The following is a 121,896-nucleotide window of genomic DNA, read 5'->3' as shown; positions in this document are numbered from 1 at the left end:
GCATTTGGAGCCTGGACACTTGAAAAACAAAGCTTGTACTTTAAAGTAGTTAGATGTCTTTCTGAGGGGCAGCAGTCATTAGCCATTTAAACTGAGCTGCGTCTTTAAAAATGAGAAAATATAAAAACTGCCCTCCTAAAACGCTTGCACACTTATTTAGCATGCAAAAGGGTAGCTTGGTCAAAGGACGCCACAGCTGCGACGTGAAGTTACCTTTCACTTCAGATGCAAATAAAGAAACGTAACACTGACCACTTTAAAGAGTGGGAGAACTCAAGACAGTTTCTCTGTGATTGTTTAAGGGCACATTATAAATATGACCGTTAACACTTTCCAATCATGCATCATTTTAACTAAACCCAAGCTGAGAAACCACAGACCGGAAGTCATGCAATGCTGAAGTATTCTCATACAAGAATAAAATTGCTTTCTCTCACCTGCGTGGCCTTTGCTTCAACTAGAGACCACTTCCGACCACCTAATGTCTGAAATGTTTTCAGAGGTATAGTTTAGAGCTTAAAATACAAACAAGGTCTTCTCATAAGTACAAAACCGATAATCATCGATTCAAGTCAGAAGCTGTGTGAACTAGATGTAGAGCAGTTCTTCTCAACACGCTAGCTGACAGAGTAACAAGGCCACAGACATTGATTCAACATTAGAAGACCTGAATATCTTAAAAGACAGATCTAACTACAAGCAGAAAGCATTCACAAGACAACTTTACCACTTTGCATTAAGTGCGGAGAGGCATAAGACTATGAAAAAACTATGAGGGGGGCATCTTTTACTCTCACTCTTAAAAATGAAAGGTTCACTGGTTGAAAACGGTGTTGTAATGGAGGCCTGCTCCATTACATTTCAAGTAGGGTAAGTTGCAGTTTCAACTAAAGACCTACAACACATAAAACCTCTTTCTTCTCAAAAACTGTTTTTGCTGATTATGGGTTGTTGAGATATGGACATTTCAGGAATTTAAAGTTATTTTTCTGACATTACTGTTACATTTGAGTTAACTGAAGAACTCACTGGTTCTTTGAAGCACCAGCAAGGTCTAAAATCTGAGGCCACTTTTTTACATTTATACTTGGAAATGTAGTTTTAAAGTATGGAAAAAAACCCCACATACAATGTCACTATTGCCTTATCATTGATAATGACTCTTTGTATAGACAATCCCCAGACAGCACCCTTACGTCTGCAAGATGTCTGCAAAAGATCTCTTGATCTGGAAAGCATCTGCTGTTTACAAACATCTAACAGGTGTCTTTCAGACGTCAGTTTTACGTTCATTCTAAATCATAAACATCTTAAAGACATCTAACAGACGTCTATTTGACATCTTTAAGGAAACATCTTGTAGACACATTGCAGATGAGAAAACAAAAAAATAAGTCTTTGCATAGCCGTCTCCGAGATGTATGTGTGCTAATAGGGTCAGTTCTTGCTTCCATTGAAGCACAAGATGCTCCTTGGATCATTTTAAATAATGGAGAACGTTATCATCTGGTTTTACACAAACTTGTGAAGCTAATGCATCTCGAGTGTTGCTGTCCTTGGGCCACAAAAAAAAAAAAAAAAAAAAAAGAAAGAAAGAGACAAACCAAATGCATTTGTACGTTTATTCAACGTAATTCAACAATGCAAATTTTGTTAAAATGCAAAAGCAACTTCCACTAGCAGTCTCAGATTCTGAATCCAATTGTAGATGGTTTTCTAAAGACCCATATAACTTATATGGCAGCAAGCTGAAAACCCCTTTATGGAACATTTATTTCTACAACTGAAGTGGTTGGGACCCGACTGCTTAATGTGCATGGAAATGTGACCCCACAACCTTCCAAGAAAGCCCCCTCTATCAAACACGGCACATGTATTGGTAAATACTTGCATGACAATGGGTTCTCCACTCGGGGTCTGACGACATTCTATATTAATAGAAGCGCTGTGTATTATTCATAGGCAGAATTACTTTGGTGGCACGGTCCCAGGCCAAAGGGAGCTCCATGCACTCCTGCTCTCAGCCCTGACATGAAGAATACTAACAATACCGGACATGTGCAGGGCTGCCCGAGTTTACCACTGCCCACACCATCGCCCATTATAATAATCTATTCAAGGATTAAAGGGGTTTTATCTTGAAGCCCATGAATAATGAATGTGGAATTTCAAAATTTAATTGCCCCGAATTAAATGATTCAAGATAATGTTTCTTTTATAAATTTGTAATGGGGCTTGGGGGGCAAAGAATGAAAAAATACATTAAATAAAACCTTTTTCCCCCCCTGCAAATGAAAGGAAGAATGAAAGGACAATGGACGAGTGCCCTTACGTCTCCTAATGGGACTTTTTTTTTTTTTTATAAGGTCCTCTTAAAAGACAGATAGACAGGTCAAAAGATTTGAAGAAAAGCACTCCACCTTATTTGATTCAGGTGAAAAATGCACAGAACTTTAATCTTGGACTTGTCATTGTAGACAGACTCTAATGGCTCTTACCTATACAGTTGTACTGACTAACTGGGAGCCAGCGCAATCCACTGTGTATTTTCTTTATGGCTAGATCACATTAAAGATTTGAGAATAAGTGTATTAAAGCTGTTAGCTTTCCAAAGCTATAAATCTATATACAGAAGCAGCAAGAACAAGTGACAGGCTTCCATACACTCACCATCTTTCAACATAAACCATTCTGAACAATATATTGAACAGTGCTGTTTAGTTGTGCTGAATACTTGAACTGAAATGTCATTTCCATTTCTGTACATGTAGACAATCTCAAAAGGATAACAAAACATTGGGCATACGTTTTGATAAATTTCTCATCACTACTGATGGATCATGTGACTACAGAGGAACATGGTTTTAGGATTTAATAATTATTTCACCCCAAAATTGTCAACATTTACCCTCATATTATACCCTATATATTGTTATTTAATTTTTTTTTACTATATAATACTCACTATGCATCTCTTTGACGGATCGTATCAAACAAAAGCGGTGCCAAAAAGCTTAAAATAAATCTATACACAAAGACTTCCAAAGCCATATGATAGGAAGAGATGCAAGATTATCAGTTAATAATTGCATGGCTTTGCATACATAACTGACCAAAATGAATCATACCGCTTTTAAAAGACTTGTAATTCAGGGCTCAGTAAATAAACTACAATACGCAGATCTGAAACAACATTAGGGAGAGAGAATAATAGTTCATTTCAATTTTTTGGGTGAAATATTTCTTTAATTAATAGCCCCCAATGTTTTGTTATTGAAAAGCTGACGGGAACAGAGTTTTGTCTTGTGGGTGATGCCCATCTTCATCCTGCATCAACGATTCTGTATCTGGAATCCAACTAAATGATGTTCGTTAAGGCTTAAAGATAACCACAACAGTTGCATGACAAATGCAAGAGATCATTTTGGTGTTGCAGTGAATACTTACGTAAAAATAAGAAAAACAAAAATAGATTTCCCAAAGATCACATACTGTATGAGAGACGTTAGTCTTTCGAGATCATAGACTCGATGTCCGTTAACTGCAAAGGGTTTCATAAGCACAGAAGGATTAAAACAATATATATATATAAAACATAATGAAGAGTGAATGGCTTTAACACACAAACCTTGAACTACATTCACAGCAAAGAGTAACCACATGGTCACCAACATCCTCTTATTCTCTTTGTCAAATCCAAAACTAATGCTCACTTTGAGAACGCGCTGACTTTACTCTGAAGTGCATGAAAATATATCCTTTTTTTTGGGACTGACGTCTTTCAGTAAACATACTTTTTATGCGAGTAAAGTAACTAGCGTGCAGCGAGGCAGTGATGTTCTCTTTACAGATCGATGTCAGAACATAAGAGTAATGATTGTCAAGCAGCACTAAACGTCAAGCACAATTCTGGCATGATCTACAGCAACGACTGGTAAAAGTAGTAAAATTTCCAGTCAGCATTTTAGAGGACTTAACAGAAACATCCTTGGCAACGTTACCATGTTAAAGTCTGATATATATATTTTTTTTTCTTTCATTTCGTGAAGTCCAAGAAAGCCTTCATCAAGATGGGAGTCCATGATTGGTTATTTCCTCACCTTGTGACCACCTTTTACTGGCAGGACAAGCGAAGCTACTACAAAAGAAACCAAATGTGGCACTGATAAAAACTCCAACAAAACTAAATAAAAACAAACAACGGGCTTCTTATAGCTTGAGCTAGCTTAAGCTGCATTTAATAAAAAAAAAAAAAAAAAAAAAAAAAAAAAAAAAGTTTAAACTGAAATCCACTGCTTTAGTTTAGAAAGCTTTTGCTCCTATTTGTGAGTCTCTTAAAGGAAAATAAATAAATAGCAGGAACTAAGATTGCCACCGTGCGCTGGTTATGACTATTTGCCACCATCTTTTGGTTCACCTTCAGTTCGTTTGGTACTCGGGTCGTGCTTCTCAACCTCACACTCTTTCACCACCGCATCACTTCCTGGAGGATCCTCTTGAGAACCATTGAGATCTTTACACTGGCCGTTAAGAACGGGCGTCTTGGAGGAGTCCAGGCAGGCAGCGTCTGGCTTGATTTGAGCCAGGTTCATCTCCTCCTGAACACGCTCGTCTTCTTCTTCCAGTTTGCGCAGGATTATGGGGAGTTTAGCATCTGCGTTCTCCAGAAGGGCGATGTCGCTTTCTTCGTACAGTGGCAGCGGGGCCCCTTCGTCCAGCTGCTTCTGGAAGTGCAGGCGCTTGGCCCGACCGCAGGACACGGCACGCTCCAGAATCTCTTTCTCTGCCAGCCGTAGCTTTATAGCGATGCGTGAGTGCAGTGACAGATCGGGCTTCTCCAACATGGAGCGGTCCTCCTGAACAAGACAACAACAGATATCTTAAACTAATGATGACTGGTTGACATGATCATTATTGCTAAAAAATCTGAAACAAAATGACTTAGAAAATCAGTTATGACACACATTCTGCGGTCAGTGTTTTAAGTTTCATTCCAAATTGAAAGAAAAGACACTACACATTTTGGCTCAGCGTTTTCATTTAAAACAGCACTTGTTTTATTCATACCCGTATTGTGTGTATGTAAAATCAAGAAACCTTTCACATTTCTCACATTATCATAGTTTATTCGCTGTAGTGTCCAAATAATTTTAATAAATCTTACTGGTAGTCCAATGTAAAAAATTGGGGGTATGTCAGTTTCCCTCAATTACATAATATAACTATAGTGTCCTGCACTCACTAGTTAAAAAAAAAAAAAAAAAAAGTTTATATAGTTTGACTGTATGTACAGAACTATATAGCATATTTAGTACTCACCTAAAAAAAAGCAGGACTCTTTTGTTAGGGTTTGCTGTTGTTTATGGTAAATATATAAAATGTTTAACAATCTAAAAACTAGGAATACAATTTTTAGATAGCCAAGGAAATCTGTATATATTTTGCATTTGTATATATGTATAAGATAAATCATTTATTAGATATGTTAATCAGTAAGGACTCATGAAATTGATCAAAAGTAAATTTTAAAATTTAATTTGATAAGTAAATAAATATCTTTTTTTTTATCTATTTTTTTAACTAATCTTAAATTTAAATATATTAAGCAGCACAGCCATTTTTAAAATGTAAAAATAAATGTTTCTTTGCTACCTATGCAATTAAACCTTTTAAGAGGGTTAGCATACAAAATAAACATGTATATTTACTGATTAAAATATTTATAAATATTAATAAAATAATTATAAAATACAAAATATTTTCCTTTATGTTAATATTTAATATTATTCTAAAATTATATTAAAATGTATATTTTTAAAATATATAAAAAATATATATATATATATATATATATATATATATATATATATATATATATATATATATATATATATATATATATATATATATATATATAAATGTATTTATTTTAATTGAATTTTTTTAATACAGCATAGCATACATTTATTGTGTAAACAAAAACTTTTATTTTGGATCCAATTAATCATTTGACAACACTACTTTTTAAACAATTTAAAGAAGTTTTATAATCTCTGTGTAATTGTTTGCCATTCTTCCAGCACCTCTGAGGTCGTCTTGTAGGTTTTTAAAAGCAGCGCAGCCCGTGTTTCCAGGAACGTCCACAGCTTGATTTCGTTCTCCCAGCTGACAGGGAATTCAGTGTTGCCCAGGGTGAAGATCTTGTTGATGGCGTGATCGCCCACCAGGTAGTCCCTGAGTTCCTCTGCAATCAGAAACGCACACCTCTCTGGTTAAGGGAGTAATCTGCCGTGCTAGTGAGCCGGCAGGTCTGATCTGTAGCGATTATGTAAGGTATGATTACACGGCTGCTAACGAGATGAAAGGGCTCGCCGAACGAGTGCTTTGCTCGTGCACACCGCTGAATCCTGTCACACTAGTAAAATAGAAGCCCCCAGCACAGGGGCTTCGCTTCGTTTAAAAATTAACATAAAAATTCTGAATAATGTATCAGCTCAGACTTAAGAGGTCTTGCCAGAGGACATGGCCTTGCTTTATGGGATTTATGACAAAAACTTCTCCTACATAGATGCTTATAAATATTTCACTGACTCTGGATCAGTCCTTCCACACATCTGCCACACTGTCCTGATCAATTAAACACCTGAGGGACGCTTGTTTAGGCTTTGTTGTCCTGACTGGTTTAATGTAAGAATGTGATATGAAATACGGCATCTCATTTCCTGTTTTATGGCCCACAGGTGTACCTTAGTGCCAGGCGTGATGGCATTGGGACAAACAAAGAGTCTTACCTTCAGTCATGCAGAAGACACGCAGGAAGGCCAGGAGCTGAGCCGATATGGGCGGCTCGCTGCAGTGCAGGGCAAAGATACTGGACCTGACGAGCAGAAGAGGGTTCAAAGCAGGGTGTTACTTCAACCGACTTCCCCCCCCCACCTCTCTCAAATTAAACCCCAATTAACTCCAGTGGAACGGGCAGGTGCTAATGGAAGCCTCCTGCCTGCACGAGACCACAGCGCTGCTCCCCGTCGCATGACAACTGATTGATCTGAAGCGATGAGAGGCCACTGAACTTGATGCATTTTTAAAAACATGCTCAATCATTTATAATTTACCGTTTAATTACTGGAGCATATCTATGGCCCCTTCCTGTCTGACTTACAGTGGGATGAAAAGGAGCATCTCGACACTGACCTGAATCAAAAGGTAATTTCATATTGGCCTGTGTGGATTTTGTTTTAGAGACTTAAAGGATATTGATCTGCGTGACAGAAAATGCACTGATAGTATTATGCCACAATAGAAGAGGTTTTACAGCACTGTAATGCTGTTACACCTGGATGAGGATCCCTGCAGAAAACACACTTCTACCATACCTACAAAATTGCTGCCATCTTCTGGAAAAATAGGCCAAATTAAAAAAAAAAAAAAAATTACATATTTTAATGAGAATATATATATATATATAACATTAGTGAGTAATGAGTAATGATGACAATAATAGTAATAATAAATAATTTCCTTTTTTAAAATTATATAGCAGTTCTCAAATAAAATTATTAGCCAATTTTTTTAAGTGTAAACTTACTGTTCACTTGGTTATAATCATCTAAAGCACAGACTTCTTGAGGGCATTGTAAAAAAATAAAAAACATTATAAAAAAAATTATAAAAAGCGCATAAGATGAGGTCTAATGATATGGAAGTAAAACTAAAAATACAACACTACAGAAATAATAAAAAAAAAAAAAAAAAAAAAAAATGTGTATCATGTAGTTTGTCATTCCCGTGGAGAATACTCACGCAGGAATCCCAGCACGAGCCAGAACCTCAGCCTTCATGGCATACAAACGTTCACTCTTGCTCACACCCAGCTTAATCTTCACGCGGTCGTGTGCGTTGTCCTCAAAGAAGAAACCATTGTGGATCACAAACTCTGCATTGGATCTTGTACCATAGAATATGTAGATCTGAGGAGGAGAAACGGGAAAACCTTTGGCATATCTACGACAAATTACGACACATTACTAGCCCTGCCTTTCATTTCATGGCCCCATAGATGCACAGGTCTATTGGAACGGATGTGAGTGGCAATTTAGCCGTGAAAACTTCCTTCCCATACTACTGTCCTTTCAAACACCGCTCACGTCTTCCGCTCAACAGTACATCCGCAACATTTACAGATAGCGCTGCGAGAGAGAGTGTGAAAGAGAGAGATAAAACACAGTGCTGGAGAGAAAGAGAGGAGGCGAGAAAAGCACAGTTCAATTCAGCCTCTCCACATTGAGTTCCGTCCCAGTGCGAAATCAGCAGCAGGAATCAGGGATCAAACGGGGCGACACTCCCGAAAAGGCCCCTCCTACTCCCCCCAACGCTTGTCCGAGTCCCACACACTGGCCCCCGTACTCGCTTTCTTCTTCCACTGGCTGTCTCTGCGAATCTTATCAAATAATTCACATTCTGGAAGGGGGTTGGGGGTATATACCTGGCCTGTCACTGTGTGCCCCGCGTATCCGCTCTCCCCATGGCTGGATCTGAATGCCTCTGCTCTGATATTACCCCCGGGCCTCCATAATGGCCGCTGGCTGATAAATGAATCACGGAAGCACGAGCACACAGCAATAGCACTGAGGTGAAAGTGCACGGATAGAAATTGAAAATGTGCAAGTGCGTTGGACAGAGAGCACCGCGCAAAATATTGTCGGAGATAACGGAGACTAACGCTCACCCTAATTGTGATCTTAAGATGGTTGAGCTGCTGTGATAGTGTTGTATGGCTCACCTGTTCACCCTCTTTGTAGTCTTTGAGAGCCACACATTCACATCGGTCATCCTCTAGATTGTAGCCAGTGGTAATCTAGAACAGAACGGGTCTTGTTAATATTGGATTAGTTTAATATGCATTTTGGACACCTTAGCACTGTCCGTATTTTATTAGATCTCATGCAAACATCTATCATAACTGGCCAGCTGTATATAACACATAAGATCTTATTTATTTAGGAACCACAACTGCAAAGCTATTTTCTGAAATATTTCTGTGGGTGAAAAAAACAGATCAATTAAAACAAAACAACAGGGCAAATCTAACATAAATGCCACTTATTAAAAGTTATACAGGCAACCTATTAAAATAACACACCCTAACAAATACAATCCTTCACTATTAAACCTCTTAAAATCTTCAGAAATCAAGTAAATCAAATAAACTTTGAGTAAATTGTCCGAAAAACACCGCTGCAACACATACAATGTGTTTTTATTAAACCTTAACCAGGGGATTACCGGAAAACCATTTCATTACACATTTTAATGACCGTGATTTTCAATGCACATGATAATTTGAAACAAAACTTCATTTTAGGATATAAGTGCATTACAGAATCATATGAACAGAAGCGATATATTGCTCTGTGGCAAGAGCTACAAAGAGCAATCAAAGACAAATTATCTAAATAAATATAAAAGATCCCTTGGGATGAGGGCATAATCTACAGAAAAATCACATTAGATGCTCTTGCATTCCTTAAAAGTAAATGTTTTTTTCCTGTACTTTAAGACTGCAATACAAGTGAAAGCACTGTACACATCCTTGCAGGAATTTATAGAAAAATGGTTAAACTGAATTGGTTGCAAAAGCTTTCTGCTACTCATGGGAGCTGTGTTTATTTGAAGCACTGCTGCTAGCTCACCAGGCCATTGGTGTGGTTGCACATGTCCCAGAGAGGGATGAGGGCCAGTGTGACCCGACTTCCATCTGCTGTAGGAATCTGGTTCTGACGGGTCATCACAGAGGAGACTGCCCACCTGATATACAAAATGCATTGCATCAGTACAGATTCAAATCTGGTTCAATATTTTAATGGATACAAAATTGTTTTAAGTAATCGATCATTTCTGGACCATTTTAAAGCGTTGTCTCTCCATGTGATCTAGTAAAATTGCTAAACGTGTTTAAGGGAAATATAAATGGAAAGAATTATTTCTCTTGCTATTTTGAAATCTTTTTGAGTTGAATGTATACCCAAAATAAAATTCCAACGCAAAATAAGTACAGAGTTTAGCTCCTTTAATAGTCTGTATATTTATTAATAAAATAACCTTATCTGAATTTGTGCTAAGGTAAAAAAAACGGCCTTATCATCTAGTCTAAATAATCTGGACATAATTTATTAAAAGAAACTTCATGAAGTCCACCGAAGACAACATTAGCTGTGACAAGACGCTATTCCATTCTCTTCACACATTACCCAACGGGAGCACAGACTTGCATCATATTCAACAATCTGAAGATGAAAGGGGACCAATGATAAATTATTCCTTCACAGATAATTTGGTGCTAATGAAAGAACAATGAGAACAAACGCCTCATTTTTAAAGGCCATCGCGTAGCCCTACAACCAACCTACGGCTCGTCTTCCTGCTCTTTTCTTTTTTTGAACCTCAGCAGGGAAGAGAAGTTCCACTTTTTTTTTTTAAACATGGTAGGACATTTCAACCAACCTGTAGTCGTCAAAGGTAAAAGCATCCTTCAAGGGCAGTTTGCTGGCGTTCGGATGAGTCTGGGAATTGAAGATGAAGAACACAGAAAGTGGAGGGAAGGAAAAAGGAGAAAAGACAGCGTAAAGGACAAGAGAGAAGGAGATATGGAAGTAGAGGGGGAAAGGAGAAAAGAAAGAGAGCAAGAGGGAAAAAAAAAAAGAAAAAACACAAATCAGTCAGTGGAATTTCATTATGTGGCTGCCTAACAGATCCTAACAAGAGTGTAGCCAGGCAGAGAGCGTCCAGTGGTGCTATGCAAGGATCATGGTGGCATTAGCCCCCCATACATCACTGTCAACTTAATTTGTTGTGCCCAGCAGCCGTCATAAATCTGCTTCATCAATTTGTGTGACAGAGAGCCACTGGTGCCACAGAAATCTACATTTAAAGCCACAGACTCGCTCCCTCCAAGGGCTCATTTGCAGCGGGTGTCATGGAGAGGAAAAAAAAGCTACAATCCCGTAGAAAGGAAAAAAAAAAAAAGCAGGGAGCAAAAGAATGCCAGGGTCTAATTCAGCCGGCCCATAGCACCCTCCTGAACATGCAAAATGAGCCATAAAAATAGACGTAGGTACGAAGCTGAGAGTGAAGGATATTCTTCTTTTCCCCCACAGGTGCTCTCACGGCTGTGTGTGTGGCGCTTGTCCTGTGAAATGAAGCACTGTACTCCACAATGAGGTACTGCGCAAACCGTAATGGCGCTGATATGTATATAACACAATACATCAAAAAGCTTGTGCTCGAATATCATAATCACGACTCAGGTGATCAGTCCATCACACAGAACGAGTGATAAAATTGCCCAACAGACATTGGAACCAAAACAACAAGAAAAAAGTGAACTTGGCAGACTTCAATGACAAATCACTTACAGATCGGAATACAAAATAACCTCCTTAATAAAAACATCTCTTCGATACGAGGAAGCAGGATGTTGTTTTTAAAGGTTCTGTGCAACGTTGCTAAACTGAAACGCTGAAGGTTAATTCGACATCCAGCAAACGTTTGAAAATATAATTCTCAAATGACAAACAAATGAACTTGGCTTAAAGAAAAGCTGATAATTAAATGAATGATAAATTTATGATTTAAATATGATTTCATAATTTAACAAAATCATGTTCACGGTTCTCTGTTAACCACATGACATGAAGGTAAACTAATAAAATATTTATATTGAAAAAAACTTCGGGATTACTTTGAGTTAATATTTTAGGTCAAAGAGGTCCTGTTGACAAAAAAATAAAATTGAATTCCTGGTAACAGGTAAATACAATTATTATTATTTTTTTTTTTTTTTCTTTTTTGAAAGATCCTTTTAAACCCAATGCAAAGGTTTCACAGATGGCGTATGTGTGCTCACTGGAAAAAGGGTGCAAACTCCTTCTGTCAACCAAGTTGCACCATTAAGCTCGCAAACTGAGGAATAGAAGCATGAAATGCAAGTGCTCAGAAGTAGTGGCTAACTTTTACCTTTCACGTCTCTCCCCATTAATCAACTTCCCTGACACTAATTGAGCCCTGTATTCCCTCTCTCTGCTATGGAACCCACACACGCTTAGCTAATATGGTGACACCATGTGGCCACATCAAATCTTTGCCTGCGACTCAGTGTGTCGGAAGACTACAGTCCAGTTTTGACAATGTTGTAGCCCTACAGCAGAGCGCAAGAACTTGTTCTTCAGCTGCAGCCGCTCTGAGCGACCAGGCAAAGGTCTAGCACGCTTAGGTGGATGAAGGTCTACAGGTCAGCTGTGAATTCATAAAGCGCCATATAATAACAGAGCAAAGCCTGTCCACTTTCTTTCATTTTAACCCCAATTCTGGCAACAGGCTGACTTGGTAGCAGCGCTCACGTAGGGTGATGGACAACCATTAAAAGATAAGCACTGGGTAAAGCCATCGAGTAAGAATTCAGTGACTTGGGTTTGAGCCTCACACTGCAGATGAAGGGAAGTGGTTCATGTAGGGATGGGAGAAAAGGAAAAAAAAAAAAAAAAAAAAAAAAGAGCATATTACAGGTTTTGACGGAAGTAATAGGGCAAATCTCCAGAGAGTCTCAAGCGGTTCTCCAGACTTCCTATAGGAAGATGTGCTGAGGCCAGCTACACAAAGACGGGGAAAAAAAAACATCTTTGAGCATTGGTAACAATTATAGGCCACCTGAAAAGGGTTAAAGTGCCGTTAATGATATTTTCAGCCCTCCGAGAGTTGAATACTCGAGTGCCCGAGTACCTTAATAGATTCAATTAAGGCAATAATTAGTTGAACAGAGTGATAAACCTCAGGGGGAAGGGCAAACCTGGCTGCAGAAAGGCCATGAAGAGGTCTGCCCGGATCCCTCAGAGCACTGCGGGTCAGGATAGGGCCTGTAGGCTGGAAAAATGTAGGATGCGCGCTCGTACAGAGGTAGTTTGAGACGAAACAGAGGTAGTTTTAGACGGCACGTTTGATGAGGTGTAGTTTTTGGAGATAAAGGGCAGCTGCACCGCTGCAGGTTCAGCTTGTGATGCATTAGCATCACCAGAGAGAGGTAATTCATCATGTGCCACAATGGCACCGCGGCTCCGAGAGAGACGAGGGGGGAACGGCCCTGTAAATCAATTAGAAAACAAAAGCTCCCACCACGAGCGCCTGCTCTCCTTAACGAGGACGGCGGGAAACGCGGCTAATTGGCCGGTGGCCTCCAGGAGGTCTTTCTGGAGCCGAGATCCCCGAGCACCCCATCCGCCGCACTGGCCAGCATTAGAGAGCTCGTCATCCGTTCGCATGCTGAGGTTCAAACGGGATTTGATTTTACTCCTTACTTCCGTTACAGCATTCGACTTTGCGCATGAAAATGATGAAACAAACGTCGTCGTTCAACGTCGCAAACTCTCCCTCATTTTCTGAGCTGCATCAGGAAGGTCAGACAGATATCTTCCCAGGTGCAGAGAGAGGGGGTGGGATGAGAGCATACCACTGGGACCCTGTTCATTTCTCATCAACAGCGGCAGATGCAGCACACCAAGGTTACTTTGCATTCGCTGCATACCGGGGTCACCTTATGAGGTTCACCTCCCCCACACACACGCACGCATCCAGCCCCAGTGAGGAACGTGCGGCTATCATTGGTCCCCCGCGGACACGGGAGGCGCTCGGATACTCCTCGGAGGGCACACGGCGTTGACAACAGCCTATCCCTCTTCACGCAGGCAAATATATATAAAAAGCTCCTCAATTCCAGCAGGTGAAGGGCCTTGCTTTCTCAGTTCTTCCTGAGGAGAAGCCGGGAGGAGGGAGGTGGGCGGGGGGAGGCAGGGACCAGATAAAGCAGGCGGTGGGAGGAAGTAGAAGAAGGGGGGAGGCTGGGGTTGTCAGTCATGTGTGGAAGGTACAATCAGGTCAATTCAATTCAAAGCCAATGCGACAAGCTAATTTTCCAGCCCGGTCATCTGCGGCCGCCTCAGAAGAGAGGCTGACATTGACAGTAGTCATTACAGTGACACTGGCTCCCAACCTGAAGAGCCGAGAGGAGAGGAGCGGACAGGACACTCACCAAAGGGCCAGCAAGACAACCCTCCCCCCTACTGAACATCACTAGCGAAAAAAAAATAATATATATATATATATAAAAAAAAAATACAGAGCTGTAAAAAGTTACACTCCGAACTCCAACTCAAATGCACGTAGAATGAATCTGTTCATTAAAAAGTGCGATTGGTGTGTAATTCATTACACCAATAGGTCATGAGGTCCTCCAGCTTTATTCTAGCAATGCAAACTTTAACCGAGTTCGTTTCAGAGGAAGTAACGTTTCATTTAGACCAGGGAAGCTTAACTCACTTCTGCCACCTAATGGACAATGAAATGTTCACTGCATATGCAAATTGATTAACGTTTTGAAGACTGATGCCTACGGCTTAAAGTAGCAGATGCATATATTCCAGTTTATTGTGTTTCCTGTTATTCGTCTCAGTCGCTGTATAGAAAACGGTATAAATACACTTGATTAAAGTTATTAACAGAGTACGAGAAACAATAATACTGCTCCTAATTACACTCCAACCCCCTTTTATAAACTAGAAAACATTTAATAAAGAAAACGTCAGCATATTTGCAGACAAAATGACAAATACATTAACTATTTGCATGAATATTTGATGCCTTATCTTGACAGTAATGTGAAATATTAGTTTCTTTTCCCTAATTGACAGTCGTCTAATGAAAGAAACAAAATGTACCGGCGAGAGATTTTGAATGAAAACTGAGGAGAACTGGAAGAGCATATTATTACTTCCTTAATAGCCAAGAGGAGGTCCAAGAGACGGGATCAAATTTATTGGACAGATTACGGTCCCACTGAAATTAACTGTCTAAATGTGTCATTTAATAATCATAAATCTATTATTCGAGATTTATCAAAACACTGAAATGACATTTTAATGTTAATACAATGCACTTTTTGCAACCAGCGTGAAAATAACATTAAGAGGTTAGGCTACCACTGACTACTAAGCACAGATAATTCACTGGATTTATTTAAAGAACATTTTTGATAGCCGTTTAGTTTGAATTGTGGAAACAAGCAGCTGTATTCTCTTTTGAAGTGACAAAAAGATATTCTGATATAGAAGTAAATTTCTAGACTAGAAATTTCCTTATTAAAATAAAGCAGAAAACACCAAACCATTTGGCATATTATAGTTTTTTCGAACACCAAAATATAAAACTTTTGGACATGCATGTCGTTATATAAATTTGCTAATTCGCGTTCATTTTATTTTTTGTTCTGAACACTACATTAAGAGATAAACATCTCCCCCTGCTGGCCAAAGATTGCCAGTGCAGCACCGTCTCTGAGCCATGTCAATGGCAGCTTATCAGGGGCCCTGAAATTGGGTGCAAGAGGGCATTATAAAGCTCCTTTTACCCATCTCCAATGTGCCTTCAACGGCAGGGATCCTTTTAAAACTGGATTTCCTCACCTCAGCAGACAGCAGTGTAAAGGACAGCTATTCATGTGGCTAGAGAGTCTGAATAACTTGTGGCGCTGATTGCTTAAAGAGCCCTGCACTCAAACGGCTGGCAGTCCATGTATGAGACACAGATAGGGCTATCAGTCACCGCACTCATCAAAACTGCCATACATACGAGTCAACTGAAGAAAGTTTTGTGCACTTTTTTGTGGTGTATTTAGAGATATCTATAGTTGAAAAGTGAGACTAGATGCTTACGTTGGGCCTTTATTAACATCCGAGGTTATTCAGGCAAAGGTAAATGTGTGTAAAATAGTATGCAGAAGGCCTACAGTAACTGATTATAGCTATGAAAGATACATAGCATTTTCCATGAACAAAAAATAAATAAATAAAATGTCACGTTTTTAGAAATGCATTTATACATGTAACAACGCTTTTGGCAGTAAAATTAATTCAGTTAATATTCTGTCATGTTTTCATTTGCCACCATCTAAATTAAAATCCTAGCTGAATGTATCAGTTGGAGGCAAAATATCAGTTAATATATATACACAGACAATTAAGACAGAATCTTTGACTTACATGGATGACTTTGTAGAAGTAGGCATACTGCCTTGCTGTGTTTTTGTATTGACTGAGTACGTCCTGTATGGCTTGTGTGGCCAGCAGGTGGCGCACTTCCTCCTCTTCAAAGTACAGGGGTGTGTCATAATCGGCAGGCAGTGTTTTGATGTAGGGCAGCCAAGGTGAGCTGGGATTGGCCCGTTCACACAGCAAGTGTAGAGCCAGAGTCACATTGCCCATGGCCTGAAGGATCCGGTCCTGACCGTACAGCGGCCCTGTGAGTAAAACATCAATTTAGGATGCTGTCTGCAAATGTTTTCTATACACAAGTGTGGTTCTTATTACTTATGCTGTCATGCTAGGTTTTAATTTGGCTTGTGTGACTGAGCTGAAAGCTTGGAATGTTTGAAAGCGCCAAAGTTCATATCAGGTCATGTAAACCGCAGCACGGTTGGTACCATTTTCAAAATGTACCATTGTTCAGACAGTTAAGAAAACCATATCTCTGTTCTAGCCAGTGTTGTTAATGTTAACTAAAATCATTTTCAGTAATTGAAATGAAGCACAAAAGAAAACATTTAAAGTCTAATACATTTTTGTGGTAAATCAACAGCATGTAACATATACTGTGAACAGAGCTAAAAGTTGTATTTAAAGTTCCTGGAACAATAAATTAACATTTATATAAATGTGATCTCCATTTTCTCTGTGGGGAGAAATCTGCCATTCTCCCTGCCATTGTCAGCGTTTGAGGTCAAAGATTGACATTGCTACAACTATGCAAACTCACCAAGGGCAGAGTTCTTGGCAGATTCTACAGTCATCAGCATCTTTCTTGGGATCCACAGGAACAGCTCCTCTGCCTGAAATGGACAGAAAGCCCACAGAACTATTTAAATTGTCATTGTCAAAAACACACATGCAAAAGCACCAGTTGTTCTCCTAATGTAATGCATCATTACAGTATTAGTCCTTAAATGATGTTCAAATTCTATTTTTTTTACTTATTTTTTTTGTCACTTAAAAATGCATTTTATAATTAGCAATTATCACAGTAACTGAAATCGTCAATAAGGCTAGTTGTAGCAGCCATTCAAAAGCATCTGAACATGTACTCACTCTAGTCTAGAGTAAAAGTATGATGTGTAGTGATAAATAATCTAAAAAGTCTAATCCATCCACTTATCCATTATACATAAAATAGTCCCTAGGCTAGCTGAGGGAGAAACCAACCTTGATATCTCTGGCGGCCTTCAGACCATATCCTTCATCTGCAAAGTTGGAAATCTCAAAACCGTCACAAGAAGCTCCGCATTCTGCAGCCCAGGCCATCAGCTCGGAGAAAAAGTCCTCCCTGGTTCCCTCGAATGATACTGACATCCCTGAGGAAATAATACAATCCCAACATAAGCCGATTTAAATATTGTATGTATATTGAACATCAGCATGAGAAGTTTCTCTGTAATGATTTCCATTGTTCTACGGCATTCTACTGTATTATGTTACTGTAAAACCACACAAGTGGACCTAAACAGTGCTGCCTATTACTCTTGTGTATCCTGCCGCATAATGTGCCGTCTAACATTTATTCTAATGGATATTTGTGTATTCTAATGCACATCTCTGAGACTCCCACTGAGTATTTTATTAAGTAATGTGATAGGATCTTGCTCAAGTCATCACAGCGCTGTAACCGAAGATTTTTCTGAGTATGCTCATATGCTTTACTGTGGCAGAGACAGTTATAGAAGTCATTCTATCAGTGGGTGGAAAAAGATCTTTAGAGATTCTGTAAAATTTCTCATTCTCCCAAAAAAAAAAAAAAAAGTTAAATAAATAAGTGCAAGTAAATGACAGAATTAATTTCACATGTGGATAAACTATTCCTTTAAGTTCCACACCAACAGTTTACTCCTTAAAAATGTCCAATGGCTAATAAAAAGGCAAATCATGCATTGGGAAAGCGTAACTGCTAAACCATATTAATATGAAGCAACTGTGTACCTTTCTGTTTCTTACGGATCTTCTCCACCAGAGCTCGAATCTGAACATATTCTTCCCACTCTTTCCCAGGAGACGGAGCAGCGCTGCTACACTCTGAATGAGGGAATGAAAAGAAAAACATTCCCATAAGTTTATATTTAAGCATAGTGACAGTAAGGGAAACAGATTAGTGCTCCATATTAAAGAAATAGTTCAGTAAAAATAAACTAAAAATTACTCAAACTGGTGAAGATGAGTTTATTGTTCCCATGACAATGATGCAGCACGTTGTGCGTCAGCAGATTGGTTACAGGACGGATGGATTGCATAAAATTACATGTAAATTAGTTTTTACATACTAGCATATTTTAAAACATAAAATGTATTTGTTATACTAACAACAATAAAAAGAGATTGATGACATTAAAACAGCGGCATCTGCTGATGCACATCGTTCGTGGTCACAGAAACACCCCGGCTGAAGATACAGAGGAAACAAGTGCATTTCACACGACTAAATGACACGCACATGCTGTGCTCACTCAGGTGTCCACTCACAAGGGGATAGGGACGATCACTACGATTTGGAAAATTACCATGAATCGTACGATGCGCAGTAAGCAAGTTGTTACAACCCTAGAGCTTATTTCTACATCGGATTCAGAACAGACTCGGAGAAATGTAGCATTACGTCACCTGCTCGCCAACAAATCCTGTGTAGTAAATGGGTGCCGTCAGAATAACTATAAATCAACAACAATCAAGTAATCCGCATAACTGAAATGCATCAATTAACATCCTGTGAAATAAAAAGCTATAGATTTCACTTGAGAAAGCAAATGTTATGCGCTGAAAACGTCTTTATGGATTTATGATTTATCTTACAAACAAATAGCTTTCAGCTTTGACGTTAATTAATGAACCCGGAGTGGAGCGGTTTTGCAATGTTATTGCAATGTTTTTAATCAGCTCTTTGGATTGTTACGGCACCCATTCACCCTTTGGTGAGAAAGTGATGTAATGCTAGCTTCTCCAAATCTACTCCTAGATGGAAGAAAAATCCAAATCTTTAACGGCCTGTGGCGTTTCAGCAATTTCGTTTTTGTGTGAACCTTTCCTGGGGTAACCAAATCCTACCAGATTTATGTCTTCTAATAGCGTCTTTGTAAAAATCATGGCATTCACGGACTTGGTAAATTGCCTTTATTATATCATCCCCAAAATGAGCCGTTCGACACAGCGGTTACAAATTTGGACTGATAACCAAATGATGGTTTGCCATAAATATAACAGCAAATATAACAACAATGATATAATGCGGTTGTGGCATGTACCGGTGATGCGCAGTGTTGCACCTCCTGAGAATAATTCATTGCAACAGTATATCAGAACAAGAATGCAGCCATAAAGAATGCTTTATACTCACTCTGCAGCAATTCAGAGATTAAATTCATCATCTCTTTCGGAGAAACCGCAGCTGTGGCCCCGGTCCCTGATTTCTGGGTCTTCACTCTGCTCTTTTTACCCATCTTGCTGGTCTGGGAGAGAGGACGGCTGTAATAATTGACAAGGTGAAAGCAACTAATTTAATGCGCTTATTTTAAATTTAAGTAAAAATCAAGCTAAATTATGACCAGGCTTCATATCTCCTTCATGCAGCCTAGAAGACCGTACAATAAATGAGACAGCAGTCTGAGAGGTACTGACTCTACGCTTCTTATAAATATTTAGGTCCAATACATTCAAAACTAAATGGTACAGACATGTAAACGTTTAATATCCAAATAATCTCTGAACTTAGAATTAATGCCAAGAAAGGTTAATAGTCTCCTTGACGGAATTTATGGACGGCTACAGCGAGCCAGAGGGCACTAAATCAGGTACTTAATTGTAAACACTGAACATGCGGCTTACATGAAACTCATCAGATACAACAAAATTGTGTAATTAACATAAAACTTTCATGCAGTTAAATTCGATAAATGACTCCTATGTCAGCTGTCCCTATATTTCAATAAAAGTCTGGCTGCTCTACCTGCACAAATTTGGGCAACACACAAAAAGACCACTAAAAGAACATTTCTATAGTAAAACATAACCTTGTTTTGTTGTTGTTATGATAGGAATCGCTCATGAATAATATACAGAGAGAAAATAACATGATTTGGACCATTTTATTCGATTTAAAATGCTGTTTCTCAGAGACAAAAACACAAGCTGCCAATGTTTTAGCCACGTCTATGTCCACCAAATACCCCAAGCCAACTGTTTACTAAACAATGACAGGCCCAATTGTATTACTGAACTGCAAATTGGATTGAAACACTTAAAAGTAAGCTACTTAAGATTGAAACTACGAAAGGACCAGCAGCAGCACTGCAACTACACTGGCAGAGAGTAAATGACATGCAACAAACAACATAAACTGTCCATATCAAAATTCAAAATACAAGATCAGTATATTAGATAATGATCTAAGCAGACTGACGCCTTAAAATAACTCAGCTTGGCCCAATGCATTCATTCAAATCCACCAGTAGATGATCACCTAATTTTAAACACTGAGTGGTCCGGTAATCATGTATTATCCAATTGCGTGAATTAATACCTCTAGAAACATACAATCCATACATACATTCATTCATTCATCGTTACATCCATTCATTCATTTATCTGTCTGTCTGTCTATGGCCCAAGTGTGTCAAAACCTGTTTAGCTGTCTACATTAACATCATTTTGGGGCATCATAGACACATTTGAAACGTTCATACAATATTTTAAGCGTTCTACAACATTTTGGGGAGCGTATTAAACGCTTTAAGCACGCCTACGACGCCCATAGATGCTGCCTAGGTAGACTGCTCACAAGATTTTGAGACACATTCAGTGTGTTACTAACCAGCATGCTTGTATTTCGCAATTTGCTGAATTACACACCCTTTACAGCGTACATTTGCAGGCATGTGGCTTATTATGTGTCGTTCAACTATCATAAATATCTCGTGCACGTTCGCAAACATTATTTTATCAGACTGAACAGCAAAACTACCTTCCAATTGACTGCAGGGATCCTCCTGTCAACCTGGAATTCAATCCTCTTCTGCTCGCTCTGCTGGTAAAACCTAACTTTACTTCAGAGGCAAAGCCACGCCCTAATACAATTTTTAAAAAGCAGATTGGCCCATCGGGGCGTTTGTCCCGCCCTAAATTTGGGCAGAAGCGTATTGTAATTGAGTAATGTTCCACAAGCAGCCGCATACATGTGAGGCAATTGGATAAAGCGTACATTTATTTAACGTCGCTAAACTGTACTCTTCCATTGGTTCGTGTTAAGGCGGTAGCCGTTTGCAGCGACTTTACTGGCCGTGCGAGGAGTCGATCCGTACGGTCAGATTTACAAGGTTGGTTTGACTGCACAAACAAAAAAGGCTTGTGTGTCTTGTGATTGGAAGTTTACTTTGGGTTCACAAAGTGACCATAAAAGGATAAAGTCTGCGCAACGTGATTCGCAGAGGAAACCGTCAATCAAAGCCACAACATATAAAATGTAACGCATAGTTATAACAGACTGTTGTAAATAATTTATATGTATATTTTGATGCGATTTATAATGTGTTTAATAATAGCTCATACTTTAATAAATTAATAATTCAATATTTAATAAAATTAATATTTTTTACTTCATACAATTATATATATATATATATATATATATATATATATATATATATATATATATATATATATATATATATATATATATATATATATATATAAACTGTGAGCACGTAGGTCTCAAAAATAACATTTTAATGTAAATTTAATACAGATTTGGGAAATGGGTAACCTAATATAGAATGAATTTAGAATAAAATATTTAGTTTGGCCTTCTAAGGTTGGGTAATAACATATTCTGAAGGTTAAAACCTTTCTGATCATTTGCTGGAAAAGACAAAAACTCAAGTCACTCATTGAGTTAACATTACTGCAACTCCATAAAACCTCCAGTAGATGGCAGACTCTGCCTTCTTTCTGCTGTACATTTCATACCATTCAAAAAGGAGATGAGACTTTATACAAAGAGGATTCAGGTTTATTTCAAATCTACAAGAGGGTTATTTGCAATTTATTTAGAATTTTTTATTAGCTAAAATACAGGTCCATTCTCAGCTACATACAGCTTATTAAAAATATATAAACGCATGCTAGTTACAGGTATTCTACAGTAATAGTAGTTATTTACATTGAGCTGAATCGTATGTCCTAGAATACAACTTCATGTGTTTTCACGTACAGATGAGCTACACAGAACATTGAATTTCATGAAAGATTCAAACATCAAATCCTCATTCACAAAAGAAGCAGTGCATTTGAAAAGAAAACAGGAAAATATCAGCATTTGAGATTTTTTTTTTTTTGTGCTTTAAACTGAACAAATACAAAAAGAATAAAATCAGTAGTTGTGTATTGTAGACCTGTTTATAAAGGACACTTTTAACTGGTTTTCAAAAATAGTTTTAACGTATGCGTGTAGACCAACACCAATGATTTAGGTATCGTGTTCGCATGAAACACTTCACAGCATAGCAAAGACAATATTTACTGCGTTGTTAACAGCACACGCGGTTTTACTGACCCAAATTCATAACGTATCCTTTTTCATAAAAATATGCAACTATTTTCTTTACTTGTTCAAATGTTTGCTGCTCATTTTGTTTGATTAAACGTCACACAAAAAAAAAAAAAAAAAAAAACATACCGCCAAAAGCCACCTGCTGCATCCAGTGTGAAAAAAAAACATCCAATACGAAAGTGATTTCGGTCTAGAACTGTTCTCTGCTCTCATAAATACGCGATTTCAATGAAATATCCACACAACTTTAATACAAAAATAACTAGATCGGCAGAGGGATTTCGGCAATGCTCAAAATAGCTTAGATTTAAACAAACAATACAAAATTATGGCTTATCGGGTCACTGTTTTTTTAAAAAAGAGCTTTTGTGTGAATGCAGCAAGCATCTTTTGAGACAGTTCTTGTTTACACAGACAGTGAATCTGAATTATAATACATAAAAGTCAAAATACATCTCATTTACTGCTTTCTCGTTCACTTTCATTCATAAGACTTCGCTATATGTCACGTACAGTAAGCACATAAAAGGTGTTGCCTGACGGTCTCATGAACTAGGCCTATAAAGCAGAATTAGACGCTTTACACAAAATTCAGCAAAAGAAGCTTATTATTAATAATGCAAACATTACAACCGATCCAGTTTTCATCAGCACGTACTTGTATGGTCTGATCTCATTCAGTTTAAGCAGAAATGTTAAGCTTGGTAAAAGAGTGACTGGCTGAGGTACTTTACAAGCTCCGGTTACGACATTAAAATGCTTTTTTTGAAATAGCGCACTGATTAAACCTCAGGCTAAACAGAAAACACGCATCGCTTCCATACTCGCATTCATCCAGCGCAGAGTTTCTCTATTGCACCTATTCAGTATCTAGGACCTGAAATACTGCTCCAGTTCTTTTCACACAGAACTCAATTTGTAGACCTAAAACTGATTTAAAGGAAATGAAAAATTGCTGAAAATGAACCCACACTCAGGCCATGCTATGTGTTTGGAACAGATTTTAAAACATTTCGCATCACATGTTCACTAGTGTACACTTTGCAGTGAATGGGTGCCGTCAGAATGAGAGTCAAAATGTGAAGCAAAACATTGATTGTTTATGAGAAACAAATCCATTACTAAGGCATTTTGACTTTCAAACATTGCAGTGGCTTTCATTCTGATGGCACCCATTCACTACAAAGGATCATTTTGTGAGGGAGTGATGTAATGCTACATTTATTAATATCTGAAAACTCATCTACATCTTGGACGGCCTGAGTGCCAGAAACTCTTCATTTATCGATACTAAGGTCTCGTATACGATCAAAAGCACTGCATCGGGACACGTTCCAAGATATTTTGACTCCATCTACTTTCATTTGTTTAATTACAAGGTGAAGTCACGGAAAGCAGCTTCATTATTAACGATTGTCAATTTGGAAAGTAATATGCTTTGAGTTGAGCTGGCATTTATAAGAAACGTCTGGGGAAAAAAAACTGTAATTAAATGCTTAAACTCATGGGCTGGCCTGCATATATCCTTTGAACATTTCCAGGTTTCAGGATGTATTCACACAAAGTATACAGTATTGTTATAGAATATGTATTTCTGGGAACCTGAGAAAATATGTTATTCATAAACCACCTGATATAAAGACTTTTTTTTTTTTTTTTTTTTTATTAAAAAGGCTTACCTTCATGTTTTGTTTTTCAGCTATGTTAACGGTCCGTAATTAACACTAATGAATAAATAGAACTTATTAATAATCAATGTCTGGTAAATGTATAGGTAACACGATTCTTGTTTAGGTTTAATTGCAATGATAAGAGCATGCCATATTCTAATGTGATGGGAGTGGCTCAAGTCAAAAAATATATATAAAACAACTGTTTGAAAGTTTGGGGTCCAGAATATTTTATCCGGCAAGGATGCATTAAATGTAGCAGAGAATGAAAAGCTTCAATTGTAAATGATTATACAATGATAATTGTAAGAAATGTATTACTGATAATTATGAGAAATGTTTCCTGAACATCAAAGCAACACATTAAAATGATTTCTGGAGGATCATGTGACACTAAAGACTGGAGTAATAACTGCTGAAATATTCCAGCTCCGGAAAAAGAGAACAGCTATTTTAAAATGTAATAATATTTTACAATATTAATGTATTATCACAAAATATCACTGTATGTTATAGCAAATAAATGCAGCCTGCCTGTTTATAATTTCAACGTCATCCATAAAAAAAAAATAAATCGTACAACCCAAACTTTTTAAAGGTAGTGCAAAATGTAAAAAAAAAAAGGCTTTGAATAATTGAATAATATGGAGTGGTCTTATGCCAAAATCAAAAAGCTTTTAAGAGTGGAAAGGATCTATCTTGTAGGAGTATCTCTGTGGAGTATTTATCTGCGTAAGAGCTGTGTGCTTTCATTCCTTATCTGGAACGGGAAAAGAATCCATTAAGCTGCCTTGTGTGAATACTTGGATGGTGCGCACATAAATAGAGCTATGATTTAGCTTGTGCTAATTGTGAGACCATTATATATTTAATTACCACCTGGCATCATAAGTAATAGGTTTGAAATGTCTCAACTGAATGCCACGGGCTGAACGAAGCTGGCAGTAGAAGCAAAGTTCTTTGTGTCGTTTCCCGAAGTTGCCAGTTCTGAGTCTGTTGCTCCTGTCATATTCACAGATTTGTTTGTTTGTTCGAGGCCCTGCTGGTCATTGACATGGAAGCTACAAAGGGCCTTTGAACTGGTTCCCAGAGAGATGTTGGCGGATGGAGGGTTTGGATCCCGCTGCATCGCCGAGCTTACGCCACACCACCTGAACGCACAAAGCAAACACACAGTCGGGTGAATTTTTTGACTGTATGAAGTCTTGTAAGATGAAAAAATCATAGAACGTGCTATGGATTTGTGATATTGTGAGTAACGATAATGATGATCGGAATGTTTGGGTTCTGGAGACAAGATTCGTAACAGAACATAATATAAATAATGTTTGTATGTTTTTTAGGGTTTTCTCATTCTACATTTTTGTAAATGTTTAGTAATAATACACATAAACATAACAATATAACAATATAAACATAAATATATGAAAAGAAATATGTACAAATTAAAATGTTTTTAAAAATTACTTAAAACTTACAGATAATTTGTATTAAATAAATTACAATCTGAATACATAAAAACATAATAATTTAGATGAAAAAAATATTTTTGAAGATAATTCTCTATTTATTAGAGGTGAACTAAAGTAAAAAAAAAAAATAAAAACAATATGCAATATATAATAATTCTAAATAAAAAAAAAAATATATATATATATATATATATATATATATATATATATATATATATATATATATATATATATATACATATACATACACATACACACACACACACATATATTTATATATATAAATCTATTTGTATATAATAAGGTGAATAAGATTAAAGTTAATCAATGGCTCATCATACAGAACGAGTTTCTAAAAAGGGGGTCGGTAGGTTGGGACTAGAGACTAATTATGATTAGAAAAGAAAGAAGCCCTTGTGCTATCTGAGGTTTTGCTTTTGACAGGCTGAGGTTCTCCGGGCAGGAACAGAGCACAGGTCCCAGATTCCAGAGGCCCTTCAGGGAGCTGATAAACCTGCATTGTTTCAGCGATCAAGTTATTTTAATTGCACAGACAACTGTGTGGTAAACACTCCAAGGACTTTTGCCAAGGCCTCTCATTAAAGTGGTCTGAAAGTGGGTCTCTGTTGTGCAACATTGAAACAGTGTCCTCAATCAAAGCCGATGTAATTATACAAAGCGACAGGACAACAAACACATGGGAAAGGGAGCACAAACTTACAGCCCCTTTATGTTAAAAGGGTTTTATTAATGGACAAGAGGCAAGTAAGCTGGGGTTCAGGGTAGGGGGAGGCAGATGGGAGATGTTTCTAAGTACTCACGTTACACATCTCTCTGACAATGGCTTTCTCTTTCTCACTGAGATCCTCCTCGTAGTCCTCCGGGATCTTCCTGTCTAGGTTCTCATGGACTTCTAATACCTACAAAGCAAATAAACAGAGGTGCTCGATAAATCAAGCAGCACTATTAGCACGGCTTATACTTAACTGACTCGAACAAACCACCGATCCTATTAATTATTTACATGTAAGTGTAATTCCTAATGCACTGTTTGTGCAACAAAATGAATAACTAGTTATATTTCATTAATATTAATAGTAGTTCTGTCAAATGATTAATCACATATATTTTGTTTTGCTATTATTATACATTTAATAATATAACTATTAATTAGTGCTGTCAAAAAATTAATCATAATTAATCACGTCCAAAATAAAAGTTTTTGTTTGCATAATATGTGTGTATACTGTGTATATGTATTATGTATATATAAATACACACAGTACACCCATATATTATGCAGTTTTTATGTACATTAATAGTAAAACAAAAATATATAAATACAATTTACATCCAAAGTAAGAGTTTTTTTACATAATGTATGCATGTCTACTGTGCATATTTATTATGTATGTATAAATACACATACATGCAATATATATATTCAGAAAATATTGTGTTTACATGGATATATTTATATTCATATAATTTATGTTACATATAAACATATTTAACATATGAACATAACATATTTTTTTCTTAAATGTATGCATGCGCGTATTTATATATACATAAACATACACAACACATACACACATAAATATTATGCAAACAAAAACTTTTATTTTGGATGCCATTAATTGCAGTTAATAGTTTGATAGCATTATATATATATATATATATATATATATATATATATATATATATATATATATATATATATAAAAAGTTGATGTCTTTCAAACATCGGAGATCAACAAATCACTGAAAATCCTCTAGGTGGCAATATTACTATAACAAGTAACAGGAACACTCCCATTAAAAACAGTGATGTTTTAAATTCTAAATCCTATGCTGAGAATTGCGAAATCATAGGGCGTTTTACCATAAAACTGTTATATTAGGCTTGACTTTTGAATTTTTAATGCTTTCAGTTTTTACACCCCTCCCCCCACACTTTTTACTGATAGACCTTGAGGAATAACAAAAAGAAAACAAGAAAAGTATGTAAGCGCAATTAAGTATGGCTTGATTATGCAACACAATCTTACTTTCATGGCATGAACAACAGCCTCTGGTTTCTGCGCAGCCGGCAGGTATCCTGTGACGGCGGGTGGCAGATCACCTCCTGGCATCCGCACAGACCCCTGCAGACAGATGGACACACATTCATCACGATCAAACTTTTACTGCTCTCTCAGATTACCAGAAGTGATTCGAGCGCGGCAAAAGCCCATGGCTGTTTCTCTGAGTCAACTCAGGCTCCAAATGGGTTAAAGCATCTCATTATAACTCATCTCTGCTTGGACCCCCTTCACGGGTACACATCAACAAAGAGCTCTTTCAGTGCACGGGGTCTGGTGAGCCCCTGTTTAGACACAGCCCTTTGAGTCCTATTCTAGCGTTAAATCCACAACAATTGAGCTGGCATTTCAGCACCGGGGTCGGGAGAGGACCCCTGGATGGAAACTGCGGCTCGCTTTTGGCCTGGGAGAACAGGACTGTGATGTTCACTTGCAGTTGCCAGCAGGTTTATTAAGGGCTAGAGCCGTGGGGACTTTACCCTGGACTGACCCGAGTACATCCCGAACCAATGGTCGCTGTCATGCGTCGGCCTGCAGCCTGATTAGAAAAGCCCAGGAGTCCCACCATTCATTCCGCATGGATTCGTTTGCCAGTAAAAACCAAGCAGTGCTCGAATATGGATTTTTCTGAAAGGAAATGGCAATATCTCCATATATTCAAGGCCTTACAATTCTGTCTCATATGGTGAAGTATAAAATATATTGCAGTTGAATTGCTTGAGATTAAATTAAATTTTAACTATTAAATTTAACACAGAATGCTGATTAAAAACATTAAATTGTAAGAAGAAAAAAATATGTATAAATACTTTGTACCACTAAAATTTGATTATATTATAAATATGTAGTCAAACCAAATATTATTCAGACACCTTCAAAATTTCTCATATTATCAGTTTATTTGTGATAATAAAATGGTTTAGAAAATGGTAATAAAATATGACAGGAAGAGTTAAACTGCGTCAGAATAAATTTATCTTGTCAAATGTCAAATGTCAAAAGTTCTGTAATGAATTAGGTTGAATAGCTGTCAGCTGTTAAATTTATATAAAACCATTGCTTCATTTTGGTTCCAAATCTTTAGCTTTTTAGCATTTTTGGGTACAATATATTCATTTTATTTTACTATCCTCACTTACATAAATGAGCTATAGTGAATATATAGAAATAATAATTATTTAAAGTTTTTTTGATAAATAAAAATATTGCAATATATGCAATTACACAATGACATGCTGAAATGTTACAGTTATATATTTCAATATGATGTTAATATACATATTAAATATTATTTATTACATATGAAATTAAGTCTCAATTATTCACAGCTAGTTTGCTTGTGTAGATTGCAAATTGATGCAAATAGAAACGATTTAAAAGTGTTAAGCATAAGAATAAGGTTCTAACATAACAACTGTGAAAAAGAATTAAGGGTCTGAATATTTTTTCTTATTAAAAATATTCTATGCAACTCTCACAACACTTAGGTATGGTTACATTCTATTTACATTCCAATATGCTGAAATGGGCTCAGAAAGGTACAGAATAGCCTTTCGTGCGTTTATTCCATTGACCTGAAAACACTATTTCATCAGATTATCGATTGCTCAAAATAATCCATTAAGAAGCAAGTAGCATCTCCAGGCATTAACATCAAATAAGTGATCATCGCATTTGTTTGGAGCCCAGTTTTGAAGCCTTGCCACGAGGAACATCTGTGTGATTGGCTAGCGTGCCTAGTGCTGTTAGAAACTGAGCAGAGGGCTATAGATGCAGCCAAATTTAATCATTAAGATATTTCTATCAAATCCAAGACCAATAATATCAGATATTCTGAAGAGCCTTACTAATGCCTCTATAAACTCCCAGTGCTTATCTATTATCCGTTTAATCTGCAAAATGCATTGATCATAAACACCAAATCACAGATTATATCCTGGATTAAACAAATCCAACCACTAAACCACACAAAAAAATGGCCGTAAAGCACATATGGGGAACAAATAGATGTATTTGCAAAATTTGTATCATTAAAACTTTGAAGTATATTTAAAAGTGCAAAAAGCTGGGGTCGGTAAGAATTTCTTTCCCCATTTTTTTCTGTGAAAACAAAAGATTGCTACATCAAATAAAGGCTTTTCTTTGAAACTTTCCCGTGTCCTTGCCAGCAAGTATCATGGTTTCCACAAAAACATAAAGCAGCACATTGATAATAAGAAGAAATGTTTCTTAAGTACCGAATCAATAACGTGATTTCTAAAGGACCACTTGACGCTGAAAAATGACGGCAAAAATCGAAAAATCGCAATGAAAGAAATGTAATACTGACTCAAATACTGACCCTAAACGGTATTGTGTATATACATAAATATCAAAAGCCGTAGTATTTCCACATTACATTTTAATAGTGTTAAGCAACTCTAAAACAGCACCAATCCGCCTCTCCTCAGGTAACTGCTAACAACAGCAACCGATCTGCTTGCTTCTACGAACCTGATTATTGTTTCAGCAGCTCGCCGCTGCATTATTTAGTGCCATCTCCCCCCCGTGATTAAAGCGAAAGTTCAAAGCCATGCTAATGAAGCCGTGAGCTCGCAGACAGGGCTGAGACGAGCAGGGATAAAATAAGCCCAGCAGCCTCCGAGGACGAGACCCACGCCACTCTCTAATTGATTTCTCCTTCCTGTGGAAGCTGTCCCTCATATTAAAGTGGAGCAGCTGTGCTGTTTTGGCCCGTCAGAGCTGATGAGCGCACTGATTAGCTAAAGCACCAGGTTCACAGATGACCTTTTTTGAGGATACGAGTGGAGGGGAATGATGATGGTGGTGATGATGATGATAATAATGATAGAGGAGTAATAAAAGAACTTTTAAAGACGTAACAAATACAGCAGCGATCAGTTACATCCCTTGGAGCTTTGTGAGCTTTGTCATTGGAAATATTAAACTAGGGTTGATTATATTGCTCCTATGAGGTCATTTTTAGGTTAGAAAGGATATCTAAAACAAAGAACGGATCAGCACTGAGACAGTCTCCAGCAGAGATCAGAGGACAACAAACTTCCTGAAATCCACAGGAAATTACCTGGAAGGTACAGCATATTTCATTTGTCTTCTGTGCTGCATTATGCATATTAAAATAATAAAACAGTTCTCATACACTATCATTGAAAAGTTTGGGGTCAGTAAGGTATTGTTTAATGAAATCACTACTTTATTTCAGCAAGGACGCATTAAACTGGTCAAAAAACGACAATGAGGAATAGATTGGTACAAAAGATTTCTGTTTCAAATAGTTACTTTTTATATGCTTCAGAGCTTTCTATTCATCAAAGGATAGTGAAAAAATGCATCGCTTAACACAAAAATATTAAGCAGCACAATAAAAAAAAGCTGCTAAAATGTAGCTTTGCCGTCAGAGTGAACAGTAGTGTATGTTCTTGTAATTTCACATATAAAAAAAACATAAACATAAAACAGACGAAAGCAACTTCTATAATGAGTTATTTGAATTTAACAAATAAACTCATAATAAACCACTGATTCTGATAACATGCGTTTTTGATTTCAATATAATGCAACCGACTGCTTGCAAACTGCTTGTTTTATTTAGTTCATTAGCAAACAGTGTGGTTTATTTCGAGGAGATATGAGCAAAACATCCTGGCAAAATTTATTTCAGGATAGACTATCATACTAAACTGTATTGCACGAACAGTGTACACAACAAACCATTAAATACTTGTTGTAGGTAGGTGGTCCACATTCTTAAAAAAAAAAAATAAATAAATAAATAATTAATTAAAATATAAAACAGTTGAGGAACTGTCCTCAGCAGCTCTGTCATTCAGGCTGATGTTTTAAGCTCCTTGGCTTGGGTCAATTCTCATCTGCTTCAACAAAGAGCAATGCAGAATCCTTAAACCAGCTGGAATTGCAACAGCTAATTGTTGTCAAATCTCCAAATCGGCTCAACATGACAAATCTTTTTAAGCTCAACTGTGATTTAGGTTTTGGCTCCGATGCAAAATAATGAGGTCATGTCAGATTTAATCAGCGGGATACGTACATTCTGTAAAGTGTCCTGAAACTGGGATAGCGAGGAGAGCTGGGACTCTGAGTGATACAGGGACAGCCCTTTCCGAAGTGTCTTCAGATCTCCCATGTTCCCCTGCTGTGGAGAGAAGCAGATATGTGTCAAACACAGATTATTTGAGATAATTAGTAGGATTAACAGACAAATCAGACCCAAAAATGTTCCAGTTCCCTAGATGAATCAATTTAAAACCAAAAGGTATTTTTACTTTCATTTTTTCTTATACTTTCATACCAATATATATATATATATATATATATATATATATATATATATATATATATATATATATATATATATATATGTGTGTGTGTGTGTATTACAAAAAATTATATATATATTATATATATTTTAAATAAATAGATTTTTTTACTTACTTACGATATTCATTAATTTTCCACATTGATAATAATAAATGATGCTGAAAATACAGCTTTGCCATTACAGGAATAAATGACATTTTATCATTTATTCAAATGGAAAAGTTAAATTAAAATAATATTAAATCATTTTAAATTGAAATAATATTAGCCTACTGTTTTTACTGTATTTTTGATCAAGGAGCTTCTATCAAAAACAGAGAAAAATGATACAAATCCATCAATGTCTAGTCATAAAGTCTACATCAGTATAGGAGGATTATTTAATTTCATTTATTTATTAATTTATTATTTAATTGATTTAATTTAACAGTCAGTTAACAGATGTCAACGATTGTTTAAGAGGAATAAAAGCAGAAGAAAGTATTAATAAAAATTCCTCCATGAACCAGAGCTCTTTGAATTAGTGCTCTTTTTAACCACAAAATTGGTGATTTTTTAGAGAAAATGTATTTTCACAGAGCATGAACGTGGACTATTGCCACAGACAATCTCATTAAATACCAGATTTTGTGTTTTTCTAAAATGTCATAAACCTATTAGAATTTGTGCATAGCAAATCATGAATAATACCCACGAAAATATGAACTCCATAAATAAGTTTATTGAAGACATCAATTTACTTATCGTCTCTAAATGTGGAAAAAGTGTGGAAATCCATCCGTGACACTAGAAAGATCCAAGACCGGGTGCGTGATTACAAGATAGTAAAGCATCAAAACCATTAACCCTCTAGTAGTCTCTCTGAACACTGGTTGGTTGAGGATTAATACCCGGTGGTTAACCAGTATGGGCCAGTATACCATACATAAACTCTAAGGAGAGATTGAGGAGAGTGATGCTGATAACTTCATCAAACATCAGCTAATCATTATAAGCCTCTGAGCTGTTAATATGACTTAATTTGTAATAATGAGTGGTCATGCACTGCCAACACAGAATATGTCTGGACAGATTTACTTCCACTTGCTTTACTCCAGATTTTTGGCATGAGCCGGACGGTCGCTGTGGGACCCAGAGAGCACTAACACAGCCACGGTGTTTATAAATACAGCTGCTGCCTGTCCTCATCTTACCATCTCCTCTGGTCTTCAGCGTTGATCAAGAAAACATTTAAACACTTAAAAGCGACAGCATACTATCTATCGGAAGAACATAAACGAGCTCAACTATAGGCTTGCGCTTTTGCGAAATGCACTCAATGTGGCTTAGAAATAAAGACCTAGCCACTCAAGGGCAAAGAAACCTCAAGAACACCTTCCCGTCTTCTATCATTATGGGCATAAACCTGAAAAAACGACATTCGTAATAGAGCAGAATGTGCTGTCTTCAACATATCTGACTTCAGGATGATAGCAAAACCCCTGCAAAAATGTTTGCGAATGAAAAATAGATAGCGGATGGCATGTGATACTATTTTCTGAGTGGCGATATGAGAAGAGGGTAAAAGGTAAAAGAAAGCAAAAGCTGAGATGTAATGTCAGTCACGCTTCATAAATAATGACCTAAGAAATTTAACCGAAAGGCACCTGTCTAAAAACTCTTACCGCCGCATATTTGAGTGTCACCGCCAAGAAATACCTTCTAAACAAGAGAAAACCTGTAAAAGGTCGTGGCCATTGTAAAACAGACGAAAAATTGAAGAAGAATGAATTTCCTTCATAGTAAAAGCATCTGTGTGTGATTATCCCCATTTTGGCTTTCTTGTCCCGTAAGTTGATGGCTGTTGTGTGCAAACGGCGCACAAAGGGATTAATGGAGCTTAATCGAGGTTATGAACTTTTTCAGGGAACAAGGGTTGTTACAAAAGTTTTCTGCTGCGTCTATGTGTATAAGTTGCGCAATTGTCCACGTGTGTTAATAAAAACTCTGCCAAGAAAACAGTGCCATGCATTACATGATTGTACTGAAGGGTCTCAAATGAAAAAATAGCAAAAAAAAGTATGTGTGTCTTTGTTTGTGTGTGTTGCATCTTTGTTGGACAAACACACAAACACACACACATACACATTATATATATGTGTGTGTGTGTGTGTGTGAGTGTGTGTGTGTGTGTGTTTATTATGCACACATACAGATAAGTTTATACATACATATTCATAATCATATATTTTATATTATTATTTAAATAAATCATATATATTTAAATGTATACAATCACGAATAATCGTTTCATATATATATATATATATATATATATATATATATATATATATATCAACAAGGCTGCATTTAATCGACATTAAACTATTTAAAAGTGACAGCAAAGACATTTCTAATATTATAGATTATATAGATTTTTATTTTAAACAACCGCTCTTCTTTTAAACTTTCAAAAACATAAGACACCTTAAAATCATAGTTTCTTCCGTTGACACATGATTCAATAAAAAACCTATTATTATTTAATTGGTGAATATTATTATAATGGCCCCTTTAAAAATAAAAGGTATCCTCTCAAACTTTTGGAATCAAACGACTCCTAAAAGACAAAAAAGTCCGGAGTGAAATGAATTCCCTTCTGCTCGCAGTGTTGGAGCATGCATAATTGAACACAGGTTTGACCCCATGAATGAGATCTTTGGCATGGACTGATGACCCTGCAGGTAACAACATTCTTCTCCTCTTAAGCCCTGCATTACACAGCTAAACGCAGCTTGCTATGTGGTTTACTACCTGCTTGAGGAATACAGTGATAAAGTTACATCAGCTAAAAGCCATGTACATAAAACAATACATATTTCCTGAAGTAGCAGAAAAAATGCCTTTGATCAGTCAATCTTAAACAACAACAGTACCCAGAACAAAGTACAAAATACATATTCTAAGATATCTTTCCTCAAAGAACCGAGTTATCGATGGAAGCAATAACAGGAAAACGAGGCTTCATCCATCATCAGAGAATGAAAAATACGAAGACGTAGCATTAGAATATCAGAGATGAGGGTATGCAATTAAACTGACAGCAACTAGCCGCCTGCGCCGTCTAAATATATTGAGATGGATATGCTATCTTTGACTATGAATCTGGGATCGGAAAATGTGAGATAAAGACCATCTAAAAGAGAAAATTGTTAGTGACAGATCTGTATCTTTGTCTCGTATAACCGTCAGAGCTCCGGGGCCTTTTGCTCAAAGCTTTGACACTGTCATAATAAGAAATCAGAGTCCCGTTTCAGCATCAAAGCTTTGAGATTCAGCCCGAGTTATACGTGTAAGTCTTAGAGCAATGACATGCGTTTAAGGAACAGATCACCCACAAATGAAAATGCATTCAGGCTGTCCAAGATGCAAATAAGTTTGTTTCTGCATCAGAACAGATTTGGAGAAATCTGTCATTAAATCACCGGGTGCCAGAATGAGAGTTCAAACGTCACAGTAATCCACGCGACTCCAGTTTATCAATCAATGTTGTAGAAAGTGACAAACTACATAAATGTAAAAAAAATAAAATAAAATCCATCATTAAAGTGTTCAAACTTGAAATACCAGTTCATAATACATACCTTAGAATCAAAACATCAAAAATCACCAACATATTTTGGCTTGTAAATGCTCCTTGCTCTGTGCATTTCTCGTCTGATTCAAATGAGTCAGCTTTGTCACATTTCAACAGTTAAATTTAGATTTACATGACCACTTTTTACTTTCTTTGACATTAGAATTCTACTGGCTTGATATTAAAATTTAGAGTCTTACCTGAGATAACAATTGCTTGTTGTCATCCTCTAAAATCCGGACTTTAGTCTCAAGTTGGCGGATGTAGCTTGAAGATGAATCTGCACAAAGAATAGAGGGGAAAAAGAGTTCAATTAATTAGAAAATTTAAAAACTGGCATTTTGTAGAATATGCACCACATGAGCTATAATTTAGAAATTTGTACCAGTGAATTTTTGTATTTTTATTTTTTTTTATGTATTGCTGTATTTAAGCAAAAATACAGTAAAACATTAATTTTGTGAAATTCAGAATAAGAATAATGTTGATTTGGTGCGTAAGAAATGGTAATTATTATTATCACTACTGTATATATATATATATGTATATATGTATGTGTATATATATATGTATGTGTATATATGTATATGCATATATGCAATGCTTTGAGATTTTTGAGGACAGGTAATAGTCAAGATGATCAGCAGTTCTGTGTGGCCCCTAATTTTTCAGCCTGTGTGATTTTTTTGGCCCTACTCAAGTTTCTCCAAACATAATTTCTTATGTTATGAAAACCATTTTACTGTGAAAACTCCTTAAAAGTGATTTAGTAATCCCGGAATCTGAGTCATTTTGAAATAGTGCTGCTTTCTATTAGGCGCTGACATATAATACCATATCCCAGAATGCACCGCGGCTACATGAGTTAAATAGAAGACATCTGTCAAAGCAAAAGAAAGATGCTGAAAGTTGAACGTTCACATACTACATGATCGCATAAAGCCTTACGCTTTAAAGAGCTCATTTAGACAACAAAGAAATCTCAAATCAGGAAATATACACAGCCTTTGACACACACAAGCTGCTTTCATTTAAGTCATCTGACATTTGTCTACAACAGAATCAGATGTCAAAGAAAATAGAAGCAAGGGTAAACAAACTGATTTCATGTCTGTGAAGAAAACCCAATGAATCAGTATTAAAAAAAGGAACAGTTTTGAAGTAGTGGTAGAGGAGGATCCTGAAGTGTTTAGTCTTGTAAGTATGCTGCATTCCCAGCATGCCTTTCATGACCTTTTGGTGATGGAGGGCCTGCCGGCCTGTGCAAATGCAAAAAGGAGCATGTCTTTCTCGTAACTTTATGTTGAAAATCCTGAAATATCCCTTGAGTGCTCAAAACCTTCCTGAAAGAGACCAAGAGGTTCTTAGTTCATGTAAACATACTCCAAGGATGTATACAGTCATCTGGCCAATATCGCAAAATAAACTCAAACAGCGTGACCAGGACCCAAAAACAAAAGATTTTGTATCATAAAAAAAGGTAAAATTAATTTAAATTAAATTAATTATTTTCATATGTGAAAAACAAGATAATGCAGTCTTGAAATAAAAAAAAATATATATATATATAAAACAATAATACAATTTAGTTGTAATGTGGTGCGTGGCAAGTATTGACACTATTAAGGAGCGATGAATACACAGTGTGTGCAACACAGGAACTGTTGGAATGATGACAGAACTCAAGATGAATGTGAAAATAGAATTGTGAAATATAATATATATATATATATATATATATATATAACATCAAATAACAGAAGGAATGTTTGACTTTACTGCGATACTTTTCAATGCATTTCAATGCAAATGCACTACTACGTGAGTCTTTGAATGTTACGGACTTGTCCCAGGACTTTATAAGCAGTTTCTCACGTATACTACATCATTCTCGCGCAGTGGTGTCTGCAGGTGTACGGCCGTACCGTAAAAGTACCTGGAATGCAATATGAAAGTCATTTTTAAAGCATCTGCTGCATGGGTTAAAAAAAATATGCCAATAAATATTCCACATATCAGACAAAATTGCGTTGCAGCAAATACTTTAAATTAAAAAAAATCTTATTTTAAAATTTTAATTGTATATTTACAATTTACTTACTATTATAAAATAAGCCACAACATATAATACAATAATTTTATCTTTACATTAGTTTTATATTTTCGACGATTTTTATATTTAAATGACTGACCATCTGTACATTAGACGTACTGTGCCTTTAGAGTGAAATGCATCTATATGGATAGCCTAGTATGGAATTATTTCATTTTAAAATAGTAATTTAAAGCTTGCTATAGATATATTTATCATATCCGTGAGTCAGTTCACAGAGTTTCGTTTCATTGTGAAGCGCTCCTAAAGACCGAGCTGGCAGAAACACTCTATTTTCTTTTTGTTGATATTGTCAATGCACACAAAAAAGGTAGATCCTTTACAGTTCCGAATGATCTACTTTTGCCTTTATGAGCAAAAACGATGACGTATTACAGTAGTTGTCTACTGAAAAAAATAATATGCAAGTGTTCACACTGGCGCCTCCGTGTCCCGCAGAGCTTCTGTTGATATGTGTCTAACAGCGCATGCTGGTTAAACATTTAAACTAACATTGTGATATGCTTGAAATGTTTGATATCTATAGATTTTATCTAGTCGTGATGATTTGAGAAGGCTGAATTAATCAAACATTGGCTATGGTTAACTCCTGGCGGCAAAAAAAAGTTTTTCTAAATTTTCTTTTCCATTTTCTTGCTTTTAGTCTCTCTAAAAGACCAAGGGGTCCAGTTTAAAGCAATACGTTTTTATTTAAAATTAAATACACAAAAAGATTTTTAATTCTTTAAGATTTGAACGCTTTTAACGAAATCAACATGGATGCACTGAACTGATAAAAATGATTAATATTATTATTAAATAAGAGCTATTTATAATATTACAGATATGTTTTATACCAAATCAAATTTCAGTTAATCAAAGAATATGAAAACTCCATTGTTTCCGCCAACAAAAATATTACGCTTTTTTTGATCACTGAGTTTCTTGATCACTAAATCAGTTTTAAAACTAAAATCAGTTTGAGATTTCTTGCACGCGTTTCTGTTCAAACTCACAAAGATGTTAACAACATCAGTCAAGGATGGGCCGCCAAACGAGATTCAAAGGTTCGTCTCCTGTGCCCTTTTAACCCAGAACTAATAAACCATGGACAATCCTCATTTTCCCATCAATCATCTTATGCTTTTTCCCGGCCATTTTGTGTTTCATCACGGGCGAAATCAATGATCGAGACCGTCATCGCCACCAGGTGTCACTGCAGCCTCTTACTTGCTTCCAGTATCTGATGATCCCTTAATTAAGATCATCAAACCAATTTGCTTTTTATGCACCTCTGATAATAATACATGCTTGAAGATGGCGTTTTGAAAGCTAACTCATTTTAAATAACTCTGGGACAGACGCACGTTTACGGGTCCACTAGAACCGCGCCGGTAGGTAGAGGTCCCTGCTTCGTTAATCCTCTTTGCCAATCCTTGTGACCCTATAATCTAACTACAGTACATCTGATCACCTGACACACGGCCAAGCTGATTAGCGAGGCTGTCCACAAAGCCTGACCGGTTCAGCCGCGTACATAACCCCGCCTCAACCCACCTCCGGCGTTCCCCATCGCTGACCGGAGAAAGACGGAGCGGAACGCTGCACTCCCTCCCGCTCCATTCACAGCCGGAGAGTCTTTCATCTCCGCGGGGCTGCAATGCAGCAGGAACTCTTTGAACGTGCGAGAAAAATAGTTTTCTACACCCCTCCGTAACGTTTTGTCGGGTAACCCACAGAAATGAGGTATACGCCCAGATCTGAATGCAGCCATTATCGGCACAGACAATTAACAGAGAGTTGTACAAGCTTTCGATTGTTGACTGAACGGAGGGGATTACGAAAGGAACACGTACGCAGCCGCGTTCAAAAAAGGACAAAAACTAACGCCCCTGGGTTATCGGACGAGCGACACGAAGTTAAGGACAGACCACTCTGCTCAATTAGACATTCTCCGCCGCTCTATGCGCACAAGCGCTGCAGGCTTTCCAGCAGAGCACGCAACTGAACATTCAAACTCTAACAAGCTGTCCTACTGCGTCTTTACAGAAACCAAGAGAAACACGTGTTCACGGTAATGCCAGATCTATCTGCTATCGTGCTGGCAACATCTCAGGGTGCGCTTGACTTAATTGGAGAGACACCGTGATGTGGAATAGCCTCAGAGAAAGTCTCCCTCTGTCTTATCTGATCCCCGTCATAGTAGTGACCCACTTGTAGTGCCATGTTTTTAGTATTTCTGTCCGGCTCAAGATGCGGTCAGTGTTAATGTGAACATTTTCTTGTTAACCGAAAACCAAAATAAAACCTAGCGTAACGGGGGAAAACGCAACTATATATTTTATTCAGAAATAATGGCTTTAAGTTTTTAACACTTGGTAAAATAAAAAATTCAATAAAACATGGTGTTAAAATAAAATAAAGCCCGCCTTAAAATTGGGCGGCCTTCAGTCGTTTTGCTTGTTGATTTGTGAGAACTGTACAAAACTTGGTGAAGGTTTTGCTACTTACAATGTAAACCCACACACACAAAAAAAGATTAAATGGTCCTGAAATATAGTGGACACTTTGTAGTCAAAATCAAATCAGAACATTTTATCTAGTGGAACCGTTTGGTACTGCGGCTAAACTAAACTGATCTGGAGCACAAGCTTTCTAAGTTTTAGTCTAAAATGTGTTTTGGATTACCCATAAAAATTGCATTTTTCATAACTTCTTAATAATCTGCCAAGGGTCTTCTTTAAGTCCATGCTAGACCCATATAATAAAAAAATCATCACCACACTAAAATATAGTACATTCATTAAGCCTAAATGAAATATATTGAATATAAATAAATCATTTGGTCATTCGGAAGAGCACTAAAAGAGTTAAAGCTGTTAAAATAATTAAAGTTATGCTTTAGCACATTCACTTGAGCAGCCCTAAAAAAACTAAAATTAAAAAAACTAGAAACTGGAAAACAAACCTAAAACTAACAATGAAAAAATGAAAACGAATAAAACTGAGCTTAATTTAAAAAATGGCCACTTAAAACAACTAAATAAGTACATTTAAATTGGGAATTAAAATGTCAAAATGAAATATTTTTTAAAAAGGGGAACACAGCTAGAGTCACAAAAAGTTCAAGGTATAGGGGTTAGCAGTTAGGATGCTCAAATGGCAAATTTGAGTTTGAATTTGGCTTGACATATCAGTATCCTTAACTTTCATCCGCAATTTCCTGTTCTCTCTCAAAAATCAATAAAAGTGACAGCTATGGCTCAGGACAAGTCAAACCTGGGTCACACACCTGGACTACTTGCTATCCAAATAAGTCCAAAAAATAAATCTAGATTACTGTCCAAAAACAGGTAGTAACCTCTGTAGGTTAAAACTTCTTATCCTATCCATTTAGTAGAAGCCAATACATTCTCAAAAGAGCTTCCACAGAAAGAATGTTACCATTTAGCCATTACTGCTAAGAAATAGAAAAAAAACCAAAGCATATGTTCTTTATAGGTTGGACAAACATTAGCGAGCAATGACCGAATGGACCTCAGAGGCGATTAACTCGGAGGACTTTGATCTCCGGCACACACTGGTTGCATAACTTACGTAATATTAGTCTTGTGATGTCTGGAAACACTAAAGATATTACAGTATGGGTGTGGACGAGACATGTTCAGTGCCAACTTTTGCAGTTCTTGATTTGCGCACAGCCACCCAGGCAGGTTGACTGCTGGAATCAATAAAAAGCTCATTAGCTTTTCCAGTTGACCCCACATTCGACTCATACATAAAGTAACACTCTACAAAAACAACTGTACGCCCCTCCCACCATCCATGGGTGTACAGGTCCCAGAGCAGTGCGGGGAAATAAGCTTTGGTAGGACGGAGGCCCAGGAATGATTTCAATTACTGCAAGATGTGGAAATGGGGCTAGCCAAACAGTGAGGCATTGTTCCACACCGCTGTGGTCCGGCTCGCTGGTGTTAAGCATTTCCCCATGAAACCTGAAGCGGGTTGATATTCAAAGGGGCCTGGATATAGTTCACCCTGCAACCAGAACATCGATCCCCTCTAGCAAGAGTTAAAGGAACTAAATACATTTAGTAGCTACAATTGCTACAGAGTTTCTCATAATAATGTTAAGCATGAAAAATGTGAAAAAAAATAAGTATGAGAGGTGATTTGCCAGAATTATGAAAATCATCAAATTTTCTTTCATCGAAATGTGTTTGCAGCACAAAAGCCTCTAACAAAAAAACATTAAAATAAAATAAAGTTATACTGAACATATAATATAATTAAATATGAAGACAAAAATATATTGACACTTTTCTAAACAGCATTTTAAACATAATTTATAACTACAGTATAAATCTTAAAAAGATATTATAAACTAAACATTTTAATATAATAATTTAAAAATAAAATTATATATTTTTAAATACATTTTTATAACTCAAAAATGAACAAATTGAAACAGGCAAAAAAATTCTATCTAAAAAAACATCAAACAAAATTATAAACTGTACAATCTGACTGTTTTACACGTGAAAATGACTTTAAATAGCAATAAAAGAAGACAGTGCTGTGATTTTAAATAATTTATATAAATCTAATATATATCTATATATAAAAATATATTTAATAACATAAAATATCATATATAGAATAAATATATTTTTATATATTTCATGTGAAGAGTTAATTTGCAAAAGTTTTGAAAAAGTTTTTTTCATTGTGCATGTAATCAAATTGCATTTGGGTTATTTTGATGAAGTAAAAACATAACTAAACATTTTATTATAGCACAATAAAAAATTATATCAACAAAAAAAATGTTTTTTTGAAATTTTTACAAATGCATTGTGCAAATAAGCTCACATGAAATATCATTATATACTATAGAAAAAGTTCAAAATATGGCATGCAGTTGCTTCAAACAATGGTGTAAACATCACTCAGTGTAATTGTGAAAATCTTTCAAGACAGTAATCAACAATTATGATTTTTTGTCATAATCGTGCAGCCCTAATTTGCAGGTAACTGTACACACACGTTTAGCATCTGAGTGCGTGTTCCCTAAAATGACAATCTGACAGTTTGCAGACATCTTGGAATCAGTTACATAAAATAATCTTACTATCTCGCATTCCCTACAGTGACTAGATAAGAGTTATTCACAGATACAGTGTCCCTGCAGCTCCTGCGACTTACTGACGACTCATGTCCACTCCATCAGAAATGATCCAACCATAAATGACACAAGGCTCTGCAAAGCCGCTATTCAAAGACCTCGTAATAGAGAATATAACCTTTCTCTCGTCAATGAGCCCGACCAAATTACTGCAAAGTCAAGACCGTCTCACTCTTCGAAGCAATGGCCAACGACAAGTATAGAATTAAACAGTCTGCTTCCTGTAAAACAACCTTGGCACCAATAGTCCGGAAGCTCTGGCGCAGGTATCCAGTTCAGATTGCGCGAGCTCAGCAGGGAGTGCAGCTCACACATTAACAATCATGAGATGTGCTGATTTCACTCATTAACTGTGTTATGAAACAGGCTCCTGTCCTGGCCCTGTGGGCACATCTGCAGCACTGCTGTCAGAGCAGATTCAGAGACTCTTCTGACGTGAGCTGCAGCGACAGCGATGAAACTACGGGGCATTAAATGCACAGTGGAGGCTTGTCTAGACTAATACCAATGTCAAAGCACATTGTATCACTCGCACACCGACAAATATTATGTAAGTTTTCATGCAAACTGTCATCTTCCCGGTTGCTAAAATAATAAGCACTGTGTTCCAAAGATGCCTACAGAGGTATTGCAGGTGTGATACTTATTTGGCGAAATTCTAAAGCAGCACTGCATAAATATGTATCTGCAGAGAATCCTAGAATGCAAGTTAAGCGAAAAAACAAAACAAAAGAACAACAATCTTCCAAGATGGCATACGAACTAGAAAAAGTTAATAATTAGGGCTATTTTAAAAACGATTTAATCGTGATTAATCGCATGACAGTCATGCATTAACTCGCGATTAATCACAATTTAATTGAAATAATCTGTTCTAAAATGTACCTTAAATTACTTTTTCACGTTTTTTTAATACTCTAATTGACATGGGTGTGAATAGATATGGATGCTATATATGTTTATAGTTTTTGGAACACTGCCGAAGTGTTCTTCCTTGTACAACTCCCAAAGAGTAAATTAAATATCCGAGCCACGAAAGATTTTAGGTAGCATCTCACTATCAAGACAATTCCAGGAAGAAGGAAATAACAGATGGGAAAGGTAAACAACAAAACGTCTTATTCATCTAAAACCATTGTGATTCATTCACGCTGTCTTCATTCACATAAACCCTCTTCAAAACAATAGCTCTGTGTCGAGCCGCAGACGTAAAAATACCATTTTGACAATGACATGTCATGCTGAAGGAAACACCAGAAGGCTTCATGTGCTGCAGAGCGCAGCATGTGTCAGTGACGGAGCGTGTGCTTACATGACGCACCCCACGGGCATTTCTGAATGTCAACAAATGCTTTTCCTGTATCCTCAACGGGGTCCGCAGCCTAAACCGCTAGAGGCGGAGGGAAAGAAAGGAGAGAAGGAGACAGACTGAGGAAGAACGGGGAGGGAAAGAGGAAGAGCGTGCATGTGTCCTTGCGCATGCAGCCTCGTGCAGAAACACCACTGTCACTATCAATCTCTGTCTGCGGCGCTAAAGCAGGGGTGTAATAAGGCGGCAAGGACGGGAGTCAGTCGTGCCCCCCTGCCACTTACACAAACATAATGTAAGCTGCCTTGGCAACCACAACATGACCCTCATGAGCAAGACACATCCCACGATGCTCAGTGGAGACCCAGAATGCAGCAGTGCCACACAACGGCCCACGCATTCTTAATGAACGAGTATAAGTAGCCTACATTCGCTCAAAAAAAAAAAAACTGTCACTGGGAGAGCAGCCTGTCAAACAGTAAAGTGCATTTTAGTACCCTGAAGGTATATATTGGTACAGAAAGTACACATTTTAGTACCTAAAAGAATACTGTATTTAAGACATGCTGCTGCTGCATGAATAACATATATAACTCCCAGCAGGTCAATACAGGTCGAGCTGGGGAAGGTGAAGGGTTTCAGAGGAACAGTGTAAGTGCAGTACGAACTGCCCTAGTAAATACTAACCAGTGTAAATGTAAAAGCAATACGCTCGTTGGCTTAATTAAAAGCAGCAAGCTCATTGGCTGCGTATACAGCATGAATCAAACTCATTATGCCGAATAGCTGTAAAAATCAACAATTTGTGTTAACAACTCCTACTAGAGTTTTGTAGATTAGCCTAGGAAACAACTGGAACACCAGAGCGACCACTCAGCTAAAGCACCCTAGCAACCGCGCAGCAACAACTTAGCAGTGTGGTAGGCAATGTTTTAATTGGTTGGTACTGCTCTAGTGTATTGACTCTAGTCATAACTAGTCATTTTTATTTGGAAATAAAGTTAAATGTAAATATTGTTTAGGTATTTAAGACAAGTAATTGCCAAAGTATAAAAGATACAAAATGGTAAAAAATAACATATTGGAAAGTTAGCACAGAAAAGTTGTAATTAGTGTTATTGAACATTTTTTCTATAAGCCCATAGTTTCATAGAGTTGATGAAAAAACACATGGCAGACACTGTAGATCCAGCCTCGGTATTGACAGTATATTTGTTTAAATTATTATTTTTCATATACAATAAAAATAGCTAGATTGTGTGTACAAAGTATGTACAATTACATGATCTGTATGAATTTAATAAAAATATGCTTCTGGTACTTCTGTTAAACACAAAAAGAGAAATTCAAATCAACCTTGTGTAGCTATTTTCCAGTTCTAAAGCGATTTCAGCTTTTTAAAGCATAAAGGTCTATAGCCATATGATAGTTTGTTTGAAACAGACAACACATTTAGGTCACTATTCACACCAAATGCCTTTAAGGTGCACTTTTTTGTCATTGTTGTTGGAAAAAAAAAAAATTCCTTTTGCATTCTACATACTGTTATATTGTTTTATACATGATCCCACTGATGGCAAATGCAAATCATTCTCCGCAGCCCATTAAGAAAGCAGCTGAATAACAGCCAGCCACAATTAAGGGATGAAGCAATAATAAAAACAGCTTTTTAAAGATTCCTTTGCTGTTTGGCCCTGTACTGCGGAACAACCCACTGCTGAGTGTCTAATTAATGAGTTTTACTCTGTCGGGGTGCAGAATTCGTTTTAAATGCAGTTACTAAGTCATTTTGGATGGACTATAGCCATTTTGCCGACTGTGTTTTTTCAAGCAGGCTCTGAAAGCCGTAATCATCTTAGAGCAGAAATCTGTAGATTAGCAGAGGGGGCATATGCTCGCTCTCCCACTACATTTCCCCCCCGTCTGCTCTATTGCCCTCTATCCATTTTGAACTCAGTGTTTGTCTTTTTAAAGAGGTGTAAATTGCCCAGGGGTCATCCGTTTGGTTTACTGAACTCATAAGAGTGAATCACGCTGTGTGTGTGTTCTCCCGGTAAAGAATGATTGCTAAGTGTGTGTTTACTGCCAGGTAATTGTCACCACGAGTTTCGCCAGTGACGTTGGAAAACACACAGCAATAAACGTGCCCATGGCAATGTCACATTATGGGCTTATCTGGTCATATGGTTATTTTATCGCTTATCTACAGGCTTTAAAACGACACCGGGGAGTAAAGCACTTAATGGCGGTGAAGGAAAAGCAGAGCACGTCTCCAGACAGCACTCTGGGGAGGAGCCATCATAGGATCTGCTGACACCTCACTTGCCATGACTGTGAATGGAGAAGATCACAACTGCCATGCACAGAATGCAATCTTTATGCACTGCTTACTAGCGGTTTTAAAAATAGAATGTGAAACGGTCGTTTCGCAGGAGACAGATTTGATCATTGGTTTAGCGGAGGTCATTTCTTAACAGTTTTTAAAAATAGAAAAACAATAAAGAGTACACTAACAAACAAATAAATAATTAAGTAAACAAAACAGCGGTCTAAATAAAAAACATTTTTAAATATAAAAAATTCTAAAAATAAAAATAATAAAAAAGCAAAACACATTAAACAAAGATAGCCATTACGTGTGTTTATTATTATTATTATTATTATTATTATTATTACCTTTTTGCGTAAAATAAGCAAATTTAGTCTCATAACACTTCTGCTTCATTCGTCTGCTTCACTGAAAACTGAAGGTCAAATGTAATACAGTGCATTGTGGGATTGCACTTTATGCGATGCACATTTTGCCATGTGCAGTTTGTCATGCAGGTTTTCTATGCATACACAATCTGCACACTCTGCACATACAGTACTGCAATCCTTAAGGAGTTTGTTAGGTAGTACATCATCAACTTTCGGCTTACAGTAACCAATGAATAGTTCTCATTTGTCATGACCATCACACAAAGGAAATGGTTTACAAAGGCAATCATAAAGGAACCATTTGTTTCGCATATATAGCTGTAATATGGAAGCTGTGCAACTATGCAACCATTTTGTTTGCTTGCCTTCAAATCAATGACTTAATGACAAATAACACTCTATTATCTACCACATCTGTCTGGACGTATTACACGGGACAAAAGAGCCCTCTTAATACAGACTAAAATGACTGAACACACACCCTTTGAAAATATGCAGACACGAGCAAAGTTCAGCCCGACTAACAGTGATTTGATGAATCTCTGTTTTGTTTTATGCTCTGCAGTGCGGAGAAAAAAAGAAATGAAAAAAAAACACTTCAAAAAATCGAATTGAAAATGATCGTCAACATTAAAAGTCAACACGGGGGTTTGGGGTCTCCCAGCTTGCTGCAGACTTGGCTTGATTCAAAAATATAGCAGTGAATAAGCGGGTGGCGGAGCGCAGCTTCGAGAAACGTGTGGGGAAGATAGACGGCATACCAAGGTATTGATAAGAATGTATCCTAGCAACAAGCCCCAGTGTTTGACTAAAGGGCCTGCCAGTGCTTTAGTATTACACCTCCAGCCTCTGCCAAATTAGCTTTCTCTTTCCTTCTTTCACTCTCTCTCTCTGCTTTTCAGCATGCACGGACCTCAGTGCAACTCCAGTACCAGAAGAGGAAGCAGCATTATTCCAGTATTTTCTTATTCAAATATTTTTTTACCCAGAAATTTCGTTTTGTGCATGATCTGTATGCTGTGTGCATGACTCGCTGTTTGATTGCACATCTTATCCTGAGTAAGCACATGATTATTGGGCAAACAGATCCTCCCATGATGAAGGAAGAATCTCAAAACACCCTTACAGATCACATGATAGGGATTTCGTTCCTATACTTGTATGCCTTAAGCATTTCAGGTATTGTAAGTAGGGTGTGTGTTTTAAAACTCAATAAATAGGGGATTAGGGAATAATTTGAGAGAAGATGTTTAAAGGAATAGTTCCCAAAAAAGTTGCATTAGCTGTAAACCAATTCACTCTAAGGCCATCCAAATATACACAAGTTTGTTTCTTCAACAGAACTGATTTTCGCATTACATAACTTGCTCATCAATGGATCCTCTGCATTAAACGGGTGCCGTCAAAATAAGAGTTCAAAAAAGGTGATAAAAACACCACAATTATTCATAAGTAATCCACATGACTGCAATCAAACAGTTAACATCTCGTGTTGGAAAAAAATAGTAACAATAGTGCTTTCTTCAGTAAAAAGTTGTATCATCTGAATCAAGAGAAAAATATGCAAAGATAAAAAAAGTCCAAAACAATTGTATATAAATATGTTAGGAAGGATGAATGTTTTCATTTGAGCAGGCATTATTATGCATCATGGAATGTAGGGCCATAGGCTAGTGTGAAGTTTAATCACATTATAGATTGAAGAGTGACCTGTTTATGTATACACCTTCCATTACAACAAAAACTGGCATAACAAAGACAAGTACATTATAGAGGCAATGTATGTGCTATTTCATCTCCCATGAAGTCTGAAGTTTCCCCCTCAAGGTGATGATCTGCAATTCAATCTGGCATGTGAGAAATTACGGTTTCTTAACCAACAAAGGTAATAAAAAAAACAATGTTTTAACTTTGCTGTACCCTGTTCAGTCATGGATATCAAGGTTTGTTAAAGCCTCCTCAAGGACAGGTGTGCTGAAGACAGTGATTTCCAAATACACTTCACCTGGCAAACTACAAAGACATCTCACAAGACACATCTGACAGTTTGAGGGCACCGAAAAAACCCATTCTTTCAAAAAGCACGTTTAGTGGGTTTTTCAAGCTACACTTCATATTTAACAGTACTTTCTAACCCCCAACCCTAGCAATTAAACATCAGCGTGCAACTCCTTCAATCAAAGAAACCTCATATAGTGTGACTATTTCTAAATGGCAAATTGTGCAGAGTCTAGCAGCACTCACACTTTCTTCAAAAAAGGTTAAAATGTAGTTTCGGGAACAATGTTTACGCTATGAAACGCAAGTGGTACCACATATGCAATGATAAGGACAAACTGACAAATGAGTCATGACTAATGACTCACAAAATCCAGGAAATCAAGTATTGAGTACTGTTTCGCTTCACTTGTTGTACAACAATGGCACATTAAACCCATCTGACAACTGATGAACTTCCATTGAAATATCTTCTAGAGCAAATACTCTGATAACACAGATGTCGCCTGACTTCATGTTCTCACAAGTTTGTGTTTACAAAAGGAAAGAAAAGTGTTCCCTCAGAGAGGGTTATGAATCAGTTTAGGTTAGCTGACCGCAAGCATGTCAATGGAGTAAAAAATAAAGTAGAAAAGGGGCAGGAAGTAAAGAACAGGAAACAGAGATGCTCCAGAACTAGAAGACGCTCTCATGCCTGAGCAGAATGACGTTATGGCTCTATTCACTTGTGGTCTTTGAAGGACTCTTTCCCCTTTGTATGCTGAACAATACTGTCGGACAGATGGCTCAAGCGAAATGAGGGAGCACAACCTCGCACCCCCTCTAGACAGAGGCAGGGGTCCACGAGCCCCATTCCCCCTGTGTCTAGTGTGGAGGGCCAGCATAGACTGACAATAGTGAGAAAGATCCATCCAAACACCTCCAGAGTGGTTCGAAACTGGTGATGTGATCTGCAAAATTGTCTGGATATCAGCTGTGATTAACAAAGATAAGGCAACAGATTTTGATATTAAAACAAGCAAAGAAACTATAAAATTAAACATCTGCTTTTCTGCACAAACAGAATTGTTACTGAATGTCAAAAACGAGCGAAGCAGAACTAATAAAACTGAAACCCTATATTATACAGTGAGACACAACATAGGTGTGTGCTGGAAAAAAACTCCACATAAGTCACTGAAATATAAAATTATTTGGAAAGCCATCATCCAAAGAAAAATAATTCAGCAATAAAAGGCTCATCCGACCGGAATCATTCACGCTTGGCTGGTTTCCTCCAGAGGTAGCATGCCAAGACAAGGAACCTGAGTCAACAAGATCTGTGCAATGAAGCTGAAATCTGACCTTCCCTTTGACATCAACGAGTACTTTAGGACCCGGGCTGCACTCTGGAAAACACTGACCCATTTCAGAGATGGCATGGAAAAGTGGTCCCATTAAATGAACATCAATTCACGTATGCATTCTAAGCTATTGCAAAGAAAGTCAAGCTCTACAAATAGTACTTATAGCTTATTTTTCGTTTGAAATTAGGCTGCCACTGTGAGTTCCCAAAAGCAAAATCGCAAACGGTAAATGTCTGTAATATCCTTTCATAAAGTCAGTGATAATAAATAAATTGCTAAAACTATTGTGTAGTTAAAATAAGGCATTATTTCCATCTTCTGAAAATTAAATGCTGTCTAAAGTCTAGTAGGAAATTCTGAATTAAAACAATATTAATATATTCTATAGACAGGCATAGTTTTTTATCATCTAAAAGTAAGCCTAATGGTGGGTTAAGATAATAATTAATGTAAACTATTATTTCATGTAATAATTTACATTGAATTATCATTTTTTAAAAGGTTAGTGTCCCGAAATTCAGAGTCTGAAATTTTAAATACGACCTGTCTCTGAAACATTTGTCTATCATAAAACATTTGGATCAGGTTCGATGTTCTGGAAAGGATGACAAATATAACCAGACAAACATACGCAAAAATTTCAGACATATTTTGTGGGTCAAGTGCATCAAAAAAAAAAAAAAAAAAAAAAAAACCTTTCTTTAAATTGACAGTAAAGCCAAAAAAGTTCAGTCATCAACTATTCAAACGTGAACAAAGTTTCTGGAGCTTAACAGCCAACTGTCCAAATTCCAATTTTGCTATATGGTAAAGTGCTCCCTGGATATCATCAACTATCCCTCTAAATCCAATAAAAACAGCCCCCAAAATCCTCCACAAACATCACATGCTGATTTCATTCCGTTCATGTGGTCCAGAAACCCAAACATACTTCCTCTCAGTCATCTCACCCCAGGTGCCCTCCAGTCTCCTGACCCACTATATCTTTGAACACAAACACTGCCGCCCTCATCCAGCTCCACAGGATCAATCAACCAGCTGATAATTACTGTTGCTATGGAACTCACCACCTACCTAGTGCTGCCACCAGCCCCGTGACCCCTTTTCCATCTACTGCCTTCATATTTTCCACAGGGTAGAAGGGAGGAGGGGTCAGACAAGTGTGGGAGAGTAAAAAAGAAAGAAGTGAGGTAGAATGTTCTACAAAATAAAACCAGGTTTTTTTCGTATGGCTAGTTAATTAATTCAATCTGGACGTTCTTCGGCTTCAGTGGGCAGAAATTTCAGCTCGTGTAGGCATGTGTAAATGTATTTATTCAGTGGTGACTTCATTACCTTACATCTGTTCAGCTCTCTGACAGGGTTAACCAGTTCACCGACCACAGCTGACAGCATTTTTTTCTTTCTGAGCATCCAGAGTACAAGAGAATTTTAACAGTTAAACGCTGATCCCCCGCCCCTTCAGCAGTATTCACTCAGTAACAATGTGAAACTTCCACTATTGTTGTCATGGAATGTAGAAACTCCGGACGGCCAACTTTTTAAATACACACAACTGGCAATATCTCAAAAAAGAAAATTCATTTGGGATGCTTCAATTTTGTTCTACATCTACGGGATGGGAAAAACAGCTTAACATTCAAAAGCATTATGGGAACACCACGTCTAAAATCATCTTTTAAGATGTATTTCTCTTAGATTTTTGTCAAATGTGTGTATTTTAAATTCTTACAATGCCATATGTTATTCAGTGCAGTATTATATAAACATAATTACATTGTTTTGTGATTGTCAATTATATTTGTTATTTATATTTGTTTTATTTTATTTATTTTCATCTTATCATGTGCTTTTGTCATTTTTAGTTTGTATATATATATATATATATATATATTAGTTATTTAGACTAATTTCATTTAATCCATTTAATTTTTATACTAGTAAATTTATTAAGTACCTCTATTTCACCAAAGCTACATTTCTGGTGGTTTCTGGAGTTTATGCTATGTTTATGCTATTTCGGCTTTACTTTATTTAACAATTTACATTTTTTCTCAACGTTTTCCATTAACAACTACATCCCTGATTCAGTGAAGATACATTCAATCGTAACTTTAAATATGTTCAATCGTGCAGTTAATATGCTTCACATGAAATTTATGTCAATGGCACTGAATAATATTCTGTATACATCAGAGACTTTACATTTTTCAATTGAAATCCTCTAAAATATTATGCCAAAACCACTCCCCAGTTATCTGTAACACTTTCGTTTTCATTCTGAACAGACGGCCCTTTCCGACAACAAACTAGTCAGCTTTGTTGCGCTCAAGACTGGAGTGTCACAGGAAGCTAGGTGTGATTACGTTCATTAACTTTTGAATCTGATTAACAAGTTTATTGAGAGGATCCTCTACACGTAAAGATTGTCAATGAGATTCTGTAAAAGAAAACATTTCCACTTAGGGACGCTCAAGGCTTTTTAATTATAACATCAGCCAGAGCTATAAAACCTATTAAGACAATGAACACAAATCACACCAGTGACCACAACAGGGACTGACTTATTAAAAAATGTTCTTTACTAGTGCCCTAGTGTATAAATCACAATATTTCTTTAAAACACAGCACTAAACACCATCTTCCCCTCAGCTATAATCATTGCTAGCACTTCAGAGTTGCTGGTCCCAGGAGACCATTTTGTAAATGTCAGCGGACTAAAGTGGGACAGCCCAATTACAAGCCCATTTAAAGCTTGCTTTGGCAAAACCGCCTCACAGGGACTCGCATGCTTCATAAGATTATTATTTTCTTTATGAGGCAAAGACAAGCGGCAGGGAGCAAGCAATAACGCGGTAAACTTTAGATTCAGCGGAACCAAAGACCCCCTCCGACAAGTCTGAGCAGTTGGGGAGGTGCTTTCCGTCACTGTTTGTTTTTAAAAGAACAATGCCTTGCAACAGCTCAAGACATCTTCAAGGATGCACATTTGTAGAGTTACTCGACTTGCTGCTGGGTCTGATGCAAAAAATACCTTTTAACTGGTATTGCTTTGATCTTTACTGTTTGGTTACCACCTGAAAGCATGACTAAACAAGAACCGACATGGGGAATTAAATGGAGCAGCCGTGTAATCCAGTATTTGGCATTCCCAGGAGAACAACTGAATTATCTCACAGATTACTTGAGGGAATTCATGAGTTCCCATCATTGGAAAAGAACTGCGAGCTATCCAGCTAACCGAATGAATGTCAATGAATACTAAGACAACAATTCTAAATCCAATTCAAGTTCAATCAAACACAAGAAACCCAGGGTTTATTTCAAAGAGGTGACCTCTAGACCGAAAGCTTCGCTCGTAAATTGGGATCTGTTTTATGACAAGCCAGACATCTGTACCTTTGAGTGGCGCAGAAGCGCTCTAAAGGCCCGATGGAGGGTCTTGAATGGGGGCAACTGAAGGCCTTTTCACTCCAGCCGTGGGAAGAGTCAGGGAGGAGTGTTATCTGAACTCTGAAACAGAATCTCGACCCCAGCCACTAAACCTTCAGTCCATTGGTGGCTTGCTGGGGGGCCAGGAGCTTTTCAATGCAGGACAGAACCACTTTTACCCTCAAAGAGACAGATACATGACCTCAAAGGCAGGTCTCAGGATGGTGCAAAAGTAAAATTATACTTAAAGGGACAGTTCAACCAAAACTTTTGTCATCATTTACTTACCATTATGTTTCTCCAAACCAGTATTTGCATTAAACATAACAGAAGATGTTTTGAGAAATTTCAGTTTTTACCCCAATGGAAAATAACAGAAACCAAAACTGTTTGGTTACTAACATTGTTCAAAACACCTTCTTTTACGTTCCATAGAAGAAAGTTGGGTGAACAGATATTGCCTTAAAAAAAGCTGGAAGTTTTTCTTTAAAAGAAAAAAACATGCATCTTTTCATACTATGCAGTAAAGAAGTTTCACACAGGTTTTGATGCAAGTCACGTAGGAAAGAATAGTAATTCTTCAAGTTCTGTCTATTAGGTATGAGGAGCAGGAATGTTCTTCTGGTTGGTTGGCAGTCTAAGTTGGTTGTTTTGAGTTTTGTAAACAAGGAGAGACGCAACCTGTGGCTCAGATTAACTCATCGGGGGGTGAAGCCTGGGAAAGAGAACGCCGGCCAGCCTAATCTCCCTCCATGACTGAACACAAGCTTACATACAACACTACTATAGTTCTGAGAATGCACTGCAGTTCCCCATTGACTACATTACAAAGGAATACAGGGTTTCAACATTTCTAAACATTTTCTAAAGAAAATTCAATTCTGCTTGCCTGTGCACATGGCAACATGATGCAGGTTGTTGCTATGTGGTTGCTATTTTCGGAGTAGTTTTAAAACTTGCAAAAACACAAATTAATTTTGAAATTATTCAAATTATTTAATAACTAGGATTTAAACGCTAATCTTAGAGGTTGCTTTACAAACAATTTATGGAACGTACGTGTGGTGCAACAATAAATCATATTCAAATCAGATCTAAGATTGTGTTTTTTCATTGTGCAGTCAAACTAATCCCAATCAAATAATAATAAAACACGATAACATGATTTTTGAACATTTTTGCAAATAAAATCTTCATACATAGATACAGACAGATAGATACTATACATGTGACTGACAGCATGGATGCCATGGCATGTCATGATGGGAGAAAGGTTGGGGCTGGAGCCGTAGCTTGGCATACAAACTAAGGATCACTGAATAATCAGATGAAACAGCCTGGTAGGCGTTGGTCAGATGACGTGCATCCAAAGACAAGCGCAAGCAAAGGCCTCTGTCTAACAGTATACCAAACTCTAAAAAAACAGCAGAAGCAAGAAACCCAATGTCCTATCACTGAATAATAAAAACATCACATTTATATATAAAAATCACTTAGAATGTCTACTCACATCAAAAAAAAACAATTTTGAGAATGTCTAAAACACCATAAACAAGATTTCTTATCAATGCCAGGCTCTTTCAGCTGACACTATCAGTAGTAAATAACATTTTTCTGCTACAGCTACGAGCTTCACTGAAGGTAAGCATGTCATCAATCTCCTGTCATGTGGCGGGAACAAGTTAAGAACCCTACTGTTAGACTTGAATGAATCCTGCTGATGGAATAGACCTGGCTTGCAGAGTGAATGTGTTTAATGTGCACTTTTTTATTGCAATACATTCACTTTCTTTGCAGATGCGCAGATTCTACTCTTTTTTTTATACCGAAAATATACAGGCAAGTTATGCACATAAAATACAGCTTGCACCTATCAGAGAGATTTTTTTACTTTAAATTGCATTCATCATTCGTAAGTCATTTAATATATAAACAGCTGCTATACTTGGAAAAAAAATACAAATAACTTTTTTTTTGAGCGACTGAACAGGGAAAGGCAATATGCAATTGCTGTGAATTAAAAGGAAAAAAACGTGATTCACAGGATAAAACTAAAAAACAATGTAACTAGTAAGTAATTATATAACCGTACAGCCAAACGTGACACTATGATGTCAGATCATTTGGTATCAGACAGTCCATGCAAATCAAAAGTAAACACACAAAGTACACGACATAATAGCACCTTCAGGCACTTGTCACAGATACACACCCTTTGTATTATTACAGGTTAGTTACTTTAAAGACAAAAAAGAAAGTCAAAAACATGTAGGAAAATCTCTGTAATATGCTCATACTAAAACAACGGTAGCAATGTATTCTATCCACAAAAAATTTGCATCACGGTTAACAAAAACACCAAGCATCAATCCTTTTTTTAAACATTGATAACAATATTTCTTTTACACCAAATCACCATATTAGAATTATTTCTGAAGGATAATGTTACACTGAAGACTAGAGAATTTGCCGACTTTGACTTTACTGACATAATTTTCAATAACAAATGAATTACCATTTGTACAAACGAATTGCCTGTTAGCTGAATGAAGTATCAAGCATTGAAGTATTGACAGAATTGACACAGTGCGCCGACGTCACAAGAGAGTATTAAACCCACATTGAACCTGACTTCGTGGGCTGAAGCAATTAGTGTTGACCACGTGCTAATACTGTCACATATACCAAGAAAACCTGAAATCGCAGCTGCCTGTATGATCAGTGTTTCCCTAGAAACCAATGGAAGCCTCAATCACTGCATGTTACTCACGAGCAAAAAAAAAGTAGCCTAAGCATCCTTAGATGCCAAAGCACACAGTTGCATAAAAAAATTCAATGTTAGGGCACCGGAAAAGTATTTTACTCACGTACAGTCCTCTATTAAAATTTAACACTAAAAAAAGATAAGTTAAAAAAAGTTAATTTGTTAAATAGTCATACATTTAATAAATTAGTTAATTATTTTTTATTATTTAAAATTCTTGATTTACAGAGTATATGTTAATTTCTTTATTTGTATTACTTTCAAAGGTCTAAAACTTTCTTCATGTACAGCATCTGATAAAACACCATCAATTTAGAGAAATGTGTGATGCTTTCCAGTAAACCAAGTGCTCAAACTCACCATTGTGCCCATTCGGTATGCTTCTGAGAAGATGGTTGGCTGATAGATCATCCATAGACCTCCTGATAGACATTATCTTTCCCTCTGAAGGTTTGTGAATATGGCTGTGGTGGTGATCGGGACTTCCAGCGCTGCCCGTGCTAGAGGTACTGCTCCCATCTCCAACATCCCTCACAGTAGCAGAACCTCCGTTCAGATTGGTCAGACTGGATTGGCTGTCTATGGAGCTCCTAGATCCGGCTCCGTTCCTCTCATCATCTAACATGAGGATGATCTCCTTCAGCTCCACATTTTCTCTCATCACACTCTCCTGGTTGGTTTCAAGGTCTTTCAGTTTTTGCTGGAATATACCAACCTCCTTCCACATAACACTGGCGGTGTACCTGCCGAACCTCTGCCATTCCCTGGACAGCTTCTTCCCTTTCTGCCGATCATCATCCAAGAAACAGCACAGTTCTCTAAGCTCCTGGTTGTCTTCCTGCAGTTTCTGGTTGACCTCCTTCAAGCTCCGTATTTCGTGGAGATGCACTTGTAATCTCCGGTTGACGTCCTTCATCATGTTCCCGTGTTCCAGCATCAAGTTAATCTTTTCACTATCCACTTTCCGGAGTCTCCTAAGCAGCTCCTCTTTGCTGCATTTAAGCAGTTCTTCATCCGATATCTTACTAAAATCATCCCTCGGGACGTCTATGATATTTTTTGCCATGTTCCTGTCGTTAAACGTGGTCCGACGCGAGAGATCTGGTCGCGATTTTTTTTTAATCGTTCCTTCGCGAAAACGTAGCGAGCGATATTAAACTCATAATTCAAATTAATCCGGTTTTTCGAAGGACGAAAGCCGAACTCTGCAACGAAAAAAACTAACTTAAGTGACCCAGGTGAGGAAACGCTGCGTCGCTTTAGATATGAATCCCCCTTCTGTCGTTATTTCATGTTTATTTCAGCTGGAATCTCCTCTTTCTGACACTGTGACTCTCCGGCCGTTCATCCAACCGCTGAAGCAGATGAATGGTGAGAAAATGCGCCTGTAGGTGCGCTTCAGCTCGGCGTCCAGTGACGTCAGCGCCGTACGCGACGCTTTCGCCGCAACGCTTGCTGATGTCACTACCTCTTCCTATAGGGGGCGCGTGACGACTCCAGATTCACATTAGAGCTGCTTTCAAATATCACTTCTTTTTTTTTGTCCCGGCAGATACGTGAGCAGTGAAATGTGTATGAAGTACTTCCATAACTGCAGTATGAAAAATATATTTTGGATAAAATAGGAACATTAGTGAGATAACGTTAGAGAACGGTACTGCGGTAAAACAGTATTTAGTTTGTCTGTTTCTGAAAATTGACAGACAAGAAAGAATACAGAACTGAATTTATATGGGCCCTTGGCCTCTCAGGCCACTAGGGGCCCCGGGCCCCTTGATGCATTCAATACAAAATAATCCTCCTGGCTGCTATGTCTAACGTAAAACTGCTGAAACACATTTTCTTGTTTTTGAGTTTAAGGTAAGATAAGGGCCCTAGGAGCTGCATGGAATAGGAGGGTCTCAAAGGGGTCTCAAAAAACATTAACTCGTTCAGATAAGGTTCTAAATGGTTTAATAAGCTTATAAGACGTTCACTATTCACTGGCAACATCAGTCACACATTAAGTGTAAAACTAATAATGCAGTGGTATTTATAGCACTGCCGAGTGCTTGATTGCACCGCTTGAGATGTGAGAATGAAAAAATGATAGGGTTGAAAACAAGCAAAAGAGCGCTAGCCAATAGGAAATCAGCAATATTCCCCTTCCAAATGCAGTTTATAATTTTCATGTGAATGTAGTTACAAAAATAGCCTCCAAGCTTTCAGCGAGCATTCAAATTGGGCTTAATTTCTTTAATAATAACTCTTTGTTAACATTTTTGACCTATTTTTAAACAATGAAGCATTATAGAAAGGACATTCCAGAGAATATTAAACAATACAGCGACATCAGAAAAGTGCCTATTTGTATGTAAATGCGCACTGTAATGTGAATGAAAGCATTTAAATATCAAATGATCGGCAATGACTTAAGCCTTTTATAAAGCAGAGCCCACTTAATCGGCGTCAGTAATGAACTTGGATTCCTGTGTGAACACATCGCCATCTTGTGGCCAAAATTACTCAGCGCTCACATCTGCAATTATTACGATATCAGGAATTATTCTAGGAATTATTATTAATCGCTTGGGGTCGCTTAAGAACTGCTGGGAGACTTCGAAACCCTACACACAGCTATTTTTTTTCTAAAATATTTCCAATACAGGGGTTAAAACCTCATTCAGAGCCTTAAAACCCTTAATCGTCAAAGGTACTGATCGCATGCAAGACTGAAGCTTCATTCAGATACATTTACATTTACATTTAGTCATTTTGCAGACGCTTTTATCCAAAGCGACTTACAATTGAGAGTACAGATACAAAAACTAAATAAAATTAATTCGCATATTTGCTTTAGACTATGTATTTTCTGCCTACTTAAAAGTGTTACTATCCTATAATAATATTTTAAACAAAGCGGATACTTTAATACACCAAACAGAAGGGAAGTAAAGCTTATTCAAACAGAACATGAATAGTGAAGGGATCCAAGTTTTTGAAATATTACTGGCAAACTATGATTGCATAACACCAAGAACAGATGGAACAAAGCTTATTGTTTTGTTTCCGCACATTTAAAGCTAGCGCTCACGCTTTAATCTTCATTTTATGGCTTCCTTTCATTTTTTTTATGTAGAAATAACAACGATTGTTAAATTAATCCGTTACTTTCCTCTTCAGAATTGTTTTGTTACATTTCATTCCAGCAAGAACACATTTGAAATATTTATCGACGTTCTGTTAAGTAAAATCAGTAAAAGCCACGTGCCGTTTGTTACGTACTCAAATGGTAAATACGAGCTAAATGGCGACTTAACGGGTTAAACTAAACCTTAAAAAAATGGCTGGGGGGGATATTCGTTTCTAGGGCAAACTCCAGCATAACACACGTAGACACGGCAGACATGAGTTACGGTCGGAGAATTGCGGTTTGGACCTGTGTGCGTCTCACATCTGCTCAGGATGTCAGACACGTCTCGTAACTCAAAAATGGAGGAGATGGTTTAGTATGATGCAGGTCCAGCCTGTCTGCGATTCGTGTTTAGTCGCTGCACAGTAAATAAGACGTGAATTTGTTTGAAAATGGTTGATGATTAAAATCGGGGCAAAGTGCACGACTGCATAAGTCAGCGAGGACACACGCAGAGTCTCTTCGCCATTGCATAACTTTTACTTCCATGCATCTGGGCGCCAGGATTTGAGCGCTATGTGGTACTTTTGCGATGTTTTCGGCCGTATATGGCAGCCGCCGTTTATTTTGTTTTATTTGTTAGCGTTTTGGATCGCACCTGCGTTCCCGCATCCGCAGTGTTTGGATTTTAAACCTCCCTTTCAGCCTCAACAAGAACTTCAGTTCTGTCAAATGTATAAATACTTCGGCTGCTGCGACTATGCCAGAGACCAGGAGCTGATGGCAAAATACTATAGGATAATGGATAACTTCGATTATTATGGGTATTCAAACTGTGCGGCGTACGTTCAGGATCTGCTCTGTCAGGTAAGTTTGGTCGACTGCACACATTTTTCGAAACAAATTGTTGCTGGTAAATGTACTCGAACCATTTTATGTCCGCCTCCCAACACGTACCACATTTTGCAGGCATAAATTGTAAACGATTACGTGTAGCAGCGCCAGCTTTGCCATTGAGTTGAAACAAGGTCGGCGAGAGGCCAAATAACGTCACTACTAATCACGAGGAACTGCCAATAAACAAAATTGAACCAATTAAATCCACATATACATGCACTGTCATTTAAATGAACACATAACAGCATAGCGTATAAAACAGAAAAAGGCTTCATTGGTTTATAATAAGCCTGTAATAAATGTAAAAATGAAAAGAATGTTCAAAAATAAAAAAATTTAAGTTATGTTTAAATGTGCTCACTGTCGACTAATTTAATGCATCCAGAATTAATAAACACCCTAGTAACCAGTCAAAACTGTCTGCCTATAGCTATCAACCAGGGGTCACATAGGGACTTTTGAAGTTGTTAATTGGTTGTGGTTTCTCTGAGCAGAAGACATGGCTTGTCAAATCCATTGCTTGAGACCATCGCGATATAGTTGCATCCCTCACTTTTCAAATTTTTCATTCTGCTTCAGGAATGCTCTCCATATGCTGCTCACCTTTTTGATGCCGAAGACCCCAGCACGCCGTTACGGACCATACCTGGACTCTGCCCAGACTACTGCTCTCAATTCCATTCCAAGTGCAGATCCTTTATTACATTGTTATCTGATGATCCACGTCTTTCAGAACTTGAGCATGACCAACGCAGACTTTGTCAGTATCTCGAGCTGGATGACCCGGATTACTGCTATCCTCATCTGCTGAGCAATGAACTGCTGACAAAAAATCTGGGCCGCACCGCAGCGGACTCTGAAGGTTGCTTGCAGCTGTGTTTGAAGGAAGTTGCCAATGGATTAAGAAATCCTCTTGCCATGGTTCACGCCAATGACGGCACGCACAGGTTATTCGTTGCTGAACAAATTGGCGTGGTCTGGGTTTACCTTCCAGATCGATCAAAGCTGGAAAAGCCATTTCTAAACATCACAAAGGTTGTGCTGACATCTCCATGGGAAGGTGATGAACGAGGCTTTTTGGGACTCACCTTTCACCCCAACTTTAAATACAATGGGAAGCTGTATGTTTACTATTCTGTTGAGGTGGGCATTGATGAGAGAATCCGTATCAGTGAGTTCCGTATCTCCTCTGCGGATATGAATGTGGTTGACCATCGTTCAGAGAGGTGAGCACTCTTTCTTTGACTCCATGTTTTCATATTGAAATTAGAGAGCTCAGTACTCCCTGTGTCTTCATGTCCCCCTCAGGATAATTTTGGAGATTGATGAACCTGCTTCTAATCACAACGGTGGGCAGCTTCTCTTTGCTGATGATGGATACTTATACATCTTTACTGGGGATGGTGGAATGGCAGGAGATCCATTTGGGAAATTCGGAAATGCGCAGAACAAGTAAGTTTGTACGACATCAACTCATCAATTCAGTTTGGTACAAGAAGGATAGATTTCCCATAATTATTTTCCCTCTCTCTTTATGCAACTGCTAGATCTGCCCTTTTGGGAAAGGTTCTGCGGATTGATGTAGATGACAATGAAAGGGGGCCGCTGTATAGAATCCCACCAGACAATCCATTTGTGCATGAACCCAACGCTCGTCCAGAGGTGTTTGCCTACGGGGTGAGAAACATGTGGAGGTGCTCGGTAGACAGAGGAGATCCCAACACCAAGGAAGGAAAAGGACGAATCTTCTGTGGAGATGTGGGCCAGAATAAGTACGAGGAAGTAGACATTGTGGAGAAGGGCCGGAATTATGGCTGGAGAGCAAAAGAGGGCTTTTCTTGTTATGACAAAAAACTCTGTGCCAACAGCTCCTTAGGTGGGAATGCGGTTGTTCCCAGTGTCAGTTCTTAAAATGTTTGATGTCTGAAAAAGTCCTTTTCAACCCATGAATACTGTTACATTATGAACTTGTTTTACTTCTAGATGATGTTCTTCCGATTTACGCATATCCACACAAAATGGGTAAATCTGTCACAGGTGGATATGTTTACAGAGGCTGTGAAAATCCAAATTTAAATGGCATGTACATATTTGGAGACTTCATGAGTGGGTAAGTAATGAATTGTATGTATGTATGTGTACCACCATTCAAAGGTTTGAGCTCATTATGAACAAATTGGTATATAATACTCATTTTTGAATGACAATGTGACACTAAAGACCAATGGTTTTCAATTAAAGTTAAAAAAGAAAACAGTTAATATATTGTAATGATATTTTTACATTACTTAACATTTGTGTACATGTTAATATTGCTTGAGGTCATAACTTATTAATTTTTTTTTGTATTCCCACAGACGCCTGATGAGTTTAAAGGAAAACAGAAACACAGGCAATTGGGAATATAATGAGATATGCATGGGTGTGGGCCTGACTTGTTCATTTCCAGGGCTCATCAACAATTACTATCCATATATAATATCGTTTGCAGAGGATGAAGCAGGTATGTAAACAGAAGGCTATAAGTTTCTTTTTTATGCTTTATAATAATGAGTCACTAGCACCTCTTAGTGTATAAAATAGCTATTTAGAAATTTATAGTAATTTGATCAATATTTAACGTGCCTTCACTCGTTTTTTCCTGTGACCAGGTGAACTCTATTTCATGTCCACCGAAATACCAAGTGCAACATCTCCAACAGGTGTTGTGTACAAGATTGTTGATCCCTCAAGGTATTCATTTTTTTGATCATTCATGAGGAAGTCTCATGGTGTGCAAAGATCAGCTTGTGCTGCCTTTTAACAGACTTTACTCTCAAAAGATGAAAAGGCTGTGTTGGCAGCAATACGTGCAGCTGTAATCTATCTCTCACTCGTTGACGTAGATTAAATCAAGCCTAGCCAAGTACTAAACTTATTTTGACTTGTTGCTCATTTCTTAGAGGAAAAAAAGAGAAAAAAAAGAAAAAATCTGAGTAACAACAAACACTTACAAAGCGAACAGGGCCAATCTTTGAATCCTCATTGTTTTAAGAGTATAGCCAGAAGACATCAACTATATGCATATTAACATGATTTATGTCTTTAGCTTAATTGAAAAATTTAACATTTCTGTTGTAAAAGCCACCTCCACTTTTACAGCTGTGACAACATAACCACCTAAAACAATCATAAAAATGTCACTTTGCAGCTCAAATAACTCACAGTTTTAACAGAGTAAGTGCTTTTGTAAAATTCTAAGCTGTTTATGAATCCTCTAAAAATTTGCTCGTATTTACTACTGCATGTAACCTGGATTTTTACTTCTGCCAAGAGACAAGTTAAAATACAATTGATTTCAAGCGAACCCAGAATATTTGTTTAAAGAAATTTAATTTCTCCCTGCTTTATTACAGACGTGCACCTCCAGGAAAATGTCATTATGAGCCTCTTTCAGTTCGTGTTAGGAGCAATCTTATACCATTCGAGCCAAAGGAAAGTAAGTTGGCTGCCTTTTTAAGAGATCTAGAAAATGTGTACATCTAAAACAGTGTTTTGCCACTATCTGCTTAAAATATTTTATGTTCTGCCAAATATGCAATAGAATCAGAATTACCTTGGGATGATGGAACCCAAAGTAATGGCAACACTTTTGCCAGATTTAAGACTCGTTCCAGCTGCGCTCCATGACAACATGATTGATATTAAAAATCTTTTTTTTCACAGCACTGATAGGAGTCCATGTTCCAACAAAGAATCCCATACTCTCAAACCCAGAGGAACCTCCTGATACTGGCTCAAAAGACTGGCAGGACGAGCAGATCACCCCCACACCTTTCATCCCAACTACACCCAAGCCCCTCAGGACATCCAGGCAGAGGAAGGGTAGACACAGGAAGGGCAAGCACAAGAATGGAGCTGTGAGATTGGTCGGGGATGAAGAGGGTCAGAGGGATCGGGGAAGGGTGGAAATATACGTTAATGGGGAATGGGGGACTGTTTGTGATGATCTCTGGAACACCAAGAATGCCATAGTGGTTTGCCGGCAGCTAGGGTTCCACCATGCACTTAAGGCTGCCAAGCATGCTGAGTTTGGGGAGGGGAAGAGTTTGAAGATTATACTGGATGATGTGCAGTGTGAAGGGACTGAGGAATCTCTCTTGGACTGTCAGCATGCTGGGGTTGGCATACACAACTGCGCTCACTATGAAGACGCAGGAGTGATATGTGGAAATTTAGGCCTTGAGTGAAAAGTTCTCAAACAAGCTTTTTATTTTTAGTCGTAGCACATAGGTCTACCTCATCTTTACCAACTGCAATACGGAGGACATATGAACTATAATAAAATGTGACATTTTAATTTAATTTTTATCGTAACAAAGCATTCATGTTCATGGTTTGAAATTCATAGACCTATGTGGATGTTTCATTTTGTCTGAATAAGTGAAGTTTTATCCAGTAAATCACGTTATTCCATACATTTTGTAACAGGTAATTTTTCCATCATTCGTCCTCAAATAAATTTGGAATTATGAGTTTTTTGTGATTATTCCACACCAACGCAAAACATCAAGAGAAAAAATGCACTTTAAACTTAAAATGTCTTGTCAGCTAGTTACCCTTTTGTTCCTGTCTTCTATCGTGTTCAGCAGAAGAAATAGACTCATACAGATTTGGAACAACTTGAGGGACGACATTTTAATTTTTGAGTAAATCTTGGATAGGTTTTGTATATATTATGGCATTATATTTTTATACTATGGTATTTATACCTAATTATGTGAAAATGATATTCATGTAATAATCGGTGAAATGCTAGTACCAATATTACCGTCTTTAAAAGTTAGCTAGCTAACGTTAGTGCTAGCTGTGAACAACAGAAATATACATATAGCTAAATACATTACACAGAAATGCGAGAAAAATATCTCGGAACAATATTACGTTTTGTCGTACCTTTATAAAATAGCAAAAAAAATACTCTTATATCATGCATACTCTTATCAACCTTTAATTACGGAGCGAAAACCAAGATGGCTCCATAGCTCAGTGGTTAGAGCACTGGTCTTGTAAACCAGGGGTCGCGAGTTCGATCCTCGCTGGGGCCTATCTTCTTGTTTTTGTAATCTTAAATTTTTTTGAAGATTGACACTGATATTGAACAAAATTTTAAATAGAATATTTATATGGAAATGTAAAGTGTTATTTATTTTCATTAGTTAAATTTAAGCATATTTCTGAGCTTGAGTATAATTGTTGCTTATAGTTTCGTATCAGTTGTTTTGTCTTTACTAAAAGAGTTTGCTCTTAAAGTCTACATTCAAGCAGGAGCTAAATAAGCTGTGTTGTCCGAATGTGGGTAGATGACATTGTTCTCGTTGCAATAATGGTGTCTTTGTGCGCCGAATTCCAGCTCTGCTTTGAACAAGGTCATTGATATGCTGAGCGTTCAATCACGTAGGTAGTGCCAGCCTATCTTTGCCAACTTCCTTTACAAATCTGGCATCCCTCCGAAAAGTAATTTAGCTCCCTGCCACCAAAAAAAACACATTATTTACAGAGCAGGTCTCCCTGTTAAACAAAGCAGCAGTGGAGAGGTGAATATCATTTTAGCAGATTTCTCTGGACATGCAAGTGTCTAAAGAAGTCGCTATATTGTTATGGTTAATAAAACGTAGGTGTATATGCGTAATCAATACTAAAGATAGAAGGCTTTTTATCAAATAATAAAAGTGCTTGAACGTACGGTTGAATTCAAATGAACTAAATGTGGTGCTATAGTGACACCTAACGGCATTTTAAGTGAATTAATTTAAGAAAATAAATTAATGTGGTGAGAGCAACCATGTAATGCCAATAGATGGCAGTGTTGCACTTCAATAATATTTTAAAGCGCATTTAATAATTAATATATTAATTAATATTTTTTTCTTCTTGACTTATAGATCATGTTACCGTATATTTTTTTATTTTGCGTATATTAATGACAACGTTCTTGGATAAAAATATATTTAAAACAGGAGATTAAAAATGACCTGTTAATTGATATGGACAGTTAAGCAAACTAAGAGATTAACATAAATTAATATGTTCAAATAATAAATAATAAAAGCGCAAATTAAATAATAATTCAAATTATTTACTTAAAATAACTAATAATGCATAATTAACTTTGATTTAACTCTTTTTTTAAGAGTTAAAAGCTGGGCGCTGCCTTATATATTGCCAAAATCCGCCATTAATGGTCATGTGAATTAAATATTAATAATTGTCAACCCATATGGTGCTTCTGCTCATCCTTCCCCTTGGCAAGAAGATTAAAGAGTGTGCATTAAACAAAAATCCTGTCGTCACATTTAAAGACGGTATTTCTTTTCGTCATGAATCACATCGGATCAAACGGCATCTGAAGGAGAAAACTTCACGACTGAAAACTGAGCCGTCTTCTGTATGGAATACATTTTCCAGACGATGACAAAATGATCATTTCATATAATGTAAAATCAGCAAACGTTGAAAGGTTTGACTACTGCTCCTCTTGTAAAGAACGGACCGCGTGGCTGTAGCATGTCGGTTGTTTCAAGCCATTTCTAAGCAGAACAAGAATGAACCCAGCACGACCCCATTTCATATCTCACGTTAGCCACTCTGTCTTCCTGGTAATTATGGTCAATTAATGGGACACTAGTGAGTGCTCTCTCTAGCGAGCTTTAAGTGGAGTGCTGAACCTGAACAAATCCCATTTCCTGTCACGTTTCTCTGTTCTCTTATCAAAAGGTTGATCATCTCCGCCCCACAGACCCAGATCCTGCAGTTCTGGAGAGGCGCTGGAGCATTTCTCACTCCCATGCGTCAGGCCATGCCGACAAAAGATGTTCTGGCAAGACATCAAATATATACGAAGATGCTAATCATTTTGAAACATTTAAAGCAGGCAGGGTTAACCTTAAAGTAGTACTCAACACTGATTACTGTGTTTCATCACTTGGATTGAATATGAAATACAAAAAGCACGTCCACCACAATATCAGATTGTAGCGCTTTTTACTTTGAAATCATTCTGAGGTAAATACTAAATTAAAATCATAACATTTAATACGATGCTGTTTTTTTTTGAAGCAAATCTGGCTGACTGGCATCTATCAAAAGCATGTGTCCTATTCTGTGTCATATGGGTGAAAAAATATTCAGATGTAATCCCTTTGTAATTATAATTTAATTACATATTTTTCTCAGTGACTGTAAAAGGTTACAGTTATATAAGAATTTAAATTGTTGCATCTTTGCTGAATAAAATCATTAATTTCTTTAAAAAAACAAACAAAAGTAGTGTAGTCTGCTAGACCACGAAACACGAATCTGATGAAGATCCATCGTTTTGCCATTCAGAAGTGCTTGAATGGCTGCAGGTCTTGTCTATTAATAAGACGGGGGTGACTGACACGAACGGGTCAGTGAGTGGGAATAAGGGTCTTTGGCTGGCTCCAGTCCGCCAGGCGATCCTACATACAGCTGTTTACTCACAGCTTGGGGCCTTCCTGAGGACCTGCCCCCTCCAGAGACCCGGAGAACAACACGGCTACTGCCCCGACACTCAATCCAGGGCTTGAACCCAGCACCTCCCCCCAAGCCAACAGCAGGTTAACATTGCGTAGCTGGCAAAGATACATGCTGGCCATAAAAGTATTACACTATAATGACTGATGGGATTAAATGTGTTTCAATCAAACTTTTACCTTAAAGACAACATATAGCCACATAGCTACCACCATGAGCACCTTAGCATCCACATAGCAGCTCCCCACAAACCATCCAGAACACCCTAGGGAGCGCTTGGATTTGGTACTACCCACTAGTACACTGTACTTGCAAGTGCACATACTGCAAAATAAAGTACAAAAGAAAATTCAGAAACTGTCTATTAGATCATTTCAAAACGGAATTGTTTGTTTTGATCGATTCAATGAATTCGATTCATTATGATGAAGACTTGCTGCCACCTGCTGGCAGTTTTAGCGCCATGTTTATTTATTCACGAAAGGCCTAAACCAGCCGAGTCGCCAGCACAAAAACGCGCTCGGCCGAATATCATTCGGCATGAGTGGGCTTTCTGGTTGATTGAAAAAGCCCTCTTCCCAGTTCTCAAGAGCTACACACGCTTTTTTGAGTGGTCAGATTCACGTCTGAAGCACCACGGATCAAGGGTTGCCCTTTGGAGGCTGTAAAAGCTCGCTAAACACAGGGCCAGAAAGCATCCGTAAAGAAAATAAACAGTCACAAGGAGCCTGAGCTCAGCAGATGTGGGGCCGCGCGCGGAGAGCCAGCAGCAAACATTTGGTTAACTCTCCCACTGAACAATGAAAGATCTGGCTTTACGGCCATCCGTATAGCATTCGTACCATTGCACTGTCAGCACGTTCAGGTGAGTTATCTTCTTCTATTGTGCTCTGTGAATGGAAATAGCTCAGATAGCCTCCTCGAGCGAGCGATAACATCTCCTGGTTGAGGTTTTATGAAGAATCAAACGCGCAGCAGACAATGGACTGACCCCGAGAGGTTGAGTTCCAGCCGCTCTGATGGGTCACTCTGGGATTTTGCGAATTCTCTTTAAGACCTCAGGATCTTGGGCTGAAAACAAGAGGTTCTTACAAACGTCTGGGTGGCCAGCAGTTACTGTGGGTTTTACAATAGAAAAGCCTGCAATTCCACGTTGTTTTACAAATTGGAAATATTGGTCATTTCTGTGGGTCAAACATTTATTTATTGCCTTTAGAAAATAAAACATAGAAAATAAAATGAATTATTATTTCTAGCTAATTATATAAATAAATAACAATTGTTTTATATAATGTTAAACAAAACTACTAAGAACATGGTGACAATGCTGTCAGTAGATTTTGGCTCTGATATAAGGCCAAAGAATGTTTTTGATTAACTGGCCAGGCCAATATACCAGTCTATCATAAGTACATCTAAATTCATACTTGAGCTCTTAGGTTCACATCCTGTGTTTTTTATTTGACAGAATGACGTTAAATAAAGAGTAGGAAATGACAAGAGCGGGGCAAAAGCTAGTGTATAGGAACGATTTCACATAATCAAAGCTGACATCACCGGCCTGCCTGTTATTCGTTTTATTTGTGCCTGTGGAAGAATGAACCTGAGCTGAAATCCCAAACCGATAAAGCCCAAATCAGCCTCAGCTGTGAACGGGCCAGCAGGGTCATGGCTAAAATACACATGCCATATCAAACACATCCACAGAGAGAAGAAATTACAATAACTGTCTTTTTTTCTGCATGGTGAGTTGCTGAGCTAAATTTCTTTGTCGATTTGCTACAAACCTTTTTGGCCCTTCTGGTAGATTTTGTAACGAAAATATCTTGTGGCAAAAAGCCCTTCTTTAACATTCATTGATCCACTGATTTATTTTATGATCCAAATATTTAATTATTTATAAAAAAAAAATATTAAAATGTTTACTGACAATTTTATTATTACAGTGCATACATGTATATAATGCATAATAAAATAAAATAAAAATAAATTTTTTAATAAAATTAAATTAAATTAAAAAGAATAATAAGCTTTTTAGAAGCTTTACAGACATCCTTTTGAACTGATTTATTTATTTATTTAAAATCTGCTGCCTTTACAACCCAAGATAGTCACTAATAAATTGTGTGTTGTGGTGCAAAATTAATAAAATAAAATAATTTTGTCAGTAAAGATGGCATTTTAAATCACATAAATAGTCATTTATATATATGCTTTACAGACATGGTTTTAATCCAGCGATATGTGAGGCTTTTCATATGCACTTATCAGCCATATAAGCCTGTTTTTGTAAGGATTTTTGGACATAAATTACAAGCACAAATATGCACGTACACTGCTCTTTTTGTAAGGGACAGAGACCTGGTGGCCAGCATACACTGCTCACGGGCATTTGTGGTTACCCTGTAGGAAGCACTAAAGAAATCTGGGATTCCTGTTGGTCTGGAAGAGTAAACATGAAGTTAACCACCATGCACTGGCAGCGGACCTGTGCCTGTGCCATGTGCAGACATACAGTAGCCCCTCTTTCGAGAGCTGGCTAATGCACCACTAAGCTAACGGCTCTGGAAAAAAAAAAAAAAAAAGAAATGTCCCCTTGACAGGTGGGAGTCCCAATTAAGAAAGAACTCATTTTGAAAAAGTGCATTCATTTTAGAAATTGCATTAAAGTGCATTAAAACACGCAGTCTAGAAGCATTATCAAAACATTAGAGTGATAAACAAGTTTCTAGCTTGAATCAGATGTTTATCATGACATACTATGACACACACAACGAATCTTGATGCAATTAACCCCACTGTTTTCCCTTTACTCACTTTCCCTCAACGGTCTACACATCTGCTGATGATTCCTCATCTTTTCCAAGGACTTCAATGTGGTCTACATATGTTTGGCTGCATTTCCATGTCCATTTTGCCCTGGTTCTCTCTGAATTAGTAATGCGTTGAATTAGTAATGCGCTTCATGCCACCATGCAGATGTCCACCAGCAGGCAGTTCTCTCAAATCATATTTGGATCGACCCTTTTCAAAGCTAATTGGTGATGAATTAGCAATGACGCACCATTGCTCAGGCTCTCTTCACGTCAGATGTTAAACGTGGCTTGCGTTTCTGTTTTTCTAATGCTCCGCGTCACAAATTTGGATGTCTACAAAAGCACAGACTTTTCATGCAGAGACATTCGGTGGATGTAACAGAGCAAAGCTCATGTCATTTATTTTTATCTGAAGTTTTCGCTTCTGGAACCTACCCAGCACGCCAAGGAATAAATTATATCCCTTCTGGGAAGTGGCTGTATAATGCAAACAAACAGCAATGTGCTAATGGCTGGAACATTTCACACCCAGCAAACCAGTGTAGTGTATAATGCTGAAAGTTGATTAATAGTGGCTGGTTTCTGTATTTTGTCTCATTTTGTGTGAGTTATGTGTCAGAATAAAAAAAAAAATAGATGGATATGGTTAGTGTATCAAAACTATGGTTAATTTGTGGTTTGTCTTCACGTAAAAATGGCCATTGTAAATGTTATGGATGCTATGTTAGCTAGCTACAAAACAGCTGGTTTTGCTGCTTGATATTGCAGATTGGTTTGTCTTAACGTAATACTTTAGCGTATTATTTTAATTGTGCTAATACGGAAGCGTCGCCCATAAAGAATAGCAATTCGCGCAATCTGGAATTCTGAGAGAATTATTATAATCTGTAAGTAGATTTGGTAGCTCAGGTTTGAAATGGTCACGTAGATTTGCCGCGTTGAACAACAGAAAGCTACTTGGTAGACAACGGACGGTTCTGAAACCCTTACTTGGTCCTTAAGGTGAAAGGATCAGGAGTCTGTTTTAGTAGTAAATTAGCAAGAGATGGCGATGCTTACATAATTCAGGACCGCTAAGCTGATAAATAAAGTAATAAAAATACTTTTGCCATAGGCTGTCTTAGAAGCTGCAAATAGGAATAAAACAGGTTCCTTTATAGTAAAGTGGGACAGAGTCAAGCAATAGCAGAACACAGACTTCTCTATTCGCTAGAATCTGGTGAAATACAGGGTTTGTGCTTCGAGCTGTACTCAGAGTCAGAGCAGGAGGCTTTGATCTTGGCTCATCACGGTCCATTCCACCAGCACCCATATGGACTCACTTTTCTCAGGTCTGTTTTGGATCTCTCTCTCCCTTATTTATAGCCCCGAGAGTAGTTGTAAAACAAGCCCCTCTCGAATGTTGCTCTCATTCACCAATGCTTGCAGTGATGCTTTTGCCCTGACGTTCGGCAGCATTTACTACAGTTTTCATTGACATGAACGCCATCATAAATCTAAAAAAGTCACCGTAATATCGCTAATGTAATAGTCACCATCGCAAATAATACATGCAAAAACAAGAACTGGAGGTCCTATAGTTCCTATAGTTAAGGTTCAGTGACTGAAAAAAAATCTAAGATATATATTTTGACTGGTAGTGTAATCATTCAAAAAAAAAAAAAAAAAGGTAAAACTTAAGTACACTTCAACGGATACATTTCATGAGCCCATAAACCATTTCCCCATTATGTGTTCACTGGTAATTATGCTTCCTAATGCATTAATGGTTTGCAGTACATTGAGAAGACATATGCTTTGACATAGACTTCCTAATTAATCATAATGTATGAGCAAGAGCAAAGGCCATAGTCGTACACGAAATAACCCAATTTGGATGTCTGTCTTTAGAGCCTGGTTTTTATGTTTGAGCAATGTCCTGTGACCATTCGCTCCTCTATTTATTTTTGTTTCCTCTCGTTGTGAGGGACAAAGAGCAGGCGTCCCTCTGGCCTCCTGGGGTTCTCTGGGAGGGGGTGTTTTCTGTGCAAACAACCCCAAATACAGGTACAGTTATCTTTGCCTGACTCCCTGCACCCAGTTCCAAGCCGCCAAGCTTTGAGTTCGCCGTGGGAGCCATGGAGGGCTGACCTCTAATAAATATTCTGTTTTAACTCTGTAGCGAGTGTAATTTCTGCTTGTTATTTCCACTGAAAGAAAAGAAACATTAGGACGAGAGCTGTGGGAGATCCAGAGAGCGTGCCATGCTCCCTTCAAACGGCTTCAAACACCTTTTTAGTATTTAATTGAAAATATTACACCTACAATAAAACAGTTTCCACAAACGCTAGCTGATAGTTCACTGCTTTTTGTAAACGTTTAAAGCAAAGTTGACTCTTTTTTTCTTGTAAATCATTCTTTCCACAACTAAACAAGGTCTCCTAAAGAACAGATGACATTTGGTTCAATGAATGGTCCCACATTTTTGCTGTCCAAATTGTGGACAGAATACTGTACTAAATCTTTGTCCCATCCCTTAAAGGTGCCACAAGTTTTGAAGACTGAGGAAAAAGGAATCAGTCATCGATATCAGAGAAAATGCATCAGAGACATAACCACTGAGGAAATCCACTAAGTGGGCTGCAAAAGAACAGAAGGGGAGGGGGAAATATTACTGACCTCCGCTGCAGCACCTGACTTGGACTCGGTTCAGGTTGTGTTCTGGCTGAAGCACTCAAGCAAAGCTTAACATGAAGGCAATTAGATTATTAGCGCAGCAGATGGCTGTTACATAGCAAGATTGCTATTCAATGATAAGCACCGCAGAAACCCTTCAGGGCTTCAATTTTTTCTCAGCTTTGTTACCCAATACGTAACTTCAAGCGTAGTTCTTATAAAGACATGATACTACTACGCCAGTTGTTCGATTCATTTTGCATTAGCTAGACTTAAAGCTAATGCCTCTTTACGTCCAAAAACAAAATGTTCTTCCTCTTAATTGGTAATTGAGAAAAGCAGGCAGCACATGTGTTAAAGGCAACTTAATATCCAGTGGAAAATGAGAACACAAATCTACTGTTAAGTCCATCATCATGCTCAAATTGAAAACGACTGGTGCTATTGTCCGTTTGCTGTGACAGCTGTCCGTGCTTCATGTTTTTGTGCTATTCAAAACCTTTATGAGATGTGCAACCGTTTACGCTTAATTTTTGAGGTTATTAATAAAAATAAGACAGGATTGTAAAAAGGGTGTGGGCTGACCAAAATGAACCAGAAATTATTCTGAATTTGAAATTAACAGTAAGTTTGGTATATAAAAACCTTAGAGTAGTACAATAAAGTATTTTTAAAGCATGTTACTCAAAAAAGGGACTTTTGAGGGATATTTTGAGGGACTGGTGATTGTTACGAATGTAATTCACCTGCTATTGGTTTCAATTAATTCATATACTCAAAAGAAATCTAAACTTTATATTTTTATAGACAGCACAATAATTCAGTTCAAGCACACGTGACATTATCAAAGTTACATTTATTATATCTGGTCACCAAGTGTTTAATACAAAGAAAGATGACTTTAGAAGAGTTATTGAAGTAGAACGGTGTGTGGTATGGCACTTTCCTTTTCACAGACCAGAAATCCCCTATAAAGACAAATAACTCAGATTCATATAGTGCATAGAATTATTTGATTATCCACTTCATAGCAACGAGTTACAAAATCAAAAGCAATAAATACTGTACAACGATAAATCTGAAGTAAAAAAATGACATGCCACAATTTTACATTACATACAATATCCTTAAAGAACAGCATTTGTTATTCATCCCTTTACAATAACATTCTTATAAAGTATAATTCAATATATGATTATATATACATATATATTCCAATATCAGTATTTAAATAAAGTGCCTTTCTTTGTGAAGCTCTGAAAGGTGAAATCTTACCATCAAATGTACTTAGAAAAGAGTATATTATAACCATTCTTTAACAACTACTATTGCAAATTAGAAAAAGGATACCAAATTTTACATTTTTGTCAACCAAATACCCACATTCATCACCAAAAATATTGACAAAACCAAAAACCTGGGTATGCAGGCAATGCGACTTACTTCTGAAAGAACCAACCCATGCTCGCTGGACAAACTTTGGTCATATTTCTGTGAAATATTGCATTGTTATTTACACATTTCACGACACATTCAAAATTAAATATCCATTGAGTGGAATTAAACAGTGTAAATTTATCAACATTTTATTGCCTTGGGTGTTGTACAGTATGTACGTATTGTGGCAGTTTGGAAACTGTATGCTGAGTGGAAATATAGGTTAAACAACACTTCAGCTCAATCATAAACCTAACCAATATCAATAAAAACAACTGTAAGGTAAAAATATGTTTTCTGGAGCAACCATATCATTTTAGTACACTCAGGACCTGTGCCACAATCCACAAATTTGCAAGTTCAATGCATTGCCAGGTAAGCAACCAAGCAAGTTTACTAGATACAAATGGTGCTATGGTAAAGGTGTTTGGTCACCATGACATAATATGTGCAAGGAATCAAGCTCATTATTAATCAGTAATCTGCCATCGAGTACAGCTCGAATAAATGTTGTTGCTCTTTTACTGCCACCAGTGTTCATTTCAGATGGAAACTGCAGCGGACTGCATGCATAGGTATGTTTTTGAAGTTTTGCAAAAATGTAGGAAGAGGCACGTATTTCTAATGATCATAGGTTGGACAGAACCCATGCACATACCACAAAGATCATAAAATCCATGTCTGTAATATTTAAGGCAAATACACTATCACAAAGAGCAGGATATTTGAATGCTTCCAACATTTTCACAGCTGGACTAAATGATATTTTAATGGCTGGCATTTATTGTTATCTCAGTGAAAACATCTTCACGGTTTTGTTCGGGTCTGACAGGGATCATAAGCGATGCTAATGTGCAGTTGGCTCATTCCTACATTTGGGGATCATCTTCTGCAGAGTTTAATGTTACTTGCAACCTGTCTGTATTTTTAAAGTGAACGCAAATACCTTGATTATCCTTTTCAAATTTAGAAGATTATTTAGAGTTATAACTAAACTCTAGAGGAATGTAGATCTTAAGATCAACCATTAACCATTAAATGATTTTGTATCAAAAATACCTTGCTCATAATAACAGATGCAATGAAGACCTACAGAAACCTTTACCTTGAATAACTAACCAAGGACAGGTTACTTACAGGTTCAATATCACATCAGTAGCAGTAATCCTTGCAACATAATGTAATATTTTTAATTTATCTAGTAAAACATCTCAACTGAGTTTTCATAGGACAACACTGTGATTTTAAGCATAGTATGTGACATTATCAAAGGTGGAAGCTTAATGCTACATCTGTCAGCGGGAATTTAGAAATCAAATCACCAACATTCTGTGTCAACATCTAGAAAAGATATCATGATAACACTTGTGCTGAAAAGGGCGGCTTAGGTCCTTCAAACTAGGCTTTGATGGGACTCAAGGAAGAACCGAGACATTGAAAGAGCCATTGTATTTAAAGAGATGTTCGTTTACAACAAGTGTCACCCTAACCTCACCTTTAGAGCAAGACTTCAATCCATCAACCAAGCTCCGACAGCCCCCTGCACTGGTGTCAGGCGACTGTCTCATATTGCATTCAGTACAAAGCTGAGTTGTGTTGAAAGGCAAAAAAGAAAACAGAATGGGATCCAATTATACTTCAGAATTTAAAAAACAATCCTCCCATTGGTGAGGGAAGTCTTCTCAAAGGCAAGTTCAAAAAAAGGTTCTCTGATTCCTCATTTTTTTCTCTGCAAAAAGGTAGGTCAACGGTCAAATGGTCCTGCATATATATGTCTATCCAGTGACACAAGGTCTGTGTATATTTGGAGTAACAATATACAAACTCTAAAGAGAAGACCTTTTCTCAGAAATGTGTTAAATTGGTTTGCAAGCGGTGCGGCTTGTGTTTGATTTGTTTGGACTGATCTCTCACAGACTGGAGCAAGGCCAGGATTGAGCTTCAGGTCTAAAGACAACAAAATCGGCATTCTGTTGCATTTTTGAATATCTCACAATTCTAGCAGCTTTAATGGAATGCCTTTAATGGTGGACCAGAGTCTTTGAGGACACTTAAGTTAAACAAGTGTATATCCAATAAAAATACAGCAAACTTGCTCCAGAGAATGCCATTGAAGAACTATCGCTGAACTTTGTTTGGAGCACGTACATAACATCACCAAAGACAGAAAATTGCATCATGATCTTCCAATCTGGACTTCGGACCAATATGTTAAACCAGTGTTGTTGCAGTTGAGCTGTACAAAACAGTTTGTGACAGTATCTAAGCTTTACTCTCCAGATGAATCTTTCAAGAGTTCCTTTCAGTATCGACTAAAGAGTCTAGATCTGTGAAAGGGTCACCTAATCAAAAAGGAGGAAGCTTTGATTGAGTTCATGACTGGTAAGACACTGGTTGATTAGATAATTTGGATCAGTACTCCCTGGCCTCCTCTAGTTCATTCATGTAAACATCTTCCTGCGGGTTCTCAACACACTGTAGACCATTATTGGGAGGCCGAACCGAATGAAAGCGGCTCCAGTCTCCTTTACACAGGATCCATGGAAGAACGTCTACTTTGTAATGAAGCTCCGGGGAGAACTCTGTACTGATGAGGTTGGGGGCTCCGGCTCCTTTGCCTCGAGTGATGAGCTTCATGTGATCATCGTAGCAGCAATGCTGTGCAGCCAAAGTGGTGCTGTCGAAGGAGAGCATTGAGCGAACGCAAAACTTTGCAGAGGGCTTGTAGATGTCCAGCCTCTCCTTGGGGCCACTTGCATCTCGCCAGCGATAGGTCTTTTGCAACTTCCTATCGAAAATGTTGACAGCGCTGTAGACCACCTCGGATGGGTAGACGCAAGGACAGTTGGGTAATTCGGTCAGGACCTGGTGTAGGTATTTCTGGAGGAAGTCATTCTTGCAATTCAGCCACTTCTCACAGCTGTCAACATCTAAAAGGTAATCAGATCAATTCATTAGTGGTGGAAAAACATTTAATCTGTAATTTGAAAAAAAAAAAACCTTATTATATTATATTATTATGCGTAAAAGAAAATATGTCCATATTGAGAACCATGGCCTAACATGCATTAGGGTTTGTCTCAGTCTGCTGCCAAAACATAAAGATATAAAAATATATTTCCTTAACGCTGAAACATAGCTGTTATTAACATTTATGTTCCATTGTGAAAAGATAAAAAAAACACTTTATCCTGTTATGTTTTTAAACTACTTTCATTGTCATTGCGGTTAAATGAAAAGAGCTATTACATTCAATATTCATTCAATGCCAAAAGTAAGAGACCAACAAAAAACTCCAAAGTAAATAGTGGGAGTTTTGGAAGAGGATTCTTTACTTTGTGGTCTCAGTAACACTCTCTGTGGAGCATTTGTGAAAAATTTGAACGTCAGATCTTTTACAGTCTAACAGGACTCCCACAGAGTTCCTCCTACTGCACTCTCAGAGGAGAAGTTTCTACAACCACGCTGATTAAATGGGTTTTGAACTAGACGTTAAGTTAAATGAAAGCTAAAACAAATCAATAAATGTTTCAGCTAATAAAAGAACACACTAGGCGGTTGAAAAGGCAATTAACTGAACCCTGCATTAAGAGATTCAGTAGTGCAGTGTAATGTTGCAGATATTATAAAAAAAAAGAAAATAGTAACACAGTTACTGAAAAAAAGTATCTAAAGTACCTTAATTTTGAGCAGCGTAACCTGGTAATGTAATGGGTTTCTGGACATGTGTTATGCAAATACCACCTTCTTTTCTTATGAAATGTCCAGATTTTGGCTTTTACCTCTTGTTTTTATTCTTACAGAATGTAATAACTGAAAGGTAGACCAACTGTGTGCAGCAATTGTACATAATTGACTAGTCACTTTGTGGGAGAAGGTGGGAGTTAAAACAATGCAAATATGCATAAACATACTGTATGAAGATTTTAGAGAGCATATATATATATATATATATAGGAAAACAAATGAAATTTAAAAAGGATGCATGGTCACCCTAACCACATGTAAGATGACTATAGTACCACCAGAATACTGAATGACCACACCATAGAAATACCAACACACACACACACACACACACAAACCACAAACCTGTGTCAAAAAGCTCTGTGCTGTTTGTTACTTGAGGAGTCAGTTCTGTCACAGGAATTATGTCATCTATAGATAAAAAAAACATTAAATTTTAAACAAAAACACAGCATAAGCTTAACAACCCTCCTTAAAATAAAGTCAAGACCAAAAGACCAGCTCAGCTAGCTAAACTAAGTACACTTTGTTGCATTACTTTATGCTGGTTATCCACCGTGGCTACGCTCTTTAAGCTGGTCTGCCAGCAACAATAACCAGTTTAAACTGGTCCAGATCAAGGGACCTGCTCTCAAAACTACACCATCTCTTTCTTTTGAATTTCAAAGTCAGCAGTCCATTTTAAATTGCAAATACTTCATTATAGCAAGTAGACGTTTTTCATCGACCATTTTATTTCAGATGTGTAAACATTTTGTAGAGGGCGTTTAAAAAAATTCTCCTATTATCCGAGAACTGTCATTTTCAGCAGCTCAGAAACGTCAAAATCAAGTTGTTCTGTGACGTTTGTGTAGATTTAGCACTGTAGAGTCTCTCATAGTGTATTTGAGTTGGTAAGCGAACTGATTTTGTGTGCTTTGCCCGTTTGTGCATGGCAGGTTGCGGACCGCCCTGTATCGGGGGCTTTTAAACTGAAAGCCCTCATTGAGCTGTCATACTGAAGCCAAGTAAACGCCTGCTGCTCTCAAAGAGCGGTTTCATAGTGTATACAGTACACACACAGAAGGCCAGACTGCTCCTTTTCTAACACGAGTCTGGTGTCCCTGGTGTTTGTTCGACTTCTGCATGCCTCACAGAGATGAATGAGAGGCATTAGAGAAGTTTTCCATCACTATCAGCATAATTAGGAGCTTGATGGAATTAAGATCAAGATCAATAGCGAGAAGTGAAGTACACTGTGGGCTCGCATAGGCCTGAGTATCAGTGACAGCATTGACATACTCACCGGGACAACGCTCTAAATCACACGTCCGTGATTCTGTGGCAGTGCATGCGTAGCCACATGAACGAATCCTCTTTTGGTTCCCGTGCCCACAGGTGACGCTGCATGGTGACCAATCGCTCCATTCTTCCTCCTCATATTCTGTAAATGAAAAAACGAATGAGCGTAGGAATTCTTTTACAAAAAAGCATGACCTTTTCTATAAATTGAGGATAACGAATTCCTCACACAGCATGTGGGAATGTTATGCAATGCAGGTCAGGCCACAAATGAGTTGAGAATAATGCTAAAGGAATTTCTTTACTCTATTTAACAAGTGAAATCTTCACCGAAAGTACTTCAGCTCTGTGTAACGTCCAAAATACTGGGATTGACAAAGAAATAAATCCAAAAACAACCAAGATGGTAAGTGCATCTCTCTGTTGTTTGCCTAAGAAAGCTAATGATGCACAACTAAATTAATATTGCGTACTTCTTTGTAAAATATCATCTCTCTAATGAACAAAATGTGGGCTCTCCTGGCAGGCCAGGCTTGCTTTTTTTGGTAATAAATATGTCAGAGGCAAAGTCAGCCGCTTACAGCTGTGAGAACTGAGCCAATACAAACACTTCAGCAGGAAGGCAAGGCCTAATAGCTTAGACGCTTTCCAACAATGCTCTCTTTCCACCACCATGCTAAAGAGATTAAAGTTTCAGAGCACTCCATGGCGGTAGTGATGGAGAGAGAGAAGATTAGGAGAGAAATAAGTGCACTGTTTCCTTGTATTTTGGCTGCATTGTTGTTGGTTACCAGGTGTTGTTGCTAATTCAGAGTCCACATTCATACCCATACTGTCACAGCAAAGAAAACACTGATGATATAGGTTATTCCAAATTGTTTGAATAACATATTGGAATTCTTGAATGCTTCAATCAAATTGGTATTTATTGGGTGTTTTCCCATGTAAAAATGTGTAATTTCAGGAAGAAAATTGTTTAAGATAATAAGGCCACTTATGAATATGCCTCAAAATAAGTTTATTACATTTTTTTTCCATGAACCTCCCTAATTAAAAAATTATTTAAAAAAATTGCTTTTAGCAGTTCCTCAAAAATATAATGATAATAAATAATAATAATTACCACAATAATAATAGCTTGTAAATCATAAATACCTAATATAATATAATAGAAGTGTTTTCGCTCATTTTAATCACAGATTTTAGTTCAAAGCATATACAAATAGAAAGAATTTGAAATTGTAATATTTCAGAATATTCCTGTATTTCATCAAATAAATACAGCCTTTGTGAGCATAAGAGACTCCTTTTAAAGTTTTTTAAAAAGTTAAAACTTAAAAAAGTGCATTGCCCTGCGTTCCTAACACTCTGCCCAAGCCAGTCGTAGTAAAACAGTAAATGTGATCTCTGGTTTAATCAGCAATAATATCCTTGTTAATGTTTAAGCAGAGTTGAGCCTGTTAGCCTTGTATAATGTCATATCTGCACAAAACTGTATATTAATAATTGTATATATTTTAATATACTGTTGTATTACACAGTACAATACAAGCCATCAAGACCACACATACTGGATCAACGTACATTTTCTATCATTTTCTAACTTTGTTTCTAAAATACCATATGAGCTGTAATAAGTTACTATAGTAAAACTGTGGTAAATCATTTTCATAAGGGCAGTGGAGAGGAAAAAACGACCTAAAGCTATAACATTCTACTGAGCTGTTGCCGAACATTGCCTGCCTGTAATTCTGTGGCTCACCATAATTGCAGAAAAGCGCTTCATTACTGTACGCCTCTAGAGCAGACCACATCATTAATAATGTGGCTGATTTGCCCTTCCCTGTTTCCCATTCAAGCTTGTTTGTACACAACACACTCCTACTCTAAGTACACTCATTAGGTCTATTTTAGAGCTGGGGATCCACTGGGGCAACAGAAAAAGCCGGTTTGGTTTCATACCCACATCCTCAGAGGTTCTACTGCTGACACGACCGCAGCGAGCCTCCTGCAATGGCTTCTTTTTTGGCTGGGTGTTGGATTTGACCACACACCACCAATGCGCTTTCTCTCTAATGAAGCTGACAGAACATGGGGGAACACAACCTCAATGGAGGATCACCCTGAAAGTCAATGACAGATGGAGAAGAAAAATGCCATCGTAAAATAAAGTCACAGGATAAATGTAGATTCTGGTTTTAAAGCCACAGTAGCATAAGTTAAACTCACATGTTTCGGTCTAACAATCCAATGAGAGTTAATATAAGTAAAGTTATCCCTGAAATTAGTATTAGTATAATAAACAGGTCTGATAGATCTAAAAAGAATAAAAAATTGTTACAATTTTCCATTAAATAAACAAAAAGAAGAATGATTAATCATTACCAAATACCATAATCAAATACCAAATACCAAAAAAAATATTTTTGAAAGACTTTATGCTCATCAAGGCTGCATTTCTTAAAAAAAAACTAACAAAAAACAATTTAAATCTAAATATGCCGATTTGGGGCTTGGAAAAATTTCTTAAAATCTCTAATGTTAATATGTTTGTGGAAACTGCAATGCATTTTTCCTGTGATGAACTCTGAATACTTCCCAGCAAGTTGATGCTGTTTGCCAATTTTTCAATGTCTCACACATAAAAGAGTGACTGAATGCTTTAACAATTTCCTCAGGCAGTAAATATAACTTTGGTGTGGAAAAATGGAAATGACAGACAAAACAAAGGCAAAAAACACTTTCATTCCAAGGCCTGAGAACTGCCATGAATTCCAAAGAGAACTCAAAGGACCAGGCCGTGTGAATCACAGCGAAGCGCCAGTCATGAGATGAAAACACAGCGGACGCTTTCTTTGTCAGCTCAAGCTTGCTGGCCCTTCTTTCAATCTACTGTCTAATTGAACACAAATATTAGTTGTTTAGCCAGAGAAGAGGCCCCATGCTGCTCTTAGCAAGCATCGGGGCCCAGGTTTCAAATAGCCACATTTTCCGAACACTAGTGTCATCTTCAAAGCGGACACACAAAGCTGATGCTTAAGCGCGCTGTCACTAACGTGAACCAGACGTAGCATTGAGTTTCCTCCAGAAATCCCTTATTCAATATTTTCACTGTGATCTTTTCTTCACCATATTCTTTGAAAAGGTTCAGAGCACTTGATGATTGGTGGTGTTTTGCTATTTAAGGATAAAAATCGCATTAAAATGGTATTTCAGCACTAAAGTTTGGCCCGTATGTAAACACTTTGAGGTAATGATCTGCTTAACTGACATAGAAGCAGTCTGTTAACATGCGTACCACAACTAATATTGCAATAATATATTAGGACACACAGCATCGGGTCACCTTTCACTGTTTACCGCTGATAGGCATCAAGAGAAAGTCTCTGAAAGTGGCGACAGAAATGACATGTTTATGTAGCAGTTCTTAAACGCAACCCTTAAAGCATAAATCATGATGTCAAGACATAAAGAGGAGGCTGGGGCCCGCATTGCTGAGGAAATCAGCTAGGTATACGTGCCCCGGCATTCCAAGACGCCCCAACACGAGCACTGATACTTCCGATAACGAAACTGAAAAAAACAAAAACTAAAAACTCAGGGTTTCCAATTACACAGTTGGAAAAAACACCAAGACAGTTTGATTCAGGTCTATAATTCAGGTGCTTACCGTAATTGTCCATGGAGTCCCAGCCCTTCCATCGTCTGTTCCAGTCTGCACCCACACCGCTCAATAGGGAATCTTCTCCCTCGTAACTAAGGTCTTCTCCATTCTCCTCCAGACTACCTTGCCCAGGACCTTCTTGACTGGAATCATGGTATTCCCAGAACAGAGGCCAGAAGAGCTTTTTATGGCCTGCCCACTCTTCTGAGCTCAAAGACCAGTCATTCCTGCTCTCCTTGGCAAGGTCCATCTCAATCTCCATCTGTGGGCTGTCCACAACCTCAATGGTAACCTAGTAGGGAAATACATGTTGGTAAACAAATTAATATCAGAAAGCTGTAGTTCTGCTTTTTGGAACCAGTTCAAAATGGACAACCAGCCCAAACAAACCTGACCAGGTCTAACTAGCCAGATTCAACCTTCTTGAAAAGTTCTAAAAACAAAATGACCCCAAACGGTAGTATACATGTTTAACTGAACACACAAAATAATGAGTTTAATGCCTAACTCTACCGCCCCTTGAGCACTGTGTTTTGTTATACCTGTGTATGTTAAGTATGTCCAAAGGATGTCTTCTAAAGTTTTCTATATTCTCCTATTTGTTTATTTCAAAGGATGTTTTGAGGTGACAGATTTGTTCTTTGCATGCTTGGGCTTGTAGTGCCGGAGTCAGGCAGACCTGAAAACGATAGCAAGTGTTCCAGCAGGCCGAGACAAAGGACTGGTTGTTTATTTCCCCTACAGCGTAACAATCTGATGGCTGCTGCAGCTGTTTATAAAGGCATGGAGCAGTTTAGAGCGGGTGATTACGCTACTGTAACTGCACTGTTTACAACAGTCCTCCTCCTTGAACTAATCACGACTGCATTCTATGTCCAAAGAACACAACACGTCACTTTTGAAGACAAAAAGATCCAAGTTTTAGATCACTGGAGGTCCATTAAATGGCAAATTTAAGTTTAATGGCAACACAGATGTTTAAGAAATTTCCTTTACATTTCTTTGTCAAGGTCTTATCAAATTTGTTGCCACTAGGAATGAGTCACGGAAAAAAAAGATAACATGAGATATACCAAAAATGTAAGAAAGTGTTCAGTACAAACTGATGTCTTAAAATCATAACGTTCACCACATTACCTGCTAAAGGCAGTAACTCATACATTTACATTGGCAGCAACCATATTGGAGACGGATTAAAACGTTTCTAAAAAGTATGGAAGATGGACCCGTCCCACTTGGAAGACTCTTGAATTTTCCCTATTATAAAAGTCAATTTGCTTACCAGGGATCTCCTGTGTATTTTTTCCCTGAAGTCTAACTTAGTTTCCTCTCAAGTCCACTTGCACACATAAACTTCATAACGGTACTAAAAATATAAAAATCCCTTCTTTACCGGTGTTGTAAAAACATTTAAAGATTGGGATCTGCTCTTGGAGGGAGCATTAAAAGTGCCTGTTAAAATAATACTGTGGCCTTTCACCTTTTGGATTTTCTCGGGATTTCTTTTTGGTACACTGTGCAGGAGTTTGAGCGGCATGGCTGAAATGAGCTACACCAGAATAAAGGTCTCGCTTGGGGTAATTTAAGAGGCCTCTCCGGTTTAGAAGCAGCTGTGACATGACCGGCAACAGCGCAGAAACCTGAAGTCCCTACTGCAATCACAGCAGCAATAACAGTGAAACAATGAGTGCATAGGTTAATTACATACACCACAAACTGTTGCCAAGTAAAATCAATCCATTACCCAACTCATTATACAATGATTTAGTTCACCCTAAGGAAAGAAATGACAAGGTTTTGGGAACGGTGAGATGTTAAACATATCTGGAATAACAAACTACCCTCATAATATTAACAACTGTCTTTAGAAAAACTAATGCCAAGATATACAGATACACAATGAAAGAAACCCAAGACCCCCAAGACACAAAATGACTGATTCAGTTCATTTACCTCATTTTCTTGTGGTCCAAGAGCCTGTAAACACTGTATTACTTCTTTAAAAGCATGTATATACAGAAAGAAACTTGATTCTGAAGCAATCAAAATGACAATAAGGCCAGATCTGGCCTGCTCTTACTTGAATGTTTGGGTTCTGGGAGCCCAGGTCTGCGTTGGCAAGGTCAGGGAAGTTCTTCAGGTCTAAAATGAAGGGTTCCTCTTCTTCCTGTGGAGCAGGTTTGGGAAGGACTCCCTCTGAGCGAATCTGTGACCATCTCCTCTTATGACGGCGAGGCAAAGGTGGCTCGCTCCTCAATTGGTTCTGCCTCTGAATGTCCCGCAGTGACTGTCTGACATCTTTGGATCCACTGTGACCTCTGACCTGGAAAGTGCACACATATAGTATCCTATGAAGGGAACATCTGGTGATCTAACCGGCTTTATTTAGATGAAAGCCACAGATTCCTTATGTATTAAGCCCCCAGAAACGGCCAAAGATAAATACTTCTGAGAAATTTCGTCATGCACGTAAAGATGGTTGGAGGATCTGTCTTAGTTTAACACCATATCAAATCTATACAGCTGTGACCTTATGGCCCATATGAAAAAAGATGTATGGGTTTCAAATAAACCCATCTGGAGTAAAATGTCTAACACATGACAGCATATCAGGTGGATTCTGGAACAGGATTAGTAGAAATCATGGCAATAATTTAAGAGTCTTCTTATGCTTTAATGATGCAGGAAAAGCCTGTTTCCCAGACCTTTGGAAGACTCTGTCAGTCTCCTTTAAGGTTTTGTATATACAAAAAGCGCTCTTCGAGTTCTTTGATTTCCATGCTGCATATCTGTCAATCGATGCTTCATTGGGTTACCATTGGCAACATAACAAAACAGACAGCAGAGAAACATCAACAAGGAAGAAGAATTGCACGCTTGCTGCTGCTCCTCATTCTTTCTCACTAAGTCTGAGACAGTCATGGCTCACTCTCTTGACAGCTGTTTGACATTACGGGTAATGCTGCGTTCAACGGATGGAGAGGGACTGTGAATTCCTGGAGGAAGACTCAGGAGTCGGGACAGTGCATGCAGGTAAATGATTACACATTAAGGGATATGTATCTCTTTCATCTGGTTTACTTTAATATGGAGACATACAGTCTGTGGCGGTACCACGAAAGCCTTCCTGTTGTCCACAAACTATGACAATACTCTAAAGCACTTTGCAGCTTGCTACTAATCATGTCAACAAGTCTCAAGCTTTAAGAATGAGGCAGATGATGTTCACTTAAAACACCAAAACAAAAAACAAGTGATTTCAAAGTGTTTATTTTATTTAATTAAAGGTGAAAAATTACTATAATAATTATTTTAATATCAATAACAAATTACAGTTTTTTTTAAGCCACATCAGTTCCTCTAATGTCCATAGACTAATTAATTTCTTCAAAATTGACCTTAAGCATTCTAAATATTAAAATTCTAAATATATGTTCATCTTTTAAATTTAAAAAAAATAATTCTTATGATTTATGAAATCTGTGATTTATGTGTCACTTACAAATAACAATGCCTTTCAATAGCCAAAGATATTTTTTGGCCCAATAAACAGAATTTTAGGAACGGTCACAGATGATGAAAATCACATCATTCTTGATTACGGTTATACAACAACACTGTTTTATTTTTCTTTAAAATAATATACACTAATGAATTGTGCAGAACAAGACGAGGGGCATTTAAATGTTGTAAGTAAATAGTGTAAATTTTCATGTTGCCATTAGCTGCATGCACTCTCCTACATGCAATAAGCACCAGATGAAACTCAATTTAGACGTTAGATTTTGGGTCATGCTGTGCTTCAAAGAGTTCTTGTGGAGGCCCTGTCTATAAGCCACCAGAGACTTCAAAAGAACAGCAACATACACAAGCATAAATCAGAAAGAGACACATATGTCCTCATCATGGCTACATCATTCTGCAAGCTTTCACTGCAACTCCCTTACTTTCAGATCTAACTTTTTAAGATCCTCACAGTTTCAGATCACCTTGGTGCATTTCAACATGTGGTATTCCTGCTCTTCTTCATCTGGAGACTTGGTTTGATGGTCCCAATGTTTCCTTCTGACGCGGCAAAGGAGAGAGGGGGAGTTGGGTCTGTCTGATCAAAGCCTCTCTCTACTGATCATGCGTGGCCTGCCTTGTCTCACTTCACTGCTTGTCTCTCTCCCACACGCAAAACAGATGTCCTCTGCTCCAGACGATAAACTTCACCATTGCGCTCTAATGAAGTTCATCAGTAAGGGAGGTTGGGGGGTTGGGGGTCTTTATTTATTTGTACACAATTATTAACGTCCAAATGCTTTTCTATTTCAATTAAATATTTTAGTATTTTATCGTAATCTTACTATTGACCGATAAGCAAATGCTCTCCCAACCTGAAGGCTGTTTTATAAGCAGAGCTACAAATTGAAGCAGTCACAATGGGTCATTTAATAAAATGTGCGATAAGAACGTAAAATTCAGTCGCGAAAGAAAGCTTGATAATCATTTCTAAGCTCGTCAACAACGGTTTGTGCAATTCAATGGTTCAAACTACCACGCAGTGCGTTGAGGTCAAATGCGAACAAATGACTCCTTTGAACTGATTCAGTGAATCATTCAGAGCTGATAGGCACGTAACGTTGGCTAAATGGCTGATGCATATGGCACACTGATCTAGAAACACTTCAGGAGTTTCAAAGTCATCATTGGATTGGGTAAAGTGTGTTGCGTTCTTTAATGCTCTGCCTGGAAAGATGCCATGATGCCATATACCTTCACAAAAGAAGAAGGCTGTCATATTTACAATATTGACATTGAGCACTTAGGGTAAATATTGGTAATCTGGGGGACATCTTTTGCAATTTTGACTTATTTCAATATCTAGGCCTATCAATATTAAATCTGGATTTTCAAAAGTATGTAAAATCTTTACATTTTGTGTCATAGAATCTTTAAAACATGTTCAAGACTTTTACACACTGGTGTGTTATTGTGGCAACATTTCCACACCCCTAAACATGATGCCCTACAAAACAAAACATGATTGGCTCTGGCCATTTAAAGTGGACAACGTTCCTAGATGTTCATTATGAAGGTCTGGCTATGCAAAACTACTAGTTAATTGACCTTACCAACAAAAAACACTGACATATTATTGGTTGGCATGTTTTTACAACTGAAAGAATTTGTAACAGAGTGACTGTTTCAGCTAGGAATTGCACATTAGGAGTGCAGTTGGGAACTACTGTCTATTTTTTTATTTTTTTTTTACAGCCATGTGAAAACCAATGAGATGTTACCATCCACAAAATTTTCTCTGCCTGCCTGTAGTGAGCGCAATGAAGGATTTCAAGTGTTTCCTCACTTTGTGCGCCATCCAGAGATCTTTCAGACCATTCCCTTCAATCATCCTATAATCAAACCTCTGAGAAAAAGTCAGGCCAAGATAAGCCCTTCACTCAGCGTTGCCGTTTGTATTAATCACTTTCTTCACATGGGTGAAACTGCTTACCCACCAGCTGAAATGAAAAGGATGGCTATGATTTCACATGAGTGCTACAGGTTAATACGAGAAAAGAAACTTTAAAGAATACTTCCCAGTGCCACAAATCAGCTCGCAACAACTAAGTCCCTGGAGCCAGAATTCCTGACTCTCCTCAAAGAGGGCCAACAGAAACAGAGGAGGCAAGACAGCAAGGCCACTTGTGAGAAGAGTGACATGGTAAGGATGGAATCCTGCCCAGATCCTAGCAGAGACTATCATTGTCCTCATGCCTTTATGTTGTTCTTTCTCTATATTTTTCTTCCAGCATACCACCATGTTACAATCTGATTCTTTTGGCATGCCTCAACAGCATCAGTGTACCATGTGTTATCTCCTCGCCTCACAAACAGTTATTGTGTTTTATAGAACGTGCCATCTGGACGGGCACAGAGACCTAAGAGAAAAAACGAATATGCCCCTGCCAAAATAAATACCACACACACACAGACACATGGTCTGGACATGCATTGAGCTGAATAGGATGGAGCAGAGGTGCCACTACAACAAGGGCAGGGCATTGGGGGACCCAAGCTGGAGAGCAAAGCATGTGAAACATTCAGAGTCTGATTTCCCCAACACCCTCACAAAGCATTACCTCTGACCACCTAGAAAGAAAGCAAATGGGACGCATTAGCGGCGGAAAACTGAGCGGCTTGTTCATAATTCAATAAAATGGATGGATTTGATTATTCCCTTCCAAAAAAGAGGGAAAAGCAAGTTTTTCTTCAAGCCAAGTATTAATCACACTGTCAGAAGTCCTTATTCGTTGTCGGCATTTCGTGTGGTTAAAACTATGGAAGCTCATTTCTGGTACAGTGTGAAAAAATAAACAGATAATTGTGGCCTTAATTTGTTTCTCATTATTGTGACTTTATTCTTAACAAAATGGTAAATTTATAAACTTCATATATTTCACAGTTTTTAAAACTCATTTATTTTACATGATTAATTAAAAATTGGCTTTACAAATTAGCTTTTCTCATAATTGTGACTATTTCTTAGAACTGCGACTTTATATCTCAAAGATTGTAACTTTTTTTCTCATAACTGAGACTTAATTTAACATGATTTTATTTCTTAGAACTGCGATTTTTTGCAGTTGACACTCAGTTGACACTGCAAATCTTACATTGTAAACTTACATACTTTATCTTTTTTTTTTCATGGGTTTATAAATGAAACACACTTGTGTGCAGCAAGTGAAGCTCAAGGTTAGAACGCCAAGATGAATATATCCCACACAGATCCACGTCTGGCATCTCTCAGATGGCTTGTGTCAAAAACTCTTCATTAGCGTCATGTAAACCTCAGAAATCACATCCCCCTAGAATTCCTGTTGACACTTGATAACCAGCTTGTTCCAAACGTACCAGTGGTACTTTACATCTTGATACCAACTGCATTAATATTATAAGCTAAAAAAAGGCAGATTGGATACATATCTTTTCTTTTACGAGCTTCAGATGTTTATAATCAGATCTCGGTGCTGCACAACATGTTTTGTAGGGCCAAGATCTAAAAAATAGTTGTACTCAGCAACATGCAGGGACGTTATTAAATCTATTTCTACTTTCAGGCTGGTATGTGTGTGTTCTGGTGGTTTATGTGAAATATTATCTGGTGTTTCTTCATTAAATTCTGAATATAGCTTTCACAGCGTCTACCAAGGCATTCGCTATATACTTTCAAACAGATTATGGTTTACAGTTTCAGCTTAACCTCAATTAGAGCACTGGACATTTGAGAGCTTTCCGCACCCGAGTCATCCGGCACAATGCTAAGAAATGGCAACATGAACTTCCAAGCGGGGCTCAAGAATTTGGCGCCATTTGTGGAATTGGTGTCTGCTTGGGCTTGAGGAGAGGAAGAGCCCTGTGATTATTGGGCTTATCAATTATAGCACCAAGGCCGCTGAACTCCTACAAGATTTCTATGAGCGTGGCGTATCGGATTCCAGCTGGCTGTTTTGATTAGTAAGTGTCAGTTTTTGTGTGAAGCAAAGACTTCCTGTTGCGCAGGGGAAACAATGGCCCTCCCATGTCTGAGTGAGCCCCGGTGGCTACTTTAATGAAAACATCTTTCCCAATTGGCTTAAAAGGTAGGGGAGAGACGTTATGTTTTCACACGGCGCACAAAGACAGTCTTGTATCACCCGAGTCTCGCTGCTTACCAGTCTGCTTTCAGTCAGATCTTCGCACCCTTGAGCGAGATGTGTTCTTAACCCCCTGCTCAGGTTGTGCATAGTGAGTTGAGTATCTGTTATATTGATTGATTCATGTGCGCATGGAAGAGAGGCTTTAGTTTTACATCTAGGATAGTGGACTTGTGTTCGAAATTCTTTTCAGGGGGAAATGACTATTAAAAGGCAGCCTGGGGTAAGTTTGCATTTCCTCTCTGCGTTAACACTCCATAAAGCTGATCCTTGAAAAAAAAAAAAAAAAAAAAGTCACAGCATAACCCTGGATTCAGTGTGACCTCACTTCTCTGCTGAAGGAGAAATGAACGAATTAAATACCCAGAACAACCCATGAACATTAAACTGTGGTTTATCATTTAACAGATGGGTCAAATTAACCACCTCGCCATTCCAAGCATTAAGAACACTTTAACTATATATGGAAACTGTATTTTCAGTGTGGTTTGACCTCTAATAAACTTTATCCAGTTTTTTCTGGAGATGATATGAAATGATATGTAATAAAAAAAAATCATACCTGTCTGACACCTGCTGCTATTAGAAAACTCATTTGAATTCATTGTGTTCTGCAGCACAGTAAAACAGATGGGGGCTAGTTGTCACAATGAATATTAAATCACCGTTTTGGCCTACAAATATTCAAATGCATAACTTCTCCTTTATTGGATGTGACAATTTGGTAACTTAGCACTGAGCAACAATTAGCTCCAGTCATTCCTATTGGTTAAAAAACCCGATCAGGTGACATCGTTAATTTTCCGCACATCACCGAACAAGATGGTTGCAGAATCCGGAACATGAACTATGTGATTGCAGATGACCTTTTAGACCTTTTATGTCACCTTTCATGACATTTGCATGCATTTGGGATTGTCTGATAAACCCACCTTTAATTTATTCGTTGATATATCAACTTGCTGTAAAATAACAATGCTTTCAAAAAAACGGCTAATTAATCATTAATTATCGATGAAATCATACCTCTAGAGATGTTCCACTTTTGCTCTTGATGTGGTTCGCTCTTCGTCTTTTTGCAGGGAACCCCTTCACCAACAGAAGACAAAGTGTCAAGAAAACTGCCCACCGTAAAGCCTGGCTTCGAATCAGCATGACTCCGTAAAAAAATTAATGAGGATAATTTTTATGATTTTGCTATCTTGCGCCACTTCTGATGAGTGTCTGTGAACGGCACTCAACCCTCTTCAGTTCCAAGGTTATTTTACGTCTCTCTCTTTATATGTACGCCCACCCCTCGTATAAAAAGAATCCATCTAAAACGTCAAAAATGCGTTAGGCATTAAACACGTAAAGTAAATTCTCGGCTTGCAGCAGAACAACCCTCGTGTCCGCTTGTCCCTCAGATCCTCTGACTCTGAGATGTTCTTGGTCCTCCAACGCATTTCAGCAGTTCCCGAACTTTAACATTCCTCTCAGAGTTCCTCAGGTGATCTTCCATGTGTCGCGCGGTTGCCTCTATTCAGTGGAAATATCTGAAGAACGTTTCAAACGTCTCGTTTGAGTGAGTCTGCGGTGGATAGCTCCTCAAACACCCGTCTCGCGGAACGCAATGCGCATTGAGCGACCGAAGGTCCAAGACGCAGAGAAGATCATCGCAGCGCTCGTGAATGTAGGTCTGTGATGCGCTCCTGACTCGCGCACGCTGAAGTATACACCTCATGCAGGTACTGTGGCGAAGTGCCCTCAGTAATTCACTGGCTGGATGTGACATTCATCTCCCTCCGCTTGTGTGACGTCTCTGGAGGAGGGGTTCATAAACCCCGCTCTGACTGACTGACTGAATGAATGAATGAATGAATGAATGAATGAATGAATGAATGAATGAACGCTGGAGCCGCGTGGTGAATAATATCTTCCCACTGAACAGAAATGTTTTGGCTTATTTGAGGCATTATGTTTGGTTCCTAATATTTATCCGAATATTTTATTGTTTGTTTATTTTAGATTTGTATACCCTCTATTTTTTTTATTATTTTGAAAGACCGCAAGGAGGCATTATATTGAATTTAAAAATCCAAGTAAATATCTTCATTCAGCGAGGATGCATTAAAAATGTAGTTTGTTACAAAACATTTCTGTTTAAAATAATGAAATGATGATAATAAATGGTGTATATAACTTAATAAATTGTGTAAATAATGGTTTAATAAATGGTAAATATTTCATGGTGTATCACGGTTTTCACGTAATAATAATAAATGTTTCATGTTTGTACCATTGAAAAATAAAACAACATTAGTTTTAAATTACATCTAAATATATATTTATTCATATTTCACAATATTGCTGTTTTTATATTTGTGAACAAATATATATATATATATATATATATATATATATATGTGTGTGTGTGTGTGTGTGTGTGTGTGTGTGTTCATGTGTGTGTATTTTATTTTTACTTTACTTTTTTATTGATTTTTGAGAATAAATAGTATAAAATACATTTATTACTATGTGAATTGTATAAATTGAAGCTTTGCCAGCAATCAGTTCCAAGAAGCTTAATATGTACAGTATGTTTCCTCTAATGTGGTCTTGCGGTCATTTATAGGAAGTCCTCTGAGGTATTAATTCAGAACTATCACATGTGTAATCTAGCAGCCACTGGATTACTAATATAATTTAATTGTGAAGCAGGTCGGGACAGTATAGAAATGTGTAAAGTGAGAAAAGAACACAAAAGACCTTAACAATACATTTAGTCATAGTAATTTAATTTCCTTAGAGGAGTCGAACAACTCCTGAACTGATGAAGCCCACAGTGTACTTTGATTCAAAAGTAGGTCTGAAAAACAGTATGCACTACAGGCAGCAAAGTCATATTAGAACACATACAGTGAATGTACTGGTAAAGCTTGTGTTTTATTTGAACAAGAAGTCTTTGTAGTTGGATTAATCTTTCTTACATGTCAGTTTTTATATTATCAAGACAAAAATATGATTGTTTCCATCTTTAGCTTTTTTAAAACTTTTTAAAACTCTCTTCTGGTTGCAAATAAAGCAACACCGGTTAAAAAAGGAAAAGTTTTAAAAGAAATATCCCTGGATTTTGATGTTGTAAAAGACTTGCACTAAATTAAATATATGGGAGAACGCACTACCCCACAGGACCAAAGAAACAGAAGCCACAAAACAGAACAAAGAGTGTACATTTCAGCACCTTTAAAGCGTCATAAACCAGCAGATTCAGTGATTACATCCCACATGCTTTGCTGGGAATATTAAAATGATATAAAAATACTCATCAGTAGTATGCACACTGAGAGCATGCACATCATGCATGTGCATATGAGGATATCTGGAGCTGCCGTTGATGATTAAAAGTACACTTCTCCAAACAATAAAAGATATGAAACATGAATAATAAATAAATATGTACAATAAAGAAACATATACATAACTGTGAAAAGAAATGAATTCTGGAAAGTGTTTAAAGGCTTTGCAAATCATAAGCTAAAGAGAACTTATTAGTTATTCATGGCATTGCACTCATACACGAATAAGTCACTATTAAAAATAGTTGCAAGGAAAATTATAATTTACTCACATTCAGGCCATTCAAGCTGTAGATGAGTTCGTTTCTTCATCAGAACATTAGCATTAGGAGACATTTGGCATTACATCACTTGTGTCATCTGCAGTGAATAGGTGCCGTCAGTACGAGAGTGCAATTAATGTTGTGCATCAAAAAGCAACAAGTTTGTAATATATTTAACGTTAAATAGTCCATAATATTGCCTTGCAGTAAAAAAATTAATCAGGAGAAAAATACACACAGATCAAGCAGCTTTTAAGCGAAAACGGTTCTGAACGCATATGTTGGTGGATTTTGATGGGATGGACTAAATGAAACGTTTTATCAATAGAGGACACATATTGTAGCTTGAAAGCTTAATAAAACAGACAGCTTTTTGCTTTTCAATACAGATTAATTGATGATTTCATGTGGATTATTGCAATTTTTATCAGCAGTTTGGACTCTCATTCTGACGGCACCCATTCACTGCAGAGGATCCAAGCAAGTGACATCCTAAAATTCGACAAAGAAACTCATCCACATCTTGAACGGCCTAAAGGAAAGTCAACTTTCACCACATTTCATTTTTGGGTGAACAAATCTTTTTAAAATGTCAAGTTTCTACAAGATTTTGGAACCTGTGCCGCAGCTTTGGAGATAATGCATGTAATCAGCATCCAAGTTTCTTTAGAGGTGAAAATTTGATAAATATGCTTGTTTCTACCTAGACATAACCAACATCGCCCTCCGCGATTTGTATCACGATGAAAAAATAAATATCCTGGTAACATAAGAAAAACGATAGCCAGATTGAAGCAAGACACCAGAGCTGGCCGCAAGTCAAAATCTGTGGAAACAACAACTAGAGAGCCAAGTTGTGGAGGTTTTGGAGTTTGATTTAGGTAACACAGTGAATGTACTGACAATGCAATAAGAAGAACCTGTAATTCCTTTCATAGGTCAGGATCCTCGGAAATTATGGGTTCGTTGCCAGTCTGTTCTCACTTACTAGAGAAGAAAAAAAAAACAACCTCTCAATGGTTTTTGTACACAAAAACGGTTTTGAAGGCTGCAGTGACATATGGCTTTAGCAAGTACCCAAGCAGCTCAAAGCCTCCTGTGGCTAGCAGAGAAAAATCAAAGTATTAATTTCCATAAACGAATGCCACAACGACTTAAAAACAGATCCCAAACCTCATGTCAAAATGAATCTGAGGTGACAAATGCAGCAGAGGAAACTGGGAAGTGAGCATTTTTTTCTTACTAAAAGCATCAGTGTTTTGTTTTTGTTCAGAGCTTCATGTGTTAAAATAAAGATGATATACCTAAGTTTAAAAAAAGTTATATTTATTAAGTGGTTCGCTGCTTCCTTTCGGAGAGCAGAAGATGAGCAGTGCACATTTGGTTCAGATAAGAAGTACGTCACTCTTCGTTCTCCTCATATGTGGTCTCGTCAAAGGGCCGGTCCAATGATGGAAGAACTTTGTGCCGCGAATACTTCAGCTGCAGCAGATCGCCTACTTCACTGATCACATTCAGCGCCTGAAAACAATCATCATGCTCCATTACTTTCATGGTTACACATGTAAGTCATAACATGCTAATGCTGAGAAGCAGCTGCCACCTACCATGCGGTGCTTTAAAAGTTTGATATAATATAGTCGTGGCGATGCTAGTAGAATTTAGAAGTAGTCTATATGCACTAGGCAGAATTGAGATATACAAATGTTACCTACATGTTTATTTGTAACCGAGCAACAATGTAAAAAAACAGACAAACAAAAGAAACTATAAATGCTCAAAACTATTGAACATTTATTTTTAAATGTCAATTATATGCGTGTTTGTTAGTGAAAATAGTGTAAAAAACAGAGAGGAATTTTACTTTCTGCATTAAACATTTTGATGGTTTCTCTGAAAAATTAAAAAAATAAAAAAAATACTATGAACTATGATATGATATGATACATACATACATATGCATATATAAGGTCTTTTACATTTAAACTTCTTATATTAAAATATAAGGTCTTTTACATTTAAACTTTTATTTAATTTAATTTATATTATATATATATATATTTATATTTATATATATATATATATATATATATATATATATATATATATATATATATATATATATATGCATCAAAAAAGATAGAAGGACACTGAATTAAACAAAAATACTAATACTAATAATACTAATAATAATATGGATAGACATATTGTGATGTATTGTTTCATGAAACTGTTGAGCCCTAAAACCTTTAAACTGTTGTCATGCACATAATCTTAGCTATTCAGCAATGGAAGAAACGCAAGAAAACATGTCAGAAGGACACTGAAAAATGTGTTGACGTGATAACTGGTCACATCAAAGTGCACAGTGTTTTCTTAAGCATGGGGAGGGGGGCTGACGGCCGGTGTGCTTTTCAGCATAGTTAAATCAAAGTGTCCTTGGGGAGGCAGATTAAGATGCTCTTTGATCTGCTGCCAGCTCAGACCCCTGTGGCAGGCGCTGCTTATGTAAACCCCTCAACGGCGGCCTCAGTCCAGACCTGCATTAATTTATAGCGCAGGACAGTTCGAGGAGGAGCCTGGAATTCTTTAGACAGTGATTATTTTCAAACATAAAAGTTGTATCAGGTTTGAAGTACTATATTTCAGAAGATTGATATACGGGGGGTTGAACTTGACGGACAGACACGACAGAAGTTTCTGGTCTAATTCCTGTTCAAAGTCTCCCTTCTTGAAATGTAAAGCACATTTCATCCCAACTCACCCTATGGTGCTCTGTACTTCGACTTTAACATCAGTATGCCATGTAGGCTCATGGTTTTTTTCCATTAAGTCAACATATTCCATTGTAAACACTAAAATTTATGGCATGAGAAACAAAGCCTAGTAAAAAGGGTACAATGCTGCTTTGAAGTGATCTAAATTATTGGATGTACTCTCTGTGGCGAGAAAACGAGTAGTTACCCTGTCCAGCATTTCCTTGGTGTGGGCAGCAGAGATACAGAAGCGGGCTCTGGACTCTATGATCGGCGTGGCTGGGAAGCCCACCACCACTACTCCAATGTTTCTCTTCAACATCTCCCGACCAAACGCCCTGGAAACACAGACACAACCTCATCCATTTTCATGAAAACATGTAAGAAGTTCTTTCCAAACTAAGCTTTCCCTTATTCGCTTGTTTTTGTTCTATTATGAGGGACTATTATGAATCTATTATGAGTGTAATCCATTTGGAGTTATTTGGACGTTTATAGACCTGAAACCTTGTTAAACAAAAAAAAATATATATTTTTGAGAGTATTACTTCACCTACAAATGGAAATTCAGTCATTATTTATTCACCCTGATGTCATTTTAATCCAGTATGTGGTTAAAAACAACAACAAAATTGAAATAGGGGTGAAATAAAATAAAATAAAATACACTGTATGTGTCAAAATTATACATTTTTCTTTTATGCCAAAAATTACTTGGATATTACAAGTAAAGATATTTTGTCAATTTCCTACCGTACATTTTAATTACATTAATCCGTACATTAATGCGCATTGCTAAGAACAAATTTGGACAGCTTTTCTTAATATTTAGATTTTTTTCACCCTTTGGAATCCAGATTTTTTTAAACATTTGTATATAAATATATAATCCAACTCAAAACATTAATAAAATAAAATTATAATTATATAATAGTGTATAAATAATACTAAAATAACACTAGAATACAAAGAAAGAATGCTGTAAAGGATTAATAAAGTAATTCTTTAACTGAAGGACAGACTTAAATTCAAATCATTACAAATCATACATTATATTTGATTTTCAGAGCTGCATACAAAGATATCATGAGGCTTTGAAACACTAAAATACGTAACAAAATAAGTACAATAAAAAAAGTACAATATAGCACATAAGCTTTGTGGGATTTTTGTGTGAACATATTTAACTTGTAGGATATTAGCATGCATTAGTATGCTAAGAAATTGTAAAGAAAGAGAGAAAAAAAAAACTAACCCGATTTTGGCGGGCATGTAGAGCATCATGGGTACCACAGGTGAGTCATTGTTGCCATAGATGATGAATCCCATCTCCCGCAGTCTCCTACGGAAATAGACTGTGTTTTCAGCCAACCGCTGGATACGTGAACGGCCTGAAACCAAGAAACACACCCAAACCATTAAGCTGAAGTTTTCATGAAAAGAAAAAAAAAAAAAAAAAAAAAAGTGATTCTGTCATCTGGCACTCTGCATCTTTTTCCACAGCCTTTCATGCGATCAGACAATTAAAATTCACCAAGCCACAAAACTCATTACCTTCAGATACTAGAAAAGTCGACCACCTGAGCTATAAACTTTCAACTTAAACCTCCACGATCGGTAGATCTAAAAAATGTTCAAGAAGAAATATTTAATACCTGCTGATTTCAAAGCACGTTTTAACTTTCTCCTGTCATACGACCAAGGCACATGCCCTTTGCAGACAGAAAACATATCAGATGTTTACTTTCTATACTCTAAAAGTGCACAAATCAGATCCATCAAAGCTTAACGTCTGATGGCAGAAAGATTTTATTCGGCTGGCTAAAAAAACACCCAAAAAAACCTGGTGCTGCAGGTTAACAGAAGACTGGTGTGGGAGAAGTATACAGTAATGAGAATTGTACTACAAACAATCATTGTTCCTATAATCCTGACAAAAACAGGAAAAGTAGTGTCTTGATTTTTCAGCAGCTCCCTCTTTAAGCAGGATGTATATTCCTTGGGGGAGGATTGCTTAGCGATCCACGTCAATGGAGCTCTTAAAACACTCAATCCACCGCAGTGATCTGAGAGCCACGCTAAAGGTCTTACATTTCTGAAAGCCTCGGTTCTGCTTCGTCAAACATTCCAAGCATGCTAAAAGCTTGAACAGAGGAATTTCCTGCTCGGTGACAACGTCTCACCCCGGTGTCATCCAGACGCCAAAGATGACAATAGCAATTGTCATATTTGCCATGACTGCAGGGCGAGAAAACTACAAGTTCCTGAAAAAGTTGCTGTACTGTTATGACTTGACATTCTGTCTGGCCTTGTAATGTTCTGCTTTTCAGTGGTTTTGCAAAACAAGGGTCGTGAAGAAAGAAGGGATCCCAGAGTTGAACGATTCGGCCTGGTCTCCATTGAGGTTCCAACCGATGAGCCCTTGTGAAAGGAGACTTGACCGGCTGTGAAACAGGACTCCTTCCTCAATCCCCCGATGTAAATTGGCCACTGACAGATAAAGCAGGTCCACAAGTCATGACCGGGTCAGCCGCTCCATGGTAAGGAAATTAAGCCTGGCCAATGTGTAACGTTAAACACCCTGGAAGCCAAGTTGCATGGTGCTTCCCATTGGTCCCTTGCCCGACTAAAATAGCGCTACTCTAAATGTTCAGATCAAATCTTCAGAGTATCACCTGCTTAGCCAAAAATGAAATACCGTCATCATTTATACACATTCATGTCATTTTAATCTTGCTTGATTTATTTCTTCAGTAAAGTCACTAAAGAATACATTGTAAAGAATATTTGAACTGTTTTTGTCCATACGATGCAAGCCATTGGGATCCAAAACTACACTGGACAACTTTTGTTTTCCACAGAAGGTTAATGACATTAATAACCGTCTTTTGATTCATACCAACATTCATGTATTTTGGAAAAAATCATACAGCCGTGACATTAAAACCATTTAAAATATTGCAATCCAAGTTAAACACTAATGTACTGTTTAGAGTATATTTTAAATACTTTGATACAGAAAGGATACATTTAAATGTTTTTTTAATAAGTAAAGATATTTACAGTATAAAAAAATGGTTTCAGAATTTTTTTTATTACTTTATTAATTAAATACTTTTCATTACCTCAAAGAATCCTATAAAAATATGTCGCCAGTTTTCACAAAAAATATTAAGCAGCATGTCTATTTTCAACATTCATAATCACATAAAATGTTTCACCAAAGCAGCAAATCAGTATATTAAAATGATTTTTGAAGAATCATGTGACTTTAAAGACTGAAGTGAATTTTGATGCTGAAAATTCAATTTTGCCATCACAGGAATATATTATATAATGTATTAAAATAGAAATGTTTTAATTATAGTACATTTTTTTCTTTTAAAAACTTTTTTTTAAACCGACTACAAACTTTTTAATTGCAGTGTGAGTAAATTATTCAATGCTAAACCTTGTTTTTTTTCCAGTTTAAATGCTCTGGATATTCAAAATGAAACATTCCATAACACATTCCAGCAGCAACTTCAAGAAGCTGGATGACTCTTGAAGACAAGGAGCCAAATCGAGGCTTTTTTGTTTGACAGCCCTAACAATTAGGAAACCTGTAGAAATGGCTACAGACAATCGATCATCTACAGGTGAACAACCGTATGAAAATGAGCATCTGAAAGCAATAGCCATTAACGGAAGTTCAAGCTGCCCAACATTGGGCCATTGAGATAGCGAGCCAGGGCCTTGGGGGAGGGCGAGTGCACCGAGGTGGAGCATGAGTCTCCAAAGTAAATCTTTCTGGGGTACCTTTTCAACAGCTAGTTTCACAACGCACACCCCCGCTAACTTCTTCCAGACCCAAAGCTGGAGGATCTGGAGCGAGGGAGGCAGCGAAAGGGACCAAAAGAGCTTCCAGATGTGGGGACTGTTTCCCTTTTTTGAAACGCCAGTTCCTCCTCACTTCCTTTTCATCTGAAGGGAGGAGATAAGTAAAAGCACCAGGAGTTGAGGGCGGCTGACGTGCCGAAAGCCTCCTAGCCCCTTACGAGGACCTCTCTGGAGAAGGGCAACAGGAAGCAAAGCAGCTCCTTCCAGGCTCAAATCTGTGGCCTCAATCACTCATGGGCTGCAATGGCGCTCACGAGCTAGCAGCTGTCCTGATGCTGAAGTCCAAGTCAGCGGAAAGTGAAAGGGGGGTTTTTACACCCTTTTATGGGTTGATTCATTTCGCATTCATCCACATTCAATCTTCTGATCAGTAACATCGCTTTTCCTGTGAATTCAAGAGATGTTTTACATTTACATTCCAATTTGGGGTCAGTTAAGATTTTTTTTTTTTAGAAACTAAACGTGTATTTAAGCAAGGACACATTCAATTAACAAAAGTTAATAGACATTTGTAGTTAATGTCTATTCATTCGAGAACTACGAATTTCGGTTTCCACAAAAAATGTTGAAATAAAAAAAAAAAAAAAAAAAAAAAAAAACTATTTATAAACAACAAATGTTTCTGCACCAATTCTGAAGGATCATGTGACGCTGAAGACTGGAGGAGTGATGCTGAAAACACAGAATGAAATGTACGATAATATACGATAATATAGATAACGTTACCTTTGATCAGATAAATGCAGCCTTGGTAAGTTTAAGTAGCCTCTTAAATAAACTTTAAAAAATTTGAGACACCAAACTTTTAAAATGGTAATGCACATCCTATATTTTTTATAAAAAATATTTATAAAATATGGTGCTACCGTGTCTACAAGTCAATAATGAAATCCATTGTTAACTTTCAGTAACAATTAGATGCAGCAGCTCTAGTCGTTGAATGATGGATGTTGGTTAGGGTAGTTAGGTATGTTTAAATAATTGCACAACAATGGAAGTGTCAAAGAAACAGAAGCATATCACAACATCTGGAATAACAATCCATTACCCTGCTTTAAGGGGGTGTGGGTAAACATTCTCACACCGAAAACATGTGTATCTGCCCTCTCTCAGAGAGCAAGTCAACACCTCGAGACAAAGATGAAGTGTTTGTCAAGTCCGCTTGTGTGTAAAGAGAAGTAACCAGGCTTAACAATGAGATCAGGCATGCTCATCACCACACACCACAAAAAGATAAAAATGCCAACTTGTGTAACTACTCTGATTTACGAGGCAAAATCTTACAAATTCTCATTTTCCCCTGAGAACAAGCAAGGCCAGGAATATTTCTTATCTGCTTGTTTGTGTGGGGACGCCAGGAGTTCTGGATGGTTTGAAAGCCAGATCTGATCAAAAGAAAACTTTATTTCCCTTCAGGCCAAGGACACGTCGGACTGTGAAACCACTAGACCGTGAAAGCATCTGCATCTGTATTCAGAAACAATAAATGAATTGAAAACGTAGGCCAGTCCAGGATAAAAAAAAAAAAACTCACTGAACTGAAAAAAATAACCTGATGAGTTTATGATTGGCTTGTTTTCCAGTAAAATTGTCAAAAAATCCTTAAAATAAGATGCTGTTTTATGCACTGTTGCTTCAAGTAATTTTAAGAGTTGTTTTAATAGACCATATTTTAAAGATAAGCGTTTTTGCAGACTTTTTCTCTTGTTTTATACAGTGAAATTTAATTAAATAGAATACAATTATATTAAATATTAAATATGCACTCTCTAAAAACAGGTCTTATATTGTGCACAGTGTTGCTTCTCATCTACACTGATCTTGTTTTAAGGATTATTAGATATTTTAACTGGAAAACATGAAATAACTAGAAACGAAGGACAAATGCAAACAAACCACACGGTGAAATGAAAACTATATAACGAAAAAAATTCCACAGCATAGTCATCCTGATGATGAAATTGGTTACACTGAATAAAATTACTCAAGTACAGCGAACATTCAAGTATGACATCCAAAGCAAACTTGGCACATGAAAGTAGGTGTCAAATTGCCTTCGAGAACTATTGAAACGATTTGAAATTGCATAAGCTAAAAAAGCGGGATTGAAATCTTTGTTTTGCCACAACAGAAATTAAATGACACTTTATGAATATAAATTGTAAACCTGGCAGTAAATGAGTGCTGGAGGCAATTTGTTCACACTGAAGTCACTTGTCAGATCGATACAGCGCTGCAGGCTTCAAATCAAATGTGTGCGTAAAACAGATCAAGTGTGACTGCAGTTGGATGCATAATCTGAGAATGAAAGGAGCAAAGAAAGCAGGGACGAATGAGTTTCAGCTCCCATGAGGATACACAGGATGTCTCCCAGTTGACCTTTGCTTGATTAGTTTTCTTTGTGCATCAACCCCCAACAAACCCACACAAACACTCTGATTGTTAAGGTGCACCTTTGTTCTGATTCTTAGATGCTCCAATATCAGTTAATCTACATAAATGTCATTGGTTAATCAGTAACCTGTTATTACTGCGTGCATCTAAAAGCCCCAAATTCTGGATAAATAGTGAATTTGAGTGCATGTAAATCTTCCCCCCAAAATTGCAAAATAGGTTTTATATATATATATATATATATATATATATATATATATATATATATATATATATATATATATATATTTTTTATTTTTTTATATTTTATTTATATTTTATTTTTTTTTTCTGTTCTCAATTGGTTGGGGAGAGACTAAAATACACTCTATAATTAATTTAAAATTAACAATTGTATAAAAAAAAAATTGTTATAAAAACCAAACTAGAGTTGGATCACCTCATAGGTCAAGAGTTTTTTTTCTGCATTAATGTGAGCTGCTGGTGAAAGTCAGGAAGTCCATTAGCAGGTGAAGGAGAAGAGAAAAGTCTCTGGGAGACAGCAAGATGTTCTCAGGAGACATATTTAAGGATGATGGAAACAATAAGTCTTTGTAAGGAGATGAAAATAGCCCTTAGCCAAGCAAAGTAATACTCATATTAGTCATATTGAGCACTTCACCTGGACCCGGCGGACCGGTAGAGCCTGTTTGTTGTAGCTGCCAGCGTTGATTGAGTGGCAGCAGGGAAAACAGGCAGTTTGGTGGGTCTAACCAAAGGGCCAGATCACACTAGTTACATGGGTAATTGTTAACACATTTCTGAGGTTTAAACTCCGAGCTAAATATTTTACCTGGACGGAGTCTGTGTACAGCTGTTGAACTAATCAGTCTCATTTCATGAGCGCTGGGAAATTGTATGAAGAAAAATCTCACATCGACAGATCTTTTTTTTTTTTCCCTCCCTCGTCTCACTTCAAAGTGATCCTTGAGAAACACTTATTTCAATTTCTGAGCCAAGCTTATCCAGAGCGCACAGAGCAAACAAACATAAAAATCGTATTTTTCGCAATGAAATAAAACGCAAAGACAAGAACAACGGAGCTGACGAAGTAAAGGGCCACTTTTCGGTGAATGATGTGCAGAGGAGAACAGGAAATCACACGCGGAAGACGACGCAACTGTTTACTGTACGACTGATTGCCAGATGAAAGAACAAAACAAAACCACACATCGGCTGATATCGCCTAACACCGTCTTGTGAACAGAACGGATGACTCTTGTCCTGTGACTTTGTGACACAGCATTCTTATTTGAAATGTTTGGCATCTTGATCTGTATCTATGCCACCCGAATTTTCAGTTGCAAGATCTAGCAGGACACTCAGATTAAAAAAAAAAAAAAAAACCGGCAGATAAATAAGTGTACACATGTAATGTAAAAGCAGTTTCAAAATGTTGAAGACCATCCATAGTACATCCCCGCGAGCTGATTATCTATTTTTGGGTCAATCCTGCCACCTTGTGGTGCACTCAACAACACTCAGTTGACTATTGCCTGAAAATTCAATTTTTGTCTTTATTTACTCTCATGTCATTCCAAACACAAACGATTGTATGATTAACCTCTTTATCATACAAAGCTATTGTATGGCTTCGTGAGACATGTACACAAGTCATGTGGAAAACGGTTTATGTTTCCTTTTCAAAGCTTAAAAGCTTCAGTCTACATTCATTAGCAAAAAAACTGCTACCATTTTATTAAATATTCCTTCTTTTTTGAGTTTTGTGAATGAAATAAAATAACATGGTTCTGGAAAAGCATGAGGGCAAGTAATAATTTTGGGTGCTTCAGATTCCTCAAGATTCTATACTTATTAAAATGAAGTAGGCAAAATAAAGTAAAACTCACCTATTGTTGTTCCATCCTTCCCCATAATGCACTTCATAGAAGTGATGATTTGCTCCACGACAGGAAGCGACATAGAGGTGGCGTAAATCGCACTGTGAGAGTGAGTTCTCAGGTAGTCTATCAAATCCTAAAGCATAAAAAGCAAGATGTCTCAATGAGTTTTACAAATGACTGTAAGGAAATTACACACTATCGCTCAAAACTTAGTTTCTTTAAAAAACATATACATAGGCTATATGTATATGGGTAGTTGACATCACTGTGTGCTATTGTGTGAAAGAAAAATATAAAAAATAAACCTCTCTCATGCTATTTGTAACTGTCACATTGACACATTTTTCTCATGCTATTTGTATGTGAAGTTTTTTTTCCTTAATTCATGTCACACCATAGTACACAGTTCAATTTTTAGTTGCCATGCATGCATACAAACAAAGATGCATTCAGTTAATTAAAAGTGAGGAGTAAAGACTGTACATTAAATCGCATTATAACAATATAATAATATAGCTTTTTACTGTATTTACTTGTAATTTTTAATAAATGTTGTCTTAGTGATTCTAAGAGATTTCTTTAAAAAAATGGTAAGTGTATTTTTCCCAACCTTTGTATTAAATAAAAACATAAATAGAGTATATAACAAGGTATTTTTAGGACCTCTATTATTCGTAAAATGTATAAATTGGCACTTTTTTTTGATACCTTCCTCCCTCCTATGTATCCACCAGCAGCACCGAAGCTCTTTGTGAACGTTCCCATCATGACATCTACATCTTTGGGGTCCAATCCAAAATACTCCACCACCCCACGACCGTTGGGTCCTAATGCCCCGATACTGTGAGCCTCATCCAGATAAAGATAGGCCTTGTACTTCTTTTTCAGGGCTATAACTTCTGGCAGCCGTATGATGGAGCCTTCCATACTGAGTAAAGAACAGGTTAGAGCACATTAAACTTTGAAATGTGTGACAATTAACTTGATCGTTAAACAGTCAAGAACGCAGCAACGTACAAGTGATGATATCTTCCACACTTGAGAAAGCCACAGCAGTACAGAATGATGAAATAAATTCTAGGTAAACAAGAGAGTTCAATCACCTGTAGATGCCCTCCACGAGAATGAGGATTTTCTTCCAAGGTCGATGTGTTCTAGGCTGACCATGAACAATAGCGTCTCTGAGCAACTTCTCCAGGCTCTGCATATCTGCATTTAAGCAAATAAAGTGTTTAGCCAAGGATGAAATACCTACATTTGCTTTTTTCATGAAAAAATAGAGATTAAACGGCATAATATTGGTGACGTAAACTACTGACGAAGTTTTCGTTCATTAGTCACATGCAAACCATGTGGTATTCCACTTCGTGTTAGTAAGACGTTACCGATGTCCTTTGTCATAATTAAAGAAACCATGGCACATAAATTCCATACAAAGTGCAAAAACTGCTTCAAGCACTTCAGTAATAAGCAATCAGCGGTGCTGAAGTTTCCCCCAAGCCTCTACAATCTTACTCAAGTGTTTCAATGACCATTACCTATTCACCTCAAGTTACTTTATCAGTTTAGAAGCTCATTTATTAATCACTGACAGTCATCTGTCCAAATTGCCAATTTAAATGATTCATTTAGAATAACACTGCTGAAATGCGATAGAGAGCTGACCTTTCCAGTGATAAAATTTGTATTCACGGTGTATGAGCGGACATTAACCAAAATGACAAGCACAAAAACAATCCAGAATACAAATGGATAAACTTGAGGACTTCAGCTTTAAGATTTTAACATGGTTCAAGGTCTGTCAATCTTCCACTCAAGCAGTTGCAGAGTCATGCTTTGTGTGCACTGAAGCTGCACAAAATGCTCATTCTTCACCTTTGTGCTGTTAAACATCTGTGAACAAGGACTGAGGGTGTGAAGACATACAGATATGGTGATGGTAAGATAAGATATGTGTCTGTTAGTGTAAACTCACTATTGTGTTTAAAGACCCGGATGGTGGAGCCGGACAGCCGGGCTCCCAGAACCAGAGAAGCGTGGTTCAACTCGTCACTGAGAATCAGACATCCCTGCAAACAGAACAAACTGTGTCACATCACTGTACGAAAATGCATTTATTTACTCATAAAACAATTGTTAAATATTGCAGCCATTACACCAATCTTCATTTTGACAGATCTTTCAGTAACCATTCTAATATGCTTGATTTGGTGCTCAAATAACATTTCTCATTATTATGACAGTTCAAAACAGTTGTGATGCTTAATATGTCCATAGTCATATAACCACGATGTTTCTTATATTTATTAGATTTTTTTGGTTATTATTGACAAAAAGTCCAAAAGAACAGTATTTGTTTCCTATTGAAATAGTTAATGCATCCTGGTTGAATAAAAGCACATCCTTACTGACTACTTTAAATTATTACATTTTTTATAAGCTTTTAAAATTCAACTTTTTAAAAAAAGTGAGTAAAAGCTTTTTGCTTCTTTTTTTTCTTCTGTTTTTTCAGCGCTTAACTTTCGCAATAATACTCATCCTTTGAAATAAGTTTCGATCATGCACTTCTGGAAAGTCAGGCATTTTAGTGCTAAATCACTAGACCTCTCTTGGCCTGTAACAGGAAGTGAGGTTGGGAAATCTCAGTGGTGCACTTGCAGCTAAGCGCGAGTTTCCTGTGGCCATTTACTTATGCCTTATCGTGTGCATTCCATTGTGTGAGCTACACAAACTGTTTGAGTTGGAACCGGTGGTCTAGCTGTACCATTACAGTAATCTCCTCCCTCTTCACCGGTGATAAAATATGACATATCCACCCAGTGTGCTTAAACCCACAAAAGAAAAACATTCACACACTAGAAACTTTATGTATTAATTAAACAAGCACTGACAGGTCAAGGCGGGATCCGCCTGTGCTGACACTCCTATGCATTTTAGGAGTTGTCGGGGTGGTTCATCACAGCAAGAGATAGAGACAGAGGAGCTGGCAAAGCAGAAGAGAGATAGTGAGCAAACTAAACGGCTTAGCGCTTCAGACCTTGCCAGCTAACGCAGGAATGTTCATCGAGTTGGTTGCAAACCCCATGCCGAAAGCCATAGCCGACTCCACTCCCAGGAATGACGCTGCCAGTTTCTCCAACTCTTCATGCCTATCGAGGTTGCCTATGCAAATCACACAAATAAATCAGCTAATGCAAGCAAACACTCACTTATTAATAGCAGCTAGAGAAGCAACACCTGTGTTTACTTTGACAGTAAAGTCATTCTAGAAAGCTCCCGCATAAGCCCATATAATAACCAGCATGAAATAAAAATGTTGGCTGTTTTATAAATACATATTTGATTATTTGGTGAATGTTATATGTTTCACTTTTACAACAAATCTTAATCAGAGTGTCACAACTGAAGCATTCAGTGAAATCGACAGACTTCTTTCATTTTCTTTATCTATCCACTTAAAACCTGCCCTTTTCTTACAATCAACAGGATACTGGTATTCAACTGATCTGCCTGTATCTAATCAACAACCAATAGACAAAACCTAGCCTCCCGCCCAGTGCTGCCCGTTCCACGGTTTTCTTGTGCAATTTATTTACTTTAACACTGCTTCCTTGGCTTGTTTTTCATGTCTGTGGTTTAAAGTGACCCAAAGAACATGATATTTACCCCTGGAATGCGTTTTTTACCGTGGGACCACCCACTAATGCAACTGGACTAGTTTTTAATAGCAATTGGCCAGGTTTTATTGTAAAACCTGGCAACCCTGCTCCCAGCCTAATTTTAATCTGTTATACTTGGATATAGGACTCACAATTAAAAAAAAAAGATCTATCACAACTTCAGTTTCACTACAAAACTTTTACTTTAGCCAACATAAAATATGCTGCCAATGTCTGACAGTTTTCCCAATATTTTAACTATCTAACATCTAGAATGTGTAATCCAAAGTTCTTATACTAGCATGTTTAGCTTTAGCTGTTACGCAGTTTATCTGGTAAAATTCCCTCATAAAATCTTATAAATTCAAAACAGATACATTTTACATACCACTACACACAACGCAAAACGCTTTCTGGCCTTTAGTTCTAAATTTTGTCATCGTTAGGCCTTGTTTACACGTTTTATTTTTAGTTGTAAAACTGCTACGGTTACACTACTCTGGCATTTTCCACCTTCCAAAATGGAGACTTTCGAAAAACAATGGATTTTAAGTGAATGAAAACATCCTGCCAAGTTTTAAATCCACTCATTGTCCAATCATTGCCTCTCAAAAGAAAGAGTCAACTCTGAATCATTGGAGTCGTTACTAAAACAAATCCCAAGCCGTTTCATGTTGACATCAAACATTAGATGCATGTAACCATCCACTTGTTGGTCTTTCACCTTTGGTCTGAACGAAAATGCGAGTTCATTATTTGCCACTAGATCCCACTATTGAAGTGGTAAAATAGTGCTGCACTCCTACACTGTTTCGTACTATTTCATCTGCGATGTAATTCAGCCCTTGTGTAGCTCAGTCTGTAGAGCATCCAGTCATACAATGAGACGCATGGGTTTGAATAACACATGAAGCGTAAATGCGCCATAATTTATGATTTTGCAGGTTTTTTTGTAAAGGGTAGGTTTAGGTGTGTTCATTCGCGCGAATTACACCGATTAAAATATGCTTTAATTGCCTTGAGCTTGGTGTAAAGCGTCCACACGCTGCATTTAAACAAAACACACATTTTGTTTAATAACTACAGTCTTACGTCATTTCATGACAACAGATGCAGCACGACACTGTCATTATTTTACGCCCACTAGAGGACACTTAACTTACAAACGTAAACATACAGGGTCAGTTTTTGTTGGCGAACAGGCGAAATAATTGCATTTTAACACAAATTAAAGTGTTTTTTTAAACTTGCATGCATGTCAACACGTTGTTGCGGTCTCCCAAAACCTTTAATAACTCATAATAGCGGCACTTTAATTTTTAAACGTGCCTTATAAATATGAGTATTTCCCAAAAAGCAGTTAGTAAGCACTCACCCATTTCCTGTCTAGTGCTGGCCACGCCCACCCCAAATTTCACCGTCACCTCTCCAGCAGCTGTGGCACAGGTGCCTGTGTTCTCTGCAAAGCCCAGATAATTATACGAGCCAAGGTTTATCACATCCTTCACCACTCGCCCAGTGTACCTGAAAGAGCACAATACACTTGCGTAAGATTTTGTTTGAGCCAAAACTAATCCTTGACGACCCTAGACTGGATTATAAGTCTCATGCAACCTCAGTCACCTCATATTTCAGGTTATAATCAAGTCATTTTACCAGCTGCTTTACTTTTGAAAACTTATCGTACGTTGGTTTGAAAGTGACCTTGATATTATAATCATTAGATTAATGCAGCTCTCATCTTGAGAGGTAAAACAGTCAAATACATGGTGTTGTTTTCCTGTTCAGGCCCGAGTCGGCCTACTTACTCAAAGGTCCAGTTGTAATCATTGGAACTGCGCTCAACAAGGTCAAACATGGCCCCAGGAACACTGCAAATGGGCCTGTTCCAGCTGTCCCGAATCCTCATGTATAAATTCCTTGTGTAGAAATTCTCAAAGTCTTGATAAAGTGGAACAAAGTCCTTGACAAAAAAGAAAGAAAGAAAAAAAACAGATTCACATGCTTGATATATTTTGTTCACAACCTGAAAACAGCTCCTCGGTGGCTAGGTTGACTTAGATGACGGATTCAGTATTTTAGGAAGAATAACATCCATAAAAGGCGTACAGAAAAACAAAGCGCAACCTTTCAACCTAAAGTACTTTACAGTAACGGTAAACTGCACAATATCCTTCCTCTGACAGAATAAACTCTTCCTCTCAGACTAAATAATTTACTATAATGCTTTACACAGCTTTATTTTTGGAGGAAAAAAAATCTATTATTATTTTTTTTTTTATCAGAATTTAAAAAACAAGCTTGAATAATTTCACATTTTTTGGAAATTAATATTTAAAAATTCTTTACAACATGAAACTCACAGAAAATGTTTTTAATAAACCATTTTACTGATAACAGAAAGTTTTCACCCTTATAGGTTTTTTTATGAATTTAATGCATTTATTTGATTAAAACTACACTAAAGAATATTGTAAAATATTGTTACACCATTTTTGTATATTAATATTTTAAAATGTATTTCTTTCCCGATGAACAAAATGAATTATTTCCAAAAAAAAAAAAAAAAAAACACACACACACTTTGAACAGTAGTGTATATATTTGCTTTTTTCCCACTATGCACACATGACGTTGTTTACCTTCTGCTCCTCCCTTTCTCTGGCTATGTGGCATTTTTCTATTTTCCACTCCCTCATGAAATCCCGCAGATATCCAAAGATCGTAAGGATGCCGTAGCCCATGTACGTGAGCACGGCAACCAGCATGGGAGTTTCCTCAAAGGACTCGATGAACGGCCTGCTGTAAAGTTCTCCATTGCATGCAGCATGGTAAACCTGTAAAGCAATACCCATTAAAACAATGTAGTCATGGTACCGTCACACTGTGGTTACTGATTACAAGACGTATAAAATTCAAATGCTTGCAGAAACAACAGATTCCTTTTGGTAACTTTATTAGTTTGGTACATTAACAGTGGCAAGCTTTATTCTGTGAAACACTCTGCAAAGTCAGATTAACTTGAACAGTTTCTAAGTTCGGCTTCTCATTGTCGAAAACTCTGTTGCTCATGGTGACCAAGGGATCACGCACAAGTTTTAGACCAAACAGACGAAGCAGTTCATTCAAAACCCAGTGATTTGCAGGCACATGTGACTAGTCATGCTCCGCTAACAAATACCACAGAGTCTAGCAACACTGACATCCACGTGAGCTGTCACCAGCTCCAAGACAGCAGCACGACTTTGCATTCAGTTGCAAGGCTGAAAGCGCCTTCCAAGAAAAAAAAACAGCTTTTCAAAACTTAGACGTATTCCTCTGCCATTGCTGAACTTTATAATGGAGAGTGAATCTGAGCAAAACAGAAAGAGCTGATAGGGCCCTTACAAGACAGTTTAGTTGGATAAACAAAGAAGCCGTGACAACAGCAAGCGTAGAATATCTTGGAATAGATGAAGCTGACCGATTTCACCGCTCAAAACACTTACAGTACAGGAGGCACATGACAGAAATTCCTAGAGCTTTAACTTGAATCATGAGTTGCTTACAATCACCCGCACAAGACACTGGTATGAGATCAAGATCTAGACCTGACTTCCTCAGTGCATTTAGATATACAATACACATCGATAGATTTATTATCTATAAACGTAAAAGAAACTAAACATCGATGCTAATAATAATAATAATGTTTAAATATATAAAACATTAAAGTGTAAAGACTAATCAAACATAGGCATAAAGTAGAATATACATAAACTACAGATTATAAATTATAATATACACTATATTAGAAAAAACTTTCATCAAAGTTGTCCTAAAACAAAATGCAAGTAAATTTTGATACACTTTTTATCCACTGTCTGTACATACATTACTGTTTACTAATACAAAACAATATTAACTTAATCTAACTATATATTTTCTATAACATATATACTAATATGTACCCGCATTTATGTTAGTTTAAATAGTAATATAATTGAAAATATTCACATAAGCTACACACAGATCACAATTATTAAATATCATTTATTTTTAGTTAAACATAAATCCGTATATCTATATTATTGAGAACATGGCTCATTATTTCTCTTGTTAATTTTATCCCATTTCTCAAAGTTGGTTTATATTTAAAAACCTTTGGAAGTCAAAAAAAGTTGTTAAGGTTAAGACTCTAATATCTTGCAAATTGACTTGCATCAACGCAAATGCAGCATGAGGTTGTACAATTAACTTTCTGGTTCAACAAGCACAGTTCATCCAGACGAGTTTTTTTTTTACTTATGGAAATATCCCATTAGCCACATCCTCATGTTTTTGATGCTGCGATGGCCAGGGCTCATAAAACGATATCATCAGGAGAAAGTCTACATCTCATCTGGCTGTCAAACTTTACTTTTCCACATGTGACCATGCCATAAACAGCGAAACTGCACGTCAAGCACTAACGGAGCACAATCCTGGCACACACAGCATTGAGAACACAGCTGCTGCGTGTTGCCATACCTCGTCCTTTTCATCGTACAACACATTGCACAAGCAGATATGACATATTAGCGATGCACGACTCGAAGGTCTCGATGCATGATGTGGCCTCACCTTCTCCTGCTTTTGATACTGATGATGGTGATGATGGTTTTTCACCATGCCATTTCTTCCTGGTTTCACACCATTCGCTGCATGACAATCCTCATTTTTAGTCCCCGCGCTCTCAGTCATACTTATCCAAGACTAAACACATACAATCAAATGCATGAAGACGGAAAGATGGAAATGAGTCGGTGAACAGGGCGACGCGCGTCACCGCTACCCTGAAACCCACAAGAGAGAAACCTGAAATTCCAGCCTCCGCATACCGGAAATGGACGCCCCGTTAGTCGCGCCAACCAATCAGAGCGCAGAGTTGTGATATTGGGCGTGGTTTGGGAAGCAAAGGGCGTGGTCCTCCTCTCTCTTCTGCCGCTGGAAGAAATGAACTCTAGTAACCCTTGAGTGTTTCACCTGTCTGGCTCCGCATAACTCGAATATTTGTCTGATGCTCGCAGCTGCAAATGATATCAGATCAATTATAAAATGTGAACAAGCTAAGATAATGTCTTTGGGCTTGGCTTTTGATTCAGGCAAACAAAAGCAGGAAGAAGCAACGTGACAAGATTAACACATTCACGATTGCATCTATTTCCCAAACTATACGTATTTCCTTTTTTTCACATATAATTTTATAAATGTTGCTATCAAGCTGCTTCCCCGTGCATAAGGGATATTCAACTTAATGGAAGAAAATTACTATAAAACCGTGTTTTATAGTCATATTAATGCAAAATATAATTATAAATTATACTGTACATAATATATTATTATTTTATTACAATAACTTTGTATTATATAAAATTAAAAATTAACTGAATATTAAATAATATTTTAAAAAGAAAAGAAAATGAAGCCTATTATTATATAAAGTGGAGACTGGAGCTAATTTTCAATTTTTAATTCTCAAGTTTATTTTTAGACCTTTTAGAAATTTTTGTATTCATAGTCTTTATTTTTACATTTTCTTTTTTTAATTTTAGTTATTTGTGACATTTTTATTAATTAAAAAAAAATTAAATATGTAAATATACAATATGTATATGCAATTTTTATATTTTTTTGGTTTACATGTTTAGCTGTAGTGTCTTAGCTCAAGTTAATTGTAGATATTTTTATTTTAAGGAATTTGTTGTTGTTTTGTTTCAGTTAACGCTAAAATTATATGGGGTAAGTTGTCATAACGTAACCTGCCATTTTTCGAGCAAAATAATAAATAAAAGGAAGCATATAGCATTTATTGTACTGTCTTGTTTAACCGACAACGTTTACAAAATGATATGGACAATATTGAAATGATATTAATTTACAAATACAGTACACCTTAGAAAATCTGTTAGAGATAACAGACATTTGTGTGACTTTTTTTTAACCTTTAAACCAGTTCTTCATATGAGAATAACACTCCCCAGTGCAACATAGAAACTAACGAATACAGCAAAAAAAAAAGAGATACATTTTTATTGTCTGTGCATTTATTACATGAAAGCAACTTGAGACAGTACATCACTCTGTAATAAAGCTGGAGTGAACACTGTGGGCCAGTTGGTGTCTCTCTTACATCACTGGTCTTGGGGTTTGTCTAGGTAGGAAGAACTATACGGGATTTTGCCCGAATCAGCACATTGCACTTCTCAGACCACACCCTGTGTCTTCTGCAGAGAGAAAAGCTTGTGAACGCCCTCTAACCAAGACAGAAAGGATTCTCTAAAAGGCCTTTCCCTCTGCTTTCCCCACAATGACATTGATGTGGCTTTGAACTTGTTTGCGAACAGTCTGGAAATAAATACTCATATAAATGAATAAATAAAAACACAATCTCTTGCTGCACAAGCAAGATAATGTTGCATTGTGTTTACTCATTAAACAATGGCTGCCATGTTCAGCTCGAAACGAGACAGTGGAAGACATTAACCCTCTGCATGGGACTGATACACGGGCTATGACTTGAAGGGAGAAATATCAGGGAAAATAGGAGTTCAGGAAAGCCTCAGGGATAGTCTAACTGGATCATGCATTGGAGTCATTATTCTGCGATAAAACATCTGCGAGGTTCAATGAACAACGGGCAGAGCTGTAATCACCATTGACATTGAGTGGGACACAGTGCTTCAGATTCACATTAGTGGTCGACAGATGCTTTTTATCCTAAATTATTACTTTTGATGCCCCCCAGTCCTGAATATGTATAGTGTGATCTTTGCTAACAGGCATTTGTGTATATAACATTATATTATATTTTATCTGTTACCTGTGCAATGGTCAATAAAACTAAAATGTTTGTGTGTGTGTTTATATATATATATATATAAAACACATTTTATTTTTCATATACATTTTATTTATATTTAATTTTTATACAACCATTTTATTTTTACTGTAAAAATTACCATTACACTGCAGGTAATTTATAAATATATATATTTATATATATATATATATATATATATATATATATATATATATATATATATATATATATATATATATATATAAATTAATAACAAAAAAATAGCACTATCTATCTATCTATCTATCTATCTATCTATCTATCTATACTATCTATCTATCTATCTATATATAGATAGATATATATTACTGTTATTATTTTAGATTTATAGCCAACCTTAAATTTTTATTGAATTTAAAACTAATAAAAATAAATGTAAAATGTAATTTATTTATTTATTTTTACGTTTCTTATAATTGTGAGATTATTTCTTACATTTATTTCTACTAACTGCAACTGCAATTGCGACTAAATATCTCAAAATGTGATATACCTCACAGAGTACATGTAATATTTCACAAATGCAATTGTATTACAGCTGTGAGTCTTTTATAATGCTGAACCAATGTCTCACAATACAACATTAAATATCAAGAAAAAAAAATATTTATAAAATAAATACATAAATGTATAAATGCTAAATAAATTAGTTAATGGTGTGCTGTATTTTAATGTTGATCTAATATCTCAAAATGTGACATTAATTATCTAAAAATGCTTTTTTGCCATTTTATTTCATTTAGCAAATGTGCAGAAAGAAAGAAAGATTTGAAGGAAATCAGATCCACTGCATAGAGTGGATTGTTTTGTTACCCAGAAGCTGTCGAAGCAGCATTCCACAAATCAGTTTTATCCAAATACTCTCTTATGTTCTTGAGTTTCAGCATACATGCTATCTTGACTCTCCCCTTCCAGGCAGACTAAGATTTTTACAGCCCCACCAAGAAATCTTTGCCAGAAACATTATACACAAGCCCTTTATCTGTGCTCTCCCTTCTTTTCCACAGAAGCCGCTCTGTGTTTAATTAAGAAAAAAAGAAACAATAAAGGAAAGAACTGTAGAAAAGCGGTTGCCCAGAGCTTTTAAGAGCTCTAAACGCTCGTTTTCGTACTTCATCTTCTTGCTGCATTGACTTTTCACACACTGATCCTGGACTGTGGTTTATATAACCGTTTGGGTAGAATGTCACTCAAGGAGATTGGTGTCAGCGCTGATAACGTACCAAAGTGATCGGAGACCGAGATCTCGCCACCTAATTATGGAGCCTCTTGCCCGACGTGCATCTGGAAGGGAGTGATAAGAGGAATGCAGCTGATGGGAATAAAGCGTTTCTGAGAAGGGGGGTTGCAGAGGCAGGCAGGGGTACCACAGCGTTATATCTCTCTCTCCGCCTGCTTAGATTCATGTTTGCTACTGGCTCCGAGTTGGAAAGTGAGTGGGAGAGAGGAGAGAATGGGAGAGAGGGATACCGAGTAAAGGTAGCCATTTTCTTAAAGACGTGTCGCAGTGAATCTGAGGAGATCAAAACCTTGTGTTTTGACTGGAACTAACTTTCCCGCGTTTATATGAACAGCTTGGGGTTTATCACCTGTCACTGCCCACGTAACTCATCGATCCAGCTGCTGCGTCATTCATACAGCAGCATCTACTGAGGTCACCCTTCAATACACTCATCTCACGTCAGGTATATCTGACGTAACCCAGCCTGCATCTGACAGGCTTCTTTCGTGTATGAGAAACATGATTTGGGGATAGTTAATAGAATAAATATCAGTAGTCTATAAATATAAAAAAAAAAATTAAATCATATACACAAATATTTACAAATATGTACTTCTAATAAATGTTAAGTAAATAATGTAATTTTTAAAAAGTCTGTAAGTATATGTGTGTGTATATCTATAATCTAATCTATGTAAAATATGTATATATATATATATATATATATATATATATATATATATATATATTTTTTTTTTTAATTTAAATAATTTTTTTCTTTACTTAGTTTTTTTAACCATACTAAAATACATAGGTAAATATATAACCATATATAGTATATAATTACATTTATATATATATATATATATATATATATATATATATATATATATACATTTTGTTATATATAGATACATACATAAATTAAATATATGACAGCAGTGTCCTGTTTTGTGTATTCATAAAAAAATAAGTTATTTTAGAATTTATATATTGACTATATATGTTGATATATATTGACTTTCTATATATATATATTTTTACAATAACAAATATTTTATATTATCTGTCAAAATGTGAAACAATTGTAAATGCAATAACTATTATTCTACACTTATTATCATTATTATACTTATTATTATTAGTATAAAAATGTCCATTTACTGGAAAACTACACACTGCTTTTTGAAATTGAAGTATGGGTGATGTCATATAAGGTATATTTGACATATATAAATATATTTTATATTCCCATTTTACACTTTTCGGTTAGCTGGCCAGTTCAAAGTATGATTCATGTTTGTAGCAGACATGAGGCGGAGCAAATTACGCAGCTGAAGTTGAAGGCTTTGGATTAAGGGTTTGTTTAAGTACCTAATCTTAAGCATGTGCAATAGTAATTGTGATGTTTGATTTGGCAAGCGCTGCTAATAATTTGGCCCTTAAAGATGTTGGCTGCTGATTTATGTTGTGTGTGGCTACACATCCCTGTTACATAAATATGGAGATGGGCTGTTCCACACGATGATGTCGAATGCCAGAAACATGTCATATGGATGATGAGTATTCAGTACACGTGGAAAACCCCCGTTATCAACCGCCTCGCTGCCGCTCCAGGATAACACACGTGACACCAGAAAAAAAGGCCTACGTTACAAACCGCCTTCCGAAACCTATTACACCGAATGGAGAAATCATTGAACTGAATAGGCAGAAATGAAGGATCGTCAACAGTCGAGCTCATCCAATTGGATTCTCCTCTCTCCCAACCTCCAGATCTTTCTTTTCTTGTTACAGGAAGGAAAAGCTGGAATAGCTTTAGCCAGCACAACAGTGGAGCTGCTGCCGAACTGCTGGAAGTGTTTTGGATTCCCCGACACATACTTTCCAGCTTTCATATCCTCTGGCTTTCCTGTTTGCTTTAGAACATTTGGAAGGGAACTTCTCTCTTCCTGGCCTCCTTTATCAGATGATGACACGCGGGGATCTGTGCAAACAAATGCAAATGACTGGGAGCCCCTGGAGTGACCTCTGGAGTATATATGTTGTAAATAAAACAGGACGAGTAAAGCATAAAAAAAGTAAACAAGTTAGTAAATAATTATATGCATATATATAATTGCTGGGTAAAGTTTTTGTTTATATAATATGCATGTGTAAAGACACACAAAAACAGTATATATATATATTTTAATCTAGACGCGCTAACGTGTGCATATTTATATCCATAGATTTTAGATTCTATAATTTTATTTATTACGCAAAAATATATATTTGCATGTGTGTGTACTAGATAAATATACACAGCACAGCACACGCACAGCACACACACACACACACACACACACACACACACACACATATATATATGTTTTTCATGTATGAATGTTTGAAATATTGTTATAAAAGCTGTACATTTTGAAATAATTATTTTCTACATATACTGCATATATTATTAAATGACACACAGGAAAATTACAAAATATTTTCAGTGGAAATATATGTACAACATTCTTAAAATATATCTTACAAACATAGGTTAATTGAAAAAGCAAGAAAATAAACTTAATTAAAAATATATTTAAAAAAAAATTATGGTGTTTTTCAGTAAAATTATTTGTTTTCAGGACTTTAGAATTTAGATTTGATCATTTCTTCCTTTCTTTACGATGTTAGCATGTTTCTTTCAGCAGCGAAGAACTTTTACCCTTCATGTAGTGGTGTTTACACAAAAGAGTTAATTATCACAAATATCATGCAGTGGCATATTTTGGGCCTAGTTTTGGTTGGAAATGGCGACTGCAAAAACGGGTTTTATTGTGTAGAGCAAATCACACACGATGACAGTATCTTATCTGATGAAAGTGTTTAATTCTCTCACAGTGTTCTCCTACTATCAGATTCTGAAGCATGTGTGTAAACATGTTTTTGCTTAAGCTGGTAGTCCTCAGGGCACAATCAGGCCCAGTAAGAGCACCTGCTTTGATTTTTCTTCAAATGTCCTTTAGGGGACGCTAATGGACCGCGCCATTCAAAACCGCTTTCAAATCAGTGAAGTGCACGGATAATTATCAGGCTATTTAAAAAGATAAAGCAAATGCTTAAAGATATATTTCAGACCTACAGCGCAAGTCTGTGTCTTATTAAAACGTAATAATCAGCCAATGAAGCAAAACATACTCTATAAAACGTTTTATTTGGTAAAATGTGCTTCTTGCGATAATATCTAAAGTTGAAAATATTTTTCATAAATAAAATTCTAAATAAAATATTTAACAAGCATGCTATTTCTTCAACTCATAAAAGATGAGCCAAACAGCTAATTTTCCATACATAACATATGTTTCCTACCGCGAGGTTGTGCAAATGCAAACCCTTTGTTCTGTATTTTAGAGCCTTTTATCCAAAGAGCTGTTGTGACCCAAATAATGTGAAAGGCAACATAGTCACATCAAAGCTAACACTGCCGTCCAACGCCGCATACAGCGAGCATCTATAATGTTCCCGGTGCACTACATTACTCTCTGCATCTAACCTGGACCCAATTACAGGGGCCCTGGAACAATTTCACAGAGCTTGTGTGGCTACTCAGCAGATAGAGTTGCCATGGGAGCCGGTGTGATTGAAAAAGAAAAATTACAGGCTGCCAAAAGGGAAAGAGGGAGACGTAGACGGAGAAAATAAAGAGCATTTTGATCTTCGCAACATGCAAAATATTAGATAAAATGTAAACAATTGTCTTTTCACCTTTAGCTGAAATCTGAAATATCATAGCTAAGTACATGCCCAAGCCACCCACCTCCTAAGACGCAGGATGATTTTCAGACACGGAACAAATTTAAAGGAATAGAAATGGCTAAATTACAGGAGTTTACATTTATGTATGTGGATAGTTGACATATAAAAATTGAATCATGCCCGATGGTGTGACATACAGCAATAATGTGGGAAAACAAAATTAACATACAAATAACATGAGAAAGAAGTATCTTCATTCGTAGTTACAAAAAGAGAGGTTTATCTTCAATGTTGGTTATTTTACATTTTTACATCACACCATTATAGGACACATTCATACGTCAACT

The 121,896-nt window shown here is 37.1% G+C and overlaps 5 protein-coding genes, 1 long non-coding RNA gene and 1 other non-coding gene across 8 annotated transcripts; 3 read left to right on the top strand and 4 right to left on the bottom strand.

The window, feature by feature from the left end:
• Window positions 1–1,608: 1,608 nt before the first annotated feature.
• setd3 (SET domain containing 3, actin histidine methyltransferase) lies at window positions 1,609–21,189 on the bottom strand. 2 transcript variants are annotated; one of them, XM_043263134.1, is made up of 13 exons: window positions 21,100–21,189; window positions 19,477–19,604; window positions 18,072–18,164; window positions 17,301–17,449; window positions 16,858–16,930; window positions 16,086–16,342; window positions 10,504–10,562; window positions 9,693–9,807; window positions 8,783–8,857; window positions 7,804–7,970; window positions 6,792–6,877; window positions 6,084–6,244; window positions 1,609–4,856 (listed from the first exon to the last, which is right to left on the bottom strand). In XM_043263134.1, the coding sequence occupies exons 2-13, from the start codon at window positions 19,577–19,579 to the stop codon at window positions 4,392–4,394; spliced, it is 1,803 nt and encodes a 600-aa protein (XP_043119069.1). In that variant the 5' UTR covers window positions 19,580–19,604; window positions 21,100–21,189; the 3' UTR covers window positions 1,609–4,391. The 2 variants fall into 2 exon arrangements, with proteins under 2 accessions (XP_043119069.1, XP_043119070.1); XM_043263135.1 differs by having other exon boundaries at window positions 19,477–19,588; window positions 21,100–21,150.
• Window positions 21,190–22,125: 936 nt separating this feature from the next.
• On the bottom strand, window positions 22,126–58,095 carry ccdc85ca (coiled-coil domain containing 85C, a). The gene is made up of 6 exons (XM_043263605.1): window positions 57,071–58,095; window positions 36,085–36,164; window positions 31,979–32,083; window positions 27,877–27,972; window positions 26,647–26,745; window positions 22,126–25,504 (listed from the first exon to the last, which is right to left on the bottom strand). The coding sequence occupies exons 1-6, from the start codon at window positions 57,774–57,776 to the stop codon at window positions 25,415–25,417; spliced, it is 1,176 nt and encodes a 391-aa protein (XP_043119540.1). The 5' UTR covers window positions 57,777–58,095; the 3' UTR covers window positions 22,126–25,414.
• Window positions 58,096–60,093: 1,998 nt separating this feature from the next.
• On the top strand, window positions 60,094–65,316 carry hhipl1 (HHIP-like 1). Its single transcript, XM_043263701.1, has 9 exons — window positions 60,094–60,689; window positions 61,299–61,945; window positions 62,028–62,171; window positions 62,267–62,595; window positions 62,703–62,829; window positions 63,077–63,222; window positions 63,371–63,452; window positions 64,115–64,197; window positions 64,425–65,316. The coding sequence occupies exons 1-9, from the start codon at window positions 60,399–60,401 to the stop codon at window positions 64,946–64,948; spliced, it is 2,373 nt and encodes a 790-aa protein (XP_043119636.1). The 5' UTR covers window positions 60,094–60,398; the 3' UTR covers window positions 64,949–65,316.
• A 417-nt stretch (window positions 65,317–65,733) lies between these two features.
• On the top strand, window positions 65,734–65,806 carry trnat-ugu. The gene has a single exon. It is a non-coding gene; the product is annotated as a tRNA-Thr (tRNA).
• Window positions 65,807–74,562: 8,756 nt separating this feature from the next.
• ism2a (isthmin 2a) lies at window positions 74,563–93,277 on the bottom strand. Its single transcript, XM_043263658.1, has 6 exons — window positions 92,564–93,277; window positions 85,936–86,178; window positions 83,862–84,147; window positions 80,196–80,333; window positions 79,256–79,321; window positions 74,563–78,093 (listed from the first exon to the last, which is right to left on the bottom strand). Exons 1-6 carry the CDS (start codon window positions 92,690–92,692, stop codon window positions 77,576–77,578), a joined length of 1,380 nt encoding a protein of 459 aa, XP_043119593.1. The 5' UTR covers window positions 92,693–93,277; the 3' UTR covers window positions 74,563–77,575.
• Window positions 86,764–90,209, top strand: LOC122362273. Its single transcript, XR_006253086.1, has 3 exons — window positions 86,764–86,888; window positions 89,115–89,562; window positions 89,651–90,209. It is a non-coding gene; the product is annotated as an uncharacterized LOC122362273 (long non-coding RNA).
• A 1,016-nt stretch (window positions 93,278–94,293) lies between the features above and the next one.
• On the bottom strand, window positions 94,294–114,553 carry sptlc2a (serine palmitoyltransferase, long chain base subunit 2a). The gene is made up of 12 exons (XM_043263317.1): window positions 114,312–114,553; window positions 112,352–112,546; window positions 111,518–111,672; window positions 111,085–111,233; window positions 109,088–109,212; window positions 108,026–108,119; window positions 107,154–107,259; window positions 106,759–106,978; window positions 106,057–106,183; window positions 99,150–99,285; window positions 98,103–98,232; window positions 94,294–96,659 (listed from the first exon to the last, which is right to left on the bottom strand). Exons 1-12 carry the CDS (start codon window positions 114,429–114,431, stop codon window positions 96,540–96,542), a joined length of 1,677 nt encoding a protein of 558 aa, XP_043119252.1. The 5' UTR covers window positions 114,432–114,553; the 3' UTR covers window positions 94,294–96,539.
• Between the last annotated feature and the right edge of the window lie 7,343 nt (window positions 114,554–121,896).

The sequence above is a fragment of the Puntigrus tetrazona genome, chromosome 17 (genome assembly GCF_018831695.1).
Source record: "Puntigrus tetrazona isolate hp1 chromosome 17, ASM1883169v1, whole genome shotgun sequence".
Classification (NCBI taxonomy): Eukaryota; Metazoa; Chordata; class Actinopteri; order Cypriniformes; family Cyprinidae; genus Puntigrus; species Puntigrus tetrazona.
Note: the sequence above shows the minus strand (reverse complement) of the source record. Positions and strands in the feature narration are given on the sequence as shown.

Bases quoted from the DNA above. Each gene is read 5' to 3' on its own strand.
- setd3 (XM_043263134.1), bottom strand. From the start codon at position 19,579: ATGGGTAAAAAGAGCAGAGTGAAGACCCAGAAATCAGGGACCGGGGCC. The intron at 10,563-16,085 runs GTAAGTCAAAGA...TTCAATTCCCAG, and splicing joins ACTTCTACAAAGTCATCCAT to ACTCATCCGAACGCCAGCAA. The intron at 4,857-6,083 runs GTGCTGGAAGAA...TGTCTTGTTCAG, and splicing joins CCTACAAGACGACCTCAGAG to GAGGACCGCTCCATGTTGGA.
- ccdc85ca (XM_043263605.1), bottom strand. From the start codon at position 57,776: ATGGCAAAAAATATCATAGACGTCCCGAGGGATGATTTTAGTAAGATA. The intron at 26,746-27,876 runs GTAAGATTGTGT...TTTGCTTTGTAG, and splicing joins CTGTTGTTCATGCCATGAAA to GTATTAGAAGTCCATGAGAA. The intron at 25,505-26,646 runs GTGAGTACTTAG...TTGTGCGTTCAG, and splicing joins TTGTCAGAGAGATGTGTAAC to GTGGTGTGGCGTAAGCTCGG.
- hhipl1 (XM_043263701.1), top strand. From the start codon at position 60,399: ATGTGGTACTTTTGCGATGTTTTCGGCCGTATATGGCAGCCGCCGTTT. The intron at 63,223-63,370 runs GTATGTAAACAG...TCCTGTGACCAG, and splicing joins GTTTGCAGAGGATGAAGCAG to GTGAACTCTATTTCATGTCC. The intron at 64,198-64,424 runs GTAAGTTGGCTG...TTTTTTTCACAG, and splicing joins ACCATTCGAGCCAAAGGAAA to CACTGATAGGAGTCCATGTT.
- ism2a (XM_043263658.1), bottom strand. From the start codon at position 92,692: ATGCTGATTCGAAGCCAGGCTTTACGGTGGGCAGTTTTCTTGACACTT. The intron at 79,322-80,195 runs GTGAGTATGTCA...TTTTATCTATAG, and splicing joins TGATTTAGAGCGTTGTCCCG to ATGACATAATTCCTGTGACA. The intron at 78,094-79,255 runs GTTTGTGGTTTG...ATTACCTTTTAG, and splicing joins CACAGAGCTTTTTGACACAG to ATGTTGACAGCTGTGAGAAG.
- sptlc2a (XM_043263317.1), bottom strand. From the start codon at position 114,431: ATGACTGAGAGCGCGGGGACTAAAAATGAGGATTGTCATGCAGCGAAT. The intron at 99,286-106,056 runs GTGAGTTTTACT...TCTTGGTTTCAG, and splicing joins GAAGGATGGAACAACAATAG to GCCGTTCACGTATCCAGCGG. The intron at 98,233-99,149 runs GTTAGTTTTTTT...CTGTGTTTCCAG, and splicing joins TACATGCCCGCCAAAATCGG to GGCGTTTGGTCGGGAGATGT.